At 52.2% G+C, this 117,023-nt stretch overlaps 1 protein-coding gene and 1 non-coding gene across 2 annotated transcripts; one reads left to right on the forward strand and one right to left on the reverse strand.

Annotated features, from left to right (window-relative positions):
• Positions 1 to 16,749: 16,749 nt before the first annotated feature.
• On the forward strand, positions 16,750 to 112,759 carry SCUBE1 (signal peptide, CUB domain and EGF like domain containing 1). Its single transcript, XM_038756299.1, has 23 exons — positions 16,750 to 16,840; positions 20,378 to 20,500; positions 34,027 to 34,155; positions 53,892 to 54,026; positions 72,678 to 72,803; positions 75,764 to 75,880; positions 79,534 to 79,623; positions 85,765 to 85,881; positions 91,260 to 91,382; positions 94,613 to 94,729; positions 95,467 to 95,589; positions 96,019 to 96,141; positions 96,494 to 96,589; positions 99,127 to 99,243; positions 99,946 to 100,083; positions 101,090 to 101,293; positions 101,657 to 101,818; positions 102,488 to 102,655; positions 103,900 to 104,061; positions 105,905 to 106,102; positions 107,042 to 107,194; positions 107,388 to 107,467; positions 109,793 to 112,759. Exons 1-23 carry the CDS (start codon positions 16,750 to 16,752, stop codon positions 109,943 to 109,945), a joined length of 3,045 nt encoding a protein of 1,014 aa, XP_038612227.1. The 3' UTR covers positions 109,946 to 112,759.
• On the reverse strand, positions 94,352 to 94,430 carry TRNAK-CUU. The gene has a single exon. It is a non-coding gene; the product is annotated as a tRNA-Lys (tRNA).
• Positions 112,760 to 117,023: the final 4,264 nt, after the last annotated feature.

Below are 117,023 nucleotides of genomic sequence, written 5' to 3' on the forward strand. Positions count from 1 at the left end.
TGAGGGAAGAGCCCGCGGCGGACTGTCCAGCAGCTCGCCCACCCCCGCAGGACGGTCCGTGGGAGATCCTGGACGTGCGGGGCAGCCGGGTGAAGGCCCCAAAGCGGGCCAGCAGGGGGCAGCGGAGCCCAGGCCAACCCGCACTCCCGCGCCGGCCCTCGACCCTCGGCCCCCTGCCCCGCCGGGTTAGGGTTAGTAGGGTCAGGGTTAACTCTCTGGAGAAGACGCTAATGCGAGGAAAAAATCCGGGGAAAACACGGAAGAGGCAGGCCTGCAGCTAGATTCATTCATTCATTCATTCATTCATTCGTATTTATCGAACGCTTACTGTGTGCAGAGCACTGTACTAAGCGCTTGGGAAGTACAAGTTGGCAACGTACAGAGACCAGAGCAACGACAACGGAAGAACCATCGGAAAGGTTGCCGATTATGGCAGAGGACAGAACGTTCTGGAGAAAGTATATCCATGGAATCGGAAACGACTCGACGGCACATAATAATAACAATAATAATAGGGGTTGTGATCATCATCATAATAATGGTATTTGTTAAGGGTTTACTTTGTGCCAGGCACTGTACTAAGCGCTGGGGTGGATACAAGCAAAACGAGGTGGACACAGTCCCTGTCCCATGTGGGGCTCACAGTCTCAAACCCCATTTTACAGATGAGGTGACTGAGGCCCAGAGAAGTGAAGTGACTTGCTCACAGTCACACAGAAGACAAGTGGCAGAGCCGGGATTAGAACCCAACCCCTCTGACTCCCAGGCCCGTGCTCTATCGACTATCCCGTGATCAAAATCATTGTGGTATTTGTTAAGTACTTACTATGTGCCAAACAATGTGCCAAGGGCTGCGGTAGATACTATACAATCAAATAATAATAAGGGCTGGAGTAGCTATACAATCAGATAATAACCATAATAATATTGTTATCATGGTATTTGATAGGTGCTTATGATGTGCCAAGCACTATAGTAAACACTAGGGAATACATAAGTTAATCAGGTCTGACAAAGTCCCTGTCCTGCATGGGTTTCACAATTTAAGGGTAAGGGAGAAAAGATATTGACTCTCCGTTTTACAGATGAGGAAACTGAAGCACAGGGAAGTTAAGTGACTTGCTCAAGGCCACACAGCAGGCAAGTGGAGGAGCTATCACGACTCTCGGGCCCGTTGTTCTCTCCACTGGGCCAGGCTAAGTTTCTGATTAAGATCAGGAGTTAGGGGTCAGGGTAAGTCAGAGTCAGGGGTTAGGGTTAGGGTCAGGGGTTGGGATTAGGAACAGGTTAGGGTCAGGTTAGGGTAAAGTTCAAGCCTAGGGTTTGGGTTCAATTTAGCTCCTCCCTCCTGCCCCATGTCTCCCATATCCCTCCGGTCATTTCCCTGGCTAGTCCTAGGGGGTAGGGGAGCAGCTAGTCCAAGCTACTGTAACCCCCCAGGGTGAGGTGACCGTTCACCAATTGCAGCCAAACAGGGGCAGCAGCCAGACCTGGCATTGGGCAAACTCCTCCTCCAACCTCCACCCCACTCCCAAACACACACACATAGAGGGGGTGCTGCCTGATGCCTTGGTATTTTCTGGAATAAAAGCCTACTTGTGAAACTGACACCCAGTGGGAAACAAATGAACAAAATCCTCTGAGTTCCTTCCTGCTCTGCCCCATCCCCTCCCCCAAGTTTCCTGGTAATCAGGTTGGACTGAGCCTCTATCCCACATGGGACTCACAATCTTGAGCTCCATTTTACAGATGAGGTACCTGAGGCACAGAGAAGTAAAGTGACTAGTCCAAGGTGACACAACAGATGTGTAGTGGAGCCAGTATTAGAACCCACAGCTTCTGATTCTCAGGCCCACGATCTTTTCTTTAGACCACAAGCATGGCCCCAGCACCACCCGTGTTAGAACATGGACCTGGGAGTAGGAAGGACCTGGGTAAAATGGGGATTAAGACTGTGAGCCCCAAGTGGCAGAGGGACGGTGTCCAAACTGATTAACTTGTATTTACCCTGGTGTTTAGAACAGTGTTTGGCACATAGTAAAGTGTTTAGCAAGTACCATAATAATTATTATTATTATTATTACTCACCCACCTGCCTTCCCATCCATCCATCTGTCTGCCCATCCACCTGCCACCCTACCTGCCTGCCCTCTCACCCTCCTGTCTACCCGCCTGCCCTCTAACCCACCCACCTCCCTGTCTGTCTACAGCTGTTAGTGTTCGCAGGTGGGTGCAGGAAACTAGCAGGTTTCAAACACCTGCCCCGCCCCTCATCCCCGACTATGGAGGCACATCGGGACTACTGAGGAGACACAGAAACAAAGCGGGTGGCATCCTGGCACTATCCATGGAACTTCCTCCCACCTGTGTGTCTGGGCTTGTGGCTGGCCTGGCAGCAGAGGGTGCCCCCGGCTGGTGGCTGCGGAGTGAATGGTATCCATTGGGATTCATCAGGGGGTGCCGCTTGTCTCATTTGTTCAGGTTTGTTCTGCTGTGGGAGCGATTGGGACTGCTGACGAGCCTCAGCTAATCCAGGGAAGGCACAGTGTCCATGCAATGTTGCTCCCAAGGCTACTTCTGTCCAGAGCTTTCAATGCCTTCTTCAGTATAGCAGTTGGGTTGTTAGAGGGGAAAGATGGCAGTGTTGGATGCAGAGATGCATCAGTGAAGGGGCTCTATGGTCTGGAGTCCCTAGACCCCGGGATATGGAGGGGGTCCTACCACTAAGAGATGCACAACTCAGGCTGCTGCCACTCCTGATGGCCACTACTGGCCTCCAGACCTTTACAAATATACACCTCTATAGTCAGTCCACTCTAACATGGCCGCTGCACATGGGCAATGTCAGAGCAGGCGAGGCAGAGCCGGAGTTGACCAGCACTCCCGTTACCTGCCCCACCCACGCCCTGTTCTCTCTGACTCTGGGCAGGTGTGTGGTGGCCATTTTAAATTACTCAGCTCCATAAAGAAAACAGGGGGGTAGTGTGAGGCATCCTGGTCAGAATTCACCTCTGGCCTCCAGGCGCTGCCCTGGAGAGGCCCCAGGCTCCATCACGGCCACCCCCACATACTCCCAGCTGAGCACAGTCCCAGAGGTCCGGGTCAGGCAGCTTGCTGTCCACGAGGGGCCCAAGTGGCCAGCTCTTAAAGGAGGCGTGCCCTTTAGGGGACTGCTTAACTCAGAGGGGCAGGAGCATGCCGTGAAAGGGAGGGGCAGAGTGAGGTGGTCTCCAGCATGGAGGGGCAGGGTGAAGTGATTTTTAAGGGTATTTGTTAAACACATATTATGTTCCAGGCACTGTAGTAAACACTGGGTTAGATGCAAGACAACCACGTTGGACAAAGTCCATGTCCCACATGGGGCTCACAGTCTTAAACCCCATTTTGCAAATGAGGTAACTGATGCACAGACAAGTGGCTTATCCAAGGTCACACAGCAGACAAATGGGGAATGCAGAATTGGTACCCAGATCCTCTGATTCCCAGGCCCCGTGCTCTATCCAGTAGGCTATGCTGCTTCTCCAGCCTGGAGGAACAGCGGAATTGGAGGAGCAGCGGTAGCTTGGGTGGAGCTAGCCCGCTGTAAAGAAGCCGCTTGTCTGCTGTGTGACCTTGGACAAGTCACTTCACTTCTCTGGGCCTCAGTTTCCTCATCTGTAAAATGGGGATTAAGACTGTGAGCCCCATGTGGGACAGGGACTGTGTCCTACCCGATTGACCCCAGCACTTAGAACAGTGCCTGGCATATAGTAACCCCTTAAAAAATATCGCAGTTATTATCAGGAAGACAAGCTTAGGCTCTGGGCGACCCTGGCGGCCATTTGGCTGGAGGAGTACCAGCGATTCCTGTCGTGGCAGGGATGGGCTCTCATCGGGCTCCATAGCATTCAGAGGCTTCCTGCTCCTCTCCGCTCAGGCCTCGCCCCAACCCCAAAGCAGACGCGTCTCCTGCCAAAAACAACCAGGTCCTTGTAGACGGGAGATTCCTGCCGCCTTTTCCTCCCGCCCCCAACTTCACTCACCGCCACGGAATCCCTGGCCCCAGGGAGGGAAAATGGGGCCGGGAGAGGGGGCTGCGGGGCGGGGGGGGGGAGGGGGGGCTCCACGGTGACTGGAGTGTTCCTCCCATGGCCTCGTCCTCACCCTTACCCTCAACCTGAATCCTGGGTCAGGGCAGGGCATTGAGGGCAGGGAAACTGAGCTTGCTTGATGTGCTTCCACAGTCATACTGCACTCTGCACACAGGAGGGATTCTATTCAGCACTCTGCACACACTAGATGCCAGGACAGTGCTCTGCATCCAGTGAGGATCCAGTGTAGCACTCAGCACTCAGTAGATGCCCAGTACAGCACACTATACACACTAAGTGCCCTATATAGTGCTCTGCACACAGTAGGTGCCCAGCACAGCACACTATACATACTAAGTATCCCTTACAGTGTTTTGCACACAGTAGAGTCTCAGCAGCGCACTCTGCACCCAGAGTAAATGTTGATGATGATGACGATGATGATGATGATGATTGTGGGTTTGGGGGGTGGGAGTGGGGGTGCAGGCCCCCAGGTTCAATCTGAGCGACAGTGAGTAGAGTCACCTTTGACTGCTGCCCACCCACTTTGTCAGCACCTTAGCGGAGTCATCCGTGGCCCCTGGCACCCACACCCACACCCACACCCTCCCACTGCCCAGCCGTCCCTTCCCCAGCCTGGGTGGGGGCAGAAGTGCACAGAGCTGCAACCGGGGATCCTCCGGGCCCCAGATGGTTTATCCTGGCAGATTTTTAAGTTATCAGAAGTTTTTAATAAGAGCCTCACCTCCGGCCCCAGGATCCCATTCCCAAATGACTCCGGGAGAGGCAAGAGGCAGGGGTGAGGAATCTAGGCCCTGGCACCGGTCAGAGCCACTATGCTGGGCAGGGCAGACCGGAGGAATCTCTCTCCAGGAGGACACGGTGATGGATGAGGTTGAGTGGTCATGACCCATCTGGGCCCAGAGGCCGCGGGGGACCAGGAAGGGTGGGGGCTTGCTACGAAGGAAGAAACAGCCTAGCCCCAACTTCTCTGTTTTTCCATCCTTCCTCCCTTGCACCCCCACCCCCGCCCGAGGGAAAGAGCCCCCCACCCAGCAATTCATCTTCCTTAAGAGCTGCGGTTAGACGCTCCTTTTCACAACTAAGCTGTGTTTTGATCTAGATTCTGGCAAAAAGAAAAAAAACAGCACCAGAAATGGTGAGAATTTTATAGGTTTTGCCAAGCAAAACAATTTTCTTCGAGGCACATCTGGACCGACAACCCAGAGGAAAATTGGTACTTGGCTTTTTTTTTTTAACTTAAAACTCCCAAGACATAAAACCTTTGAAAATGAGGTTTCGGCTGGAGCCCCAGCAGCAGCCGTAACCCCGGGAGCAGTTCCGGAGAGCCGGTTTCCTGGGGCCGGGACGTTTCTAACTCCCCTTTTCCTCACCCCGAAGAGAGAGGTCGCAGTAAAACAATGGGGGCGTCTATAAGCGCCTGGGCCCATCTGGGCCTAGTTAGCGGCCACTGATCCTAGCGAGGACTATTTATTGACTTATTGATTCTGATTCTAAACGAGATCAGCCCCAGTGGCTGTTGCTGACGGCTCTCTCAGCCCCGGAGTTCCGGGGGTGCAGAGACACAATGGGTCGCTTCTGGGCTTGGGTTGAGCACACACAAAGCAAAGCCACTCTGGGGATGTGGATGACAGTCCGACACCAAAGCACACTCACACACACACACACACACACACACACACCAGTACACACAGGCACATTGGCACACTCACACACTGGCAAGCACACACAGCAAACACTCCCTGCCACACGAACATTAGCACACACACCTATGCACCCACACCTTTCTCCAGCACCGAGACACAAATGGATACACTGCAGCTGAGTGAATTTCTCAGAAGCCCCATCACCTCTGTGGTGAGAAATGATGACAGCCACCTCCAGCAGCCCAGAACCCATAGTCTGTCTATCTGGGGTGAGAACTGGGAGGAGAATGGCAGGAAGTGGTCGAGGAAAAAGACATTGGGGAGAATAGAAGTATGGAGGAAGGCTGGCAGGAAGTGGAGGGGAGAGTGTCAGAAAGCAGGGGAAAGAATGGCAGAAAATTGGGTGGGGAGAGAGAATGGCAGGGAAAAATGGGAAGAGAATGACAACTGAGTGAAACTGGTAGGAAGCAGGGGAGAGAATGGCAGGAAGCAGGGGGAATGACAGGAAGTGGGGGGGAGAAGAGCAGGAAGCAGGAGGGAAAATGACAGGGAGTTGGGGGAAAGTGACAGGAAGCAGTGGGAAGAATGAGAGGAAGCAGATGGGAAAGATGGCAGGAAGTGGAGGGGGAAAATCCAGTACAGCAAAGTGGGAAATCTAGATGGGTTTGGCTCCATCCATCTTCCCATTGAGTGATCACCTCAATTTGCCTTTCCACTAGAAATGGGTTTGGAGGATTGTTGGCCAGGTGTGTCACCCTTGCTGAGGAAACACAATTGAATGGTTTGACCATCCTGGGTGTTGGAGGCCCTTTCTGTTTTCCTATGCCAGGATCCTGCCGATTCCCAATGGGAGCCTGAAATTTCATGGTTCATCATTCACTCAAAGTGAAACCAATGGCCACGTCAGTTTTTGTATCCTAATAATAATAATTATGTAATTATTATTATTATGGTATTTGTTAAGTGCTTACTATGTGCCAAGCACTTACTAAGTGCTTCACCTTGCCCACGTCATGGTTACTTTGCATGCCATAGGTGGCAGCTCTCAAGCGCCCCACCTCCACCCCAAGCCCAGTTTGAAAACTTAATGAGACGAAGGACACCCCAAAAGGGGAGAGGCATCTGGTCAGTGACTCTCATTTCTAGAGAGGGTGGGGAAAGGCCCAGAGACTGGTCTCCCTCCACCCTCAAATCTGAGAGGTGGGTCACCTCCATGTTGTTCTAATGTGCCCAAAACCCTCTGAATGGCCTACTCTCTCCAAGCTGGGAGGTAGACTCAGATGCGGAGCTACTGGGGAAGTTTTAACGGGAGCTCCCCCAAACGCGTTTTGTGAAGTTTAAATCTTGGCCGTTTGCGATCCTTTCCCCAAACAAAGAATCGCTCAGCTCAGCTTCCCGAGCCACCATGGGGGCTAATAAATGGAAAATGTGAACGCTTTGATCAGCGCACTGCCTTTCTTCCTGCACAAATTATGGCCGTTTATTAGAGTTAATTTGAGGGAGTTAAAGGGTAAATCGTCCTCATTAACTCAAAGCAGAGTCCTCGTGGCCCCGGGCAGGGCCTGGCTAGTAAATTTTGCACTCCGTCTTTATATCATCCCACTAACCTCCCCAGCACTGGCCCACATTAGCAGGGCATAAACAGCTCGGTTTGCGGGCTCGGGGCGAGGAAAGAAGAGCAGACTCGGCTGCCGCCTCACCTCCAGAGGAATGTGGGCAGAAATGCATTTGCCGAGGATCGTCTAGGCCTGATGTGTTGCCTGGCTCCACGGCCCTTGCCGGTCCAGGCTGGGGACTTCCAGCCTGTCTCTTGCTAACGTGGCGTCTCCGAGGAACAGCAGGGTCGTTCCGGCCCTTTTTCCTCTAGACTGTAAACTCACTATGGGCAGGGAATCGGGTCTACCCTGATTGGATTGGACTCTCCCAAATTTTTAGTGCAGTGCTCTGCACACAGTAAGTGCTCAGTAAATATGATTGGTTGATTGATTTCCACCTCGACTTGGCAGGATCGAGAAGGATGTCACGACGTCACAAATAAGTACACATACACATATACATATATATATATATACATATATATACACACATATATATATATATTTGTGACATCGTGACACCCATGTATACATGTATATACGTATATATACACATACATATATTTACGCATACAAACGCACAGGGCGACCGATGAACTAAAACCCGGGTCCACTTTGGGGGAAGGGGGCGGTGTTCGGGAGTAAGAAGGGGAAATCCGTCAAAGAAGAGGAGGGCAGAACAGAGGGAGGGAGAGAGAGGGGAGTTAAAGCCACTTACAATAGAAGGGGTCTGAAATAACCATGGTTTCTTCTTTGAATCGTGAGAATAGCTATTTTCTTGTTTAAAAGCTTAAAGAGCTATTAAGTTGGGCAAATCACTGGTAAAACAGCTGGAAATGTAAATAGCAATTTAAACAGCTCATTGCCCCTCAATTCAAATGTGGAATGTGCTCGGCCACTTCAGAAACTTCCCCCTGGTTTTATTATATTGTCAGCAGTCAGAGGATTGAATGAAGGCGCTTTCTGAGAGGCCTGAATGGAGTCGGTATGCTTTATTTAGCAAAGCCACAATTTTTTTTTCTAAGTGAGCAGACGGGTCCCTAATTTTCACGCCATTCTCCCTCCGAGACCCCTTCAATCGCCCTATTCTTTCATTATGTGGAGTTAATCAGGTCTCTGCAACCTCAAGGTCCCCAAACACTCCGTGGCTGGGGGAATATAGTTCTTCAATAAAACATGTTTCATTGATCAACTTCAAAAACGATTCTGTGGGGGAGGGGAGAAGAGAGAAGTGGAGAGTAAGAGAGGGGAAGGGAGGGGTGGGGGAGAGACGGTCCTGGGATCACTCTGTAGAAGGGAGGGAAACGAAATAGCATAATCTCTCTAAACTCCAAACCCAGCCCAAGAGGCATTTAATAATATCAGCTTTATTCGGGAGTGGGGGCCGGGGAGGCGGGGGGGACAGTGGAGCAGGGTGGGGGTGAGGGGGCGCCGTTCCCAACGATGCAGATGATTTGAGCGGTATCCCGTTGGCTCCAGGGAGAAGATTTAGATTTGGGGGATGGGGGCGGATCGAGCCCACCTCTAGGTCCCCCAGCGGACAGGGAGAGGGGGACGACGCTCTGGCCTTCCCCAAAACAACTCTCTCCGGAGTCTCCCCAACCCACCCTTCTCACGCCTTTCTCCGTGAAGTGCTGCTTTCATCCCCAAACCGGCGACTGCCGCCCTGGGGGCCTCTGCGAGATGCGACACTTCCCCGTCTCAGACCGTCAGAGCCAAGGGCAAACCAGCCAGCCCGGCCCTCTCCCGAGCTTTCAATGAACTGCCCTTTCCTCCCGTGAAGGTTTTCACTGGCTCAGCACACAGTAAGCGCTCAATAAATACGATGGACTGACTGGTCTGAGCTCTGCTTTCTCTCCCCACTTGCTTTCTCTCCCCTCCGGCTTTCTCTTTCCGCCTGCTTTCTCTCCCCCGTGCTCTGTCCTGCTGAGGGAGGACCCGTTCACCCTCCTTGGGTCCCCTCACTTAAGCCCCCTTCCCTCCCCACGCTCCCCTCCCCCTCTTCTCCCTACCCCCCCACCCCCACCCCACCAGGCCCCGGATCCTGTTTGGAAATTTAGAGGAAAGAAATATGTCTTCCCAGGCCCCCACGTGAGTCAGGGAGTGAAATGAAATGACTCGTCAGCACTCTACCTGGCCTGCCTGGGCCCTGGTTCTGTTTGGCGCAGGTCGCTTTGGGCCCCACGTGAGTCTGACAGTGGTGACCATCTCTGAGACCTGAGCCCAGCAGAGCCTGGCAGAACTTGCCCCCAAGTCAAGAGAGAATGAGTGGCCTTCTTGCCACTTTAAGGAAAGTGACTATTATAAGGGCGGCCCCAAAGTGGGTTCGGGCCTCCAGCTGTTTTAATAAAAATAATCATAATAATGGCATTTATTAAGTGCTTACTATGTGCAAAGCACTGTTCTAAGCACTGGGGAGGTTACAAGGTGATCAGGTTGTCCCACAGGGGGCTCACAGTCTTAATCCCTATTTTACAGATGAGGTAACTGAGGCACAGAGAAGTTAAGTGACTTGCCCAAAGTCACACAGCTGACAATTGGCAGAGCCGGGATTTGAACCTATGACCTCTGACTCCAAAGCCCGTGCTCTTTCCACTGAGCCATGCTGCAAGACAGACCGGGCTGTGACCTTCGACTCTTCTTGACGTTTTTGCGGAGCAGAATACCTTTTCCAGTTGGACTAGCAGGACACCACCGTATCCTTGGAGCACTTGGGGCAGGACAATCAAACAATCAATTATATCAATGGATAGGGCGAGAATGGTGCATTTGGGGTGGCTGGAGCCCTGCTGACCAGTGGTCATGTCCCACCACTGACCCATCAGCGTGGCCCTGAAGATGCCCCCCAATTCAGACGACCCCAAATACGGATGTGTGTGACATGCAGGATTACTATTAATTATGAGTTACTATTAATAATTTGTGAAGGGCTTACTGTGTGTTAAGCACTGGGGTATTCATTCAATTGTATTTCATTCAGTCATATTTATTGAGTGCTTACTTTGTGCAGAGCACTGTACTATACAAGATAATCCAGTCGGACACAGTTCCTGTCCTACATGAAGCTCACAGTCTAAGTAGGAAAAGGAGCAGTTACTATTAAGGTATTGGTAAAGAATTTACTTAATAAATGTGCCAAGCCCCGGGGTGGGGACACGATAATCGGATTGGGCACAGCCCCTGTCCCATACAGGGCTTCCAGTCTAAGAGGGAGGGAGAAAGGGGATCTTAACCACAGTTTACAGAGGAGGAAGCTGAGGGCTAGAGAGACCAAGTGTCTTGTCCAAGTTTCCACCACGACTGGAGCCAAGCTGGGAGCAGAACCCAGGTCTCCCTCCTCCTGGATCTGACCACCCTCCTCCCCACCACTAGCCTAAAATGCCTTCTGCTTCGTAAAAGGCAAACACAGAAAGTCTAATGTCTAATGGTGATTTCCATCTCCAATTTTCCTTGGGGATCCAGGAAAGGTACCCCTCAACCCCACTGGACCGCCATCCCATGGGGGCAAGGATCAGGGTAAAGATAAGCTCCATGTCCAGAGATTTAGATGCAGCAATACTGACCGAAAGCTGGCTGGGCCTCCAGGGACTGACCCACAGGGCCCTGACCCACAGCAGCCTGCAATGTGATATTCACCAGCTGCAGATTCTTGCCTCTCCTTCATTCTTGTTATCTGCTGTGAGGAGGGGGTAGGGTCTCCAGTAAAAAGGGCTTTCCACATCGGCGGGTGAGGAGCCTGAGTCTGATGGGCCAAAAGCCTGTGAGCATTCCGCGGTGCTCAATCCACTGTGCTTGCCCACAGTGCTCATCCATAGTGCTTATCCACAGTGCTCATGCTATAGTGGGCATTAGAGGAGCAAAATGTGTGGGCTGGGTTGTAGTAGGAAGTGAGTGAGACGAGGTAGGAGGAAGAGAGCTGATTGAGTGCCTTAAAATTCTCTAGACTGTAAGCTCCTTGTGAACAGACAGCATGTTTACCAACTCTGTTATACTGTACTCTCCTAAGCACTTAGTGAAGTGCTTTGCACACAGAAAAGCTCAATAAATATGATTTATTGATTAAAGTCAATGATGAGGAATTTGTGTTTCAGGTGGAAGTGGTTGGACAACCATTGGAAGTTTTGGGAGAGTGGGGAGACATGGACTGAACACTTTATTAGAAAAATGACCTGGGCAGCAGAGTGAAGCGTGGGTTGGAGTGGGGAGAGGCGGGAAGCAGGAGGTCAGCAAGAAAGCTGATGCAGTAATCAAGGCAGGATAGGATAAGGGCCTGGATTGCCATCACTGCAGTTTAGATGGAGAAGAAAGGGTGGATTTTAGCGATGCTGTGAAGGTTGAATGGACAGGATTTAGTGACAGATTGAATATGTGGGTTGAATGAGAGAGATGAGTGGAGGGTAATGCCAAGACCACAGGCTTGTAAGAAAGGGAAGATGGTGGTGCTATCTGCAGTGATAAGAAAGTCATGGGGAGAACAGGGTTTTGGTGGGAAGATGAGAGTTGTGGATTTGGACATGCTAAATTTGAAGTGTCAGCTGGACAGCCAGGTTGAGATGTCCCAAAGGGAGGAAGTGTTGCGAGACTGCAGAAAGGAGAAAGGTCAGGGCTGGAGAGTTAGGTTTTGGAATCATTGATTAGAGATGGTGACTGAAGCCCTAGGAGGGAATGAGTTCTCCAAGGGACTGGGTGTAGACGGAGAATAAAAGGGGGCTTAGAACTGAGCCTTGAAGGACCCCCACAGTTAGGGGGTGGGAGGCAGAGGAGGAGCCTGTGAAAGAGACCAGGAATGAGTGGCCAGAGAGAGAGGAGGAAACCAGGATAGGACTGTGTCAGTGAAGTCAAGGTTAGATAATGTTTCCAGGGGAAAGGGGTGATCCACAGTGTCGAAGGCAGCTGAGAGGTCAAGTAGGATTATGCTGGCATAGAGGCTATTTGATTTGGCAAGAAGGAGGTCACTGGCATTTTCCCTGGACTGGAGGCGGCAGAAGCCAAGTTGCAGGGGATCAAGGAGTGAATTGGAGGAGAGGAAGTGAAGGCAGCATGTGTAAATGACTCTTTCAAGGAGTTTGGAGTGGAATGGTAGGTGGGAGATGGGGCTTTAACTGGAGGGAGTCATGGGGTCTTGAATAAAAGGAGCAAGTCAGAGTGACACAGAAGGGACTGGGAGAGGGGGAAAAGAGGGCTTAGTCATAGAAGGCCTCTTGGAGGAGATGCGCCTTCAATAAGGCTTTAAAGGTGGGGAGAGTCATTGTCTGTAGGATGTGAGGAGGGAGGGCATTCCAGCCAATAGACAGCAGTCCAAAAGTAGCATACTGAGATGGGAGCTGTGGCACTCCACAATCATTCAGTCATTTTTCAGGCTACAGACCCCTTCACTTGCTTACTGTTGTGGGACTGGGAGGGTAGACTGAACTGAACTGAGCTCAAGATTCAGTGGGCTCATTGAATATTCAGCAAGCTCCTCTCCCTCTAGCCTATCTGCAAGGCTAGGTTACGGGGTGGGGACTGACAGGAAACTCTTTTGTCCACGTATGCAAATTCTATGCAAATTTCATTAGCTTGTACATTCCCCAGGAGCAAGGAGGCCTACTAGTTTCATTGCATCTAGTGTGGTACTCGGCAAAAGGTAGGCACCCAGTACAGTTTGCTGTACGCAGTAAGCACACAGTAATCCATCAATCAACTGATCGATCATATTTATTGAACTCTTACTGCGTGCAGAGGACTGTACTAAGTGCTTGGGAGAGTACAGTGCTCTACACAAGTACACATCTGGGACAGAGCTCTCCATATAGTAGACACCCAGTACACTGCTCTGCACACAGTAGACAATCGACACTGAAGATGAGGATGACAGGAACAATGTACCTTTATTTCTCTCATAGTTTCATGAATTACTGCTGCCATTAGAAGTACTTGAAGTGGTGGACCTAAGTATCTCTCTGCCTTGATTCCTAATCATCCAGCTCCTTATCAATCAATTGGAGGTATTTGTCGAGTGCTTACTGTGTGCAGAGCATTGCACTAAGCGCCTGGGAGAGTATAGTACATTTAAATTGATAGGTGCCACAAGGAGTTTACAGTCTACTGTCTGCTCCATCCCTAAATGAGCCAATTCTGAAGTGAATTTCACGCCTGGGTTTCTATAAGGGCAACTGGACTCAGCTCCTCCACAAGTTCTAAGATCCCAGGGTCAGAGACAGACCACAAGGATTCCTGGATGCCAGGTCTGGCCCAGGAAAGCCCTTCCCACTGTCCTGATTTCTCAATGTCCCTTAGAGGCAGCCCAGAGCTGTCCACAGAGGATTAAGGGACCACTCCATGCATAGTCCACAGAGGACTGAGGGACCACCCTGACCACAGTCCACAGAGGACTGATTCCTTTTCAAATACAGAATTGGAGAGACAAAGACCTCCTCCTCCTCTTCCCACTCCTCCTCAAACAATCAGTGGTATTTATTGAGCGCTTATGATGTGCAGAACACTATACTAAGAGCTTGGGAGAGTAGGGACCATCTCTATATGTTGCAAACTTGTATCATCATCATCAATCGTATTTATTAAACGCTTACTGTGTGCAGAGCACTGTACTAAGCGCTTGGGAAGTACAAGTTGGGAACATACAAAAACTTGTACTTCCCAAGCATTTAGTACAGTGCTCTGCACACAGCGCTCAATAAATGCGATTGATTGAATGAATGAATGAATGAATACAATGCACACAGCGCTCAATAAATACGATTGATTGAATTGATTGATTGATTTGATTGAATGAATGAATGAATACAATACAGCGGAATTAGCAGACACGTTCCCTGCCCATAAGGAGCTTACAGTCTCCTTCTTCCTGCTGCTGTTGCTTCTCCTCTTCCCTCTCAATCAGTCAATCATTGGTATTTATTGAGCGCTGACTTTGTGCGGAGTATGGCAATAGGCATTCGGGAGAGTACAGTACAACAGAATTAGCAGACACGTTCCCTGCCCTTAACGAGCTTCCAGTCTCCTCCTCGTCTCCCCCTAGATGGAAATGTTCGGAGAACTCCCTGGGACGAAAGGAGTTCGCATTCTGCCCACTAGGTGGTGTGCGTGCGCCCAGTCTGTGCCCCGTCGGCCGCTTGGGTCGGAAGGCTGGAAGTTTGGGCCCAAGAGGAGTCAAAATGGGTCAAGCGTCAGCTGGGCTGTGTCGTCTGGCCACCCGACCACTGTCACCCTGGAACGGGGCACATCGGGGACCCGGAAAATACTCACCAACGCCTCAGCAAGGAGTCGCAGCGGCACTTCAATCAATCAAGTCATCAATGGTGTTTATTGAGCACTTACCGTGTGCAGAGCGCTGTACTAAGCGCTTGGGGAAAGGTGGGCAGATGGACAGACTGCCAGAAAGGGGCGAGTTTCTCCGAGAACATGAGAGAGAGTCAGGACCCCCTACCCATTGAGTCCTCACCCAAGAAGATGCCCGGTACCTGCTGTCAGGTGAGCACGGGTGTGGAAATGGGCTGAGCTGAAGTAGGGGTTCGAGAACCTCCACCGCAGTTGGAAGAGGTCCCTGTCACCACCTGAGCCCTCGCTCTCCCTCCCCCTGAGACTGGGAGCCCCATGGGAGTCAGGAACTGGATCCAACGGGATTATCAGCCCTTCACCCCTGGGCTTGGCAGAGACAGTTAGATCCCTGAGCAGGGTGGCAGTAAGCTTTCAGCCCCTCACTCCTGCTCACCAACTAGTGAAGCTGAGGGGGAACTGGAGCAGGCTAAGGTGACAAGAGACATTCCCCTGGGGTCTGGGGACTCGGCCGGAAGAGGCAGCCAGACAAAGATTGAATCAGACAGGAAGATACAGAGACATAGAGGAATTGTGCATATAGGTTTAATTCTATTTGTTCTGACAATTTTGACACCTGTCTACACGTTTTGTTTTGTTTTGTTATCTGTCTCCCCCTTCTAGACTGTGAGCCCGTTGTTGGGTAGGGACCATCTCTATATGTTGCGGACTTGTACTTCCCAAGCGCTTAGTACAGTGCTCGGCACACAGTAAGCGCTCAATAAATACAATTGACAATGAAATAGAGGAAGAGAGAAGGTAGGGAGACAGGCAGAATGACACAGGGATCAGAGACCAATTGAGAGACAAACAGAAAGAGATAGATATCCAGAAACAAACAATGAGAGACCTAGATACAGAGAGTGATGGGCTGATAAGAGATACAGAGAGAAATGTATACTGAGACGTACAGAAACAGACAGACCAACAGCGGAGGCAGATAGACAGAGGAGCTCTCACTGGTGGTTGTCAAGGAGACCGTGTCAGTTGAGCACGGTCTCCTTTGCCTTCTAGGCAAGAGCAGCCATTTTAGCCTGATGGTGTCCCATGGTGATGTCTTGTCTTGTAAATAACATCAGCAACCAGGGAGCAGAACGACTAGGGAAGTGTGTGTGTCCCCCCTGCCTTCCCTCCACCCCTCACCCAATGCCCTCTTAAGACTCTCCAAGTAGCCAAGGGGAACTATTTGGATGTACTCAATCAATCGATAGAATTTATGTGCATGGGAAAGTACAATACACTAAGGAAACTCAATCCCTGACCTCAAGGAGCTTGCAATTAAACAATAAAGACAGATACAAGATAATTCACAAATGGGGGAGAAATCATTTGTAGCTCAAAAAAGTAAACAAAAGTGGTTGCTAGCAGAGAATGCAGAGGTGGTGGATGGGAGGCATGACTGGGGAAGAATTAACCAGGGAAGGCCTCCTGAAGGAGGGGGGGCTTTCCAGAGGCTTTGAGGCTCTGTTGCCACTGAAAGGATTCGAGCTCTTTGGCTCTCCTGAAACAGCAGCAACTCTTCATCCCAGTACTAAGAAACCCGCGGGGTGTACACGTACACGTACACGTACACGTACACACACACACACACACACACACACACACACACATACAGAGTTAAATTGCAGCTCCTTTAGTTTAGCGAGGGGTTGGGTGACCCCTTCCTCACCTGTTCCAACTGGGGTGAGTAACCTAAAAGCACTCAGGGGAGGGGGAAGAGTTGGGGTTGAAATTTCCTCTTCCTCCTGCCTCCTCTCCCTTTCTCCTGCCTCTCCTCCCTCTTTCCTCCTCCCTCTTCCTCCTTCTTCCTCCTCCCTCCTCCTCCCTTTTCCCTCTCTCCTCTCTCCCTCCCTCCTCCTCCTCCTCCTCCTCCTCCTCCGCTTCCCTCGTCCCCTGTCCTCCCCTCCTGAAACGCGGCTGTCCTGGGCCTGCTAGGGGATTGGCCTTCCCGCTGGCAGTCCCTCCCCCTCTCCGGGGTCTTGGGCGAATCCGCAGGAGGCTGTCAGCTCGTCAGATCCCCGGCTCCCCGAGCCCCCGGCGCCCTCGCATCCAGGATCCAGGATCCAGGATCCAGCCAGTGGCTCTGGCCCTGCCGTTGCCATGGTCGCTGCGGGCTGCTCTTGGCGCTGCTGCTGCCTGGCGCTGGCCCTCGCCTACCTGGGCAGGCTGGCGGGAGGCGGTGGGCTTCCAGGTAAGCGCCCCCCACCCCCACCCCTCCTGCTCGGGGGGGGGGGGCGGCGGGGAAGCCTCCGTTGGCAGGAGAGTGGCGGGGGGGGGGCTCTCTGTAAAGGGAGGGGGGAAGCTGGGGACCTCGGAGTAGTGAGGGGGTTTGGAGAGTCGGTCAGCCTCGGGAGGAGGTCGGGGGGCGTGGGATGGGGGGAGATCGGGAGCCCCGAGGCTCGAAAGTAACTTTCCTAGAGGGAGAGGGAGAAGGGCTTGACCGCGGCTGTGAGTGTGTGTTTGTGTGTGTGTGTGTGTGTTGTGTGTGGAGGGAGAAAGAGAGAGAGAGAGAGAGACTCGGGGTGCAGCGGGAGGAGGTAAAGAAACGAGGCCGGTTTAAGACTTCTTGGTGACCCCCCCCCCCTTTAATCTTCGTTTCCACAAATTTCTCCCCCCTCCCGCCAATCTCTCTCGTTCTTTTGAATATTGGGGGAACATATTTGGTGTCATTTTCAAACTCTCTCGAAACAGTATTCCTTGTGTCTGAGAGAGACAGGGACAGAGCCCTAAAACTCTCCAAGTTTTATCTCAATTTTCGTTTTTTGGCTTTTTGTTTTTATCGAGGAAACTTTTTTATCGCCCCCCACCCGGGAACCGGCTTCGTCCCTTAGCCCGCCGCGGTTCACCCGCCGGAGGGGTTAGACTCGTGCGGATAAATCGCACGGTCGCTGGGGGCTCCGAGGGGCTGCATCATGAATTTCGCGGCGGAGCCGCCGGTTGCGCTTGGTTTTCCCTTTTCATTGGGTTTCTTGGGATTCACGACTGGCTCGCAGTCACCCTGCGGTCGCGGGGCAGAGGGCCCGCCCCCTCCCCCCTTTTCCTCCGCTGACCGCGGGGCGCTGGATCCGCCCACCCCTCTGTGCCTCGAATCTGCCTCCCCCCCCACCCCTTGGCCTCCCCAGTCCGCGGTCTAGCGGGTCACCCCTCCCCTCTCCTCCCACCTCTGCCCCCCGCTGTTCTGATTTTCGCGACGGGGTTCACCTAAAACCCAGCTGTCACCGGGGGAGCTCAGCGGGAGAGAGGTGGGACGGTCTTGGGTGAGGTCAAAGTAGAAACCAAAACTCGTTGCGTCCCCGGTGGGTACACGCGTGTGTGTGTGCGTGCACGCACGTGTGGTTCTGTAATCATAATAATAATGGTATTAGACTGTGAGCCCACTATTGGGTAGGGACTGTCTCTATATGTTGCCAACTTGTACTTCCCAAGCGCTTAGTACAGTACTCTGGACACAGTAAGCGCTCAATAAATACGATTGATGATCGATGATGGTATTTGTTAAGCGCTTACTATGTGCCAGGCACTGTACTAAGCGCTCGGGTGGATACAAGCAAACTGAGTTGGACACAGTCCCGGTCCCATGTGGGGCTCACAGTCTCAATCCCCATTTTACAGACGAGATAACTGAGGCCCAGAGAAGTGAAGTGACTTGCCCAAGGTCACACAGTAGACAAGTGGTGGAGCCGGGATTAGAACCCGTGACCTTCTGACCCCTAGGCCCGCGCTCTATCCACTCCACCATGCTGCTTCCCACATGCTGTCTGTATGTGTGTGCGTTGCTTATCTGCGTGGGTCGCTGTGGGTGTGTTTACGGGTTTGAATGCAGGGGTGTGCAGTGTATATGTGCGTGGTTTTATCTGCTTCTCCGCTGCTTCGACTCCGTATAACGTGTAAAGCCCGGCGAGGTCGCCCCCGGCTGGGCGGCTGCAAAAATAAACTCCAGCCAGAAAAGGAAAAGCGCGACGTGTGCGACTCCCAGCTATAGTCTGCTGGGCTGAGCGGCTCGCTCCAAAGCCACTGAACCCCTCCAGTCCCCCACCACCACCAAAAAAAGCCACGGGGTTTATTATTTTTAGGGGGGAAACTTAAAAAATAAACATTTAATTTCGCCTGTTGAATTCCGCGCTCTCCTCCCCCTCCCCCTTTTGGAAAGGGCTGAAAGCATTGCTGAGCCTTTGTGTGTGCGCGAAGTTCTTCTGAAGAGTGTGCATTGCCACGATATCTGATGATTTCTCTCTCCCCGTCCCCAGCCCCCAGCCCGCGCCCCCCCCCCGGGGGGGACTTTGAAGGCTCGCCTTGTTTTATCGCTGGCAATGCCTGAGTGACCATTTCTAAAACAATTAGCGTTGGGATCTCAAGCCAAGAAGAAAACTCTTCCTTTGCGGCACCTTTTCTCAAGATCTTTTAATCTAATTGGCTAGGAGCAAACTGCATGTGAATGTCAGATTCTCCCCAGCACCCCCATTCCTCAGCCACCTCCCCCGTCTTCCGCCGCCTCCCTCCCTGCCCCCCATCCCCCTGTCCCCCACTTCCCTTCTTCCATCCTCCCCACCCTCTTCCCCTCCTCGCCTTGCCATACCCTCCTCCTCCTCCTCCCATCCCCCATCACCGCTCCCCCAGTGACCCCCCCCCCCCCGCCCCGGCCACTCCCCGCCCCGGGTATTTCAGACGTGGGGCCCCAGATGGGCCGAACCCGGAGTGGGCTAATTGTGCGACAGATCCAATCAATGGGAGTCAGGCAGATGCGGAGCTGTCGATGACTGGGGGTCGCGAGCCGCAGCTGGGGCCGCCGCCGTCCCCGGCCGCGAGCCATTTAAACTCTCCCCGGCCGCCGGCTGGACTTTTCCTTATTGACATTACGGCTTTTCCCCTCAGTAGTCCGCGGCGGCTTCCGAGAGTGGCTCCCACGGGCCCGGCCCCCGGCCCCCACCTCCCGACCCCCAGCCTTCTCTGACCTCCGCCCCTCCCCTTCCCCCGGTCCCCCTCGGGCTTGACCGAGCCGGGCGGGGGCGGGCGGGGACTGAAAGGGAAAGAGGGGAGTGGGAGAGAGATGGAAACGGATAATAATAGCTTTTATTAAGCACTTACTATGTGCAAAGCACTGTTCTAAGCGCTGGGGAGGTTACAAGGTTGTCCCAAGGGGGACTCACAGTCTTAATCCCCATTTTACAGATGAGGTCACTGAGGCGCAGAGAAGTTTAGTGACTTGCCCAAAGTCACACAGCTGACAAGTGGTGGAGCTGGGATTTGAACCCATGAACTCTGACTCCAAAGCCCTTGCTCTTTCCACTGACCCTCGCTGCTTCTCATTCGCACACACTCACACATGCAGGCCCTCCCCCCAGCCAGCCCCAGGGTGACCCCACCACCACCAGCCCCCAGGGTCCAGGGAGGACGTGGAGGTGGGTGGCAGTGGCCTAGGTAAAATGCCCCGGGCAAAGGTATTGGGGGCGCTTCGGGGAATGGGTCTCCTGAGAGATGGGCCAGAAAAGCCCCTGAATTTAGTGTTTTCTGAGGCAACTCATAGGGGTCAGACTTTCCGGACACTCCTTCCCTCCTCTGGACTCACCCGTCCATTAGAGAGCAAGGGTGGACAGCTTGGTACGGCTGGGCCCGAGATGAGGAGCTCAGGCCTCAACCCAGACCCCTCCCCAGCTCGGGTGCTGCCTAAGGCCTCACCTCCCGTTCCTCTTCCTCTTCTTGTCGTTCCCCACCCCAACCCCGGTGACAGACACAGACGAGTGTGCAGAGGCCACAGATGACTGCCACATCGATGCCATCTGCCAGAACACCCCCAAATCCTTCAAGTGTCTCTGCAAACCTGGCTACAAGGGCGAGGGAAAACAGTGTGAAGGTAAGAACCCCCAGCCTGCCCATCACTGCCAACCCACGACCCTCCTCCCACCTTATTCATCCTGGTCCTCAAAAGTCTCCAATGGCTACCAATCAATCTGCACATCAGGCAGAAACTCCTCACCCTGGGCTTCAAGGCTCTCCATCACCTCGCCCCCTCCAACCTCACATCCTTTCTATCCTTCTTCAGCCCACCCCGCACCCTCCGCTCCTCTGCCGCTAATCTCCTCACCGTACCTCGTTCTCGCCTGTCCCGCCATTGACCCCCAGCCCACGCCATCCCCCGGGCCTGGAATGCCCCCAATCCCTCTGCCCATCCGCCAAGCTAGCTCTCTTCCTCCCTTCAAGGCCCTACTGAGAGCTCACCTCTTCCAAGAGGCCTTCCCAGACTGAGCCCCTTCCTTCCTCTCCCCCTCGTCCCCCTCTCCATCCCCCCATCTTACCTTCTTCCCTTCCCCACAGCACCTGTATATATGTATATATGTTTGTACATATTTATTACTTTATTTATTTATTTATTTATTTTACTTGTACATATCTATTCTATTTATTTTATTTTGTTAGTATGTTTGGTTTTGTTCTCTGTCTCCCCCTTTTAGACTGTGAGCCCACTGTTGGGTAGGGACTGTCTCTATATGTTGCCAACTTGTACTTCCCAAGCGCTTAGTACAGTGCTCTGCATACAGTAAGCACTCAATAAATACGATTGATTGATTAATTGATTGATTGGTCCAGCCTCTCACAAACAGAGAGGCAACATGGCAAAGTGGATAGAGCATGGGCCTGGGAGTCAGAAGGTCGTATGAGTTCTAATCCTGGCTCCACCACATGTCTGCTGTGTGACCTTGGGCAAGTCACTTCACTTCTCTTCACCCTGGGCCTCAGTTACCTCATCCATAAAATGGGGATTAAGACTGAGCCCTACGTAGGACAGGGACTGTGTCCAACTCAATTACCTTGTATCTACCCCAGCACTTAGTGTCTGACACATAGTAAGTGCTTAACAAATACTACAGTTATTATTAATTATTTTTAACAGCTGAACTCTGAGCCTGGAGTCGTGCAGGGCCACCAGGAGTGGGGGCCCAGCTACTGCTGTCAGCCCCTCTCTTGCTTCCTGGAGTGCCCACCTGCTAGCCTGGGCCCCAGTGGGTCGCTGAGCCTCCCTGGGCAGAAAGAGTTGCTGTTATAATAATAATAGTAATAATGATGGCATTTATTAAGCACTTACTACGTGCAAAGCACAGTTCTAAGCGCTGGGGAGGTTACAAGGTGATCAGGTTGTCCCGCGGAGGGCTCACAGTCTTAATCCCCATTTTACAGATGAGGTAACTGAGGCACAGAGAAGTGAAGTGACTTGCCCAAAGTCACACAGCTGACAAGTGGTGGAGTCTGTATTTGAACCCGTGACCTCTGATTCCAAAGCCTGGGCTCTTTCCACTGAGCCACACTGCTTCTCCAATGGTCTGGGCAGTGCCGCTGCTGGCCAAAAAGAGGTGTCCAGCCTTGCCTCCTGAGCTCTGCCTGGTGCCCTTCCCCAGGTGGGCCAGAAATGGGGGAGGGGCAGGGGTTAGAGATAACACATGTATCTGAGCCAGTCTTGGCCTCAGCCTGCCCGGGTCAGGGTTGGCCCTCATCCCCTCCGATCAATAAATCAATGCCATTTATTGAGCTCTTACTGCATGCAGAGCACTGTATTTTAGGCAATAGGGATCACAGTGTAATAGAGATGGTAGACAGGATCCTTGCCCACAAGGAGATTACAGTCTAGAAGGAGCGACAGACATAAATAACAGCTAGAGGAAAGATCCCAGCTAGAGGAAAGATCCCAGCTAGACTCCAGAATCAACCTCCTCCCTGGCATCATGCCTGCTTCCCTGCCAGCCTCTCCCCTCTTCCCAAAGCTGTATGTCCTAAAGCACCATTCAGAAGACATTATTCCCTCCTCGGAAACCTTCAGCGGGTGTCCATCTCACCCCACATCAAACAGAACTCCTGACCCCCAGCTCCAAACTTTCCACCAGCTGTCTCCTCCTCCTCCTCCTCCTCCTCCTCCTCCTCCTCCTCCTCCTCCCCCTCCTCCTCCTCCTCCTCCTCCCTTCTCCTCTTCCTCTTCCTTAGTTGCACTTCACTTGCTGTACTTAAGTTCACGCTTTCTGATCCTCTTCCCTTCCCTCTCCCTCTTGACTCTACATCTTTGACCCCTTATTGGAGCCCTTCTCCTACCTGGAATTCACTCCCCATCAGGTCCCCCAAGTCACATGGCCAGTCTGTGCCTTCAGAGCCAGTCACCTCTGCCAGGAGACCTTCCCCAGTTACACCTTTCCCTTCTTCTCAGTTTTGCTGCTCTGTTAGTTACCCTCCTGTATGTCTACTTATCTGATATTGTAAATGCTGCCTCTTCTTCATGTTTTTACTCTTTTAAACTGTTGGACATTTGGCAATTTATGTCTGCTTGCCTTTTTTGTGGCATTGGTTAAGTGCTTACAGATGCCTAGCACTGTACTGAGTGCTGGGGGTAGCTACAAGCTAATCAGATTGGACAGTCCATGTCCTACGTGGGGTTTAGTCTTAATCCTTAGTAGGAAGTGTCAAACTGCTGCCAGCCAAGGGCTATGGTGAGGGAGGAGAAAAGTCATATTTCATCTCCCTCTCCTCCCTATTCTCCTGGGAGTCACAGTATTTATTGAGCATCTACTTGGTGCAGTATCCTGTGCTAGATATTTGAGATGTATCAATCAATCAATGGCATTTATTGAGTGCTTAGCATGTGCAGAGCACTGTACTAAATACTTCCATTCTAATGCAAAAAAGTGACACACTCACTGCCCACAAGGAGCTTCCTTGCTAGAGAAGCCTCGTGGCCAACTGGATAGAGCACAGGCCTGGGAATCGGAAGGACTAGGTTCATTCATTCATTCATTCATTCTTTCATTCTTTCATTCATTCATTTGAATTTATTGAGCGCTTTCTGTGTGCAGAACACTGTACTAAGTGCTTAGGAGAGTATAATGTAACAGTAAACAGACACGTTCCCTGCCTACAATGAAATGAGCATAAGTATAGACGGTTCTGCCACTTGTCTGCTCTGTGACCTTGGGCAAGTCACTGAACTTCTCTGTGCCTCAGTTATTTCATCTTTAAAATGGGGATTAAGACTCTGAACGCTATGTGGTACAGGGAATGTGTCCACCCCAATTACCTTGTTATCTACCCCAGCACTTAGTACGGTGCCTGGCACATAGTAAGCACTTAACAAATGTCATTATTAATGGGGGAGGCCAACAAAAATATTTACAACTAGAATGGTCAAAATAAATAACTGAATAAACCATGCTGAAGATGAGTATAAACAAGCTCCTAAGTGCTAGAGTTGGCTGATGGGTCAGTATGGCTTAGGGTGCTGGGAAATAAACATGCTGCAGGAGGTGGGATTGAAAGAGGATTTGGGAGGTGAGGGAACTGGGGTCTGTCTGATGAGGGGAGGGAGGGAGCTGTAGGCAGGGGGAGCAGTGTGAGGAAATGGAGTTGGAAAAATCGAAAGTGAGGGAGAGTGAGAAGGTTGGCATGGGGGGAATGAAGACAGCTGGGAGAATAATGGGAGAAGAAAGCAGATAGGAAAGTGGAGGTCAGATGGTGGAGAGCATGAAGCGATTTGTGAGAAGTTTATATTTGATGTGGAGGGTCAAGGAAGCCAGAAGAGGGTTTGGAGGACTGGGAAGATCTGGGCCGAGCAATGCTTCAGAAAAGTGCACCGGGCAGCTGTGTGTGGTAGATTCGCTGGGGGAAAGCCTGGAGGCAGGGAGACCAGAGAGGAACCAGGTGGTGTTGGACTAGCATCTGGGAATCGGAAGCACTTCCTTCTGACCTGGGTTCTAATCCCAGCTCCGTGGCTTATCTGCTGGGTGATCTTGGACAAGTCACTTAACTTCTCTGTGCCTCAGTTCCCTTATCTGTAAAACGGGGATTAAAACGTGAGCTCCATGTGAGACAAGGACTGTGTCCAACCTGATTAGCTTGTATCTACCTTAACACTTAGTACAATGTCTAGCGCATAGTAAGCGCTTAACAAATATCATAAAATAAAATATGGCAGCATGGAGGATTCCAAGGCGCGTGGTTCTCCGTGTAGGGGATGCACAGACCAGACACCGGGACCACTAGGGAAGGGCCACTTTGGGATTTCGGATTTCTGTTGGGAATTTGGGCGGAGTGCAGCTCCTTTATTCACCAGTAGGCGGCGGTGCTGGGTGGAGACTCTGACGCCTCTCGCCCTCTCGCCCCCTCCCCAATCCCTCCTCCTCTCTCTCCCTCCTTCCCTCCGCCCCCCAGCCAACCACATTCTCAGCCAAAGCTTCGGAGTGGCTCATCATGAATGGCGGTTAATTCTTCTCTATCTCCCCAGCAAGACTTAGTGGGAAGAGCAGGAGCCAGGGAATCAGAGGACCTGGTTCCAATCCAAACCCTGCCACTCGTCTGTTGTGTAAGCTTGGATAAGTCACTTCATTTCTAGGTGCCTCAGTTTCCACATCTGTAAAATAGAGATTCAATACTCGTTATCCCTCCTACTTAGACTGTAGGCCCCATGTGAGAGAAGGATCGTCCAACTTGAATATCATATCTACGCCATGCTTAGAACAGTGCTTGGCACATAGTAAGTGGTTAAGAAATACCATAATTAACACTCTTCTCCGCCCCCAACTATCACTTAAGCACATCCACACCACTTGAGCATTGGAGTACTCACCCGCCTCCCCACTCTATAGCATTTACATACTTATCTTTGAACTTGGTTGCTTCCCCTTGTCTGTAGATTATTTTAGCAGCTGCTTCCCTCCCTAGTCCTGTAGTCCCCCAAGTGCTCAGTACAGCACCCTGTACACTGTAGGCTGTAAACTCCTTGAAGACAGAGACCAGGTGTACTAACTATTGTATTTTTCCAAGCACTCAGCACAGTGCTCTCCACCTAGGCAGTGCTCAGTAAACATTGTTGATTGATCCATGCTTGGGGGTAGTGTTGGAGAGAGAGAGAGAGAGAGAGAGAGAGAGAGAGAGAGAGAGAGAGAGAGAGAGAGAGAGAGAGAGAGAGAGAGAGAGAGAGAGATAGAGAGAAAGACAGAAAGAAAAAAAGACACAAAGAAAGAAAAAGAGAGAGAGAAAGAAAGAGTCATGTATCCAGATAATAATAATGATGGCATTTATTAAGTGCTTACTATGTGCAAAGCACTGTTTTATGTGCTCGGGAGGTTACAAGGTGATCAGGTTGTCCCACGTGGGGCTCACAGTCTGAATCCCCATTTTACAGATGAGGTAACTGAGGCACAGAGAAGTTAAGTGACTTGCCCAAAGTCACACAGCTGTAGACACACCTCTGAAATTCTACAATCAGCACCCCTCTCCCCAACTCCCACCACAGTGAAGGTGGCTGGGCAGACCTTTCATTCATTCAAAAGTATTTATCTAGTGCTTACTGTATGCAAAGTACTATACTAAGCATTTGGGAGAGTACAGTATAGAAATAACCTGCAGCCTGGTGGGAGTGAAGTGGCCAGTTTCCATGTCCAATCAGTAATATTTGTTGGTCACTTACCATGTACTGAGCACCATACTAAATTCATTCAATCTACACGCACTCCCTTGGTGACCTCATTCGCTCCCACGGCTTCAACTATCATCCCTATGCTGATGACACCCAGATCTACATCTCTGCCCCTGCTTTCTCCCCCTCTCTCCAGGCTCGCATCTCCTCCTGCCTTCAGGACATCTCCATCTGGATGTCTGCCCGCCACCTAAAACTCAACATGTCCAAGACTGAACTCCTTGTCTTCCCTCCCGAACCCTGCCCTCTCCCTGACTTTCCCATCTCTGTTGACGGCACTACCATCCTTCCCGTCTCACAAGCCCGCAACCTTGGTGTCATCCTCGACTCTGCTCTCTCATTCACCCGTCACATCCAAGCTGTCACCAAAACCTGCCGGTCTCAGCTCCGCAACATTGCCAAGATCCGCCCTTTCCTCTCCATCCAAACCGCTACCCTGCTCGTTCAAGCTCTCATCCTATCCCGTCCGGACTACTGCATCAGCCTTCTCTCTGATCTCCCATCCTGGTGTCTCTCCCCACTTCAATCCATACTTCATGCTGCTGCCCGGATTGTCTTTGTCCAGAAACGCTCTGGGCACGTTACTCCCCTCCTCAAAAATCTCCAATGGCTACCAATCAATCTGCGCATCAGGCAGAAACTCCTCACCCTGGGCTTCAAGGCTGTCCATCACCTCGCCCCCTCCTACCTCACCTCCTTTCTCTCCTTCTACAGCCCACCCCGCACCCTCCGCTCTTGTGCCGCTAATCTCCTCACCGTGCCTCGTTCTCGCCTGTCCCGCCATCGACCCCCAGCCCACGTCATCCCCAGGGCCCGGAATGCCCTCCCTCTGCCCATCCGCCAAGCTAACTCTCTTCCTCCCTTCAAGGCCCTATTGAGAGCTCACCTCCTCCAGGAGGCCTTCCCAGACTGAGCCCCTTCCTTCTTCTCCCCCTCGTCCCCCTCTCCATCACCCCCATCTTACCTCCTTCCCTTCCCCACAGCACCTGTATATATGTATATATGTTTGTACATATTTATTACTCTATTTATTTATTTATTTTACTTGTACATATCTATTCTATTTATTTTATTTTGTTAGTATGTTTGGTTTTGTTCTCTGTCTCCCCCTTTTTAGACTGTGAGCCCACTGTTGGGTAGGGACCGTCTCTATATGTTGTCAATTTGTACTTCCCAAGCACTTAGTACAGTGCTCTGCACACAGTAAACACTCAATAAATATGATTGATTGATTGATTCATTCATTCATTCATTCAATCGTATTTATTGAGCGCTTACTTTGTGCAGAACACTGTACTAAGCGCTTGGGAAGTACAAGTTGGCAACATATAGAGACGGTCCCTACCCAACAGTGGGCTCACAGTCTAGAAGGGGGAGACAGAGAACAAAGCAAAGCATATTAACAAAATAAAATAAATAGAATAAATATGTACAAATAAAATAAATAAATGAATAGAGTAATAAATACGTACAAACATATATACATATATACAGGTGCTGTGGGGAGGGGAAGGAGGTAAGGCGGGGAGATGGGGAGGGGGAGGAGGGGGAGAGAGGGGGAGAGGAAGGAGGGGGCTCAGTCTGGGAAGGCCTCCTGGAGGAGGTGAGCTCTCAATAGGGCCTTGAAGGGAGGAAGAGAGCTAGCTCGGCGGATGTGCAGAAGGAGGGCATTCCAGGCCAGGGGGATGGTGTGGGCCGGGGGTCGACGGCAGGACAGGCGAGAACACGAGGCACAGTGAGATTAGTGGCAGAGGTGCGGGATGTGCGGGCTGGGCTGTAGAAGGAGAGAAGGGAGGTGAGGTAGGAGGGGGCGAGGTGATGGAGAGCCTTGAAGCCGAGGGTGAGGAGTTTCTGCCTGATGCTTAGGTTGACTGGTAGCCACTGGAAATTTTTGAGGAGGGGAGTAACATGCCCAGAGCGTTTCTGGACAAAGACAATCTGGCAGTGGCGTGAAGTAGAAGCAGCAGAGAAGCAGCATGGCTCAGTGGAAAGAGCAGGGCCTTTGGAGTCAGAGGTCAGGGGTTCAAATTCCAACTCCTCCAATTGTCAGCTGTGTGACTTTGGGCAAGTCACTTAACTTCTCTGGGCCTCAGTTCCCTCATCTGTAAAATGGGGATTAAGACTGTGAGCCCCCCGTGGGATAACCTGATCACCTTGTAACTTCCCCAGTGCTTAGAACAGTGCTTTGCACATAGTAAGCGCTTAATAAATGCCAATTAAAAAAAGTATGGATTGAAGTGGAGAGAAACAGGAGGATGGGAGATCGGAGAGGAGGCTGATACAGTAATCCAGACGGGATCGGTTGAGAGCTTGAACGAGCAGGGTAGCGGTTTGGATGGAGAGGAAAAGGCGGATCTTGACAACGTTGCGGAGGTGAGACCGGCAGGTTTTGGTGACGGCTTGGATGTGAAGGGTGAACGAGAGTGGAGTCGAGGATGACACCAAGGTTGTGGGCTTCTGAGATGGGAAGGATGGTAGTGCCGTCAACAGTGATGGGAAAGTCAGGGAGAGGGCAGGGTCTGGGAGGGAAGACAAGGAGTTCAGTCTTGGACATGTTGAGCTTTAGGTGGCGGTCAGACATCCAGATGGAGATGTCCTGAAGGCAGGAGGAGATGCGAGCCTGGAGGGAGGGAGAGAGAGCAGGGGCAGAAGTGCTTTGGAGAGTACAGAACAACCAAGTTGGCAGGCACGATCCCTGCCCTCAAGAAGATTACAGTCTAGTGGGGAAGTCAGACATTGAAATAAATTATAGATAGGGAAAGCAGCAGAGTAAAAGAATATGTCCATAAGTGTTGTGGAGCTGGGGATGAGGTGAGTATCAAAGTGCTTAAGAGTGCAAAGCCAAGCACTTTAGTCAATATAGAAGGACAGAAAATTAGGGTGGGGGATAGAGAGGTTAGCCAGGGAAGGCTTCCTGGAGAGATATGATTTTAGGAAGTCAATGAAGATGAGGAAAGCGGTGGTCTGTTGAATATGAAATGGGAGGGAAGGTGTTCCAGGTGGGAGGAAGGTTGTTAGCGAGTAGGTTGGTGTTAGAGGAGCAGAGTATGCGGGCTGGGATATAGTAGGAGAGAGGTGAGGTAGGAGAGAGAAACTGATTAATTGTTCCTTCCATTGCTCTCATCGTCCCAAATGCGACAGCGATTTTACCCTGTGGGAGAAGTAGGATGTTGGGAGAGGGGGCTTCAAGGAGAGAATAGGCCAGAGAGCCACCGTTTTGGTTCTCTTCATACCCTGGAAACCCTTTGGGATGAGTAAATGTGGGAAGCTGTGAGGGCCCAGAGGATCTCGGGCCAGCACCCACTCCCGCCCCATGGGCACAGGGGCAAGTTTCCATGCTGCTGGGCATCCAGGTCCATCCTGGTAGAGGGCAGGGGGTCTCCTGATCTAAATTAGGCTGTACCTGTTTGTGTCAGTGCATAATTCAGGCTGGGGTGGTGGTGGAGAGGACTGCCAGGGAGGCTTCAACTCATTGAACCATAATTACTTCATTTTCCTAGACATTTGCGAACTAACGAAACCCAATTACTGAACCAAATTACAGCTTGAATTAGGCCGTACTAATCTTAATTAAAAGCCCTCCTTTTTATAATCAGAACCAGCCCCTGAATGAAACAGCAAAGCCTCCCTTAAATGGTGTGTTTAAATAACGAAAGCTCTTTTGGTAATAGTTGTTTAGTCTGAACAAGGCTCCCTGTTACCCTGCATGTATTACACTTGATTATTTTTTTCCATCTTCCTCTGGCGGCTTTCTTCCCTGAGTAGGGCCATATTTAGTGCTGCAATTAAACGTTTTGAGGGAAATAATGTTTTGCCTCAGAATATAAAATGTATTACTGTATTGCCTTTTTTGTTTGTTTAAAAACATTTTTGTGGCATGACAAAATTAAGATGGGAATAAGCAGAAATGCCAACTTCCTGTGTGTTGTATCCACTAGAGATTCCATGTCAGTCATTTAAATAAGGGGGATTACCGGATGTATTATTAGAAGTTTTGGCTCCGCTTCGTATAGTATATACCATATCTCCTATGTATTTGAATGTCCAAACTCTCTTGAAACCAATTTGCTTCCTCAGTGTGGAATGCCCAGGCCTCATTAAGTCCTCTTCATTCCATCCTTCTCATGCTCTTTTTTTGTGCTCCTGGTGAAATCCATTTTTCCCCAGGGGTTGATAGGCAGGCTGTGGAATTCCTCCTGTCTCGCTCTGAATGTGGGACAGCCCTCAGCCCAGCCTTGCTGGTTTTGGGGGATTCGGGGGAAGGACCTAGTGGGGCCAGAGATGCCAGTCCTGGCTTAACAGTGGAGAGGACCACAGGCTCCTGAGCTTCAGTGAGCGCCCATCGGGTCTGCCACGAAATCGCATGGTCACCCTGCGTAGCCCAGCCCAGGTGGATGGGTCAGCCGGGCCACCAGGCCTCAGGTATGAAAGGGGGGACAGTGAGGCTGGACCTGTGGGTGGTGGCAGGGGCTGGGGGAGACAGAGAGCCCCCGAGGCCCCCAGAGATGATGTTTTCAGGCCAGCCCAAGGTCCTGGGAGCTCACCACCTCTGCCTGGACCTGGTCTCGGGCTTCCGCCCGCCCGCCTGCCTCGCCCGTCCCCGCAGCGGGCCTCTTATTTGTTTTTCCGGCAGAGAGTGTTATCCAGAGAAAACCATTACTTCTACAAAAATAAACGTCCTCCGGCTCAGCTCTGACCGCTACTGAGTTTGGGCTTGTGGCTTCTGGAAAGAGGTCGCTCTCCATGAAGAGCTTGCCAAGAACAGCGTGGCAGGCGCGAGCCCCTGCCTCCACATCCTGGCATCCCCACCTCTGTGTCCTGGCATCCCCACCTCTGGGTCCTCATACCCCAACCTCTGCGTTCTGGTACCCCCCACCTCTGGCCCTGGCACCTCCACCTCCTGATCCTGGTACCCCCCCACCCGTGGGTCCTGGTACCCCAACCTCATCCTGGGACCCCGACCACATCTGGGCCCTCTTTGACCCACCCATGTGATATTCCTTTCCCACCACCCCCTCCCTGTGGGGAAATTGTCAAAGCTTGGACCTCAGGGGCCTGGCCTGTTCCTTCTTCCCTTTTTTTTTTTAAATGGCATTTGTTAATCACTTACTATGTGTCAAGCACTGTTCTAAGCACCTGATTAGGTACAAGCTAATAAGGTCTGACACAGTCCCTGTCTCTCATGGGACTCATGGTCTAAGTAGGAGAGAGAGCAGGAATTTAATCCCCATTTTACAGTTGAGGAAACTGAGGCACAGAGCAGTTAAGTGACTTACCCAAGATCACACAGCAAGCAATTGACAGAGCCAGGATTAGAACCCAGGTACTCTGACTCCCAGACCTGAGCTCCTTCCATTAAGCTATGCTGCTTCTCATGGCCACACTGCTTCCCTCGTGCCCGTGCCCTACGGGCCATCCACCTGTTTCCGGTCTGACATGGCCTGGCTCCGTTTAGCCTCCCTGCCACCTCTGAGCGTCTGTACCCTAGGCATCAGAAAAATTCTGCCTGTGCCCATGTGTCAGGGCCAGATCTCTTCAGTCACTGTTTGAACCTCGTCCCGATCCACACCAGTCTCCTCTGGAAGAGACTCAGGTTGAGGTGGGGTGTTTCTTGTGGCTCTCTGGTTTGGGCCAAAGTATTGGGAGCCCCTGGAGGGCTGGGGCCTATGTTCAGTTCTCACCCATGAACTTTTTTCCCAGCTCTCAGGTCAGTGTTCTGACTCAGTAGATGCCTAATAAATACCATTACAACAACAACTATTACTACTAGAGAAGCAGCATGGCTCAGTGGAAAGAGTATGGGCTTTGGAGTCAGAGGTCATGGGTTCAAATCCCGACTCTGCCAACGGTCAGCTGTGTGACTTTGGGTGAGTCACTGAACTTCCCTGGGCCTCAGTTACCTCATCTGTAAAATGGGGATGAAGACTGTGAGCCCTCCATGGGACAACCTGATCACCGTGTAACCTCCCCAGTGATTAGAACAGTGCTTTGCTCATAGTAAGCGCTTAATAAATGCTATCATTATTATTATTATTATTACTACTACTGGTACTTGAGAAGCAGTATGGCCTAGTGGTAAGAACATGCGCTTGGGAGTCAGAAGATATGGGTTCTAATCCCAGCTCCTCCACTTGTCTGCTGTGTGACCTCGGGCAAGTTACTTAACTTTTCTGTACTTGTTACTCCATCTGTAAAATGGGGATTGAGACTGTGAGCCCCACGTGGAACAACCTGATTACCTTGTATCTACCCTGTGCTTAGAACAGTGTTTGGCACATAGTAAGCACTTAACAAATACCATAACGAGTATTGCTATTATTATTATTATTATTATTATTACAATAACTCCAAACCCAAAGTCAGTGCCACTCTACTGTGGGTTCAAGGCTCTTGTCTGAGGTTCATGAACCAGTAGAGGCCACCCCTAAAACTTGGGGTGCCCTGTGGGACATGCTCCAGTCCCTGTGAAGGTGAAAGCAGAGTCTCGGGCTGGGGCTGGGGAGAGCCAGGGTCCAGAGGCAATCCTGTCGTGATTCCCACCCCTCAGGTTTATGACACGGAAGTCTCTCTGCTGGAGTCAGCTTGGGCAGGCGGACGCTAAATGAAGCCAGACTCGCTGGCTGCCCTGGGCTTGGCAGGGTCTCGGGGCACCCGCTTGATTTAGGGTGCTGGCTGGCAGTTCAAAGAGCTGGGGCCAATCTGTTTAAATATCAATTAGGAGAGACGTCAAAGCCAGTGAGGAAACCCTCCTTCGGGGTCCAGGCGAGGTGATGTGAGGCCTGATTCTCCGACAGGGCTCTAGGGGTGTGGCCATTGCAGTTAGCAGCCTGGGGTCTGCTGGACCTGTCGATTGCATATCTGCTTTCCATTCTCCTTCCCTGTCCCCGACCAGCTTTGCTGCCTTGTCAGTGATCAGAGGCCTTTGCCCTTCTGGGATCAACTGGGGGGCCTGGGGATCCTGAGCCCTTCTGGGGGCCCGTGGGGGACCCAGGGGTCCTTCCTCCCTCTCTTCCTGTTAAACTGGGGTCCCCATGTGGGCAGAGGTTGGGTCCAATCTGATTACCTTGTATCTACTGCAGCATCCAGCACAGTGCTTGGCACTGGGCAAGCCACTTTATAGGTACTGTCACCATCATCATCATCGGAAGAGATCTTTGCCAGTATACCTGGAGATCTGAGGGTCAGCAGGGAGAACTACCTGGGAAGGACCTTGGGTGGCATGCCCATGAGAGAGACGTTGAGGGAGGAACCCTGGGTTTAGTTAGGAACAAATATCATATTGGCAGTTATTCTTGCGGCTGGTTTAAGATTCTAAGGAAGCCTGACTGCCACCCAAGTAAACGCTGGCATTTTGTTTATAACCCAAGAGTGTGCCATGGTCATTGTGGGGAGCCTGCCTGGGCCACCCTCTCACTCTCTTGTGCTCACATTGAGGGGGGCAGGCAAGGAGTGTTTGGCTACAAACCTCCGCAGCCAGCCCACTGGGGGCAAGACTGGCAGGCTGAACCCCAGACCCGATCCAGGTTTCCCCGGGGGGTGAATCTGAAAAGTAAGGAGTAGTGACAGTGAGCTCTTGGGGCTGAGTCTGGTGCACCAGTGTGAAGCCCAGGAGAGGCAAGGGTGGTGGCAGTGAGCTGCTGGAGCCAAGCTGTTGTGGGCAGAGAATGTGTCTGTTCATTGTTATACTGTACTATCCCAAGTACTTAATACAGTGCTGTACACACATTAAGCGCTCAATAAATATGATTGAATGAATGAATGAGTCTGGGGGCAATAATGTGGAGCCCAGGAGAGGCAAGGGGTGGTGGTACCAAGCTCCTGGAGGCAAATCTGGGTGCTTTGAGTTGGACTTTGTGGGGAAGGTGCACCCACAGAGCTGGTTTTCTCCTCTGCCCAAACTGATGCCCATGCTGGACACTCTGTTTCAGATATTGATGAGTGTGAAAATGACCACTACAATGGGGGCTGTGTCCACGAGTGCATCAACATCCCTGGGAACTACCGCTGCACATGCTATGATGGCTTCATGCTGGCCCACGACGGGCACAACTGCCTGGGTAAGTCACCGGGGTGACTGGTCCCAGGGGCTGGGGCTGGTGCCACTCGGATCCACTGTCATTCCTGCCTCCCTCAGCACCTGTCTCTGCCCCCCTCTCCCCTGCTCCCCTGGTAGCCATGACCATCTGACCCTGACCCGCTCATCCACTGTTTCCCCTGGTGACTGCTGTGGTGGATGTCTGACTCTGACCCCGTCTTCCCCTGCCTCTCCTGGCAGCCAAGGCCATGGACATCAACCTCTAACCCCCACGTCCCCTGACCCCCCAGTGGCCATGGCCATGGACATCCGACTCTGATTAGCTCGTCCCCACCTCCTCTGGCGGCATGGCCAAAAATGCCCAACTCCGACCCCCTCATCCCCTGCTTCTTCTGGTGGCCACCATCAGGGTCCCTGACGCTGAACCTTCTCCCATCAGTGTGGTTGGTCCTGCTTCTCCCCATCCTCCTTCTGCCCAAGCAATCACCCCAATTCCCGGTCGGTTCCACCCAGCACCCCTTGCTAGGGGAGTAAAGGGTAGGGGGGAAGGGAAAAGCAGGGGAAACTTATTATTTTTGCCGGGCTCCAGGCTGACACAGGAAAGGGTTCCAGGACACAGAGATGCCAGTGGGTGAGGGGCCATGGAAGCCAAGGAGGCCAACTGGGAAATACACGTTGGGTGCCACGAACAGCAAGAGAAGCAGTGTGGCTCAGTGGAAAGAGCCCAAGCTGGGGTGTCAGAGGTCAGGGGTTCTAATCCCGGCTCCGCCACTTGTCAGCTGTGTGACTTTGGGCAAGTCACTTAACTTCTCTGTGCCTCAGTTACCTCATCTGTAAAATGGGGATTAAGACTGTGAGCCCCATGTGGGACATCCTGACTACCTTGTATTCCCCCCCCGCCAAGAACAGTCCTTGGCACATAGTAAGCGCTTAACAAATACCATCATTATTATTATTATTATAGCAAGGAAATCAAGTCCCTGTTTTTGCTTGACATTAACATAGCCTTGCAGACCTAGACTAATATTTACCAGCCCCAAACAGTTTTCTGCGTACCACACCTCTCCACTGGGGGGCTGACTGGCAGGATAGTGAAAGACCCAGTGGAGGTCATCTCTGCAGGGGAAGGGCGATGGGGGCCCTGGGGCCCATCCAATGAACTGGCTTCATCCCAGTGTCAGGGAGCAGGAGACAATAGGAGTTGAGCAGCCTGGGGCTGGCTGGCAAGGTAGAGGTGCTCACTGCCCCAGGAGCAAATTTAAAGGGGGCTTGACTGGGTCCACCTGGTTCCTGGTTGGGGTGGGTATCCAGCCTGCTGGGTTTTCACTGCTCTACATCTGACAAGTATCACTCCATGCTGAGGAGAGACAGACAGGCAGACAGACAGAGACATAGTGTGTGTGCGTCAGAGTCCATTGTGGCAAATGGAGTCTAAAACATCCCAAGCAACCAAGTTCTTGTGCTGCCAGTAGCATCTCACCACTGTATGGTTAACTGAGCTGACTGCCTGCCTCACTGCCTGGAGGATTGAATATGGACCTGCTAGACTGGAAGCTCCTCAAGGCCAGGGATTGTGTCTACTCACTCTAATGTCCTCTCCCAAGCAATGCTCTGTACAATGTACAATACTCTGCATGCAGTAGACCGTAAGCTCCTCAAAGGCAGGAATCGTGTCCTTGGACTCTTCTGAACTGTCCTAAGTGTTCAATCCAGTGCTCTGCACTTAGTAGGCACTCAGTGAATACTACCAATGGTTGGTTGGTTGGACCAGTCACAGCCATGTAGACTGCGGCAGTGAATTTACTGAAAGAAATGGAGAATTCTATCCAGGAAGCCACAAGGCTATGACACTGTGAAGGCGACCCCAGGGAGAGCTGACCCCCATGAGGCTGCATCATTATGATGCTCAGCCATCCCATTTCCTCAGCAATAACTGCCCTGTTCATGACCAAACGAGGGGCCCAGGCCAAAGTAGCTATTTCATTTTTCTGCCTCTAATGCTCTTTGTGTCTTTTAGTGCCCTTTGTGCCACCCTACCAAATTGCCTAGACAGCCCCAGAGGGCTGCCCTGCTAGTCTGAGTTGTGTGTTGCCCAGCCTGCAGAGCTGAGGCTCCTGGGGCTTGCTGGGCCCAGCCCTCTCTGGCCATGAGAGATCTCAGGCCCTCCCTCTCCTTTGCAAATAAATGGTTCCTAGCCCACTAGAAGTTTGTACCGGCCCCCACTCCAGGAGACATGTCAGCCTCTCCGAACGGGCTCTGTCAGCTGTAACAGAACCCTGACCCACAGGACCCCAATTGTATGAGGGGCCCCACCCCTGCCCTGCTCTGGTCCTTCATGGCTCAGGCAAGTGAGGAGATGAAATCCTGTGGTTGTGACCTGCGACTGGCCCCTGGCCTGGTTAAATCCTGCCTCTTCTATTTTCCACCCCTTCCACTCCATCCAAAGACCACCTCGCAGTGCCAGGCACTCTCCATATCCTGGACTCGACTGCTGCATCAGCCTCCTCGCTGACCTCCCTGCCTACGGCCTCTCCCTTCTCTGCTCTGTCCTCTACTCTGCTGCTCAGATTTATCTTTCTAAAGCAACATTCTGCACATGGCTCCCCACTTCTCATAGGCTTCTAATAGCTGCCCAAGATTCTCAGCTGCATCAAGCAGGAACCCCTAACCACTGGCCTTAAGGCATTGAATCAGCTCTCTCCCTCCTGTCTATCCTTGCTCCTCTCCTATTACAACCCAAATCACACTTCACTCCTTTCAAGCCAACCTCCTCACTGGGCCTCATTCTCGAGTCTCCCACTTCTGACCCCTTGTTCATGCCCCTCCCCTCCAACCCTATATCCTGATCTGGAACTCCCTCACCACCCAAATAATAATAATAATAATAATAATAATAATAATAATAATAATAATTGAGGTAGTTTTTAAGCATTTACCATGTGCCAAGCACTGTTCTAAGCCCTGGGGTAGATAGATACCAGCTAATTGGGTTGGACACAATCCCTATCCCTTATAGGGTTTACAGTCTTAATCCCCATTTTATGGATGAGGGAACTGAGGCACAGATAAGCGACTTGCCCAAGGCCACACAGCAGGCAAGTGGCAGAGCCGGGATTAGAACCCAGGTCCTTCTGACTCCCAAGACCGTGCTCTATCCACTAGGTCCCACTGCTTCTCTACCAGTCCCTGCTGCTTCTCTGCCAGGCCATAACTTTAAAGTCCTTCTGAAATTCCATCTCCTCCAGGAAGCCATTCCTGATTGACCTCTATTTTTCCAGCTTGCATCCATCCAACATTCCCCCGCAGCCCTTGCACTTACACCACTTATAAGTAGAGAATTTCCACCTGTAGCAGGAAGAGCATTCAGTGAAAGAATCTGAAGATCCAGATTTTAGTCCGACCCCTGCCACTGGCCAGCTGTGTGACCTTGGACTAGTTCCTTAACCTCTCTGGGCTTCTCTTTCCTCATCAGTAAAATGGGGATAAGATTCTTTGCCTTTCTCTGCTTCCTAGGGTTGCTGTGAGGGCAAAAATTGAGCTGTTTTGGAAAAGCACTGTAGAGAATAAAAGTTGTTTCTGGGGTTCGAGGTGGGGGGGGTGGGAGGAGTGGCGATTGTGGTGTTCTTTTTACCTCTGCATGTGGGATGACTGTAGTGCCTGGGAGGAAAACCTTACCGGTCCCCGCCCCCCACAAGCCTTCCCCGAATGACCCTGCACTCATGGCAGCAATAAAACGATTAGCATCGTATAAATAAATAGCCATGACTGAAAAGTTTCTCAATTAGGAGAGCCGGGTGGCTGGCTAAGTGGGTTTTCCTGCGTTTTTGTCGTTAAACATGTTTCCTTTCTTCCCATTCAAGGGAACTTTTCTTTTGGAAGTTTCGATCTCTTGTATATGAATTTGTCCTGGAAGTTGTCCAAATCTGTCCTCAGGGGAACTAGACTCACTCTCTATTTGACATCTTTATTGAGGAATTTCTCAAATATAACAGAAAATGACACCGTGGGGGATTCAGGCCATGATGAGACCGTGGTTCAGTTAAAGATGATTGTTTTTAGCATCATAATTGCTTGAAATAGCAGTAGTTCCCTTTGAAAGTTTTTTTTTATCGAGATCTGAACAGTTGGACAGATGGACCGCTGTTTAGATGGAAACCCAGAGGATTTCTTGATCTGAAATTAAAGCCAGTGAGGAGAAAGGTCTGCCTGCCCCCACCCCCGCAGCCAGCTCCTCTTTCTCCTGGCAGTTCTCTCTCTTACCCAGATGTTCCACTCAGCCTCTGTCCTCACACTTTCTCAATCTGTGCCCTCCCTGAGGGACTGCTCCCTCTGGTCTCCAACTTGCTGTCTGGGGACTACTCCCTCTGTCCTCCTTTTCACTGTTTCGGAGACCTCTCTGACTTTCACCTCACTGTCTGGGGGACCACTGTGCCCTCCAGCTTGCTGTCTGGGGGCTCCCTCTGCTGTCCTGTTCAGTGTTTCAGGGTCCTCTCTGTCCTTTGCCTACTGTTTCAGGGACCTCTTTGCCCTTCATCTAGCTGACTAGGGGACTGCTGTGTCCCCCAGCTCACTGTCTAGGGACCAATCCCTCTGTCCTCCTACTCGCTATTATGGGGACCTCACTACCCTCCAGATCAGTGTCTGGATCATCACTCTCCCCTTCTTCTCACTGTCTGGGGATCACTGTGTCCTCCAGCTCATTTAGTAGACCACTTTGCCCTCCAGCTCGCTGTTTTGGGACCCACTGTCCTCCAAATTGCTGTTTTTCAGATGGAGCAATGTAATCACTTTTTGCAAATTGGCTAGAAAATGGATCAGCTTGTCAAACTTTTTTCCTGGTGTCCAGGGCCTCTCCCGGCCTCGGGCCCGGTCAGCCTGGCCAGGAACGTCATGAGTTTGACAGAGTCCAGCAGGAGGGGGGGAAGGGCAGATCTCCCAGCTTAATCCCAGTTCTTGCCGCTTCGTAGCCTGCTTCCCTCTTGTTTGGGGAGCGAGGAGGGAGGATCCTGGCTCAGGCTTGCCACTCCTTTCCCTCTGACAGCTCTACCCTGTGGTCTTCCAGGGGCCAAGGCTGGTTGTGTGATGCCCCCAGACTCCATGGCCTTGACCCCTTTTCCTAGGGCCTTCCCCGGAGTCAGAGTACCAATGCACTTCTCCACAGTCAGTTGTTATTTACCTAGTGCTGACGGGTGCAGAGCACTATCCTAAGCACTAGGGAAAGTACTACAAAAGCCAAAGATCCACCCCCTGCACTCAGTGGGCTTACAATCTGATGAAGGAGACTGGCAGATACAAATGATTTACCAGCAGTGGGAGCCAGGGTGGAAACAAGGATCCAATTGGAGGAGGAAGAGTTTGGAGATAGATTAGGTGAATAACTGAGTGATCTGTGAAGATGGGTCTACCCCGCCACTGATGATTGGATCCGTATCAACCAATGGGCCGAGGCCAGGAGTAAATCCAGGAGTGTTCAGAAGCCTGTGGGAGTGAAGGGACTACTGGGGTCTTGGGGAAGGAACCCACCGGGGTGTGGGATAGGGAAGGGGGACACGGCTCAGATTCCATCTTCTCCATAGTGAAATCCAACAACCGTAGTCCAGGGGGACGCCCGGAGGTCTTGGCTCCAGGGAAGCTGCGGGCAAACTGGGGCACTGGGACAAGAGGTGGACATTATGGTCCTGATCCCAGCTATACCAAAACTTATGATTAGTCGTGCTGGTGGCTACACTAACCTGCACACATTCATGGACCAGTCATCCTTGCCAAATCACTGAGAAAAAGTCAGGGACAGAGAGGGGTGAGCCAGGGATTTGGGATGGTCCATGCTGTTTCACTGGGGGAGAATCAGAGATGGAGAGGGGAGAGTCAGGGCTGCAGGATGGTCAGTGCTGGGTCACTGGGTCAAGGGGTGAAGGGGTGAGTCAGAATTGTGGGATGATTCACCCCAAACCTTGAAGGTAAATGTCAAAACAACAAAGCAGCCCACAGCTCCTCCAAGCATCTGTGGTGCTCCATCAGAGATAGAGATCTGGGCTGGATGGACCATTGGTTTGCCATAGTAAGGATGCTGCTATCAGCCTGGTGTTTTCTGTGTGACAGAAAATGGGGTTACCTCTCCCATGGGGCTGTCATTTTGCCCTTCCCTAATAATTATAATCATTACGGTATTTGTTAAGCACTTACTATATGTATCAAGCACCTTGCTAAGCACTGGAGTAGATACAAGTTAACCGGGCTGGGCACAAGCCCATATCGCAAATTGGTCCCAGAGTAAAAGTAAGAGGGAGATTAGGTATTGAGTCTCCACTTTACAGATAAGGGAACTAGGCCCAGAGAAGACACTTGCCTAAGGACAGACAGTAGGCAAGTGGAAGAGCTGAGATTAGAATCCAGGTCATTCAATCCATCAGTTATATTTATTGAGTGCTTACTGTGGGCAGAGCATTGTACTCAGTTCTTGGGAGAGTACAACAGAACAGAGTTGGTAGATATGTTCCTTGCCCACAAGGAGCTTCCATTCCAGAGGAGAGGTCCTCTCACTCCAAGGCCTGCACTCTTTCCACCAGGCTACACTGCTTCCTGCTCTGATGATTGGCCTATCTCTATGTGACTCTAACTTGTGAATGTACAAGACCCCATGATCCTCCACCCCCGGGGTTTAGACGAGTCCCGCGTAGGCTATAGAGGCCCAGGGTGAGCTGATGGTGGATGTCGGGACCCTCGCTGTCTTTTACAGGACCACAGCTGACGTGTCTGTTTTTTTGTCCTCCCTTCCCTTCCCCCTCCCTCTGCCCACTTCAAGCACTTAGTACAGTGCTCTGTTCAGCATAAACCCTCAGTAAATACCCCTTCCCTCCCTCCCTCTTTAACTCTGTACAAAGCACTGCACTAAGCACTTGGGAGAGTGACATAGAGTAATGGACATGATTCCTCCTTGTAAGGAGTTTACAGTCTAGCTGGAATGACAGACATTAAAACTTCCCCCCCACCCTTTTTTTCTCCTCATCTCTCTCCACCTCCCTCCCCTCTTCTTTTGACCACTTCCCTGCTCCTCCCGGCCCCAACAGCTGGCCACAATGTGTGGCTTGGGGGGCTGTGGTACAGGGCCGCGGGCACTCGCTGTTTATTTTTCTTCATTCTCCCCACCACTTTGCGTGGGTTTTCTCTCTGGAAACACGGGACGATTTTAATGTAAAATTAAACAGTTTGGGCAGAGCACATGCTCCATGAGCCCAGAGATATTTTTAGGATCAACATGAAAGACTCCTTCCTGTTTTCCTGTTGATCTCTCCCCTCTCCTCCCACCCATTCAGGTGTTGGGTGAGTCACCGTCAGATTAAGCGCTTAATACAGTGCTCTGCACACAGTAAGCACTCAATAAATATGATTGAATGAATAAATGAAATTTGGGCACTCAATCGATCAATTGTATTTCTAGAGTGCTTACCGTGTGCAAAGCACTCTACTAAGCACTTGGAATAGAATATAACAGAGTTGGTAGACACAAGCCCTGCGCACAACAAGCTCACAGCATGGAGGGAGACAGACATTAATACAAATTACAGATATGGACGTAAATGCTGTGGAGCTGAGGGAGGGGTGAATAAAGGGTGAAAATCCAAGTGCAAGGGTGACGCAGAAGGGAGTGGGAGAAGATGAAATGAGGACCTAGACGGAGAAGGCCTCTTGAAGGAGATGTTCCTTCAATAAGGCTGTTTGAGGAGCGGCCAGGCCCCTGGCCCAATCCCCTGACCATCGATGATAGGGGGAGATGGGGAGAGAGAGACAGCTGAGGGGAACCAGGTTTGTTTGGGCATCTTGTATTCAGTCCTGGGGACTGCCAAGACTCTACCTGACACAAAATGTTCTCGATTTTCCATCAATCCATCCATCCATCCATCCATGGCATTCCTGGTAACCCAGAGAGAAGCGTTTTCCATCCCCTTGTTCATCTCTGAAATCTCCTGGGTCTAGCTGGGAATGCCCAAGGAAGCCTTTAATTCAAGATGTCTCAGAGCGTGAGGGTCCCCATGGGTGGGGACTGGTGTACAAGCCCCTCGGGCTGCCCATGGGTTGGGCTTCTTCCTGCTCAGCCTTCCATCCCCAGGATAGTCACTGGCTGGCCGCCCAGGATAAGGGCTGCCCAGGTGAGGATTGACCCAGATGCTGACTCCAGCAGTCTCCTGTGGAGGGTGCCTCTGGGACGTAGGGTGGAGGGCTCCAGGATGCTGACCAGCCTCCCCTCAGGTGTCAGAGCTGGGGGAGACCTAGGGTCCACACTCCCTACTTGAACCCAAATGGTCAGTATAGCATTCTCGTGCCAGCCACCTCTGCCATTCTCGTGGTGTTCTGTCAATCGATCAATCAATGGTATTTATTGAGCACTTACTGTGTGCAGAGCATTGTGTTAAGTGCTTAGGAAAGTACAACACAATGGAGCTGGTAGACATGTTCTCTGCCCACAAGGACCTTAGAGATTATGGAGGGAAACACACATTAATATCAATTATGGATATGCACATAAGTGCTGAGGGGCTGAAAGTGGGGTGAATATCAAGGGCTTAAACAGTACAGAGCCAAGTGCACAAGCAACACCGAAGAGAGAGGGAATAGGAGAAATGAGGACTTAGTCTGGGAAGGCTTCTTGGAGGAGATGTGATTTTAGGAGGGCATTGAAGGTGGAGAGGGTTGGAGGTGCGTTGGATATGTAGAGGGAGGGAGTTCCAGGCCAGAGGGAGGATATGGACAAGAGGTAGGCGATGAAACAGATGGGATTGAGGTACAGTGAGTAAATAAATAAATAAATAATAATGATGGTATTTGTTAAGCGCTTACTATGTGCCAAGCACTGTTCTAATTGCTGGGGTAGATATGAGGTAATCAGGTTATCCCATGTGGGGCTCACAGTCTTCATCCCCATTTTACAGATGAGTTAACTGAAGTACAGAGAAGTTAAGCAACTTGCCCAAGGTCACACAACAGACAAGTGGAGGAGTCAGGATTAGCACCCATGACCTCTGACTCCCAAGCCTGTGCTCTTTCCACTTGGCCACGAGTAGGTTGGCATTAGAAGAATGAAGTGTGCAGGCTAGATTGTAGTAGGAAATCAGGAAGGTAAGGTAGGAGGGGCCAATACTTGAGTGCTTTAAAGCCAATGGTAAGGAATTTCTGTTTTATACAGAGATGGTTGGGCAACTACCAGAAGTTCTTGAGGAGACATGGGGAGACATGGACTGAACTTTTTTTAAAAGACTGATCTGGGCAGTAGAGTGACATATGGACTGGAGAGACAGGAGGCAGAGAGATCAGCAAGAGGGCTGAGGCAGGAATCAGGCGGGAAAGGATAAGTACTTTGATCAGCAGGGTAGAAGTTTGGATGGAGAGGAAAGGGAGGATTTTAACGATGTTGTGAAGGTTGAACTGACAGGAATTGGTGACAAGTTCACTCATTCATTCAATCATATTTATTGAGCGCTTACTGTGTGCAGAGCACTGTACTAGTTGAATATGTGGGTTGAATGAGAGAGATGAGTTGAGGCTAATGTCAAAGTTACGGGCATGTGAGACCGTGAGGATAGTAGTGTTATCTACAGCAGTGGAAAATACAAGGAGATGATAGGGTGGACTGTCTGGGTGGACATGAGCTGTCAAAAGAACGTTCCCCAATTCCCTCATGACACTTTGTCTGGAACTCACAGCCAAAAGATGTACTATGTTAGACGGGGTGGCCATTGCTTAGCACATGGCAGGTTCCCCACTCAGAGCTCTGCACACAGCAGGCACCGGAAAGAGATCTCCAGGTGTTGGGGGAAGTGCAGCAGGTTTGAGATCCCTGGGGGTCAGAGCCAGTTTGCTGGGTACCCGATGTCTAAGGGTGGGGACCAGCTCAGCGGGGACAACCTTTTTTAGGAAAATTGCCTTTTCTGCAGATTGCAGCCACTCCTGGGCACAGCCACCATTGGCAGCCTTCCACTGGGTTGAGCAGCATTGCCCGGGTGCTTTCTGGGGGGCATGTACGACCCCGGGGGACATCCACAACCCCGGGGGGACTTTGGCTGCAGGAAGGTCAGCCTCAGCTCAAATCCAGAGGGGAGAGTGTTGTGGCAAAAAGCAGGAAGCCCTGTTGGGGCGGGGGCAGAGAGGAGAGCGGGTTATCCAATGACTAGATCCTGAGCAAAAGTGAGATTGTGGTTCCCTTCTGGGTGACCCCACGGCACCCAGTATAGTGTTCTGCACATAGTAAAGCATTCAATAAATCCCACTACCCAATTGATTTGGTCCAGACCTGGGAATGTCCAGTTACCAGGGTTTATTGATGTCCAGACATCCCAGAACCAAGCTGGGCCACAGTGAGGTCCAGCATTTGGCTTTCTGACACACTGTTGTTCCAGAGACTTAGTGATGAATCTGAAATGCAATCCTACAAATCCTTGAAAATTCTCCCCTCCTCCTCCTCCTCTTTCTTCTGTTCCTCCACCTCCTCCTCCTCCTCCTCCTCCTCCTCCTCATCATCATCATCATTATAATTACAGTATTTGTGAAACACTTTTTTATGGTACTTTCTTTCATTCATTCATTCAATCATATTTATTGAGTGCTTACTGTGTGCAGAGCACTGTACTAAGTGCTTGGGAAGTACAAGTTGGCAACATATAGAGATGGTCCCTACCCTACCCAACAGCGGGCTCACAGTCTGGAAGGGAGAGACAGACAACAAAACAAAACATATTAACAAAATAAAATAAATAGAATAAATATGTACAAATAAAATAAATAAATAAATAAATGGAGTAATAAATACGTACAAACATATATACATATATACAGGTGCTGTGGGAAGGGGAAGGAGGTAAGGCGGGGGGTTGGGGAGGGGGAGTGGAAGGAAGAGGCTCAGTCTGGGAAGGCCTCCTGGAGGAGGTGAGCTCTCAGTAGGGCTTTGAAGGGAGGAAGAGAGTTAGCTTGGCGGATGTGCGGAGGGAGGGCATTCCAGGCCAGGGGGATGATGTGGGCTGGGGATCGACGGCGGGACAGGAGAGAATGAGGCACAGTGAGGAGATTAGCAGCAGAGGAGCGGAGGGTGCGGACTGGGCTGGAGAAGGAGAGAAGGGAGGTGAGGTAGGAGGGGGCGAGGTGATGGAGAGCCTTGAAACCAAGGGTGAGGAGTTTAAGGAGTTAACTTATGAAGCACTTACTATTTGCCAAGCACTGAACCATGCGCTAGGGTAGATGCAAGATCATCAGGTCCCACATGAGGCTAGCAGTCCAAGTAGGAGGGAATCCACATTTTGCAAATGAGGGAATCTAGTCACAGAGAAGTTAAATGACTTGTCCAAGGCCACACAGCAGTTTAGTGGTGGAGTCAGAGTTAGAAACCAGGTCCTCTGACTCCCAAAATTGGGCTCTTTCCACTAGACCATGGTGCTTCGCCTTAGTGGATAGAGTACAGACCTGGAAATCAGAAGGACCTGGATTCTATTACCAGCTCTGATATATGTCTAATGTATGACCTTGGGCAAGTCACTTAACTTCTCTGGGCCTCCATTACCTCATATGAAAATGGGGCCCCATAAGGGATAGGGACTGTGTCCAACCTGATTAACTTGTATCTACCTTAGTGCTTAGAACAGTGCTTGGCTCATAGGGAGCACTTAACAAGTTATATTATTATTATTATTATCATCATCATCATCAAGAACATTGACTGAGTGCCTGCTGTGAGCAGAGCACTGTCCTGGGAGTCTGCTGATTACTGAGCACTTTATAGGAGTCTTCTGTGTGAGGAACATTGGACACACAGGTCTTCCATAAAACGTTTTTACTGTGTTCTGAACAGACTCTGGGTGATGTAGGTGAAAAAGAAGAGACAATCAAGTGTGTTTGATTAGAAAAAGATCTGTTTATGTGTGTGCATGAGTGTGCACGTGTATGTGCGAGTGTGTGTGTGTGTGTGTGTGTGTGTGTGTGCGTGCACAGCAGAGGATTTGTCCTTCAAAGAGAGATTGTAAACAAGTAAGGATGCTGTACCAGGTGTCAATGAAACGTTGTTTCAGAGAGGTCCATTGTTTATTGTGGAAATGCCAAGAGCCGCGAAAAGTGGTTAGGAGTCGCAGAGGACACACTGTGGTTCCTGATTGTTTACCCGACACTAATTAGCCCCTGAAGTCAGGGTGGAGATCTGGGCGTGGGGTTGGCAAGGCATCGCTGGAGCTGTTTACTCTGCCCTGTGGGTCCGCGGGCAGCAGCCACCCTGGCCAGGAGCAGACTGGACGGTCTCCGGTCGCAGTCTGCTGGGTGGCTCGGGCTCAAAGCTGGGCCATTCAGGTGCACCGAGCCTGCCCCATCTGTGCTGAGGGCTGCCCCTTAGTCAGTCAGTCAGTCAGTCAATTGTATTTATTGAGTGCTTACTGAGTGCAGAGCTCTATACTAAGTGCTTGGGAGAGTACAGTATAACAATAAACATACATTCCCTGCCTACAACGAGCTTACAGTCTAAAAGGAGAGATGGACATTAATATGAATAAATCAATTACAAATATGGACATAAGTGCTATGGGGCTGGGACTGAGGTTGAATAAAGGAAGAAAGTCAGGGTGATGCCTGCCTTGTGCCCCTGCTCTGCCTGATGGGTGGATCTGGTGGGTCGGTGGGCGGAGGATGGGGCTTACCTGTTTAACGGGCAGAGTTGGTGGAGGGGACCCAGGGGACGGGGCGGGGGGGGGGGGGGGAGGAGGGTGGAGCAGCTACAAAGCCAGATGCCACATTATCTAGTGCTCTTCGCCATGCTGCTGCTTGTCTGAGCTGTGTCTCCCGCCAGGCTGCTTCAGTGCCCAGGGTCCCGTGGGCTAGGGGCTGTGCAATACAGGTCTGTGTGTCTGACTCTGCCTCCCATTCTTCTGGGGCCATACCTGCTCCGGCCCCCCATCGGGCCCATCTGCCTCCTGCCGGCCCAGGCCTTAGGGCAATTAGGGCCTCCCCCCACCCCCACCTCCCGCACTCACTGAGTCACCGTGCCATCTCTGTGGATGCTGGCCTGGTCACCTGCCTCATCTCTTCAGATGCTGACCGAGGCAGTCGATTGTGTCTATTGAGCACTTACTGCGTGCACAGCACTGCACTAAGTGCTTGAGAGAGTACAATATAACAATAAACAGACAGACACATTCCCTGCCCTCGATGAGCTTACAGTCCAGAGGGGGAGTGAAACAGACTGCGTATGTCAATGAGAGTCATGCTGTGTCTCTGTGGATGCTGATCTGATCAACTGCCGCAACTCTGCAGATGTGCCGTGATTTGGCTCCATTTCCTCAGAAGGCTTTTATTTTACCCAGGGAATGACTCCCCATTTTACCTTTCTCTCTCTCTCCTCTTCCTCCTCTCCCCCATCCTCCCTCCCTCCCTCCCTCTCTCTCTCTCTCTCTCTCTCTCTCTCTCTCTCTCTCTCTCTCTCTCTCTCTCTCTCTCCCTCTCTCCCTCTCCCTCCCTCCCTTTCCCTCTCCCCCCTCCCCCTTTTCTTCCTAGTAATCAGAGCCAGCTGTAGATCTGCTTTATTTCGGGAAAGGTTCATTAAGAACTCTGTCAGGAACTCCTTTGGTCTTTCATTTCATCTATCTTTCCTCTTTGTTTTCATCTGATTTGTTTGTTTTTCTCTCTTCCTTCTCTAGTCGCCATTCTCCCCCGACCCCCAGCCCCCTCAGGCCACCCTTCCCAGCCCCCGGCAAGACCTCCCCAGCCCCCAGCCCTTTCCAGATGTTCTCCCATTCCCACCCTCACAGCGAAGGTGTCTGGGGTCTAGACGCTGCTAACTCTGCCTTGTGCAGGCCCCCAGCCTGACCCCTCTGGAAGGCAGTGCCCAGCCAGCCTCCTCTGGGAAGCCAGAAGGACTGCCCCTTCTGAGAAGGTGGTTGGGGGCTGCCTTTAATGCCGTTGGCCTAGTTCTGCCTGGACACAGGTTCTTGGCCTGGTGCAACCCCACTGTACCAAGCCTCACTAGCTGCCTGGGCCTCGGTCTTCCTGCCTGTAAAATGGGGGTTACATGAGGACAGACAGCAGGGAAGAAGAGCCCCTCAGACAGCTGCTGTCACTGGGCACCTCAGGTGAGCGCTGTGGGGCAGGGCAGTGAACCAGACAGAGCAAGATGGTCGGGGCATGGCTGCAGGGGCGGCAGTGGCACAAAGCAGAATGCAGAGCATGTGTGAGGAAATGGAACAGCCTGATCCCATCCACCCACAGCCAGCAGGATAATAATAATAATGGCATTTATTAAGCACTTACTATGTGCAAAGCACCGTTCTAAGAACCCCTGCCATGGGAGCCTGGCAGAGCCGTGGCCTCTGTAGGCAACCACCACCCCCGGGTCATATGCGCCCTTGAGGAACGTAACATGGTACCATCACATGCACGCCGCTTAGTGGAGGAGCTGTCATGCCCTGCCGGCCTCATCATCATCATCATCAATCGTATTTATTGAGTGCTTACTGTGTGCAGAGCACTGTACTAAGCGCTTGGGAAGTACAAGTTGGCAACATATAGAGACAGTCACTACCCAATAGTGGGCTCACAGTCTAAAAGGGGGAGACAGAGAACAAAACCAAACATACTAACAACATAAAATAAATAGAATAGATATGTACAAGTAAAATAAATAAATAAATAGAGTAATAAATATGTACAAACATATATACAGGTGCTGTGGGGAAGGGAAGGAGGTAAGATGGGGGGATGGAGAGGGGGACGAGGGGGAGAGGAAGGAAGGGGCTCAGTCTGGGAAAGCCTCCTGGAGGAGGTGAGCTCTCAGTAGGGCCTTGAAGGGAGGAAGAGAGCTAGCTTGGCGGATGGGCAGAGGGAGGGCATTCCAGGCCCGGGGGATGACGTGGGCCGGAGGTCGATGGTGGGACAGGCGAGAACGAGGTACGGTGAGGAGATTAGCGGCAGAGGAGCGGAGGGTGCGGGCTGGGCTGTAGAAGGCCTCCCCACCATGTCCTCCCTGTCTCCCCACAACTGAGCATCCCGGGCAGCTCGGCTTTGGGATTTGATCTGTGCCCGCTGAAGGATTGCTGACAGATTGCTGTGCAGCAAGGATCTGTGCATCTGATTCATCATAGAGAGGACTTTGTGGGAGAGGCCATCGTGGAAGAGGCCTTGGGCCTCCCCTGCTGCCCCTCGGGGCCCTGGCTGACATCTCTTACCTGGCTTACCACTAGAAGCAGCCCCACAGCCTTGCAGGGCTGGGTTTGATCCCTGATCCACTTCCTGGAAGCTAGAGAGGAGTCCCGGTGTCCTTCTGTCCTGGCCCCTGACCCTTGCACTTCCCTCCCCCTTTCCTTTCTGAGCATTCCCCAGCTCCACAGTCTGTCCTCATGCTGGTTGGGAGGTCCTGGAGAAGGAAGCCCAGGAAACAAACGGCAGTTTCAGAAGCAAAGTTGTGGATCCTGGCCTCTGCCTCAGTTCTGCCCCTCCCACTTCCACCAGCCCTCTATGGGGTGGTTGTCTTGGCACCAGGTGGTGATGGTCCTTGTGCCTTAGGAAACAGTGGTCTAGCAACTGGGGCTCTTCATGAAAGCAGTGACGGCTAGATCAGTCAGCCCGCATCATCACAGGTTATCTTGGTTGCCTGCTGAGCACAGCTAGAGAAGCAGCGTGGCTCAGTAGAAAAAGCACGGGTTTTGGAGTCCGAGGTCAGGGGTTCAAATCCCGGCTCTGCCAATTGCCAGCTGTGTGACTTTGGGCAAGTCACTTCACTTCTCTGGGCCTCAGTTCCCTCATCTGTAAAATGGGGTTGAAGACTGTGAGCCCCCCGTGGGACAACCTGATCACCTTGTAACCTCCCCAGCGCTTAGAACAGTGCTTTGCACACAGTAAGCACTTAATAAATGCTATCATTATTATTATTATGAGTGCTGTCCTACACACCTGCTGAGCAGACTAATAATAATAATAACAATGGTATTTGGTAAGTGCTTACTATGTGTTGAACACTGTTCTAAATGCTGGGGTAGATACAATCAATCAATCAATCAATCAGTTGTATTTATTGAGCGCTTACTGTGTGCAGAGCACTGTACTAAGCACTTGGGACGTACAGGTTGGCAATATATAGAGACAGTCCCTACCCATCAGTGGGCTCACAGTCTAGAAGGGGGAGACAGAGAACAAAACCAAACATACTAACAAAATAAAATAAATAGAATAGATATGTACAAGTAAAATAAATAAATAGAGTAATAAATATGTAGAAACATATATACATATATACAGGTGCAGTGGGGAAGGGAAGGAGGTAAGATGGGAGGATGGAGAGGGGGACGAGGGGGAGAGGAAGGAAGGGGCTCAGTCTGGGAAGGCCTCCTGGAGGACGTGAGCTCTCAGTAGGGCCTTGAAGGGAGGAAGAGAGCTAGCTTGGCAGATGGGCAGAGGGAGGGCATTCCAGGCCCGGGGGATGACGTGGGCCGGGGGTCAATGGCGGGACAGGCGAGAACGAGGCACGGTGAGGAGATTAGCGGCAGAGGAGCGGAGGGTGCGGGCTGGGCTGTAGAAGTAGAGAAGGGAGGTGAGGTAGGAGGGGGCGAGGTGATGGAGAGCCTTGAAGCTTAGGGTGAGGAGTTTCTGCCTGATGCACAGATTGATTGGTAGCCACTGGAGATTTTTGAGGAGGGGAGTAATATGCCCAGAGCGTTTCTGGACAAAGGCAATCCGGGCAGCGGCATGAAGTATGGATTGAAGTGGGGAGAGACACGAGGATGGGAGATCAGAGAGAAGGCTGACGCAGTAGTCCAGACGGGATAGGATGAAAGCTTGAACGAGCAGGATAGCGGTTTGGATGGAGAGGAAAGGGCGGACCTTGGCAATGTTGCGGAGCTGAGACTGGCAGGTTTTGGGGACGGCTTGGATGTGAGGGGTGAATGAGAGAGCGGAGTCGAGGATCACACCAAGGTTGTGGGCTTGTGAGACGGGAAGGATGGTAGTGCCATCAACAGTGATGGGAAAGTCAGGGAGAGGGCAGGGTTTGGGAGGGAAGACAAGGAGTTCAGTCTTGGACATGTTGAGTACATACAAGCTAATCAGAGTACTGTACTGAACCCCTGGGAGACAGCAGTCGAACCCAAGTCCCAGTCCTGAGCCTCAGAGCACAGGAAAGGACAAGGGAAGAATAATAACATTAATAATAATAATGATGGTATTTGTTAAGCTTACTATATGCCAAGCACTGTTCTAAGTGCTGGAATAGATACAAAGTATTCAGGTTGTCCCATGTGGGGCTCACAGTCTTAACCCCCATTTGACAGATGAGGTAACTGAGGCACAGAGAAAGTAAGTGACTTGCCCAAAGTCACACAGCTGACAAGTGGCAGAGGTGGGATTAGAACCCCTGACCTCTGACTCCCAAGCCAGTGCTCTTTTCACTAAGCCACGCTGCCTTTCCAAGAAGAAGAAGCCCAACCCACCTCTATCCCGTAGTCCTGGGCCAGCCTGGTGCCCTGGGAGTGAGAGAGCATTGTTGCCCCTTTCCGTAGATGGGTAAACCAAGGCTTAAGGGCTACCCTTAGTGCTTCTTGTTAAGTACTGACTATGTGCCAAGCACTGTTCTAAACACTGGAGTAGATACAAGGTTAATCAGATTGGACACAGTCCCTGTCCCACATGGAACTCACAGTCTTCATCTCTGATGGTAACTGAGGCACCGAGAAGTTAAGTGACTTGCCCAAGGTTACACAGCAGATAAGAGGTGGAGCTGGGATTAGAACCCAGGTCCTTCTGAGTCCCAGGCCCATACTCTATCCATTAGTGGTCAGGCAGAAAGCCATGGGGACAACTCTGTAGCCTGAAGTCCAGTATTACTGCCCATCTGCTTGCCTTCTGCCTGCCACACACCCAGTGCCCACCCACCTTGCTGTGTCCATGACTCACTGACCACTGGGCCCCTCCCCGGCCAGTAAGTTGTGCTGGCACAGTACTATATGAAGCAATGATGCGCTGGGGCAGTGCTGCATTGGGGCAGGGTGGCATTGAGTGTTGACCAGCTGCGAGCAGTTGGCCCAACTGCACCAGTAGACATGGGGAGTTGGACCCTCTTTCAGTCAATAGCTGACCAAGTTTCTGCAGCAAAAAACAGACCCTAGAATGCTTGGATACTCCCAGTTCCTGCATGAATTCAGAGAAAGGACCTCTTGCAGTCGGAAAGATGCTCTGGAGCAAGGTGATCAGTGGCCACATGCTCTGGAGTGCAGTGGTCGATGGCCAGACTCTATGGAGCAGGATGTCAGTGACCAGTTCTCTGGAGTGGAGTAATCAATAGCCAGACACTTTGGAGCAGGGTGGTCATCTGCCAGGTGTTCTGGAGCAGGGATGTTGGCAGCTGATGCTCTGGAGTGAAGTGTCCAATGTCTGGACACTCTGGATTAAGGAGGTCAAGACTAGACTCTCTGGAGCAGGATGATTGTCAGCTGACACTCTGGAGATGGGTGGTCGGTGGTCAGTGGCCAGACACCATGGAGGAGGGTGGTTGACAGCCTGGTGCCCTGGAGCAGGGAGGTCAGCAACCAGTTGCTCTGGAGTTGGGGGGTTAGCAGCTGGCACTCTGGAGTGGGCTAGTTGATGGTCAGACACTGGATAGAGGAGATTGGTGGCCAAAGCTCTGGAGCAGGGTGGTCAGTGGCTGGATGCTCTGGAGTGGGATACTTGGTGACCAGACACTCTGGAACAGGGTGGTTGGTGACTGACACTCTGGAGTGGGGCAGTCAGTGGCTGGACACCCTGGAGCAGGGTGGTCAGTGTCCGAAACTCTGCAGCAGGGAGATCAGCCTGCAATGTGCTCTGGAGTGAGGAGATTGGCAACCAGATGTTTCAGGCTGTTTTCTCGCTCATTCGGGACAGGACCAGACCAGGGGCTCAGCCCTCTGGTCGCCCCCCCACCCCTGGCCCTCCCGGAGGACGTGAAGCCCAGCCGGCTGTTGGAGTAATACAGGCTGGGAATCTCGTCTGTTTACACTGGACTCCTCTGGTGTCCGAGGGCTCTGGTCAGAAGGGTTCTTTCTCAGCTCAGCCAGAGGTCAGCGGGGGCGCACTTCTCTCTCTCTTCTCTCTAGGGTCTGTTTTTGAAGCAGCGTGGCTCAGTGGAAAGATCAGGCTTGGGAGTCAGAGGCCATGGGTTCTAATCCCGCCTCTGCCACTTGTCAGCTGTGTGACTTTGGACAAGTCACTTTACTTCTCTCTGCCTCAGTTACCTCATCTGTAAAATGAGGATTAAGACTGTGAGTCCCACATGGGACAACCTGATAACCTTGTATCTATCCCAGCACTTAGAACAGTGCTTGGCACATAGTAAGCGCTTCACAAATACAATCATTATCATTGTTATTATTATCTAAGCCCAGAGCCAGGGCCCAGTCTGGAAGTCCATGGGAGGTGCAAGGGGAAGGATGAGGTTGGGAGGCCTGGAATGGGGTGGGGGCCTTGTTGGCTCACCCCTTAACCTCAAGGCAGGCTCGGTTCCTTGTTTCCCTCTGCCTCCTCACAAACCCTAATTCTCATTTTGATTGGGCAAGGAAAACTCCCACAGTGGGTTGTGGGGTAGGGGAGACCCCAGGAGGGCGTGATTGGGGGAGGGGTCCCCCCAGGAGGAAGACCCCAGTGATTCATTCAGGGCCTTTGTGGAGAGGGGTCTGGGGTCTGGTGGGTGGTGGAGAGGGCACCTGGTCTTCTGGAGTGGGTCCAGCAGCTTGCTGAGGCATCATCTGTCCCCACCCCCTCTGTTCTCTACAGACGTGGACGAGTGTCTGGACAACAATGGAGGGTGTCAGCAGATCTGTGTGAACGCGATGGGCAGCTATGAGTGCCAGTGCAAGGAGGGCTTTTTCCTGAGTGATAACCAGCACACGTGCATTCACCGCTCCAATGGTAAGTACTGCCCTCCCTGGCTGGTGCCCGGGCAGAGCGGGGCTGGAGGGAAGGAGGCCTAGAGTGCCTGCTCCAGAGTGACATGGGGCATGTGAACCACAGTGCCAACATTCCTCCCACTTCTGATGGAGTGTCCGCCAGGACTGGGGAGTCCTCCAGGATGTCTGCTGGCATATGTGCCAGGGCCAGGATGTCCTCTGGAGTGTCTGCAGTTGTGTCTGCCGGGGCTGGGGTATCCCCCAGGATGTCTGCTGTTGGGTCTGCAGGAGCCATGGTGTTCCCCAGGGTGTCCACTGGGGTGTCTGTTGGGCATGAGGCATCTGCCGGGGTACCTGCTGGGGGTGTCCACAAGAGTGTCTGCTGGGGCCGGGGTATCTGCGAGGGTGTCTGCTGGGACCGGAGTGTTTGCCAGCTTGTTTGCTTGGGCCAGGGTATACACTGGTTTTTCTGCTGGAGTGTCCACCAGAGTGTTTGACAGGGCCGGGGGGTCTTCCGGGGGGTCTTTTGGGGCCAGGATGTCTACTAGAGAGTCTGCTGGGGCCTGTATGTTCACTGAGGTGGATGTGGGTTATTTGAAGGGGTCACGTTGTCTGCTGGGGTATCCACTGGGGCCAAGGTATCCCCTGAAGTATCCACTGGGCTTGGGATGTCCTCGCAGGCTGGTGTGACTACCATGGAGTCCATGAGAGCTTGGGTGTCTGTCAGGGCCAGGGTGTTCACTGGAGCAGGGGTGTCTGTTGTCACTGCTGTATTTGAAGGGATCATGGAATCTGCTGGGGTGTCCACTGGGGCCAAGGTGTCCCCTAGGGTGACTGCTGGGGTTGGGGTGTTCAGCGGGGCCAGCGTGACCACCAGGGTGTCCATCAGAGCTGGAGTGTCTGCCAAGGCCAGGGTGCCCACCACAGTTGGGATGTCTGCAGGGTCTGGGCTGTCCACCGGGATATTTGTAGGGGTCAGGGTGTCTGCTTTGGTGTCCGTTGGGGTCGAGGTGTCGCCTGAGGTGATCGTCAGACCTGGGCTGTCTGTCAGGCCCGGGGTGTCTGCCAGAGTGTCCACTAAAGCCAGGGTGTCTGGTGGGATATCTGCCAGGGCCAGGTTGTCCAGCGGGGTGTCCACTGGAGCCAGGATGTCTGCTGGGTGTGGGGGGGTGGGTCGTGGCCAAGGTGTCTCCCAGGGTGATTCCTGGAGCTGGCGTGTCTGCCAGGGTGTCTGTCCACCAAGATGTCCATATACCAGTGCTGGAAAGGAAACTTTTCCTATAGGGGCGGAGGCATGTAAAGAGCAGTCAACTCTCTCTGTCAGTAGGGTCTGCATTTTGTACAGGAAGCCCCTACCCCTGCTGCCCCGGTGAAGGAAGCCCCCGTGTTGGGCCGAGGTCAAACACATGGAAACTGTGGCTGAGACAGAGGAAGGCATTGGACGGGGACCACCGATGGGATTGGGGCCGGGCTTGGGACTGGGCAGGGCTGGGACTGGGTTTAGGGTCATTGCTTTGTGCTGTTTGAACATAGGTGGTGGTCTTACCCCTCTATGATGCCAGCCATGAGTCTCAGAGGGTGGAATGATAATCATGATGATTACTAATAATAATAATAATTGTGGTATCTGTTAAGCTCTTACTATGTGCTTGGTGCTGTACTAAGAACTGAGGTAGATTCAAGCTAATCAGGTTGGACACAATCCCTGTACCACATAGGGATCACAGTCTTAATCCCCATTTTCCAGATGAGAGAACTGAGGCACAGAGAAGTTAAGTGACTTCCCCAAGGTCACACAACAGACAAGTGGCAGAGCCTGGATTAGGACCCAGGTCCTTCTGACTCCCAGGCCTGAGCTCTATCCACTAAGCCACACTGCTTCTGGTGGGCAGGTGGGGAGAATGGATCGATCATTCCATGGCATTTTTTGAGTGCTTACTGTGTGTGAAACACTACACAAAGAACTTGGAAGAGTACAATAGAGTGACTAGACAAGATCTCTGCCTCAAGTAGCTTACAATCTAGAGGGGCAGATGAACATAAATAAATTACAGGTAAGGGCATGTCAGGAAGTGTCCGTAAGTGCTGGCCGGGAGAGCGGACAGATGGATGAACGGCAAACAGTGGAACCCAGAGATTGGATTAGCTCTGCGCTGGGGAAGGCCTATGGTGTTTCCTGGTAGGGGACAAACTGTGGATCTCCAACCCTCCGACCCTTCGACCCAGTTCTCCTGACAGATGCCTGAGTAGCTGCTCTGATGCTGGGAGGCAAGCCCAGCCCCCCGGGGGCAGGAACCCCTCTCGCCCGTCCCAGAAGAAGGCTCATTTCTTCAGGACCATCTGCCGCTAGACCAGGGACTCGAGGTACGTGACAGCGGCCACGGCTGCACTTTCTGTACGTCTCACTGGACCCCGAACATGATGGGAAGCAACTCTCATCACCAGCACGACGTTGTTCCAAATGACCCAGGGTAAAGGCTGGGCCACAGAGAAGATATGCTCAGTCAGTCATATTTATTGAGTGCTTACTGTGTGCAGACTATTGGACTAAGCACTTGAGAGAGTACACTATAATCGACACTTCATAGCTCAGTGAAAAGAGCACGGGCTTTGGAGTCAGAGGTCATGGGTTCAAATCCTGGCTCTGCCACAAGTCAGCTGCGTGACTTTGGGCAAGTCACTTAACTTCTCTGTGCCTCAGTTACCTCATCTGTAAAATGGGGATTAAAACTGTGAGCCCCATGTGGGACAATCAGTTCACCTCGTAACCTCCCCAGCGCTTAGAACAATGCTTTGCACATAGTAAGCACTTAATAAATGCTATTGTTATTATTTTCCTGCCCACAATGAGCTTAAAGTCTAGAGCCCCACACAGGATTCGGACACGATGGGCCACAGCAGTGGGAAGCTAGGCTTCAGCCTTCATCTTCGGGAAGACAGCGACTGGCCAGCAGAAAGAGGAGGAGGCAGAGACTCCCAGCCAGTCAGATGGACAAGCAAGCATCAGCCGCATGCTCTCCTTAGAGCTCTAACAGGAATCAGTGGCTGAGGGCCTTTCGGTCTCAGAGCAGAGGAGCTTTCCATGGAAGCAGCCACAGGGAGAGTCTGGATTTCTTCCAACACACCCGGAGGGGAGGGGAGGGGAGCGAAGTGCACAGGGAAGAGCTGTGCCTCATTCATGCTCTGGATCACCCTGAGGGGAGAATTTCCTGAAACGGGCCTGTCAAGGTGCCAGCTGACCACGAACTCAGCCAGCCACCCGCTGAAGCCCTGGCTCTTTGCCCCTGGTGGATCCAAACTTCCCTTGGGCCTCACTAGTTTACCCATTTGAGGCTTTTTATAATTAGAAAAAGGCCCCGTTGGGGTGCTGGAGTGAGTGGAATCTTACCCTCCTGGACAGCAGTGGCTCCAGGTGGGGGCCAGGAGTGGAGAGGGCGGCCTATAGAGAGGGTGGCGGTGGCCCGGCCAGGTCCTGCCAAGCCCACTGCAGTATCACATCCCAGGGGATCTGCAATCAGCAGACAGTTGGACTGAAGGAATGAGTCTCGTGTGGCGTTTGCGGAGGGAGGGGGTGGGAGGGATGCCTGTGAGGGGCAGTACTGAAGGGTGGGAGGGAGGCTTGGAAATTAACTTGTGGGGTGGAAGATTGGGCCGAAACAGCATGAGCAAAGCTGGATGGGAACCTGGGAAGGAGTGTATGCTGGGAAAGGAAAACCCAGTAGCATCCTGCCTGCCTGTGGAAGGGCCCTACCAAGGGAAATATAGAGCAGAAAAGGATCTGGGGATCACAGTGTGCAACAAGCTCCCATGAGCCTTAGAGATGTGCAGCAGCTGACAAGGGAGCACAATCCCTAGAGGGCTGGGGCTCGCAGCAGGAGAACAATTTTCCATTGCTTCCCGCTACCTGCTGTGCTAGGACATGGACTATGCCATTCATTCATTCATTCAATCGTATTTATTGAGCACTTACTGTGTGCCTCGTTCTCGCCTGTCCCGCCGTCGACCCCCGGCCCACGTCATCCCTCTGGCCTGGAATGCCCTCCCTCTACAGAGCAGAGCACTGTACTAAGCGCTTGGGAAGTACAAGTTGGCAACATATAGAGACAGTCCCTGCCCAACAGTGGGCTCACAGTCTAGAAGGGGGAGACAGAGAACAAAACCAAACATATTAACAAAATAAAATAAATAGAATAGATATGTACAAGTAAAATAAATAAATAGAGTAATAAATATGTACAAACATATATACATATATACAGGTAATAATAATAATAATATTCTCCCAAACACTTAGTGCAGTGCTTTGCACACAGTCAGTGCTCAATAAATACCATTGATTGATTGAATTATTGCATGCAGAGCAGTGTACTAAGCGCTGGTCCACTAGGGGATAGTGTAGCCCGCTATGGCAGTGCAGAGAAGACACCAGGGCACCTGACTTCCCCACTAGTGGTCTTACAGAGGGAGTGCCCCTCCCCAGATGGGCCATTCTCACTGACTGCATTTCCAGAACCCAAGGAAGTCCAGACAAGACGCAGCAAGCTATGCCCAGAGCAGGGTTGTGAAGTCAAATCAGTGTGTTTCTCTTGTCTAGCCTGTGAGCCCGCTGTTGGGTAGGGACTGTCTCTATATGTTGCCATCTTGTACTTCCCAAGCGCTTAGTAAAGTGCTCTGTACACAGTAACTGCTCAATAAATACGTTTGAATGAATGAATGAATGAATGAAAACCACTTCCAGGAATTTAACCAGGATCAGCTGCTGGGGTGCAGCACTCAGTGCAGTGCTTTGCACACAGTAAGCACCTAATAAATCCCCCCTGCCACTGCTGCTTTGGGACGTGGCTCCCAGCCCAGCCATCTGGCCATCCCAGCAGGCCAGAGACCATTGCAGAGACCCAGTGGTGACCCTGACCTTGTGGAATGCTTCCTTCTGATTTCTTTCCAAACCATCAGGGTGGCCCTCCTCAGAGAAACACAGCAGCCACCTTTAGCTCTCAGGCACCCTAGCCCTTCCGGCCCTACTTGGGAATAGCCTTGATTTGATTATCTTTATTGCTTTGTTTGTAAACATGAGAAGCAGCATGGCTTATTGGATAGAGCAGAGGCCTAAAAGCCAGAAGCACCTGGGTTCTAATCCTGTTTCTGCCACATGTCTGCTGTGTGACCTTGGGTAAGTCACTTCACTTCTCTGTGCCTCAGTTACCTCATCTGTAAAATGGGGACTAAGAGTGAGAGCCCCACGTGGGACAGAGACTGTGTTCAACCTGATCGACTTGTATCTACTCCAGTGCTTGGCACATAGTAAGTACTTAATAAGAACCATAATTATTTTTATGATTATTATAAACACTTTCATGTCCCATTGTGGGCAGGGAACCTGTCTGCCAGTGTGGTTGAACTGTACTCTCCAAAGCTCTCAGCACAGTGGTCTGCACATAGTGAGCACTCAGTAAATACCATTGATTGATTTTAGGTCTGGCTCCCTCACTGGAGCATAACCCTTTATGGGCAGGGAATATATCACCTGCTTCTCTGGTACTTACCCAGCGCTCAGTACGGACGTTCCACGTAGTAAAATAAATGCCATCACTACTACTACTCGAATAGCAGTACTAGTTGTAGCGGTGAGAGTAGTAATGATAAGCTCTTCTGAGCATCCCTTGGGAGCAGTGCACGGTATTGAGTGCTTGGGAAAGACAACACATATTGATCAAGGAGTGCTGTACTCCAGTGCAGTGCTCTGCCCCCCGTAAGCACCCAGTATGGTGCTCTGCACACAGAAGGTACTCAGTATAGTACTTCTCTCCTAGTAATAATAATAATAATAATTGTGGTATTTGTTAAGTGCTTACTATGTGCCAGACATTGTACTGAGTACTGGGATGGATACAAGAAAATTGGGTTGGACACAGTCCCTGTCCCACATCGGTCTCCCAGTTTAATCCCCCCATTTTACAGATGAGGTAACTGAGGCACGGAGAAGTGAAGTGACTTGCCCAAAGTCACACCACGGACAAGAGGTGGAGCTGGAATTAGAACTCTTGACCCATGACCTTCTAACTCCCAGGCCTGTGCTCTATCCATTACTCCATGCCGCTTCTCGGTAAGCACCCAGTAGGGTGCTCTGCACACAGAGGTGCTTAATAAATATCACTGATTGATGGAGTCCTTGGATCTCTTCTCACCAGGGAAGAAGCATCAGTCCCCTACATGGCTGCTTTCTTTTCTTCCTTTCTGGGCCCTTTCTTGCCTGGTTTCCTATCTGACACCAGCAAATCATTCCCAGGACTCGATCAGGCTGACAGACAGACACAGCCCCCACCCCTCCCAGCCAGCTTCCAGACCCAAAATTAGTCAGTCAGTCATATTTACTGAGCACTTACTGTGTACAGAGCATTGTACTAAGCACTTGGAGAGTACAGCATAATAGGCACATTCTTTGCCCACAATGAGCTTACAGTCTAGAAGGGGAGATAGACATTAATATGAATAAATAAATAAATGACAGATATGTACATAAGCACTGTGGGCCTGGGACAGGGATGAATAAAGGGAACAAGTCAGGGTGATGCAGGAGGGACTAGGAGAAGCAGAAAGGAGGGCTTAGAGAAGGCCTCTTGGAGGAGATGTGCCTTCAGTAAGGCTTTGAAGGTGGGGAGAGTAATTGTCTGTCAGATATGAGGATGGAGGGTGTTCAAGGCCAGAGACAGGACCTGGACGAGAGGTCAGTGGCGAGGTAGACAAGATCGAGGTACAGTGAGTAGGTTGGCCATTAGAGTGAAGTGTCTGGGCTGTGTTGTAGTAAGAAATCAGGGAGAAGAGATAGGATGGGCAAAGTGGTTCAGTGCTTTAAAATCAATGATGAGGAGTTTCTGTTTGATGTGGAGATGGATGGGCAACCCCTGGAGGTTCTTGAAACAGCCTGGAGGCCCGGAGGCTGGTCGCTCTGACACGGGCTCTCAACCCCTGGGGCCAGCAACCGCAGGTTATCTCGGCCGAAGGCTCTGATGCTTTTGGGGTGGGGGGCTCACCCTGGAGGCTCCAGAGGAGGGGGATTGACCAGGTTTTAGTTGGGGGCCGGCCAGCCCGAGGGGATGACATCTTGGGTCATTTCTCTCCACCCATAGACGGTACTCTGGGACAGGATAGGCAGCCCCCTGGAAGGTCTGGTTAGGGGCAGGCTGCCTAGCTGGTGGTCCAGGAGCTGGCCGGAGATCACCAGAAGGTGGATGGTGGAGGGCCACTGTTTCCAGGGAAGCCAATGACTTTGCCTGTGGGAGCACAAATATTTGCTTAGGATTTATAAACAGCCCTTCCACCAAGTCTCCAGTGGCCTAGGCGGTGCAGGGGACAGGGTCCCCACCTGAGGACTCCAGAGCTCACGAAAGCCGCCAGATCTCAGGCTGGGCCCCCAGCATTCTCCGGAACCTCTCCCTCAGCAGGCCCACTGTCTGGCTCGGAGGAGGGCAAGAGGAAAGCACTCCCTTGGGGAGCACAAGGAGCACCCTACCTGATGCTCCCCCGAGTCCCACCCATCACTCTGAGGGATCCTAGGCCAGCCTCAGCCTGGGGTCCACCCACAGCCTGAGGCCCGGGCACAGGCCCCAGCTCCTCACCACGTGGGAGCAAGCCCAGACAAATCGTAGCGGGCGGGCAAGCGGGGAAGGTTTATGTGGCCGCAAAGAGGCCGAGCCCAGCCTTGCCGCCCCCCACCCCACCTCGCCCCATCAAAGCGGTCAATGATATTTTACTGTTATCCCACCTCGTAAACAACAGCGACGGCTCTGGAAAACGTCCTTCCACGTCTAGTCCCGCCAGTGGAGCAGGATGGTCCCACTCTCGACAGGATCACTGTGGGCCAAGGGGGGCCAGCTCGTTATCAGGACGAGGGAGGGATCTCCTTGAAATAAAGCCACTCATGGGGGAGGTCTGCCAGTGGGCTTGGACCACCCTGTCAGCTTCGTCATGCCTAGTGGGACCCCAGGGAAGGGAAAGAACATGGAAGGGAAAGCAGTGCTGCTAGTGGATAGATCATGGACCCGGGAGTCAGGAGGAAATGAGTTCTAATCCCAGTTCTGCCCCATGTCTGCTGTGTGACCTTAAGCAAATCACTTCACTTCTCTGTGCCTCAGTTATCTCATCTATAAAATAAGGAAGATTGTGAGCCCCAGGTGAGACATGAACTGTAACCAACCTGATTAGTTTGTTCCTTCACCAGTATTTAGTACAGCACCTGGCATATAGTAAATGCTTAACAAATGCTATTTTAAAAAATGCAAGCCCTTCTGTGGGGTCAAGGGGTCACCTGGCTCATCAGTGGACAAGCCATCCAAATGGCATCCAGTCTTTGTCTCAAAACTTCCTGGTCTTATCGAGCCTGGCTCACTTCTGGGGCGGCCGCAGCTTTGGGGGCCCGGCTTGGGAGCGAAACGAAGAGCAGTCTGGTCTCTGAGGAAGATGGGGTATGGGTGGCCACAAGGGCCCAGGGGTCAGAACACCCCAGAAAGAGCGTGTCCATCTGTCTGTCCATCTGTCTGACTCCTACCTTGTCACTATTGAAGGGCGACTCATCCCATCCCCCCCAATCCATGCGGGAGGACAGAGGGTGGGGGCAAGCCTGTTTTGCTCCCCCCATGAGTCCCAACAAGAAACACAGCAGCAGATGTGAGGACTTGACCCCCGATCTCTCGGAAACCTACACCCCAAGGGAGCAGCTCCGTGGGGGAGGGGGTACTTGTTCCAGAGAAGCAGGGGAGGGAGCATGAACGTGCCGCTGGCCATGGAATTGTGGTGTCTGTTGAGCTCCTGGCATGTGCTAATTGCCAATGGAAGACTGCAATCGCAGTGGGCGGCTGCTCCCAGCCTGGTCCTCTGGGCAACAGGGATGAATGTGCCCATAGAATCCTGTCCCTTTCACCTAAGGATAAAGCCAAGCCCTGCAAGCCATCAGGGAGGCAGTCAGGCCAAGAGTGGTACCTGGAGTTTGCCGCCCTTAGCACTGCCGGTCCGGACTGCAGTCCTTGGGGTTTGCTGTTTTTCGGGACTCCCGACCGGGGAACCCGGGAATATATTCCATTCCCTAGTTTCTGCTTTCAGGTCTCCTCCTCTTTTCCTGCCTCTCCTTTCTGCTCCTGTGGCTTCACTTCTCAAACTTCTTTCCCTGTGACTGTTTCATCTACTGCATACTTTCTTCCCCTTGCCCTGTTTCTCCAAGCTAAGTACAAAAGTACAACTCTCTCTCTCTCTCTCTCTCTCTCTCTCTCTCTCTCTCTCTCTCTCTCTCTCTCTCTCTCTCTCTCTCGGCTTACAGAGATGAGCATTGGGGCCAGAAGCTTGGGGAGAGGTGTGGTGAGAGATGATTAGGTTCCATCCCAAAGTGTTGGATTGTTGGGGGAGGTCCTGTCCTGTAGTCTGAGATTCAGAGTGAGGCAGGAAATTGTTCTTCCCAATGGCTGCTAAACGCTGACCCCCACTGCAGGTCAGGCACTGTCCTGACAGCTCTGAGGCCAATGGGGCAAAATCAAAGTCAGCACCAGTCCTAACCACCAGAAGGCTCCTGAACGAAGAGAGGGTGGCAGCACCATGCTCAGAGGACAGAAAAACCTGCACAGTTCAACCAAGGAACTGTTGACAATCAGCTAAACTGAGCTTGGAGTGGGTGTTCTTTGTCCCACTCAGCCTCCTCAGTCCTCCAGGCCACAGTAGGCCCCGGGCTAGCCGAGAGCACCCTTGGGGCCAGGAAGCTGCAGTCTGGACACTGGGCTGCAAGAGACCCCACCCACCCAAGGCTGGGATCTGCCAGGTGCTTACAAGCCTAAGGGGGTCTTCAGGGCCTCCGTCCAAACCCAGCCCCCTCCCTCCGATTCCCTCCCTCAGTGTCTTCCCCAGATCCTCCCAGCTGATGCCGGCTCAGCTGCCCCGTCCTTGCGCTGGGACACAGAGTTTGGCAGGAAGCAGTTTCCCTGGGCCCCGGGTTGCTGGTAATGAATGTGACTCCAAACTCAGTCTGTCTGACAGAGAACTGGAAGGGCCAAAACCCACCTTCTCATCCCATGGCGGGAGCTAGATCAGGAGTTAGGCTAGGAGCTAGGCTGAGAGCTAGACCAGGATTTGACTGGGTGCTGAGATGGGAGCTGGGCCTAGAGTCAGGCTGGGAGAGGGGTCAGAAGTTAAGCCAGGAGCTGAACTAGGCTGGCTGGAGCCTTGGGTTCTCTGTGGGACAGGCCTAGATGGCCAACCCAGTTTTTTTAGCTGCTTTTTAAAATTTGCTGCAGCATTGTCTGTGCCGGCGCCATTCAGAACCTGTCCCAGCTTTGCCCGGGGTTGGGCCATAGCCCTGGGAGTTCAGAGGGGGAGGGGGAGGAGGAGACAGATGAGGAAGGAAAATGGTTCAGCTCCATAGCAGAGATCTCGTCCACTGTGCAGACGCCAGCAGGATGGAAACTGAGGAGCCCGCAGTCAGTGAAGAAGCCCATAATAGCAGGGTTTCCACACAATAAACACCATGGTAACTCAGGGTTACTTCATCTCCTAAACCACAGGGCAGATGCCTGCTTAATACCATGGAACCATCCAGGCATAATCACCAAGTAATCTACCTCGGCTGTAATTACCGTGCAGCCCCGGCCATCCCCCAGGGAAAGCTGGTGTAGTAGTCGCCACATGAGGAAAACGAACTTAATGAGATCGAGTTATCTGGGCCTTTGGTGTAAAGTGTTACCAGTTGTTCTTGTTATGTGTCTGCCTGAAGTCAGTTGGGATCCACTGGCCGGGTCCTGTGGAAAGCATGTTTCCCTTGTCTGGTCAAAGCGGGGAGCCCCACAGGAGCGTGCTCTCGTAAATGGGTGTCGCCCACTATCGGGGTGACAGACAGGTGCGGTCGACCCATCGTTTGATGGATCACCTGTTCTCCAAGACAGGTCTAACTGATCAATTGTTAGACCTCCCCCTGTTGATGAGGCCAATGGATCCAGTCAGTCAATCAATCGGTCAATCATATTTGTTGAGCACTTACTGTGAGTAGAGCACTGTACTAAGTGCTTGGGAGAGTACAATATAACAGACACATTTCCTGCCCACAATGAGCTTACATCCAGCTGACCCATCATTAGACAGATAATAATAATAATAATGACATTTATTAAGTGCTTACTATGTGCCAAGCACTGTTCTAAGCACTGGGGAGGTTACAAGGTGATCAGGTTATCCCACAGGGGGCTCACAGTCTTCATCCCCATTTTCCAGATGAGGTAACTGAGGCCCAGAGAAGTGAAGTGACTTGCCCAAAGTCACACAGCTGACAAGTGGTGGAGCGGGATTTGAACCCATGACCTCTGACTCCAAAGCCTGGGCTCTTTCCACTGAGCCACGCCGCTTCTCACCCACTCTTCGATCGTTAGATTTCCCCCACCAGTGAGGCAGATGGATCGAGCTGACCCATCATTAGATGGATTGCCCGCTATCCAAGAGACACACGGATCCAGTTGATCCATACTTAGATGATCGCCTGCTGTCAAGGAGTTGGATCCAATTGCTCCATTACAGCATGGCATAGTGGAAAAAGCACAGGCTTGGGAGTCAGAGGTCAGAGGTTCTAATCCCACCTCTGCCACTTGTCAGCTGTGTGACTTTGGGCAAGTCACTTCACTTCTTTGTGTCTCAGTTACCTCTTCTGCAAAATGGGGAGTAGGACTGTGAGCCCCACATGGGACAACCTGATTACGTGGTATCTACCCCAGTGCTTACAACAGTGCTTGGCACACAGTAAGCACTTAACAAATACCATCATTACTATTATTAGACTGTAAGACCCCAGTAGGGCAGCAAGCATGTGACTTTCTTCTGGTGAGCTCATTCCAGCCCACAGTACAGTGTTGTGTAATTGTAATAATAATAACTGTGGTATTTGTTAAGCGCTTACTTTGTGCCTAGCCCCTTGCTAAGTGCTGGGGTAGATACAAGAGAAAGAGGTTGGACACAGCCCCTGTCCCACATGGAACTCCCAGGCTAGGAGAGAAGGCAAACAAGTATTTAATCCCTATTTTAAATATGAGGCCCAGATGTGTAAAGTGATTCACCCAAGGTCACACAGCAGAGAAGTGGTAGAGCTGGGATTAGGACCCAGATTCTCTGACTCCCAGGTCTGGGCTCTTATCATCAGGGTTACCCTGCTTCTTGGTAGGGGCTCGGTAAACATCATTGGTTGATTGATCAATGGATTGATCGGATCTGTCTGACACCCAGACAGTGAGACGCCCAATCAGTCAATCATTCACTGGTGATTGATCAATCAATCAATGGTATTTATTGAGCAATTACTGTTTGAGGAGCACTGTACAAAGTATTTGGGAGGGTACAGTAAAATAAATAACAATAATAATAATAACAATAAACTGTGGTATTTGTTAAGCGCTTACTATGTCCCAAGCACTGAACTAAGCCTTGGGGTGGATACGAAATCATCAGGTTCCACATGAGGCTCACAATCTGAGTTGGAGGGAGAACAGGTATTGAATCCCCATTTTGCATTCATTCATTCATTCAATCGTATTTATTGAGCGCTTACTGTGTGCAGAGCACTGTACTAAGCGCTGGGAAGTACAAGTTGACAACATATAGAGACAGTCCCTACCCAACAGTGGGCTCACAGTCTAGAAGGGGGTGACAGAGAACAAAACAAAATATATTAACAAAATAAAATAAATAGAATAAATATGTACAAATAAAATAAATAAATAGAGTAATAAATACATACAAACATATATGCATATAAACTGGTGCTGTGGGGAGGGGAAGGAGGTAAGGCAGAGGGGATGGAGATGGAGAGGGGGAGGAGGGGGAGAGGAAGGAGGGGGCTCAGTCTGGGAAGGCCTTCTGGAAGAGGTGAGCTCTCAGTAGGGCTTTGAAGGGAGGAAGAGAGCTAGCTTGGTGGATGTGTGGAGGGAGGGCATTCCAGGCCAGGGGGATGACGTGGGCCGGGGGTTGACTGCGGGACAGACGAGAACGAGGCATGGTGAGGAGATTAGTGGCAGAGGAGCGGAGGGTGCGGGGTGGGCTGTAGAAGGAGAGAAGGGAGGTGAGGTAGGAGGGGGCGAGGTGATGGAGAGCCTTGAAGCCGAGGCTAAGGAGTTTCTGCCTGATGCGTAGGTTGATTGGTAGCCACTGGAGATTATTGAGGAGGGGAGTAACATGCCCAGAGCGTTTCTGCACAAAGACAATCCAGGCAGCGGCGTGAAGTATGTATTGAAGAGGGGAGAGACAGGAGGATGGGAGATCGGAGAGGAGGCTGATACAGTAATCCAGACGGGATAGGATGAGAGCTTGAACAAGCAGGGTAGCGGTTTGGATGGAGAGGAAAGGGCGGATCTTGGCAATGTTGTGGAGGTGAGACCGGCAGGTTTTGGTGACAGCTTGGATATGAGGGGTGAACGAGAGAGCGGAGTCAAGGATGACACCAAGGTTGCGGGCTTGTGAGACGGGAAGGATGGTAGTGCCGTCAACAGTGATGGGAAAGTCAGGGAGAGGGCAGGGTCTGGGAGGGAAGACAAGGAGTTCAGTCTTGGACACGTTGAGTTTTAGGTGGCGGGCAGACATCCAGATGGAGATGTCCTGAAGGCAGGAGGAGATGCGGGCCTGGAGGGAGGGAGAGAGAGCAGGGGCAGAGATGTAGATTTGGGTGTCATCAGCTTAGAGATGATAGTTGAAGCCTTGGGAGCGAATGAGGTCACCAAGGGAGTGAGTGTAGATCAAGAACAGAAGGGGACCAAGAACTGAACCTTGAGGAACCCCTACAGTAAGGGCATGGGAGGAGGAGGAGGAGCCCGCAAAGGAGACTGAGAATGAATGGCCAGAGAGAATCAACGCTGCAGACAAGGGAACTGAGGCACAGAACAATGAAGTGACATTCCCAAGGTCACAGAGCAGGTAAGTGGAGGAACTGGCCTGAGAACCCAAGTCTTCTGAATCCCAGGCCTGTGCTTTTTCACTAGACCCTTCTGCTTACCATTAGACATAATCCCTGCCCACACGAAGTTTACAATTTAGCAGAGGAAACATTAAAAAACCCTACAGGTGGGTGCAGCACCTTAGTATAATGATATTTAAATATGTGCTGTGAGGATGGTGGGAACATTGAAGTTCTCAGGTTATGGACTTAAGTGCTTAGGAAGGAGAATAAGGTGAGGAGATAAGAGGTTAGTCAGAGAAGGCTTCCTAGAGGAGATGTGATTTTAGTAGGGCCTTGAAGATGGGGAGAGCAGTGGTCTGTTGAATCTTAATAATAGTAATAATGATGGCATTTGTTAAGCGCTTGCTATGTGCCAAGCACTGTTCTAAACACTGGGGTAGCTACAAGGTAATCAGATTGTTCCATGTGGGGCTCACAGTCTTAATCCCCATTTTACAGATGATGTAACTGAGGCCCAGAGAAGTTAAGTGGTTTGCCCAAGGTCACACAGCAGAAAAGGGGCAGAGCTGGGATTAGAAACCATGTCATTTGACTCCCAGGCCCATGCTCTTCCAGGCAGGAGAGAGGAAGCAGGCAAGAGGTTGATGGGGGGCAGGGGGAGAGACAAGAGCATAGTACAGGGAGTAGGTTAGCTTTAGGGAAGCAAAGTGTGCGATTGGATCTGTCTGACTTTTGGATAACAAGCGATGAAATCAATCAATCAATCTCTGGTGATTGATAGATTGATTAGATCTGACTGAGACAAGTGGCACAATTAATCTATCAATATATCAATGCTATTTTTTGAATGCTTAATGTGTGCAGAGCACTGTGCTAAGTGCTTGGGGGAATACAATACAACAGCATTGATAGACACATTCCCTGCCCACAAGGAGCTTACAGTCCAGAGCGGTATCACTGATGACTACTCCATTGATTAGATTAGTCTGACTCCAAGCAAATAGTACAACAGATGGATCGCTGAGTGCCTACACTGGAAATAGCTCCCCAGAAGCAAGACCCAGACACCCTGCCCTCGGAGGGCCTACAGTCTATGGACCCCTTTCCCGAGACTCCTGACTGGCTCCACCCCAGATCTTTCTCAAGTCATTCAGGTTCCAGCCTGTCTTGCAGCCACCTTATCCATCAGCTTCTGGGACCACGGGGTCACTTGGCTGTTCCCGTCCCCGGGGAGGCTTAGGGCAATCCCCTCTGTGGGAGCTTTGAACTGATCCATGATCTGGTGTCCCATGGTGGGAAGGGGTGAGGGGCTGGGACAAGGGTGCTGAAGTGGGGATTCTGAGAAGGGGAGAAGTGAGATGAGGGCACTGAGATAAAGAGGACTTAGACAAGGGAGTGTGGAATGAGGGTATAGAGATTGGGGTGTGGAAATGGGGGTGTGGAAATGGGGTGGAAGGCAGAAGCTTCTGGAAAAAAAGCAGTTTCAACCTGTAGCATTGAATGAGCTCACATCCCAGCCCTGCCATCCTGAGGGGAATTGTCTGTGATCCCTATCTCCTATTTCCATGATTTGATTTCTGAACACTCTGATGGAACTGTGGCGATGCCTCCCAGAGGGGCCCCCGGGTACTTGGTCCAGCTTGGAGTTCTGACCTCCAAACCCCGTGAGGACAGCCAGGGTGGAAACCGGAGAGGGTGGAAGCCAGAGCCGCCAGGGGGACGGAGCTGCAGCTAAGGGTGGGCAAGCTCTCTGGCTGCTCAGTGGGAATCTGTTTCCATGGGAATCTGACCTGGAGGGAATCATCTGTCCCAGTGAGCAGGTCAGTCTGCTCTGAGGTTGTTGCTGCTCTCTCACACACTCACATGTGCTCACATGCTCTCCCATGCTCTCACATGCTCTCACATGCTGTCACCAGCTCTCACGCTCTTTCACTCTCTCACCCCTCTCGCACACACTCACACATTCTTTCATGCTCTCTCATATTCACTCCCTGAACGGCTACCTGGTTGACTCTTCCACTAGACAAACCAGCCTTGGAGCAGAGTCGAGTGGAGCTGGGCTTCAGCCTCTGGTTTCCCATCTGGGGCTCCCCACAATGGATGGCTCAGCGGGAGGCAGCGCAGCCTGGTGGGGATAGCCTGGAGCTGGGATTCAGGGGGTCCAGGTCCTGGATGCCCCGGCCAGCTGGGTAACCCTGGACAGATGCCTGAACCTCTCTGGGCCTATGTTTCTCAGTCTGTTACATGAGGATGACATCAACTTGTACTTCCCAAGCGCTTAGTACAGTAAGCGCTCAATAAATATGATTGAATGAATGAATCCCTGCTCGCTTTCCCTCCTTCCTTCCTCCCTCCTAGATGATGAGTACTCTGTGGGCCAGAGTTAGTTCAGGGATGGCTCAGCACTGGCTCTGGAATGGCCCCAGCATTGGCTCTGGAATGGCTCAGAGTTAGTTCAGGGGTGGTTCACCATTAGCTCTGGGATGGCTCAGCATTGGCTTCGCATTAGCTCAGCGCTGGCTCTGGGGTGGCTCAGAGTTAGTGCAGCGATGGTTCAGCGTTGGCTCAGGGATGGCTCAGGGAAGACTCAGTGTGAGCTCATCAGTGGCTCAGCCTTGGCTCAGCAGTGGCTCAGAAGACAGGAACGGGCGTCGAGGTGCCCAAGACCATGAAGGAACTCCCACCCCGGGTTGCAGAATCACCCATCTGTGGTGGTACCATTGCACTGGTTGCTGGGCAGATGATTCTATTGGGTAGAAAAGTGAGAAATGTCATTGTTCTAGCTGTCCCAGGCCGGTAAAAAGGGCACGAACTGTCTGGCCGCCTCCAAAACGCGTTCCCAAACAATCCAGTCGGCCGGGGGCCGAACCCGATTCACTTGATTGTGGGGACGCCTAGTGGTTGCCGTGAGACGCTTCAAAAGGCCCTGAAGGGAGAAAGTACCGGAAAGGGAAAGCTTTCATCTCTTTCAGAGCTCTCCGCAAAATTGCTTTAGGATTTTGACAACATGACTTTCATTTGAAAGGGAGTCATTTGACTTGCAATACAAGTAGTTGTCGGGGCCCTGGGAGAGGAGCAGAAAAAAAAAGACAAAGTTGAAGTGAGGAGAGGGAGCGACAGTCTGATACGGGAAGCAGCGCCGCCTAGTGGAAAGAATCAGAGTCTGGTAGTCAGAGGACCTGGGTTCTAATCTCCTCTCTGCCACTTTTTCATTCAATCGTATTTATTGAGCGCTTACTGTGTGCAGAGCACTGGACTAAGCGCTTGGGAAGTACAAGTCGGCAACATACAGAGACGGTCCCTACCCAACAACGGGCTCACAGTCTAGAAGGGGGAGACAGACCACAAAACAAAACGTGTAGACAGGTGTCAAAATCGTCAGAACAAATAGAATTAAAGCTATATGCACATCATTAACAAAATAAATAGTAAATATGTACAAATAAAATAAACAGATTAATACATCTGTACAAATATATATACAGGTGCTGTGGGGAGGGGAAAGAGGTGGTGGGGGATCTTGTCTGCCACTTGTCTGCTGTGTGGTCTTGGGCAAGACGCTTAACTTCTCTGTGCCTCGGTTATCTCATCTGTAAAATGGGGATTCAAACATAGTTCTTCCAACTTAGATTGTGAGCCCCACATGGGACAGGGACTGTGTCTAACCTGATTATCGTATTTCTCCCCCAGAACTTAGTACAGTGTCTGGAACATTGTGAGCGCATAATAAGTACCATAAAAAAGTACTGTGGTGGCCGGAAATCAATCAATCGACCAGTGGCCTTTATTGAGCACTTATCGAGTGCCAAGCACTGTACTGAGAGCTTGGGGGAGGACAATACAACAGAGTTGGTAGACATGACCCCTCACCTCCAGGAGCTTCCAGTCTAGAGGGACAGATGGGAGCCACTGCCATGTCTCCTATTGGTTACGTGGTTGGGGGGAGACACAGCTGGAGGCCAAGACAAGGAGCAGGGAATCGTGGGCTGTGCCCAGCCCTTCCTTTGCTCCCAAGTATGGTGCCCAACTCATCCCATCTCACCTTTAGTGGCTGAGTTTCAGCAGGTGAACTCGGGACCAGCATCAACCATCTGCAGCCTGGCTTAATGGGTAGAGAATGGACTTGGGACTCAGAAGGACCTGGGTTCTAATCCCGGCTCTGCCACTTGTCTGCTGTGTGACCTGGCCAAGTCACTTCACTTTTCTATTCCTCTGTTACCTCATCTGTAAAATGGGGATTAAGAGTGTGAGCCCCATGTGGGACAGGGACTGTGTCCAACTTGATTAGTTTGTATCTACCCCAGGGCTTAAAACAGTGTTTGGCACATAGTAAGCGCTTACCAAATGCCATAATTATTATCTACAACCTCCTTGATGTGCAGGAGGCAGAGGGTGGCACTGTGGGCCAGTTGTGCCATGAAGTGGCATCAGACAGCATTGTGGGTCACACGTGGCAGCATCAGGAGCAGCCCCCAGATTGGTGTCACACAGACTTTCACTTCACCCGCAACAGCACCGCAGGGCTGTATTTGGGCCTGCCAACTGGGGCCTGGGGGAGCTGGGAATGGTGGAGGGGAAGACCCCCCTCCCCAGAAGACCAGAGGAGATCCCGAAATTCCTGAGGGATTTCTCAGAAGTCAGGAATCCCTGAGGTGGGTCCAGGAGGGGAGGGCCGTTCATGCTGTGGGCCCCAGGTCCTGCCTCCCGATTTTCAGCTGTCTGTGTGTCTGTGTGTCTGTCTGTCTGTCCGTCCGTCTGTCTCCACAGAGGGTATGAACTGTATGAACAAAGAGCATGGCTGCACTCACATCTGCCGGGAGACGCCCAAAGGTGGGGTTGCCTGTGAATGTAGGCCGGGCTTTGAACTTGCCAAAAACCAGAGGGACTGCACATGTAGGTAGATGGACGCTGACGCTCGAGTGCCCCAACATGTCTTCTTTCCCAGGAACCTCTCTGTTTCCTTGTTTACCCCTGCTATTGCTTTCCAGAGACCCTCCCCCACCCCCACCCCTCGCTCCCGCCGCCGCCCCCACCCCCGGGACACCACTCCTGCCTCCAGCCCCGGGCCGTCCCTAGTTTCGAGCTTGGTGGGTTGGGTGGGACCCACTGTGGGGGATGGGTCCTGGGCCTGGGGGGCATAGAAGGGCTGCCGTTCAGCCATGGAGGAGTGTCCTGGGTAGGAAGGGGCTCACCCCATGGGTAAACTGCCTCCATGCCCCTGATGGGAGACACACCCGGGAGGGTCATGCTGCGGGGGGGTTGCCCGGGACTCCGCAGCCTGCCCCCCTCCCCCAGGGTGCTAGGGAGGGAAGAACCCTCCGGAAGGAATCGCTCCCCAAGCCCTGCATCCAGCCACAGCCCAGGTTGTCTATGCTGTCTACGTGCCGTGCCTCAAGGCCCAGACTCCTCCCCAAAACCTGCCCCTGAATCCCAAGCTCTGGAGCAGAGCCAGGTGGTGGGATGGCGGGGGGGGGGTGGCACCCATCCCCGAGCCTCGTGCCTGCCCAGCTCCCAGTCGATCCCACAGCCGGCCACCCCACCGCAAAGACCATACCACTCTCTGGAGAGGGGGAGCAAGACAACGAATTGGAAGCAGGGGTGCCCTCGCCACACTGTGGCACCCACACTACAGCATCCATGCCGCACCACAGCATAACCAGAAACTCATCTTCCATGATGCTCTCCCCTTGACAGGAAGCCCTCAATCCTTCTCTTCCTCATACCCTGGCTCACACCCAACTCTTGCCCACCAGGCAACTGAGCGGCTGGCTGGACCGCAGTTCCTCTTGGAGGGGCTGGAGAAATATGGAAACTGACCTGTGGGGACCCAGATCAGGAACCGGCCTGTAAGGCCTCTGGGTTCTTCGCATCGATTGGAAATCGCCCAGAAGGCAGCATCTCATGGAGCCCCCAGGCCTAATATCATCCCCCTAACCCGTGACTGAGGCAACCTTCCGGTTTCCATTGTCTGGGATGCCCCCTGATTCAGGAGTCAGGACCTGGTGGGGAAAAGGCACTGGCACGGATTCCAGCAAAAGCTGAGGCTACCCGATCCCTTTCTGCCCAGTGGGTCAGCAAGTGGCACCTGGGAGAGCAGACCCTTCCAAGACAGCCGCAGACGGATCTTCCCCAACCCACGGCTCAAGTTTCCTTCTGTTTCCACCCGGATTTCCCAGATTGATGATGGCTCGGGTTTCATCCAACTCTGAGACCACAGATGACATTTTCCCCAACCACATGGACTCCCTCTTGGATGAAATGAGGGTCGGCCTGAGAGAACGTTCTGGCCCCCAGCCTGGTCTGCCACATCCAGAGGGACAGAGGGGATGGAACTGGGCCTTCACTGGTCATCAGGTCCCAGGATGGCCCTGCCAGACCATTGGGAATTGAAGTTGCCCATCCTGAACCATTCTGAGTAGGCAGAGCTACAAATCCCCCCATGCCCACCCCTGCAGCCTCTTGTTGGGTTTAGGAATTTGGGGGCCACGGGGGTTGAGACAGTGAGAAAGCCAGCCTCACCTAACTCTGCTGCTGGGTCCAGGGCAGCCCCACTGCTTCAGTCTCTAGAGACAGCAGGTGGAGTGGCCCACCCCACCAACTGGGCAGCGGCGACCAACTCACTGAGAAGATGAGGGTGGCGGCTACCATTGATAGTTCTCAGAAAAAACCTCTCCGCCTCTGTTGAGCCCATTTCTCCGACAGCTCCAGGAGCCCTTCCCCAGGAGAGCTCCCGGAAGACCTGAGGGGTCCTGGTTACCTGCTGCCCCAGCGAAAGCCAGCTGGTGAAAGGAAAGAACTGGAACCTTTCCGGTCTCCAGCCCAGTCTGGAACGATTCTGGAGAGCCATGCTGGATAGCCTTGAGGAGCTGGATATCTTCTGTAGAGTCCTAAGGGAGAAACAGCGAACAGGGACTTCTCACTCTCTGTCTCTCTCTGCTTCTCTCTCCCTCTCTCTCTCTCCTCTTCTGTCGGTTGCCCTGGTGATGTTCCTTCGGCTCAAGCTTCAGGAAAATCGCCCCTTCCTAAGCTGGCAGAATCAGGGAGGAAGAATTCATTTTCCCAGGAAGTGGCCCATCTGAAAGAGGGATTTCTTTCCCCACAGAAATGGCTTTAGTGATGTGGAAACCTGAAGAGTATATCTGACAAAATTACACTGGTGAAAGATCTCTTGCCAACTGTTGGCCATCACCCATGGCTCATCTGCCACCCATCACCAAACTGAACCAGTAGGGTGACGAAACTGAGACCACAGGGCCGATGGAAGCATGGGTCACTGGAACTGCAGTTCTCTTTAGGTTTGTCGTGGAGTGTCACTGAGGTGAAGTTCACCCAGAGAAATCTCCCTCTCCATCCCGGAGTGACCATTTCTGGGTGCCAATACCGGGTTTATTCTGCCCATTTTGTCCTTATCAGTTTTCTCTTAACACGTGCTTGCCAGGCTCTGGGCCGATTGCCGGTCTGAGCTGGAAGGTGTGGAGGCTGTGGCTGTGGTGGCAGCGTGGCCATGGCTGCATGGCTGTGGCCACCACCCGGGTTGGTTCCTCTGACCACGTGGGGAGGCCTCCGGTCCTCTCTGCTTGTAATTTCCAGTCCAGGAGCCCCACAGAGGCAGGGTGGGAGCCGGGCCATGGCTTGGCCGCCCCACCCAGCTAATGGAGGGGTCCCCTTGGGAGCCTCTCAAGGCCCTTCCCGTCCTCCGCCTGGGTCGGGGCCAGAGGAGGAGGGTGAGGTCTCAACCTGAGCAAAAGCTGGGTCTTCGTGATGTGTTCACCTCTGGGACTGACAGAAAAAAAAACTAATCGTTTTTGTTGTCGTTCTGTTCATATACACACACACACTTTGGGCATAACTAGTAACCTGTAACTATGGGAATGGAGGCTGCCAGCACACCTGCGATGACACAGATACGGGACCCGTGTGCGGCTGTCACCAGAAGTACGCCCTGCATGCCGATGGCCGGACCTGCATCGGTGAGTTCGCATCCTTTCCGGGGTCAGAGACTCAGACTCGTTGCGGGGTGGAGAACGGGTGACTGACCCAAAATAAGCCTCATGCAAGCCAGGGTCAAGTCCAGCATCGGTTGGCTGGGTCCTAGCTTCCAGAGTCAGAAGCAGTGAAGCCAAGTTGAGTTATCGTCACAAGTCACGGCACAGATCCTGTTTTCTGCGGCCAGGGGGTTGGGGGGTCGGGAGAGGAATCTCTTGCTTGTTTGTGACCACAGTCACCCGGGAGGGTCTCAAGGAAAGTCAGCCAAGGGTTTAGGCATTTGGGGTTTGTTGGTTTTGTTCATCCTTTGAATGGGGAGCTGGTTTCATTTTCCTGATTTTCTAACACATTGCCTTTGCATTGCTGCTGTTGTTCAACATTTGAGGGCCAACAATGCATTAGACCAGTGCAGCTAGGGTCCTCAGAGGAGAATTCTTTAGTCAGCGTGGTCAAGGTGAGGGATAACCCAGTCCAGACTCCCCTTCCCGGCCCCGGGGCAAGGTGTACACCTTCAGTAGTTCCCGGCCGGTGCCTACGCTCTCCACAGTGGCCCCAAGGGTGCCACCTCCTTTTCCTTCTGAGCCAATGCCTCAGAGCTGAGATTTGGCTGCACAACACACACACAGTCTAGGTCTCACTCTTTCCACAAAAAGCCCCAAAAGGCCCAGCTGAAAACCCACCCTTTAAAAACCCACCCACCCTTTTCCAACCCAGGTTAGAACTGCTAAGCGAGCCACCTGGACACAGGAGCTGCGTCCGAGAAATCCACAAGATTCTATGGGGGAAAAATCTTTTGGCTGAGTGAGGCTGAGCCTAAAGTCCTAAAGATTGTTTATCATTTTCAAGCATATTTGAGGAGTCTGATGCCCTTCAGTGAGTCCCCCCCAAAGTGAGCCTCCAATAAGCTACTAGTGAACCTGCAGTGAAACCTCAATGGACTCTCTAATGAGTCCCCAGGGAGCCCCAGTGAGTCTCCAATGAACTCCCTAATGAGCTCCCCAGGGATTCCTCCAGTGAGTTCCCCAATGAACTCCCAAATGAGCCCTCCAGTGAACCCCCAGTGAGTTGCCAGTTGACCTCTAATGAATCCCCAGTTGAGCCCTCAATTAGTCCAATGAACCTCTAGTTTGCCCTCAGTTGACCCCCACTAGTAAGCCCTCCATTAATCCTCCAGGGAGCCCTCAATGAGCCCAAAGAACCCCCAGCTTTTCTTCCACTGACCTTGCCATGAGCCCTCCAGCAGACCTCCACTGAGCCCCAAAATAGCCACCCCCTGCCCAGTGAGCCCTCCTCCTATATCAGTGAGATTATATAGGCCATTGCCATTATTAGTTATTCCATTTGCCCAACATTCACTCTGCTTGGAAAATCCTTTTTCCAGCTCATGAAATTCCTTTTTCTCCTTGTTGATACTCCCAAGTCAGTGCCCTGAAGATTTGCCATGCTCTTCATCAGTGAGTTGACAGTTTTTTCTTTTAAATTGACTAGGCTTCATTTTTAAGCTGAGGGAGAAAAGAGTGATTTTGAAGTCTGATCCCCAATCTCTGCCTCCGAGGCCTCTCTCTGCTCAGTGTTGGAAGATGTTCAGAGGTCAGAGACAGTTAGCCGGGGTCATGTCGGGCAGAGCCCCTGGTCCTCAGAAGCAGGCCTCAGGGTGGTTTCTAGCCATAGGCTCGGTTGGCTCACTTGGGACAGGAAGAGAGAATGTTTCTGGAGTGAAAAAACGGCTCCAGCCCCAGGCTTTGTCACCAAGCCGTGAGTCCTCGGCCACTGGTTTGTTTCACCCAACAGAGGAAGGGTCTTCCCGAGGAGACCTGTGGGCCGCTCTCTTCCCTCTCTCACTGTGCTACAATCAGAATGATAGTGATGATGATGATGATGATGATGGTGATGATGATACCAGAACCCCAGGGCCCAGTCATTTGTCCGGGGATGGAAGTTACATTTTTGCTGCTCGTGTTCATTTCCTCCTCCTCTAAATTCTTTTCTTTCCTCTTCTTCCTTCCTCCCGCTTCCTGGTGATGGTTCCTGATTGCCTGTCTTGTCTGATTGCTGATGTTCTTTAAATATCCTCCCACCCCCCGAAAAAAAAATATATCTATGTAGATGCATATGTATCTCAAGCCAAAGCCTCTATTGCAGCCTGACCCCATCTAGAACGTCCTTCTTGCTCTTGTTCCAACTGAGCCCAGGGTGAGGCCCCAAGCTGCCCAGTCAGCTTTCCCGCTACCCCAAGCCCTGCGTTTGCTGTTCTCAGCAGCGCAGAGCAGCCGTGTACGGCGTCTCCCCTGCAGCAGTAACACTCTGACCTCCTCTGCCGTGTTCCATCTCCGTTTGCCCGACTTCACCCTGCCTCTGGTTCCTGTGGACCAAAGCTCCCGCCTGCCATTCAGATCTGTTTTCCAAAGCCTCTTGCCCTGTCCTGGAACGACAGTGTTGTTTACCCAGCTGCTGCTGCTGCTGATTCCCCCATGGCTGCCCCAAACCAGAAGAAATGTTCTGTTCGATTTTTCTCGCTGAACTCCGTCTGCCCCAACTCCATCCCCAGGAAGACCATTTCCCCCGGTCCTGTCTGAGCCAAGATGGGTGATCAGACCAACCGTTCTGCTTCCCCCTTGGGGTCTGCCTGCACCATGAATCTTTCCATCTCCTGCCTGTGTCCCCTTGGACACTCCCACTCTGTCCCGTGTGGACCCCTCCCCTCCTTCTCATCTGGACCTCCTTCCCATCTGGAACCCTTCCTTCCCATGTGTACCACCCCCTTCCTTCCTTGGTGTACTCTCCACTCTTTACTGTGTGAGCACCCCTTCTCCTTCCCAGGTGCACCTCCCCTCCTCCCTGTGTAGACACCCCCACTCCTTTCCATGTTGACACTCCCAGTCCTGTCAGTGTAGACAACCCTCTCCTTCCTGGCAGGCTCCTCTTCTGCCCTGAAAGTGTAGTTCCCAGAATTCTTGAGACAAGCAGGCAACCAGCACTGCCCAAATTGAGGTTTTTCTTTGTGGTTTTGTTTTCCGTTTTTAATTTGCATGCATTTTTGACCCACTCTGCATTGCTGTGGACCGGGCCTCCGCGCCCCAATGCCCACCTATCCATCACCAGATCCCTTAGTGCTGTCTGTCCGTCTGTCTGTCTGTCCATCTATCTATCTGTCCATCCTCCTCCTCCCAAGCCTGCTGCTTTCAGACACCAGCCCCATGCAGCCTGGACTGTCATTGCCTTTAACCCCCAGCTTCCCTAGAATCCCCAAGCTTTATTTCCCGGGACAAATGTCTGTTGTTTTTTCCCACCCCTTCCCTCACATGGCCTCTCCTGCTTGAAATTCCACTTCGCATGTCTATTTTTCCAGTTCATTCCCAGATCTCCCCAACCTCAGTTCCCCCCACCCCAAAGCCACCATTCTGGAATCATGGTCGTGGGCCTCGGACTAGCAGTAACCCCTCCCGCCTCCCCCACCCCCAACACACTCACTCACACACACACACACACACACACACACACACACACACACACACACACATCAGCTGCTGGCCCAACGGCTTCTGGGTTTGGGAGCTCGGTGAGAGCCCACCACGGGCAGCAGAGGCCGGGGCCGTCGATTAACTGCTGCTGCGTCTTTGTCCTTCCTGTGTTCTAGAGCAGGGTGAGGCTGCAATTGAGGGCTCTCGGTTCAATGCCACGTCAGTAGCTGATGTGGACAAACGGGTGAAACGGCGGCTCCTTATGGGTAACGCTTTTCTTCCACTTCCTTTTTGTGCTGGCCCTTTGTCTGGGAGAGCGTGTGCTTGCGGGTGTGTACATGTGAACGAGTGCAAGTGGGTAGGCAGGCAAGCATGCAGGGGCGAGAGCAGGCCTGTGTGGGTACGGGTGCAATTTCAGTCCGGGGAGCTCCAATTTGCCTCTTCGTCAGTCTCCTCCTTCCAGGCGCCCCCACGGCATCTCTCCCTCTTCATGCAGGACAGCAAGCACTGCGTCTTCATCCTGTCAGGAGGCATGTGTGGTTGGCAGTGTTTGGTGTCTCTCTGACTTTCAGCCAGCCCCCCACCCTCTCCAGAGTGGGGTCTGGAGGTTCACTGCTTGCTGTGCTTCTTCCATGTCTCCTAAATCCTCGGGGCGAGAACTTGGCCTCTGAGTGAGGCAGAGCCAGCGAGCGGCATCTGACCATCCAGTCTGTTCCTGCCCTTAAGTGTTACTTGTGTGTCCACAGCCTTCATTGCCGGGTAACCCACTGACCTTTCCCCTGCCCTCCACTGAGGCCTCCTACAGGGCTGATTCCCCTCCCCCAAACCCAACTGTGAGCTCTTAACCGAGCTGGGGTGGTGGGGGTGGGTGGCAGCGGTGGTGACGGTAGTTGTTTGCTGTGGGGCTGAGGTCCCCAGGTTCTCCCCACCCACCTTAGTGCATCCCATGAAGCAGCTGGCCTCATCCCTGTGGGAGCTCTGGGGCGAGGCTCCTCCTGAACACAGTTCTGGGGTTCCTGATCAACCACTCCCAGATGAGTGTCTCTTCCAGGGCCACCTTCTTTGAGCAGCCCCAGGCAGGCAGATGGTGTTGGCCTTTGCACTCAAACCTATGTGGGGATGCACACATGGATGTAAGCATGATTGAATGAATGGGTCCGCATTCCAGCAAGGATGTGTGTATCAGCGTGGAGTGAGCTGAGATAAATGTTGTAGCATGTCTACCAACTCTGCAGTATTGTATTTTCCCAAGCATTAAGTACAGTGCTCTGCACACAGTAAGAACTTAATAAATGCCGATTGATTGATTGAGCGGTCTGCTCCAAGGGAATGGTATTCAGGATATGTAAGATGATTATTACTTATTTTGTAATGCCATTCAACCCCAGGATAGGGTTTGATCCCTTACCCCAGGTTACAGCTGCCCCATTGTGCCTTCAGCCCAGAGATGCTGCCATTTGGGATTGATTCCTTTACCTCAGGTCCCAGACACCCCACAGTACTTTCAGCCCAGGGATATTCCTGTTTGAGATTGATCCCCTTACCCCAGGTTACAGTCATCCTACAGCACCTACAGCCCAGGAATACTGTCGTTCAGGATTGATCCCCTTTACCCCATATCACAGCCACTCCACAGTACCTTCAGCCCAGGAATACTGCCACTGGGGATCAATCCTTTTACCCCGAGTTACAACTGCCCCACGATACCTACAGCCTTCTAGACTGTGAGCCCGCTGTTGGGTAGGGACCGTCTCTATATGTTGCCAACTTGTACTTCCCAAGAGTTTAAGTACAGTGGTCTGCACACAGTAAGTGCTCAATAAATACGGTGAATGAATGAATGAATACATATAGCCCAAGGATACAGCCCATTCAGGACTAATCCCCCTGCCCCAGATCACAGATGCCCCTAGGTCCCCACACCCAGGGGCTCAACCACTGTTCTGCATCTTGATCATCCAGTGTGTCATGACAAGATGCCAAAACAGATGAAGTAGTTCTGACCTCTCCACCAGAAGCTAAGATCTGGGAACTCAGAAGGCCTGCATTAGTTTTAAAGAAAGCGGATGAATTTGTGAAAATAACTGAAGAAGACCCTAGTGAGGAAAGGAATTGACAGCTGTATTCAGTGGGATTCAGAAGGAGTTGGAAACAAAAAGAAGACTGCTGTTCAACTGGAGTTGTACGAACTTGCTACTAATGGTGAAAAATCACCCCCAAGGTCAGCGGACCAAGCTTCCACTTTGGCAGTCTCCTGTAAAGGACTCATAATCATACATCTCTTCATTTAGTTGATGGGGTGATGTTGTGCTTTGAACCACTTCAACCAAGATTAAACAATAGTTTAGTGATGCCTAATCTAAGAGTATAGGGAATCTATAACAGTATAGAGAAGCAGAGTGGCCTGGTGGAAAGAGCCCAGGCCTGGGAATCGGAGAACCTGGCTTTGAATCCTGTTTTTTCCACTTAGCTGCTCTGTGACCTTGGACAAGTCACTTCAGTTCTCTGTGCCTTAGTTTCCTTATCTGCAAAATGGGAATTCAGTACCTGCTCTCTTTCCCTCCTACTTAGACCGTGAGCCCCGTGGGGGACCTGATGATCTTGTATCTACCCCAGATCTTTGTACAGTTCTTGGCACTTCATAAGTGCTCAACAAATTCCATTATGGTTATTATTATTGTCATCATCCTCATCATCATCGTTTTCATCATCATATCAAAGAATTTCATATTAATATTCATAAGCATAGGTTTTGAAACAGATCACAATTTATAACATGTAAGGCTATGGAAAATTCACCCCATGATATAGTCATATTTTCAAGTTACACATCACTGCTGTATTGTGGAGTGTGCCTCTGTGTATGTGTGTGTGTGTGTGTGTGTGTGTAATTGATGTTGAGATAAGACATTTGTAGTGATAGCAAAGAGACAGTGATACTTTTAGAGGGTAGGGTGTTGTCCCGAGAGCCACCAGCCCTGTTGTCCTTGGTGGAAACAATTATTAGACACAGCTACAAGCTCTCCTGCAGGCCTCCTGTGAGGAGGCTGATACAGCAGTGTAACCATAACCCAATAGTTGCAGCCATAGGAGCAGATGAACCCCCAAGGGAGTGAGTGTAAAGTGAGACTAGAAGGGGATTCAGACCTGAGTTAGGTGGGAGGCAGAGGAAGAGCCAGAGAAAGAAATCGAGAAAGGGTGGCCAGAGAGATAGGAGGAGAACCAGGAAAGGACGGGGTCTGTGAAACCAAGCTTAGATAGTGTTTCCAGGAGAAGGGGGTTGTCCAGTGTTGAAGGCAGCTGAGAGGTCAAGGAGGCTCAGGATGGAGTGCATTCCACTGGATTTGGTGAGAAGGGGGTTATTGGTGCCCTTAGAGAGAGCCATCTCAGTGGGGTCTCTAGCTCGGGACTACTGTACTCTCCCAAGCGCTTGGTACAGAGGGAGGCCTGCATGGAGCAAGAGCCCAGCACACACCATTCGTCAGTCAATTGGTTGACTGAATGAAGGGGTCAGAAACAGGATCATAGAGGATTAGGGAAGGAGGTGGTGACAACAGATTTCCTCAGGCTGCAACTTCCTTTGTCCCGGAGCACGGGGGTTGCTCGACACCTCTGGGATTGGATCAGCTGCCGATGGTGGGTCCTGGCTGGGAGACAGTGGTCCCAGGTACTGAGAGCACTGACTGAGTGGTAGGGGGCACAGTCCTTGGCACCTAGCTGGGGGCTAGGGGACATGGTTACTGGGTACCTGACTGGGTGCTAGGGGGCACAGGGCACAGAACTGGGTACCTTCCTCTTTGTCCTGGAGGATTGGGTGGCAGGTGTTGAAAAAGGCTTCTGTTCCCACGATGTCATGCTGGCAGTAGGCCCTGGATGTGGGGGCCAAAGCAGTTGCACCCCAGACCTCAAGTGGCTTGAGACATCTCCATTCCCCAGCCTCTGCCACCAAATAGACCTGGGCATCACCTGGTGTGACAAACTGAGTCCCAGCACTGGCCGCAAGTGCTCCAGCAACTTGGCACACACTGAACCATCCCCAATGGCCAGAGGCAAACGGCTGGCCCCCACACCGCTTCTTGGAGAGCAGCAGGACTCAGTGTCTCACCCCATGTTCGTGACCTGACAGGCCTCGTCAACCACCCGGGGTGGTGGGGGCCATTGCCTCCGGCAAGTGGGGCTATTGCTGCCCTGGGAGTTTTCCCCCACTGCTGCCTGACTGCAGGAAGCCAGTCACGGGTCCTCATTAACAGTCAGCGCCAGACTGACGACGCAGCCGCCCTGCCAGCTGACGTGATGGCTGGCATCTCTGGCACACTGTCGTGCTTCTGTGCCGGACTCCTTGTGCCGAAGAATTGCTCTTCGCTTCTACCTTGGACTCATGAAAAATTCAGCAAACTTGGTAGGCCGAGAAGAGGTGGGGGACTCAGCCCCTTCTGATCCCGGAAAGGCCAGGGGAGTAGGGGAGAGGGAGCTGAGGTCACTGGGGTTGGGGAAACACGACTTGGGGTTCAGCCTCCTCCAGTGGGGCCTCCTGCTGGCTCCACCTCCCTTGGCTTTGCAGAAAATGCCCCCTAGAGGCCTGTTGCTCATCGTTCAGGTGAACCTTGTCAAAGGGGCTTCTGCAGTTCATGGCCCTTTCACTCCTTTGGCACTTCAAGGGTGTTTTAATCTCTGGGCACAAAACCAGGGCTGAGCCCTGGCTTCCTGGCTTTGAAAAAGTTCCTGAGATCTTCTTGGCTCCTCTGTCCTGGGACCCCTCCTCTCCGTTCTCCTGGATCCCCTCCTCTCCCCTTGGTTCCCTCCTCTCTTCACTCTACACTCAGTTCCTCAAGGTATTGGCATGCTCCCTTGGCTCTAACCTCCCCCACTTCACAGAGGATGCCCAAATCAACCTCCCAGCCCCTAGTGTCTCTCCTAGTTACAGTCCTTTGCTCCTCCTGCCCCACCTAATATTGCCACATGGTGGTCGCACTGATCCTTCCAACCATTCACGTTCCAAACTGAATTTCTTATCTTCGCTCCCAAACCCACTCCCCATCCCAACTTTCCCATCCATGTCAATGACACCACCCCACTCCCTGCCCCTGAAGCCCGTGACCTCGCTGTCATCCTTGACTCCTCTCCCATCTGGTCAGATGCCAAGTCCTGCCAGTTCTTCATCTGCCACATTGCCAGGATCTTCTCCTCCCTCTCCACCCCAACAGCCACGTCCCTGCTCCCAGCTCTGCCATATTCTGGTAGGATTCTTGCCACAGTAGCAGTGGCGGTCTTCTCACCAGGCACCATGCCTCCAGCCTCTCCCCACCTCAGCCCATACTCAGTTCTGCTACTCTCCTCATCTTTTTGCAGCATCATCCAGCACCCAGTTCTTCACTCCTCACGTCCCCACTAAGGACTGCCTATCTTCCTCCATGGAGAGCAGGACTTCCTGGCCATCAGCTTCCAGGCCTTCCCCGTCTCCCACATCCACTCTCTCCTTCTGCTCCTCTCTCCTTCTCTCTGGGCCTATTCTCAATTCTCCTGTCTCCCATCCCTCCCTTACCCTCTTCCTCCAGCTTGGAACTCCCTCCCTCCACAGACACAGCCCTCCATAGCTATCTTCCTCTCTAAAGCCCTCCTAAAACCCCACTTCCTCCAGGAAGCGCTCTCCCTCATGAATTCACAACCCCCAAGCTGCACCCATCCAACCCTCACCCTTAGGACTTGTGGACTTCAATCAGTGCCGCAGCCCTCATGCACGTGGGTGTTTGTATTTATTTATATATTGGGCAGTACATTCAGTTATTTGTTTACCTTTCTGCCTTTATATATCTGTGCTGCTTCCTCCTTTGTCCTGGTTCTTCTGCTTTCACTATCCCTAAATAATGTCTGCCTGTCTGTCTCCCCCCGGCTGGATTGTAAGTTTCTTAAGGGTAGAGATTGTGTAATTTTCATCTATTGTTCTTTCCCAAGAACTAGCTCTCTGTAGGCACTTGGGGAAATACAGCTGATTGATTGATTGCTTGACTGACTGGAACAATTTTGGTTGGGCTTAGGGAGAGGCCCAGACTTTCAGCCTGGTTAAAGGCAAGTGACGGTTTCTATCTCCAAGTCCCCAGGTCCCTGGGCACTGGGGCTGACCGTCTCCCAGGGGAGCTGCTGACAAGTGACCCAGCTCAGTTTGGGGAGGGAGGGAGAAAGGGATGGAAGGAGGGAAGAAAGGAAGGAAGGGGGAAAGGAGGAAGGGAGGACCAGAGGGAGGAAGGATTGCCTTCTGTCAGAGCTTTTGTGCAAGCCATGAGGGAGGAGGCTTCACCATGCTCGCTGCAGAGATGTAGCTCTGTCTGCTAAGTCTGGGGGTGTTGCTGCAGCCGTCAATGGCTCAGAGTGCTCAGTGTCTGCACCCCCCCACCCCCGACCCCCTCCAGAGACGTGTGCAGTCAACAATGGCGGCTGTGACCGGACTTGCAAGGACACGGCAACAGGAGTGCGCTGCAGCTGCCCGGTTGGCTTCACCCTGCAGCCCGATGGCAAGACATGCAAAGGTCAGTGTTGGGCCATGCCTGTCTTTCTGGCAGCCCAGATACCATCTCCCCCCTCCCCCCCCCCCCCACCCCGCGCCGCCCTCAGCCCCTGGGAGCCCCGGGCAGTCAGCTCTAGGAAAGCACCCTGGTCTTGATTCATCCTTCCGGCTTGCCTGGGGCGATCCCTAGCCCCATACCAGGGGACTCCGGGGAGTGAGGAGGTATGGCGTGTGGGTTGGCATATGGGATGGTGGGAGGGAGGGGAGGAGGTACTTAAACAAAAGAGGAGGTAGCCTAGACTCAGACCAAGCATCCTGGCTTGTCACTAAGCTAATAAAAATAATAATTGGGGTATGTGTTAAGCACTTACTACATTTAAGGCATTGTACTAAGCCCTGGGGTGGATATAAGATAATCAGGTTGGACACAGTCCCTATCTTAATCCCCATTTTACGGATGAGGTAACTGAGGCACAGGGAAGTGAGTGACTTACCCAAGGTCAGACAGCAGACTGGTGGCTGATCAAGGATTTGAACCCAGGTCCTTCTGACTCCCAGGCCCTTGCTCTATCCACTAGGCCATGCGGCTTCTCTAAGAAGAGTAGCTGCAGGGAGAGCATGAACTGAGCACCTGCAGAGTGTAGGGCGCTGTACCTGGGGACCACAAAACAGAGAAGTGACACATTCCCTGCCCACAAGGACTTTCTGTTCTATTGGAAGAGACAGACGTAACATTATTTACTGTTAGCCAGGTCCCCAGCAGCTCCTCCCCCAAGGTGCTTGTGATTTTGGTCCAAGTCTGGGGCAGATCGAATTTGTTCAAATGCCCTCCTCTGTTCCCTGTCAATAAGGGAGATTTGCTGTGTGAAGACAGCTGAGTTTATCACTGCAAGACCTCTGTGTAGGGGCCCCTGTGCAGGTCTCCCACCCCTCGCAGGTGGCTGTCTGCAGGCCACTGTCCCACAGCCCGGCTCACTGTCTGAAAGCCCGTTGTTCACATGAGCGCCACTCCGAGGGCAGTGTAATGTTGCTCACTTCCCTTCCCGCCTTCTCAGTCTAGTGCACTAGCTTAGCCTGCACTTGAGTTATACAGACAATTAATTATAGTGTTTGTTAAGTGCTTACTATGTGCCATGCACTGTTCTAAGCACAGGGTAGATGCAAGTTAATCAGGTTGGATAGTCCCCGTCCCACATGGGGCTCACATTCTAAGTAGGAAGGAGCAGGATTTTATCCCCATTTTATAAATGAGGTAACTGAGGCACAAAAAAGTTAAAGGACATGCCCAAGGCCATTCAGCAGACACATGGCACAGCCAGGATTAGAACCCAGATCCTCCGACTCTGACTGTAAGTTCACTGTGGACAGGGAATGTGTCTGTTTATTGTTGTGTTGTACTCTCCCAAGCACTTAGTACAGTGCTCTGCACACAGTAACACTCAATAAATACGATTGCATGAATGACTCCCAAGCCTGGGCTCCTTCCACTGGGCCATGTTGTTTTCATACATTTATCATGATATTCGGATGAGTCTCTAGAGATGTAAAAATTGTCAGCTCTATTTTTGCTCCTGTACTCACCTAATGGTGAGGTCATCAGTCGATTTTACCTAGAGCTCAGCGGATTCATAATCAGATTCCAAATGGGTCCTTGCCTTGTCTCAGTGACTTCCCATTATCTTGGGGAGCTGGGTGACTTAAGAACAAAAGCTTCCCCAGCAAGAGCTCAATAAATACCATTAACTGATTGACTGATTGAGAGCACCTCAAACTGTCAATCAGGCTTATTTATTGAGGATTCATTCATTCATTCAATCATAGTTACAGAGAGCTTACGGTGTGCAGAGCACTGTACTAAGCACTTGGGAAAGTACAGTGCAGCAAAAGAGAGAGACAATCCCTGTGCACAGCAAGTTCACAGTCTAGAGGAGGGGAGACAGACATCAGTACAACGGACATAAATATAAATAAATAAAATTACATGCTGTGTGCAGAGCACTGTACTAAGCACTTGAAGAGTACAGTATAGCAGAGTTGATAGACAAGTTCCCTGACTGCAAGGATCTTATAGTCTAAGGGGAGGGAGGGAATGTTAACCCCATCCCCTAAAACAGAGTAATTGAAATAAATAATTGAATGTACAGTTCATTCAGCCCAAGCACTTAGTACAGTGCTCTGCACACAGTAAGCGCTCAATAAATACGATTGAATGAATGAATGAATGAATGAATGAATGAATTCAGCCAATAGCCCTGAACTATTCGGTGAGGACAAGAGAGTCATTGAACTTGATCTTTGCCCTCAAGGACTTTTCAGTCTACCATGTGCAAAGCACTGTATTGAGTGCTTGAAAGAATTAGAGTTAGGAAACGAGATCCGTGCCCTCAGGAATTTTACAGTCTATCGAATGCAGAGCACTGTACCGAGTACTGGGAAGAGTACTATAGAGTTAGTAGATTTGGTCCCTGCCTTCAAGGAGCTCACAATCTAGCTGGAGAGACAGACACTAAAATGTACTACATGGTTAGAGACTGGCTGTCCAACACCCCGACTCTTCCCTCTCTAACCCTGACTCTCACCGAAGTGACTCACCCTAGTGCCCTTGTCCATGCAGGATTGCATCTTTTACCATTTTTGTATGCTCCCAGGACACTAGACGGTGCTCTACATGTAGCAGGTAGCCAAAACAGTGCTCTGCACACAGTAGGTATCCAAAACAGTACTCTGCACTCAGTCAGCCCTCAGTTTGTGGTCTGCACTTAGTTGATCATCAGTTCAGTGGTGCTCTGCACACTGCAGATGCCTAAAACAGTTCTTCGCGCTCAGCCAGCCCTTAGTCCAGCAGTGTTCTGCATACAGCAGATGCCCAGAACAGTGCTCTGCCTTCAGCCGGCCCTCTATTTTGTGGTCTACACTTGATCAATCATCAGTCTAGTGGAGCTCTACACAGAGTAGACAACTGGAGAAAGGAGATGGGGGTGAGGAGTAGGAGCGCCTCCCACGTCGGGACCAGGACGGCTTTTAGAGCTGACCCCGCAGCTACAATGACCCTCCTGCCCTCCGCTGACCAGCGACCATCCCAAAGAAACTGACCCTTCCGCCTCCACCTGATGTTTCACCCCCCCGCACCCCCTTCGGTCAGAGTGGATGGGCAAAGGCCCATGAATCCCTGATTGTGAAGGGGGAAAAGCAACCCACCCTCCCTGCAAACTTGTGTGCAGTTCCCCGCTTGGCGGCGTCTGTTTGCTTTGCCTTGGGAGCCCCTGTCCAGACCCCACGATGATGGCCTTTAGACAAACATGCCGCACTCAGCTGTCTAGTTGCCATGGTTCCCCCCGCGGCCGCTGCCCCCCACCCCCAACACACACACACACACACACACACACACACACACACACACACACACACACACACACACACACACACACACACACACACACACACACACACACACCCACCCATGCCTGCCTCTTTGTCCCGGCTTGGTGGACCTGTCCTGCTGGTATGGAGTCAAATGGCTCTGCCAACCTGTGGGTCCCCCAGCCCCGGGGAGCAGGGTGGAGGTTTCAGGGGGAAGGGGGACGAGGAAGTAGTTGGCAGCTTCAGTGGCCTAAGCCCAGCCCCTGCCACATCAGCTCGTCCACCGGAAGGGGCAATGAGAAGGTGAGCTTGGCCGGGAGGCTGACCAGAGCAGATCGGACAGTGGCAGGTGAGGAGGGCAGAGGAGGGAGGAGGAAGCGGGAGAGCTGGAAGACCGCCTTTTAGCTGGAGGATGGGGGTTTCTGCTGGTCGCTAGGGGACATGCTTGCTTGGCTATGGGAGGATTTCCCGGGAGCAGGGGTTGCAGAACAACATTTTTAGAAGAAGATCTGGGCAGCAGAGTGAAGAAGCATGGACTGGAGCAAGGAGAGGCTGAAGGCCGGGAGGTCGGAGAGGAGACTGATGCCCTAAGGGAACCCAAAAATGTAGACAACTTGAATCAGGGTGGTGGCCTGGGCTTGGGAGGAAAGGAAGGGGCAGAGCTGGGAATGCCGTAGAGAAACGCCGTGACCAGAGCGATTCTTCCCTTGGTGGCGAGGGCTAAGCCAGAGGGGAGAGTTTCCCAGGGGTAGAGGAGGAAGGAGAGAGGGAAGCAGGCCCCGAGGCTGACGGATGTAACCTGGCCATGAGGGCATATGATCCAGTCTGTGCAGGGTTCTCCATCAGAAATCCTTTTTATCAATTGATCAATCAGTTGTGTTTATTGATACTTTGGTGGAACCTGGCCCCCAAAAGCTGTCCTTCCTGTTCTCCCATTCAGACCCCAGCCCCAGGTCAGAGGCCACGGTCCAGGCCCGGACCACTTCCTTTGCTCCCCTCCAAAGACAAATAGCTCTGCATGTGTGCATGGGTGCAGGTGTGTTGGAGGGTACTGCCAGGAGGACAGTTGGGGAGGGTTAGGGGAGTCAGCCAGTTGCTCCGATCCTGATGCAATCGAGTTTGGGGTAATTCCCAGCTATGCTTTCTAGATGGAGATTTGGGCCTGGAGAGGAAAGTGAAATATTGTAATTAGCTAAATTCATTTCTGAGATTACTGTTATATGTTGAGCACTGACTTGGTGCATGGCTAGGTATATACTAGGCACTCAGAAGGAAACAGAAAACCTAGACATTGAAGAGGCTCTGCCCACACAGAGCTTCTGGTCTCGGGGAGGTGGGGAAGGCAATTTATTAAGTACTTTCTGTGGGCAGGGCACTGAACTAAATTCTGGGGAAGAATACACAGGTGGACATTAGAACAGAACCTGGCTCTCTGGGGCTCACAGGCTAAGAATAAGCGGGAAGAGAGGACTGGTGACAGAAATCTAAGGAATGAAGAGACAGTCTAATATTAAACAGCTTAAAAGGCAAGGACAACTACACCAAATAAAACCCAAAATCAGTTAGGGTGCTGAGAATAGAGGAGCAGAATTTCAGGCTCCTTGAGATTCCAAAAAACGACCACCAGAAAAGCCAACTATGGACAACAAATCTAACCAGTCTCGACCCCAGCCCAGGGCCCAGTGTCCCACGAGGGGTCCAACATGTGCCCTTGATGGGGTGGGAGCTGGGCTTGGGCTTCATGAGAAAGGGGTAGATTGGGGGTGCCAGAGAGGATGGGGCTTAGGTGTTGGTGGGGTGCAGGGAGTGGGGGCAGGGCTCGGGCGTCGGAGGGTGGCGTCCCCGGAGTGTCCAGACGGCCTGGTCCACGGGGCTCCCCACCAGGAGGGCAGCCAGGCATCCTGGAGTCCTGTGCAAGCCTTGGCCGGCCTTAGGAACTGGGACCAAGCTCGCCCCTGGTGGGATCCAGGCCCTGTGGGTGGGGATGGTGAGGGCAGGGGTGGCAGCTGTGCCAGCTCACCCATCCCATGGCTCCCACAGACATCGACGAATGCCTGGTGAACAGCGGTGGCTGCGACCACTTCTGCAGGAACACTGTGGGCAGTTTCGAGTGCAGCTGCCAGAAGGGCTACAAGCTGCTGACCGATGAGCGGACCTGCCAAGGTGACACCCCCACCTTTTCCCTCCTCCCCCTTACTGGACCTAGTGGGGTGGGGACTGAGCAAGGGGGTGTCGTTGAGGGGGCGGGCACTGAGCGGGGGGGGTGGGGGGGTGATAAAGGGGGTGGGGCTTAGTGGGTGGAGACTGAGCTGAAGGGAACTAACTTAGGGCTGGGTGGGGCTGAGGGGGGAGGGGACTGAGATGGGGTGGGGCTGGGATGGGGACTGAGCTGGGGGGTGGGGCTGAGGGGGCTGGGACTGAACTGGGGGTGGGGCTGGGGGGGGACAGCTAGGGGTGGGGGCTTAGTTGGGCGGGGACTGAGCTGGGTTGGCCGCCGTCCTTGTTCCCACCCCATCCCACTTCAGCCCAACGTACAAAATGTCCTGTTCCCCTCGGGAGGGGCTCTCGCTGTCCGCTCGCTGCCCGGTCCGCTTGATTTAAGTAAGCGCTTGATTTAGCCTGTCACGCGACTTGAAAGCCCGGGTGCTTAACTCGAGTTATCTCAGCCCGAAAGAACTGCAGCAGCCTCTGCTCCGCCGGCAGACCCACGGAGCTTTATGGCAACCCAAATCTAATCGATCGGTCAGTCGATCGTATTTATTGAATGCTTACTGAGTGCAGAGCCTGGACTAAGTGCTTGGGAGAATACGGCACAACAGAATTAGCTGTCACGTTCCCTGCCCATAACGAGCTTACAGTCTAGAGGGGAGACATTAATATGAATAAATAAGTAATTTATAATATATAATTTAAAGACACATACACAAGCTCTGTGTTTCAAACCCGCGTATATAAAGCAGCTCACTGGGACCGGTTTAAGCCTCCTCCAGCGGCTTGCACGGGTCATTCACTCAATCGTATTTATTGAGCTCTTACTATGCGCAAAGCACTGTCCTAAGCGCTTGGGAGGGTACAGTATAACATCAGACACATTCCTTGCCCAGAACGAGCTCACAGTTTAGAGGGGGAGACAGATATTAATATAAATAAATAAATAAATTACAGATCTATACAGATACGCACATACGTGCCGTGGGGACCCCCTTTTTCCTCTCCTCCTCCCCATCCGCCCCGCCCTACCTCCTTCCCCTCCCCACAGCACCTGTATATATGTTTGTACAGATTTATTACTCTATTTATTTTACTTGTACATATTTACTATTCTATTTATTTTGTTAATGATGTGCATTTAGCTTTAGCTCTTTTGACAACTGTCCACATGTTTTTTTTGTTGTCTGTCTCCCCCTTCTAGACTGCGAGCCCGTTGTTGGGTAGGGACCGACTCTATATGTTGCCAACTTGTACTTCCCAAGCGCTTAGTACAGTGTTCTGCACACAGTAAGCGCTCAATAAATACGATTGAATGAATTAATGAAGAGAGGGAGGATGAATGAAGGAGCAAGTATGAGCGGTACAGAAGGAAGTGGGAAAAGCGGAGTCGAGGGCTCAGTCAGAGAAGGCTTCCTGGAGGAGAAATGCCTTCAATAAAGCTTTCATTCATTCATTCATATTTATTAAACGCCTACTGTGTGCGGAGCACTATACTAAGCGCTTGGGGAAGTACAATACAGCAATAGTGACAATCCCTGCCCACGACGAGCTCACAGTCTAGAGGAAGAGGGCCCCCTAGAAGCTGCTGCGGGTCCAGATTGCTAGCCGGGGATGGGGGGTGGCGGGGAGGCGTGGCCGAGGGAGAGAGGAGGAGATGTGCCCCTGGCCATCGGCTTCGGTGTCGGGTGCCGGGTGCCGGGTGCCGGGTGCGGGGTGCGGGCGGAGGCTGCTCTAGGCCCGGCGATGGCGGGTGGAAGGGGGCTGCCCCCTTGTGGCCACGATGCACGTTACCGCTCCTGCAATCAATCAATCAATCAATCAATCAATCGTATTTATTGAGCGCTTACTGTGTGCAGAGCACTGTACTAAGCGCTTGGGAAGTACAAGTTGGCAACATAGAGAGACAGTCCCTACCCAACAGTGGGCTCACCGTCTAGAAGGGGGAGACAGAGAACAAAACCAAACATATTATTTATTTATTTATTTATTTATTTTACTTGTACATATCTATTCTATTTATTTTATTTTGTTAGTATGTTTGGTTTTGTTCTCTGTCTCCCCCTTTTAGACTGTGAGCCCACTGTTGGGTAGGGACTGTCTCTATATGTTGCCAATTTGTACTTCCCAAGCGCTTAGTACAGTGCTCTGTACACAGTAAGCGCTCGATAAATACGATTGATGATGATGATATTAACAAAATAAAATAAATAGAATAGATATGTACAAATAAAATAAATAAATAGTGTAATAAATATTTACAAACATATATACATATATACAGGTGCTATGGGGAAGGGAAAGAGGCAAGATGGGGGATGGAGAGGGGGACAAGGGGGAGAGGAAGGAAGGGGCTCAGTCTGGGAAGTCCTCCTGGAGGAGGTGAGCTCTCAATATGGCCTTGAAGGGGGGAAGAGAGCTAGCTTGGCGGATGGGCAGAGGGAGGGCATTCCAGGCCAGGGGGATGACGTGGGCCAGGGGTCGACGGCAGGACAGGCGAGAACGAGGCACGGTGAGGAGATTAGCGGCGGAGGAGCGGAGGGTGCGGGCTGGGCTGTAGAAGGAGAGAAGGGAGGTGAGGTAGGAGGGGGCGAGGTGATGGAGAGCCTTGAAGCCGAGGGTGAGGAGTTTCTGCCTGATATGCAGATTGATTGGTAGCCACTGGAGATTTTTGAGGAGGGGAGTAACATGCCCAGAGCGTTTCTGGACAAAGACAATCCGGGCAGCGGTATGAAGTATGGATTGAAGTGGGGAGAGACAGGAGGATGGGAGATAAGAGAGAAGGCTGATGCAGTAGTCCAGACGGGATGGGATGAGAACTTGAATGAGCAACACACCAACTGCTCTAACCGGCGTGGCCTGCCTTCACCCCGATAAGCGCTTACTATGTGCAAAGCACTGTTCTAAACGCTGGAAACCTAGAGCGCCCAACGTGAGGCTCGAACCCACAACCCTGAGATTAAGAGTCTCATGCTCTACCGACTGAGCTAGCGATACCTGCGCGGGACAGTCCAGAGCCCCTCCTGGCCGGGGGGCGAGGGGGGCAGAGCTCTGTGCTGAGCACTTGGAGGAATACGGTGCACATGCATGGTCGTTCCTTGACTTCGGGGAGCCCGTGGAGGGATGCGATGAGGGGAGGAGAAGAAAGGACTAGCGCCCGGCTGCGCTTGGCTCTGTCCCCGCAGACATCGACGAATGTTCCTTCGAGCGCACGTGCGACCACACCTGCATCAACTATGCCGGCAGCTTCGAGTGCCTCTGCCGCCGAGGCTTCACCTTGTACGGCACCAGTCACTGCGGAGGTGGGAGAACCCGAGGCCCTAATAATAATAATAATAACATTTATTAAGCGCTTACTATGTGCAAAGCACTGTTCTAAGTGCTGGGGAGGTTACAAGGTGATCAGGTTGTCCCACGGGGGCCTCACAGTCTTAATCCCCATTTTACAGATGAGGTAACCGTGGCACAGAGAAGTTAAGTGACTTGTCCAAAGTCACACAGCTGATGATTGGCAGAGCCAGGATTTGAACCCATGACCTCTGACTCCAAAGCCCATGCTCTTTCCACTGAGCCATACTGCTTCTCATCATAGTAATAATAATTACAGGATTCGTTAGGGGCTTACTATTTGCCGGGCACTGTACTAAGCCCTGGGGCAAACACAGGCAAATTGAGTTGGATGCAGTCCCTGTGCCGTGTGGAGCTCACAGTCTTGATCCCCATTTTACAGACGAGGTAACTGAGGCACAGAGAAGTGAAGTAATGTACCCACGGTCATACAGAAAACAAGTGGTGGATTCGTTCTTGATTAGAACCCGTGACCTTCTGACTCCTAGGCCCATGTTCTATCCACTATGCCATGCTGCTTCTCCAAGCCAGGGTTATGTGCGGGGGCGGCCGTGAGTCCCAGTGCTAGGGGCTGGCAGAATTCAGTCGGTGGCAGAAGTTGGGGTCAGGGAGAGACTAGGAGTGGGTAAATGTGAGATGGTGGCGACCGCTGCTTGTAGCAGACTTAACATGCCTTCACCTCTGCTTGCAGATGCTGACGAGTGCAGTGTTGGCCATGGGGGCTGCAGCTCTGGCTGCATTAACACGGCGGGCAGCTATGAGTGCACCTGCCCACCAGGGAGGAAGCTGCACTGGAACAGGAAGGACTGTGTCGGTGAGTGGAGAGGAAGAGGCCGCCCCTGCCCCTTCCGGGGGTCCCAAGGTGATGGGGCACGGATCGGGTGCCTTGCCCCCAGGGGAGGGGGACAGTGTGCCCTCCCCATCATGGAATCCCTGAAGACTGGAGATGGGAAACAACAACACCATTCAGACTTGGCTTAGCAGTCAATTCATCCAGCACTGTGTTTGGAGTGTTTAAGAGAGAAGCTTATAGTAGACACAATTCCTGCCCCCAGGGAGTTTTCAATCTAGCAGGGAAAACAGACACTAATCAACTTAAAGACCAAAGGTCCAAGCATGGAAATATGAACCCAGGTGGCAGGACGGGCATGGGGGGAGAGGGAGGGAGGGAGGGAGGACAAGAGCCGGGGAGGAAAGGTGACCAGGAGAGGGGAATTTCAGGATTCTGTTTGTTCTCCCTCAGAGACAGTGAGATGTCACTCCAGCAGCTCCCTCTTGGCTCCCCAGGCCCAGCTCGCCTGCAGCAAATCAGGAGGGATCGAAAACTGCTTCTTCTCCTGCCGCTCCAACACACGCTTCATTCCAGGTGGCGACGGCGAGGATGCCTTCTGGGTCGGCCCTGAGTGGAGCCCTCCCATATGTGTACACACACACACACACACACATGCACACACGCATGCACACACACACACCCTCCCATATGCACACACTATCACATGTCCACACACACACATGCCCTCCCTTACGCATGCACCACTAGCATATGCACATGCATGCACACCTGCCTGTACACTGATTTCCCCTAGAGGAGCAGTCGGTTGGCAGTACTCCAAGGGCAGGGATGCTGACTGAAGCCTTGGGAAGATAGAACTGCTGCTCATAGCTAGCCTGCTGCTGTGCCAGCCTCACCTCCCCCTCCTGGTCCTCTTTCCCACCAGACTCAGAGAACAGTTACACCTTGAGCTGCGGCGTGCCAGTACAACCGGCCAGGTCTTCCCCACAGAGACGGAACTCCACCCTGCCGGGCTGTGCAGGTACCGGGTGGGCAGCCCCTCTCTGGGTCACGGCTGCCTCATGGGTGGCTGGAGGTCAGAGGTCATGGAGGGTTAACAGGCCCGCTATGGGCAGATGTGCTGGGAGGTTTCCCCCATCTAGTGGCCAGGCTGGATTCAGAAACCAGAATGATGAGGAGACAGTGGCAGGGGTTGGCCAGTTTGGTTCAGTGTTGTCCCATTCTCACCAGTGGCCCATGGCCCCTCGGGGTTCAGGATATGTGCCACTAGGCTGGAAACTTCTGAAGGGCAAGGGTCGGGTCTACTAACTCTTGCCTCCTCTCAATGTACTCTTCACACTGTAGACTAAAAGCTACTTGAGGGAAGAAATCGTGATCATTAATTCTTATTCTACTCAAGCCCTCGGCATGTAGTAGGCTCTCAGTAAATGCTACTGGTTTTATGTCTGATCAACTTTCTTAGGAGTAGCCAAACAATCTATTGAGCCCCGACTGTGTGCTGAGTCCCAAACTGAACACTTAGAATGACAAGAGCACTATACTGAATCCTTGGGGTAGTAAAATGGGAGGGGGCTAAGGGGGAGACATGGTCTGAGCCCTCAAGAAGCTGACAGTCTAATGGAGGGGAACAGAATTATGAGCAGGAGGGAAACTAGAGATGCAACAGATGGTAGAGAGAGCTGGGAAAGTTGAAGGGGCGAGTCAGTGCTGTGGGGCTGACGGAGGGGTGAATATCAAGCGCTTAAAGGGTACATAGAGACAAGTACATAGGTGATAGAGAAGAGAGAGGAGGTAGGGGAAATGAGGGCTTAGTCAGAGAAGGCCTTTTGAAGGGGATGTGATTTTAATAAGGCTTTGGAGTTGGGGTGAGTGGTGGTCTGTTGTATATGAAAGGGGGAGGGAGTTCAAGGCCAGAGGGAGGTTGTAGGCAAAGGGTCAGCCACGAGACAAACAAGACCAAGATACAGTGAATAGGTTGACATTGGAGAAGCAAAACATGTTGGGTGGGTTGTAGTAGGAAATCAGAGAGGTGAGGTAGGAGGGGGCAAGCTAAATGAGTGCTTTAGAACTGATGGTAAGGAATTTCTGTTTGATGTGAAGGTGGTCAGCCAACCACTAGAGGTTCTTGAAGAGTAGAGAGATGTGGACTGAATGTTTCTTTTTAAAAACATGATCCAGATGGCAGAATGAAGTATGGAATGGAGTGGGGAGAGATAAGAGACAGAGAGGTCAGTGCGGTTGCTGATGTAGTCGTCAAGGTGGGTTATAATAAGTACTTGGATCAGGATGGTAGCAGTTTGGGTGGAAAGGAAAGGGTAGGTACAAGGTAGAAGTGACAGGATTTGGTGACAGACTGAATATATGGGTTGGCGCAGTGGATGGAGCACGGGCCTGGGAGTCAGAAGGTCATGGGTTCTAATCCCAGTTCCATCACTTGTCTGCTGTATAGCCTTGGGCAAGTCACTTAACTTCTCTGGGCCTCAGTTACCTCATCTGCAAAATGGGGATTAAGACTGGGAGCCCCAAGGAGGAACAGGGACTGTGTCCAACTCGATTTGCTTATATCCACCCCAGCGTTTAGTACAGTGCCTGGCACATAGTAAGTGCTTAACAAATACTATTATTATTATTACCACTGTTATTATTTTATGAGAAGGATGAGTCCAAGATACTGCCAAGGTTACGGGCTTGTGAGACAGGGAAGATGGTGGTGCTGTCTACAGTGATGGGAAAGACAGGGAGAAATCAGGGTTTGGGTGGGAAGATGAGTTCTCTTTTGGACATGTTACATTTGTGTCAATGGGTCATCCAAGTAGAGGTGTCCTGAAATGCTGGAAGAAGTGCGAGACTGCCGAGAAGGAGAGCGGTCAGGGCTGTAAAGGTAGATTTGGGAATCATATGCAGAGGGATGGTAGTTAAAGCTATGGTAGTGAATGAGTTCTCCAAGGGAGTGGGGGTATATGGAGAATAGAAGGGGACTCAGAACTGAGCTTTGAGGGACACCCACAGTTAGAGAGTGGGAGCCAGAGGAGGAGCCAGAGAAAGAGACAGAGAAGGAGCAGTCAGAGAGATACGAGAACCAGGAGAGGACAGTGCCAGTGAAACCAAGGTTGGATAGTGTTTCCAGTAAAAGGAGGTGGTCTTCAGTGTCAAATAAAGCTGCGAGGTTGAGTAGGGTTAGGAAAGAGTAGAGGTCGTTGGATTCGGCAAGAAGGAAGTCACCGGCGACTTTTGAGAGGGCGGTTACAGAGAAGTGACCAAGGCAGAAGCCAGATTGGAGGGGGTCAAAGAGAGAATTGAAGGAGAGGAAGTTGAGACAGAGGGTGTAGACAACTTGCTCAAGGAGTTTGGAAAGGAATGGTGAGAGGGAGATGGGGTAACAATTGAAGGGAGCCATGGGGTCAAGAGTGGGTTTTTTTAGGATAGGGGAGAAATGAGCATGTTTGAAAGCAGTGGGGAAGAAGCTATTGGGAAATGAAGAAGCGAGCCTCCCCAGGGCCCAACGTTGGAGTGGGAGGCTGGAACCCCAAGGTCCTGTCTGAAACTTGCTATCCACAGATGCCCTGGCCCTGCCCGCCAAGCAGAAAGCCCGCTTCAAGATCAAAGAGGCCAAGTGCCACCTGCGCCTCCGCGGCAAGGAGAAGTTGAAGGAGGGCCCAAAGTCAACACTCTTGGGTCAGTGTCCTCTCCCTGCCTGCAGGGTTCCACCAGGCACGGTCAGGGGCTTGGGGCTACAGGGCATTGGCAGGGATGGCCTGGGATGGCTAGGAGTGAACCAAGGGTGGGACTGCATTTCGGCCCCTACCCCAGGATTCCCCACTGGACTGAGAAGGGTTGGAAAGATGTCCACTCAGGGTCTTGCCCCTCTGGGGATCCCCTCAGGCACTCCCACCACCCATACTCAATCATCAGACCCAATTTTCCTAACCAAGATGTGAGCCAAAGGCCCATCCCCAGTATATGGGCACTCATGGCACTGAGCCAGGAGGCCCAGACCCCACCTTGGGCACAGATCCTCTGCCCTCTTTCCTACCATTGCCCGGTTTTGCCACTACGAGGAAAATTGGTTGTCTCACCTCATACTCCAAATCCCCAATAAGGAAAAGGTGGAGACCAGTGAGAGGGTTATAGGTCAGAGGTCAAGGGTGTGGAGCTAGAGGAGGACTTTGAAGCCCTTGGTAGTCTGAAAGTTGAAACCAGTGAAACAGAGAAACACCCTTGACCTTTCTAGCCCGCTGGGCTGACAGTCAGGCTCCATGATGAGCACTGTCTCTGCGGTTCAGGGGAAGTCCAGTCTGCCGTACATACCTGCCCTTGCTACTGAGTCCCTCCCCAGCTCTCCTGTCTGCCATCCAAGGACACCCATTCCCTTTACAGATAGCTTCCCGGTCACATTCTTGAGCCTTAAGTGCGACTCGTCCAAGAAGAAACGCCGAGGCCGCAAGTCCCCATCCAAGGAAGTGGCCCACGTCACCGCTGAGTTTGAAGTAGAGATCAAGCCAGAAGATGTCTCAGGTTTGTGTGTCCTCACTGAGCCCCCAATTTTCGTGCCACATGGACCTGTGAGCTGCCTGCCTAGCCTGGTCCTGTCTGCCCTTGTCCGGCCAGGGACCAACAGCACTGAGTCCCTGCTGCAGGAGGCCTCAGTCCCACCTGCCCTACCAATTCCTCAAGCTTGGACCCTGAGGCTTCTTGGGTGGAGCCCCACTCCTCTCAGTTGTTCCTGGTGATCTGCATTTAGCACACTGAGGACAGGCATGGAGGGAGGAGAAGTGGAGTGATGGGGGCACGATGTCCTGGGAAAGGAGAGGGGTGGATGCCCAACTGGAGGGACGGTTTGGGGGACTGGTCTGTAGTACCTGGAGGCCACTCTGAGGGGTCTGGAGCATGGGAGGGGGGATAGTGATGTCGGGGGAGAAAAACTGGGCCTACCAGAGTTGTGGAGCAGTCCTGGACTAAGGATGAGGGGAGTAGAGGAGCAGAAGGCATTAGAAACTGATCTGGAATGCTTGGGAGCCCCTCTAAGAGGCCCAGGTTGGGAGGAAGGGAGATAGGTAGGGAAACTGGGGGCAGGCCTGGGCCCAGGGATCTGGGAAATGGTGAGGGATTTGGGGGCAGACCTGGACCAGGGGTGATGGAAGCAGAAGAGGAAAAGGAGAAAACAAAGATTTCCAAATGCCCAAGAGCTTGGTCTTTTCCTGCTTGTGGCCCTGACCCCGACCGGGCCTGAAACCTGCCCAGAGGGAGAGGCAAAGAACTCTGGGAAAGCCACCCTCAGGGCAGAGAATTTGGCCCTATCCTTTCAGTCATGTTTCCCCTCAAAAGAACATTGCCAGGGATGGGGCAGTAAGACTTGGGGTAGGAACCCCAAGTCACCACCCTGGAGAAGGATAGGACCTGGTCTGGAGGCAGGGGGCTGGACGAGATGACCCTCTCTGATTCCCATTGGAGGCAGGCGGCTGGACTAGATGACCTGCTCTGATGCCCATGATGACCCATTCTCCTGTTGTTTCATACCCAGATACCTGTAATCTTGACTGCATTCGGAAAAGGACGGAGCAGAAACTGCAAACTGCCATCAAAACGCTGCGAAAATCCATTAACAAGCAGCAGTTTCACATACAGGTTCCAGGGGCAGAGTATGAGGTGGCCCAGAAGCCGGCCAAGGCTGCTGAGGGGCCAGAAGCTTGTGGGGCTGGGCAGGAACTACAGGATGGGGCTTGTGGTGAGTCTTGGCTGAGACAAGGCTGCCCCCAAGAGACCCCTAGTGACCCACGAGAGAGAACTCCAGAGTCACCTGAGAGACCCCCAGAAACCCCCGAGAGGCCCTCTGAACTCCCCAGCGGCTTGTAGGTGCTGCCTCCAGCCCTGTGGTGCTGGCTGCAGGCTGCAGTAGACGTAAGGTCTGGATGTTAAAGAGGTCAAAGCCCCTGAACCCTGGGAGAGTGTGGATTGTGGGAAAGGGCGGGAGGGGAGGGTGTCACTAGACACATAAGAAACCTAGCTAGCTGTGGCTCCTCCCAACTCAGACAGCTAACTCCAGCATGCCAGTGAAGTCTTCATGGAGATGCAACATTCTTCTTTTCAGTTGCCTGCAGCCCAGGCACCTACTACAGTGGAGAGCTCAGCCGGTGCCTACCCTGCTCGTCAGGCACATTCCAGGACGTCGAGGGCCAACTCTCCTGTGAACCCTGCCCGAGCAATGATGGCCTGGGGCTGCTTGGGGCCCGGAATGTGTCTGAATGTGGAGGCAGGTTTAATCTGGCCCACGGCGGGGGAGGGAGGGGTGGGAAAGGGAGTCCAGGGAGGAGGCCCAGAGCAAGAACAGTCTGCACTGTCCTCCAGCTCAGAAAGGCTCTGGGCACTCGAGGCAGCGGTCAGGACACCAGATTACCCTCAGGAACCCCGAGCCCTAGCCTGGCCCTGGTCCGATTGAAGTTGGGCTGAGTGGTCTGAGCCATGGCCTGCTGGCGGCAGACAGGAATGCCCTGCCCCAGCCCCACCCAACCGCATGATGGAGCTGGCCACCTAGGCTAGTTTGCAGCACCCCCAGAAGCTCCTCCCAAATGATCTGGTACAGAGTGGTGCCCTTCCAGAGCACAACAGACCTGGGCTTGGGGACTGCCTAGCAAAACCATCTGCGCCCTCCAGAAGCTCCTCCAGAGGGTCCTAGAAAAAGTTTTCCTGGCGATTCCCCTCCGCCATTGGAGTTCATCCAAAGAGCATTCAGAGCTCATCTGAAATCTTCCCACCCAAGGCCTTCACCCTCTTCCTCTTCCTCCCTCTCTCTATCCCTTTGTCCTTCCCTCCCTCCCTCCATCCCTTCCTGCCTCCCTCTGTCCCTCCCTCCCTCCCTTCCCAGCCCACAGCCATTGCTCCCTGCTGCTTGACTCACAGGAGAAATATCCCTGCATTTCAGGTCAGTGTTCTCCTGGTCTCTACTCCTCCGATGGCTTTAAGCCCTGCAGACTGTGCCCGGTGGGCACCTACCAACCAGAGCCAGGGCGGACCCTGTGCTTCCCCTGCGGAGGGGGGCTCGTGACCAAGTCCGAAGGATCTGTTTCGTTCCAGGACTGTGAGACGAAAGGTAGACTTCTGCTCCTTTGCTTCCTGGTAGGGGTTGCCAAATCCCTCTTTGAGATTAAGAACATTGGAACCACAGAATCTTGGACAGTGGACCTGGGGGAGTCTCAAGCAACCACAGGTTGGAGCTTGGAGAAGCAGTGTGGCCTAGTGGATAGAGCTCGGACCTGGAAGTCAGAAGGACCTGGGTTCTAATCCTAGCTCTGCTGCATGTCTGCTGTGTGACCTTGGGCAAGTCACTTAACTTCTCTGGGCCTCAGTTTCCTTGTCTGTAAAATGGGATTAAGACTAGACATGGGCTGTGTCCAATCTGATTAGCTTGTACCTACCCCAGGACTTAGTTCAATGCCTGGCACATAATAAGTGCTTAATAAATACCATAAAAAAAAGTTCTTCCAGTAGATGGGGGAAGCAAATGTGAAAATGGCCAATGTTCCGAGGCCAACCCTAGGATATCCAATTCTTCCCAGCCATAGCACAGTCGGCCCCAGTCCTGGGAGGGGAAGATGATGCGAGGCCGAACAGTCTGAACCTCATGGAGGGAACCCCCTTCTGCCCACACTGGAGGTACAGTGCAAGGGACTGCGGAGTCCTGACACTGGGGCAAAACCCTGGTCTCAGCCATGAATGAGAATCCACAAGGCCTCACTGCTCAGTAGCAGGATAACACAAAAAAACTCAAGAAGCGACTCACCCATTTTGCAAAGGCCTCCAGGAGAGTAGGCCCCTGGGGAAGTCGAAGGCCCAGGGAGTCAGGCCCTGGAAGAGTCAAGGCACTGGGAGAGTCTTGTCCCCAAGAAAGTTAGGGCTCTGGGAGAGATGGTTTTGGGCCCTGCCCAGTGCAGGCATTTGGCCTCAATTTCCATCTGTAAATCCTGTGGCCGATGCCCACACTTAGGAAGGGAGCAGAAGCTGCCCGGGTAGCAGCGCTGTCCCGGCAACCAGGGGCCCAAGGAGAACAGCCACCTGTGACCCACGTAAGGCAGGTGGCTGGTCACTCTCCATCTGCAAAAGGAGATGGTGAATCGCAATTCTTTTGTCCTTGTCCATGCTCCCCTCCACTCTCCAAGGGGGCTTCCTGTGGTCAGCCTAGAGCATCAACTGGCCAACCGTTTGAAGCAGGCTGGACTGTTAGGTGGGAAGACCACCACTGTTGTTGTCGGGGCTGTCCTCAGTAGCTCAGAAGGGTGGGGGATTTCTGCCTCCCATGGCCCCCCGAACAGCTCCCTGCCTTATGTCTTCCCACAGTTCACTGTTCCCCCGGGCACCATTACAATGCCACCACCCATAGATGTATCCGATGTCCCCTGGGAACCTACCAGCCCAAGTTTGGGCAGAACTTCTGCGTCACCTGCCCCGGGAACACCAGCACAGATTTTGATGGCTCCACCAATGTCACCCATTGTAAAAGTAAGTCTCTCCCTCACTCTTCCCTGGTGGCAGGACCATGGGGAGATGTGGGAGGGAGAAGGTTGGGGAGAGGGTTGTGGGCAGGGCCAGAGGACGGTAGTGAAAGTTACCTGCACATAAATGAACTTTTCTGGGAGTGTTCTCTTTTCCCAGACTGACAACCCCTCAACAGATTATTAATTTTGTCAGTGCTGATTTGAAAACAGCATAGGTGGTGACCAGCACAGAAACACCCACATGAACACCCAATGTCAAAAACATATCTTGCTTCCAGGTTGCGTGCTGGACCAGGTTCCCATAATGCACCAGTATCTGCTCACATTGGGTGCTCAGTTCATCTTCTTGATTGTTGATTGATCGACTGAAGTTCTTGTAAATTTTTGATGGTGACATTCCCGTCCTGTGCAAGTTAGGGTTAGTGTTGAGGTTAGGGCGAGCAGCAGAATCGACCAACCCAACCCAGGGTTGGGGAGGGTTGGATTGTCATTTGGGCCACTGATATAGCCCTAGAACAGATTGAGCTCAACTAGAGCAGAGAGGAGTATGGGTGACCTGGAGAGAGGGTCCAGAAAATGGGGGCAGACTGCTGCTGCCAGTGCTCTGGGAGGCAGAGGTGAAAGAGCAGTTGAAGGGGACTAGAAGTGGAGCCAGAGCCCCAACTCTGATTGAAACCAAGGCCCTGAAAGTTTTCTTGGAGAAGGGGAGACCTCAGGGCTGCTGCCAGCCAGCAGGGAAATGACCTCATTGGCTGAGCCTGCCTGGGTGGCCTGCACAGGCTGGGCTATTCCTGGTCTCTGTGTCCCAGCTGTTTCCTCTTCCTGAGGGGAGTGGCCTGGGCACCACTGGAACCCAAACCAACCTCTGACCCTGCATGCTGGGACTGGGCAAGACAGGAATCTGGTTTGGACCAATGGCAGGTGGACAGAGCTAGCTGTCTCTCCCCGCCAGATCCCCCAGTGACCAAGCAGGGGGACACATGAAGGGGATTTTCACTCAGGGTCTGTTGGGAGCAGAATCTCACTGCCTAATGGCACCAGGCCAGGCTTTCCAATCCTCCCACATGCTGCCATGGCAGCTGCTGGTTCACCTGGAGATGGTGGTGAGAGGCCTCGAGGCCTTCCAGTCCTGAATCCAAAAGCCTGCATCACACTGTCCATGTCCCTGCTCCTGCCCCTCACCTGGTCCTTGCCCTGTTTCTGCTCCAGGCAACCAACACCCAGGTGCAGGGACCTCGACAATCCGTGTCTTGTGTTTTCAGTCGGGACTAAGGGCAGTCAGGTCACTCAGCCAACCATCCAACTGATTAATCAGTCCTTGGTATTTATTTAGCACTTCCTCAAGTCTAAGCATTGATCTAAACAAACATGAAGTCTAGTGGGGGCCGGAGAAGCCACCAGAAAAACCTCCCAATTTTAAGAGTTTCCTGAGGGGCATCCCCCAGCCTGGGCTAGCAGGGAATGTCAAGAGGAGCTCCATGAGGTGCCTACAGGTGAATGACACTGTGTTGTTGGACACTTGCATGGTAGTTCAGGGGAAAGATCCTGGGCTTCGGAGTCAGAAGACCTGGGTCCTAGTCTCGGCTCAGCTCCTGTCCCGCTAGGTGTCCTGGGTAAATCACTAAAGATCTCTGAGTTTCAGCTTCCTCCTCTGTGCAATGGGGGTGAATCACTGCTCTGCCTCCTCCTAAGGCTGATGGGAGAGGGAAAAGAGAGAGGGAATAGGAAGCACTGTGGGAGATCAGGTGAAATGAGTGGGTGTGGGCAGACTGGTCTCTGCCCGGCGTGGAATCTGCAGCAGTACAGGGCACCCAGGGGTGCCAAGACTGGGCTACTCTCCCCCACAGACCGGCACTGCGGCGGCGAGTTGGGCGATTACACAGGTTTCATCGAGTCCCCCAATTATCCTGGGGACTACCCGGCCAATGTGGACTGCGTCTGGAACATCAACCCCCCACCCAAGAGGCGGGTGCTCATCGTGGTGCCCGAGATCTTCCTCCCCAGCGAGGATGAGTGTGGTGATGTCCTCGTCATGAGAAAGAGCGGTGAGGTGCCCCCGAGGGCAGCAGCCTGGGACTGGGGTGGGGGATGGGGACAGACAGGCGGGGCTCCTGGGGGTGGGGAACAGATAGATGGACAGACAGAGGGTTTGGGGGAGGATTAGGCAGACAGATGGGGGAGTCTGGTGAGAAGGATAGACATATATGGGGGGATCTAGGGAAGGGAGACAGATAAATAAAGGGTCTGGTTAGGGAAGAGGGGAACAGACAAAGAAAAGTGTTAGGCCTGGACAGGGGCCTGTCTGTCTCCAGCTGAGGCCTGTATAGGCAGGCGGGGCTTCCACAGGCGGGGCTACCATCCCCATTCCCGGAGTACCCCAGAGGGGTCCACTTACCCACTGGAATAGCTACCAGGCTGCCTCGCCAGACCGGAGATGGCCCATGTTCACAGTCAGGGGGGCCACTAGGCTGGGGCAGCTGGCTGGCAGAAGCTGGGGGGAAGGGGAGGAGGGGATCTGTTACAGCTATCCCTTGGCCCAAACCTTATGGGCTGCCCTGACAAATGGTCCCACACCACTGTCCCAACCCCTTAGGCACAGAGGTCCCTCTGCCCTTTGCCACCCCTGACAGCATTTTAGCTCTTACCAAGTGGTGACAAAAAAACTGAGCCTCAGGCCCTTTGTGAATCACTTGCTCCGTGGCAGGAAGAAATGAGGGGCTTGGGAACCCAGTGATCTAGGTACCAACAGGACAGCAGAAATCTAAGTGGTAGTAGTAGTAATGGTAGTAGTAGTAGTAGTAGTAGTAGTAGTAGTAGTAGTAGTAGTAGTAGTAGTAGTAGTAGTATTTATAGTATCAGTGGAAGTAGCATCTATGAGCTCCATTATCATTAACTAGAGCCCAACTCCAGGTTATGTCTGCTCCTCTGTGGGGTTTAGAGAGATTTCAAAAGGGGCCATGTGCTCCATCCCCCTCACCTCGTAGCCTCCCCGACATCCATCACCACATACGAGACCTGCCAGACGTACGAAAGACCCATAGCCTTCACATCCCGATCCCGGAAACTCTGGATCCAGTTCAAGTCCAACGAAGGAAACAGTGGCAAAGGGTTCCAAGTCCCCTACGTGACCTATGACGGTAAGGCAGCGCCCACCCACATCTCCCACAACACTGCCAACCCCGCTGAAGGCCAAGAGGGTGAGGGAGGGGCGAAGGGCATCCTGGAGCATGAGGCTCAGACTGGAACAGGAAGAGGGAGAGATGCCCCAGCCTCCCAAGGGGGTCGGGCCAGACCCACTTCTTCCCTGACTCTGGCTCGTGTCTCCCCCAGAGGACTACCAGCAGTTGATAGAGGACATTGTCCGGGACGGACGACTGTACGCATCTGAGAACCATCAGGAGATCTTAAAGGTGAGTCCTGCCTCTTGCTCCTGCTCCAACCCCAGGGCACAGTGATACAGAGGGCCTTGATCAGAGTCGATCAACCCCAGACAGGGGAATTAGGAGAAAAATTAGGAGTCGGTCAACCCCGGACAGCCACAAGGGGAATTAGGAGAAAAGACTGAATTGTAGGAGGATTCTAGAACTTGTCACTCTCTGTGTTTGAGGGAAGCAGCTGGATCCGTTAGTGGGTGTGTGTAAGCTTGTTGTGGGCAGGGAACATGTCTGTTTATTGCTACACCGTATTCTTCCAAGCACTTGGTACAGAGCTCAGCACATAGTAAGCACTCAATAAATACCATTGATTGATTGATTGCTTAGCCTAGGCTTGACTTTCCTCATCTGTATTGGTCTTCCCTTTCTCTCCGACTGTCTCTTTGCCTCTGCTTAGACCAACTAGAAACTCAAGTGGTCTTGCCCTCTTGCTGGCTCTTTATCTTCCCTGGCATTTGCTGTTCTACTGTCCCTTGATTAAATCAGTCAATCAGTGGTATGTATTGAATGTTTACTGTACACAGAGCTCTAAATTAAGCAATTGGGAGTTGGTTGACATGTTCCCTGCTGAAAGGGAGCTTACAGTCTAGAGTAGTAGTGGTAGCACCGTTGTACTGTCTAGTGGAGTCATAATACTATTATAGAAGGGTAGCACTGCCTGCCTACTAGAGGAGTAGTAGTAGTATTAGCAGCACTGCCCCAGCTACTGGTGGGGTAATAGTACTAGTAGTAGTAGTACTAGTAGTGGTATTACTAGTAGTGTTCATTCATTCATGTATTCATTCAATCGTATTTCTTGGGTGCTTACTGTGTGCAAAGCACTGTACTAAATGCTTGGGGGAGTACAATATAACAACAAACAGACACATTCCGGCTCACAATGAGCTCACAGTCTAGAAGGGGAGACATACATCAATATAAATAAAGAGTGTTGTCGTACTGTCTTATCTATTGGTGTAAGAGTGGATCTATTGGAGTACTAGTAGTAGCAATAGAATTAGCAACATTGTCCTTCCTACTGGAGTAGGAGTAGGAGTAATAGGAATAGTAGTAATGGTAGCAACATTGCTCTGTCCACTGGATATGTGTGTCCAATCGCTGGATCACTGGACCTGCCGGTCTCAGCTCCGCAACATTGCCAAGATCCGCCCCTTCCTCTCCATCCAAACCGCTACCCTGCTAATTCAAGCTCTCATCCTATCCCGTCTGGACTACTGCACTAGCCTTCTCTCTGATCTCCCATCCTCGTGTCTCTCTCCACTTCAATCCATACTTCATGCTGCTGCCCGGATTATCTTTGTCCAGAAACGCTCTGGACATATCACTCCCCTCCTCAAAAACCTCCAATGGCTACCGATCAATCTGCGCATCAGGCAGAAACTCCTCACCCTGGGCTTCAAGGCTCTCCATCACCTCGCCCCCTCCTACCTCACCTCCCTTCTCTCCTTCTACTGCCCAGGCCGCACCCTCCGCTCCTCCACCACTAATCTCCTCACCGTACCTCGCTCTCGCCTGTCCCGCCATCGACCCCCGGCCCACGTCATCCCCCGGGCCTGGAATGCCCTCCCTCTGCCCATCCGCCAAGCTAGCTCTCTTCCTCCCTTCAAGGCCCTGCTGAGAGCTCACCTCCTCCAGGAGGCCTTCCCAGATTGAGCCCCTTCTTTCCTCTCCCCCTCGTCCCCCTCTCCATCCCCCCGCCTTACCGCCTTCCCCTCCCCACAGCACCTGTATATATGTATATATGGTTGTACATATTTATTACTCTGTTTATTTATTTATTTATTTATTTTACTTGTACATTTCTATCCTACTTATTTTATTTTGTTGGTATGTTTGGTTCTGTTCTCTGTCTCCCCCTTTTAGACTGTGAGCCCACTATCGGGTAGGGACTGTCTCTATGTGATGCCAATTTGTACTTCCCAAGCGCTTAGTACAGTGCTCTGCACATAGTAAGCGCTCAATAAATACGATTGATTGATTGATTGATTGGATGGACTCTAACTGGCCTATTGGGTGCATTCATTCATTCATTCATTCATTCAATCATATTTATTGAGCGCTTACTGTGTGCAGAGCACTGTACTAAGCGCTTGGGAAGTACATGTTGGGTGCAATGCCTAAGGATACTCTGCAACATATCTGTTTTGTCCCATTCCTCTGGGCAACGGCCTGGGTGGCCCACCCCTTGTGCCAGGGCCTCCCCAGGCCAAGGGGGAAGGTCACCCCGGACCAGGGGAACTGGGCTCTGGGTAGTATCTATGGACCTCTGACTCTATGCCTCCACCCTCCTTGCCTCCATAGGACAAGAAGCTGATCAAAGCCCTCTTTGACGTGCTGGCCCATCCTCAAAACTACTTCAAGTACACAGCTCAGGAGTCCAAGGAGATGTTCCCAAGGTCATTCATAAAGCTCCTGCGGTCCAAAGTGTCCAGATTCCTTCGGCCGTACAAATAACTCCCTGGGGGCTGTCAGCGGGGGCCGGTCGAATCCCTTCTCCCCTACGCCATAGGACATTTGCTCATCGAGAGGCTCTGCAGCAGCAGCCCCGATGCCCCGATGCCCCGATGCCTGTCCCGTGTATCCTGAACAGTCGCCGTGCTGTCTGATACTCTTTCGAAGCCAGTGTTGAAAGCAAATCCTCCCTTGGAAATGCCAGGCTCTGGAGAGTCCAGATGGCGCCTGCCAGCTCAGCCGGATGCGGGTGCACCAAGACTTCTTCTTTAGGGAAATCCCTTATCCAAACCTGGCCATGTCCTAGGAGGGAAACATGGAAACTGCCTTCCTAGGCCAGGAAAAGCCCACTGAGCTTGGCACCAGGAGTCCCGCGGATCAGTGTGGGGTGGGGAGACAGACGTCTGAAGTTCAAATGTATTTGGAACTGGAATCGCACTTGGACTTGGGTTGGAAATGCTCAGTGAGGAGGAAGAAAATGGTGCTGTCTCTTGGAAAGCTGGTCTTCACGGGAGCCAAAGCAGAAGCAGCAGAACTGATGAGTTGTTCTGCAGGCTGGGCCAGCTCCCAAGCTGCCGACTCCCACGCGGCCGACTCCCACGGCCCCAACTCCCACAGCGCTGACTCCCACGCTGCCGACTCTCACAGCACCGACACTCACGTTGCCTACTCCCATGCTCCCAACTCCCACGCTGCCGACTCTAGTGGTGCTGACTCCCACAGCACTAACACTCGTGGTGCCAACTCCTAAGCTGCCGACTTTCACAGCACTGACTCCCATGGGTTTACTCCCATGGTGCCAACTCTCACAGGACCGACTTCCACGGTGTCAAGTCCCACAGTACTAACTCCCATGCAATGACTCCCATAGCACCAACTCCATACTGCTGACTCCCACAGCACTGACACCTACAGTGACAGACCATACGCTGTCTCGTGCAGTCGCCCATGGCACAGACTCCTGTGACACTGACTCCCATGCCTTCATCCTGTCTTGTTCTGATGTTTTTCCAGGCTGGATCACTGTGTCCCCCTGCCCTAAACCCAGGGATGATGAACAGAATCTGTCTGGGGGGGCCCTCCGGGTGGTGAGGAGCTAAGAGAACAGCTGTACATGTTTCTTTGCCCTGATAGAGCATCTAATTGTTACTTCTATTCGTGGGTGAGGTAGTAACGTTATCTTTAGCTGCTGTAAATACTTCTCATCTCTCCTCACCCCTCCCATGCAGCTGTTAGTCTGTCTGTTTTTCATTTTTGCGGAAGGGACTAAATCACCACTCTAAGTGTTCTCCCCAACCTGAATCCTCTCAAGGTTGGGGTGTTGATGGAAGAAGGGCCCCCACCCCTCCAGATGACCCATTGACTCAGCAGGTCGGATCATCTCTTCAGTGAGAGTTGCCTGGGGTCCCGGATGCTGAAAGAGAATCATCAGAGGGATGTATGGCCCTCAGCCCCATGAGACAAGACAAGGACAGCTTCCTCCTGGCCTGGAGCTGGAGCCAACGAGGCATTGGCTCACATCGGGCTGAGCAGCTTGTTTCATCCTTCCAGTGACCAGAATGGGCCTTGGGTCTGTCACTCTATCTTAAATTCTTCTGGGCTTTTCAACTCCTCACCCTTTCCCCTCTAATAACCCACCTTTGACTTTTCCTTCATGAATGTATCCACATTTTCTTGAACCTACTGCTCTTGCCATTTCTGGCCTGCAAGACTTCCTTTGGGTAGGAATTCCAGGTTTAGCCCATGTAAGAAAAGCATTTCCTTCTGCTTGCTTGGTCCAGTCCAATTGACCCACCCTGATAAGGCCCCTCACCCCTTCCTGTTTGAGGAGCACCTCCTTTGACCCTCCTTCCAGACTGGGGCTGCCCTTCAGAAAAACAATTTCACATTGCTTTGGTTCCACTCTCTGATTCCTTCCTCAATCAGCTGGGCCCCTCTGCTGCAGATTGGAATGACCGGAAGCCCATACTGATTCAAGGCAGGGAAAACTCTACTTTCTCTTGTTTTCTTCCCCAAACCTGGCGACGCTCTGCCCCTTGGAGGTTCCGTTCAGTGCCAGGCAGTGTCGGCCAGTCGAAGGCACATGTGAGTTCTCTGCCTCTCGTGGGAACCGCCAGCTCTGGGCTAGAAGCCTTAGAGCTGCCATGTGGATTCCTGTCCCACAGGGGCCATGGCTTTGTTCCTACCCCCAAGAGCCTCATGCTTCCACCTCCCCTCTACCCTTCACTCTACTCCATGGGCTGTCCCTCCAGCTTCTCCCCACTGCCAACGGCAACGTGCTATCCCCCTACACTCCCAGCTTCCCACCTTGCACAGCCAGCCCTTCGGCTGCCGGGAAGAGCTCAGGGCCACTAGCGACCCTGAGGGCTCTCGCTGTGCACCTTCACACCCGGATAGTGGATGAAAATGTTGAGCAAATCAGACCCAGCAACCAGGGAGCCCAGTGACTCTTCCCCCATCCAGGAAATGGGCCATTCCCTCAGCCCGGGCTCCGGTTCCCCCCACAAAACCCCCATCTCTGATTTTCTCTCCATGATAGGACATTCCCTCCAATCCCATGATTGTTCTTGGGTTCCTAAAGCTTTAGCGCTGGAACCTTGTCAAAGGCCGTTGGAAAATCGCAATACATTAGATCCACTGGTCCTGTTTTCATGCTTACTAAGGAAGCAGCGTTTTTCCCCTTTGGAAATAATTTTGTCTTTTTCCCACTGAGTTGTGCCTTTCGGATCCAAATTCGGTCTTTGAGTCTTTCTCCTACTTAGACTGTGAGCCCCATGTGGGACAGGAACTGTGTCTGACCTGATTAAGTTGTATTTATCCCAGCGCTTAGAACAGTGCTTGGCACATTATAAGTACTTAACCAATATAATAAAATAATAATAATAATAATAATGCCACTTTTTAAGGTAGAGAGCTGATTATCACATGTGTGGTCCGTGACCTCCAGGCCCAGCTCTGAAACCCATCTCTTGGAGGGGATTTCCAGTGGCCAGTCACTTGTCTTTTGGCCCAGGGGCCATTTATAACAAAAGGTCACACTCTCTTGCCCAGAGTTCCTGGACCGCTCAACCAAGCCCCGTAGGAATTCGGGGTGGAGACCACGTGCTCCTGGGAATTTATTATGGGAAAAGAGAAGCAGTGCAATCTAGTGGAAAGAGCCTAGGCCTGGGAGTCAGAAGATGTGGGTTCTAATCCCAGCTCGGCTTCATGCCTGCTGTGTGACCTTGGGCGAGTCACTTAGCTTCTCTATGCCCCAATTGTCTCATCTTTAAAATGGAGATTCAATGCCTGTTCTCCCTCCTTAGACTGTGAGCCCCATGAAATAATAGAAATAATAGTAATAACTGTGGTATTTGTTAAGTGCTTACCATGTGATAAGCACTGTCCTAAATTCTGGGGAGATACAAGATAATTAGGTTGGACACACTTCCTGACCCACATAGAGCTCACAATCTTAATTCCCATTTTCCAGATGAGGTAACTGAGGCTTAGAGATGTTAAGTGACTGCCCAAGGTCACACAGCAGACATGTGGCAGAGCCAGGATTAGAACTCACACCCTCTGCTCTTTCCACTAGGACATGCTGCTTCCCTGTGGGACAAGGACTGTGACTGACCTGATATTTTGTATGTATCCCAGGGCATAGTACAGTGCTTGGCATATATTAACTGCTTAACAAATGGCATGGAGGCATGACCACAGGGGTCCTCAGTTGCGCCTCAAGTGCTGCCGCCAGTGCCACCCTGGTGCCCCTGACAGGGAATGACACCTCTGTCTGAGAGCAGGTGGCCTGCCCCCTGCACCGATCACCCAAGGAGGAGAATGGCCTGGCTGGGGCAGCAGCAGCAGCTCTGGGGGTGCTGGACAGTGGGAGTCAGGGGGAGATGAAGGACTAGCCAAAGCAAGTCCCCTTCCTGCCAGGGGCCATTTTACCCCAAAATGGAGCCAAGGTTGAGGGGAGGGGAGAGGTTGCGAAGTGGACAGGGGAGAAACTCTGGATGGCCCCAGGGAGCCCCTGGGGGAAGTAGGTGCCACCAGACCAGTGCCCAGATTAGCCAAAGGTTAGAGCAGCCCTGCAGCTCGAGGGAGGTGGAGTAGGTAAATAGAAGCAGTGAGGGTTTCTTTGCGCCAGGAAAGGGGTAATGTCTTGAGATTGCCACCTACTGTTTTACTGAAGGAAGCAGGAAATAGTGCAACAAAACAGACCCCTCCCCCTTCTGAACTACCAGGCGGATCCTCCAAGCCACAGGACCAGACCATGGAAACCAAGTCCTCCAGGCCACAGAACCAAACCACGGAAACCAAAGCTCCCAAGCCCCGAGGGCAGACCATAGAAACCAAATCCTCCAGGGCACGAGACCAGACCACAGAAACCAAATCCACCAGGGCACGAGACCAGACCACAGAAGTCTAGTTCCTCAAAGTCACAGGATCAGGCCACTGAAACCTAGTCCTCCAGGCCAGGGAAACTAAGCCCTCCAGGCCACGGGTCCAGACACAGAAACCGAGTTTCTGTGCCATGGGACCAGACCATGGCAACAAAGTCCTGCAGGCCATGGGATCAGACCATGGAAACCAAGTCCTCCAGGCCTTGGGACCAGACCATGGGAATCAAGTCCTCCCAGCTTCAGGACCAGACCTTGGAAACCAATTCCTCTGGCCTCGGGACCAGAAACCAAGACATCTTGGCCACGGATCCAGACGCCCCGTTAAAACCCCATCCCCATCCCCCACTATGCTCATGGGGGAGCAGTTTCTATTTGTCTGGAATGGTTGCACTTGACTTGCCAGGTCTCTTTGACACTTCTCTGGCCCCCAGAATCTCTGCTCAGTGCCAGGTGCTAGAACTCCAGACCAGCTGTGCCCAGAGGATCAGGCAGGACCGAGCAGCCAGCCGGTGACCTTTCCCAGTCTTCCCTAGGTGCTGGGTCCATGGAGATGGACCTGTGGGTCCAAACCCGGGGAAAGGAAGAGCCCCCCACACTGGGTCTTCCTCTGGAAAGCCAGACATAGGGCTGGCCCGGTTTGAGGCTAAAGGGGAGCGTGGGGGTGTGTGCATGGTTGTGACTGGCCTGTGAGGGGTTCAGGAAAGGGGACCAGGGTCATCTGCAAGCCCCTGATTTGGTCTCTAATTGGCCAGGGTGGCAAACTCCACAGTGAGCCCCATTTCCAGTCCTGGGAGAGAGCACGGGGAGAGGGTCTCAGAAAGAACAAGGATCCAGCTATCTTGGCACTCTGAGGAAACTCTGGTTGCCACCAGTGGTTTCCCAGTTCTGGAATTGGTCGAAGCCTCCCAAACCCTGGATTCTGGGACCCTGTCCAGGGCCACCACTCTGGATGAGCTCCCTGCCAAGGGGCCACATGGACTCAGCCCCACCCAAAGCCACTGATGCTGCTTCACTGCCTGTGACCCCTGGGCATTGGGCGCAAATGGCCCCTCTGTGGGCACAGCATTCCTCGTGGTCAAGAGGGAGCAGCCAAGTGCCACACAGCATCCCAGAGCAAGGTGAAAGGTCATCACTTCCACGGGAGATAACACTGGATCTCCAACAACGTTTCTGTTGTTCCCCGTCTCCCCACAGCTCAGGAAGCCTCTGGGCTCACTCATGTTAGAGAAATCCCAGCCCTCATAAACAGGCAATGCACTGGGCAGCTCTCATGCCTCGCTACTCTCTGCTGGTGGGGCAGTGGGGGCAGAAACACACCACATCCCTCAGTCGTTCCTGTGATTGTAGCTGGATCTGTGGTCTCAAACTTTCCGTCGGAGTTGGGGGACAGATTGGGGGAAGGGCCAGGATTTCCCATGAATCCCTCCGGGAAGAAGAGGGGAATCTTTACCCACTGCCCACCCCTCCCCCAGTGCATATTCTGAGACTGTTCTCTTCCCCCTCTAGACTGTAAGCTCACTCTGGGCAGGGAATGTATCTACCAACTTTGTTGTATTGTACTCTCCCAAGCGCTTAGTACAGTGCTCCACACACAGTAAGCACTCAATAAATACCATTGATGATGATGATAATGACGATGATGATACTGGGACTCCCTCGGCAACAGTCCAGGTGAGCAATAGGGTCTCTGGGTGCATGGCTGAGTTGAGAGGGGAGACCTTGCTGGTTGGGGAAAGGACCCAGAAGCTCTGGGGGCCCCGAAAAGCAGTGGGCAGCAACTTTGAGGCAGGTAGCCAGCCTAGCAGATAGAGCATGGCGCTGGGAACCAGGAGACCTCGTTTCTAATCCCAGCTCTGCCACTGACCTGCTGTGTAGCCCTGTGGAAGTCCCTTAATTGCTCTGCGCTTCAGTTTCTCATCTGTAGAATGAGGATAAAATACTCATTCTCTCTACTTCTCAGATTGTGGGCCCCTGTGGAATAAGGATTGTGTCCAATCTGATTATCCTGTATCACCCCAGAATATATATTTAGTAAATGCCAATTATTTCCCCAAAACCCAGAATTACACGTGTTCACAGGGGCACTTGATCCAGTTTCATGCCAAAGCCTGCTGTGTGACCCTGAACAAGTTTCTGAACTTCTTTGTGCCTCAGTTACCTCAACTGTAAAATGGGAATTGACTGTGAACCCGATGTGGGACAGGAACTGTGTCCAACCTAATTATTTCGTATGTACTCCAGCATTTAGTACAGTGCTTGGCACATAGTAAGCGCTTAACAAATACCATTTAAAAAAAACAAAAACCTGGAAATATCTCAGGTGGGGCCAGAGAAGGAGGGGTAATCTGGACGATGGATGGGCGATCTGTGTCTCGGAGGAGGGGTCGGGGGCTGGTCTAGGCTCATGTAGACATCAGGGCAACCACCAGGGCAAGCCACAACAATCCCCATCTTTAAAGCCTTCATCAGTCAATCAATCAGTGGTATTTATTGAGCAGCACTTACTGCATACAGAGCAGTGTCCTAAGCGCTTGGGAGGGCACAGTACAACAGAGGTGTTAGAGATGATCCCTGTCCACAGGGAACTAACAGTCTAGTGGAGTTTACAGGCCTCCTAAAGTCTCGGTGGGGTTCCCTGTTTGAGCCCCACTTCCTGGCCCTGTGGTTGATCTACCCCTTGGGACACACCTGTG

This window comes from Tachyglossus aculeatus, chromosome 14 (genome assembly GCF_015852505.1).
Source record: "Tachyglossus aculeatus isolate mTacAcu1 chromosome 14, mTacAcu1.pri, whole genome shotgun sequence".
Taxonomy (NCBI): domain Eukaryota; kingdom Metazoa; phylum Chordata; class Mammalia; order Monotremata; family Tachyglossidae; genus Tachyglossus; species Tachyglossus aculeatus.

Coding starts and splice junctions, on each gene's coding strand:
- SCUBE1 (XM_038756299.1), top strand. CDS start 16,750: ATGGTCGCTGCGGGCTGCTCTTGGCGCTGCTGCTGCCTGGCGCTGGCC. Junction 54,027..72,677: donor GTGCATTCACCGCTCCAATG/GTAAGTACTGCC, acceptor CTGTCTCCACAG/AGGGTATGAACTGTATGAAC. Junction 96,142..96,493: donor CAACACACGCTTCATTCCAG/GTGGCGACGGCG, acceptor CTTTCCCACCAG/ACTCAGAGAACAGTTACACC.